The 141,931-nt window shown below is 48.8% G+C and overlaps 1 protein-coding gene and 1 long non-coding RNA gene across 2 annotated transcripts; one reads left to right on the top strand and one right to left on the bottom strand.

The window, feature by feature from the left end:
* Positions 1-47,132: 47,132 nt before the first annotated feature.
* On the bottom strand, positions 47,133-49,061 carry LOC133625218 (uncharacterized). The gene is made up of 2 exons (XR_009818520.1): positions 48,782-49,061; positions 47,133-48,202 (listed from the first exon to the last, which is right to left on the bottom strand). It is a non-coding gene; the product is annotated as an uncharacterized LOC133625218 (long non-coding RNA).
* Positions 49,062-49,226: 165 nt separating this feature from the next.
* SMOX (spermine oxidase) lies at positions 49,227-108,977 on the top strand. The gene is made up of 7 exons (XM_061994034.1): positions 49,227-49,342; positions 79,722-79,956; positions 85,299-85,525; positions 96,380-96,553; positions 99,034-99,733; positions 106,535-106,695; positions 108,506-108,977. The coding sequence occupies exons 2-7, from the start codon at positions 79,749-79,751 to the stop codon at positions 108,641-108,643; spliced, it is 1,608 nt and encodes a 535-aa protein (XP_061850018.1). The 5' UTR covers positions 49,227-49,342; positions 79,722-79,748; the 3' UTR covers positions 108,644-108,977.
* Positions 108,978-141,931: the final 32,954 nt, after the last annotated feature.

Below are 141,931 nucleotides of genomic sequence, written 5' to 3'. Positions count from 1 at the left end.
GGTGTGGAGGCTCCTCAGGAGGTTTCCAACCCCAGCTGGACACGTTCCTGTGCCCCCTGAGCCAGGGGAAGCTGCTTGAGTAGGGGCTGGGGCTGCAGCAGCTCTGCAGGGCCCTTCCAGCCCCCACCATTCTGTGACTCTGTGAAAATGATGCAGCTTTCAGCTTGTATGTGCTGGTAATGAAGAGAGTCTTGCACAAGCTTGTGCTCTGCCATTTTCCTCATTGCTGGTGTCTAAAAGTGCTGCTGGGCCAAACTTCAGCCAAGCTCTGTGTCCTTCAAGATCAAGATTCCCAGGGTCTTGCTTGTCCAGAGTTGGAAGCCAGGCTGAGTGACTGAAGCAGCCTGTCCACAGGGGCTGTCCTGGCCTCAGCTCACCCACAGCGTGGTGGAAACAGTGTGGGTTGTGCTTTTGGTCTGCAGCAGTTTGCCTTGGGCTTTCTCCTTGCAGCTCAGCCTGGTCTGTGGTTCAGCTCTGCCCCTTCTCGAAACACGAGGAGCTGGTTGACCTTGACAGCCCAGTGCTCTGTCTCTTTATTTTCCTTGTGCAGACATCCCTCAGGGGTTTTCCCAAACTAGATTAAAACAAGAGCACCCTTGGATTACAAAACAGAGCCACAGTCACATCTTTTTCTTACACTATTTCCCTACTCCCTCCCCTACCAACTCTCCCCAGCACAGACAGACCAGCTGGAGCCATTGGCACTAAAAAACCATCCAGGGACCAGCAGCCACCCATCAGCTCCCAGCCAGCCAGCCAAGAAACTTCAGCTGGGCTCAGGAGCTGTAGGGGAGAAGCTGCAGCTGAATTTCTGGAGGTTCAGGCTGGGCTGACCAGGATGCCTCTGAAGGAGAGTGTGCAGAGAGGCTTTGAAGCACTTGGCCAGTCCCAAGCCCATCCCACAAACAAAGCCCTTCATGTAAGAGCCCTGCAGGACCACCTGCCCTCTCTTCTTCAGCATAAGGCTTCCAGCCTGATCTGCAGAGCCTGCACTTGCTGAGGGTAACCCTGACTGTTGGGCTCCTTGGTGCTGCTGTTTCTGTTTGCTTTGGCTGCTGGCAGATGCTCTGCAACCTGCAAGGAGCCAGCTTTGCCCAGGGCTTGTAACAGTGGGCAGGGGATCTGAAAGGAGAGGGATTCCCCGTTTGGATTGCCGTTAGCTACAGCCAGAGGGAAGAGAGGGTTTGTTTGTGTCACTGCCAGTGGGATGGGCACAGGCTGCAGGATGGTGGGAGATGCCCACAGGCTGGCTCAGAAGGACTCTTTATGCCCAAGGAGGGTGGCACAGTCCCTCTCTTCTCACACACTGGCAGACAAGACCTGGAGTACCATCGTCTCCACCAACATCCTCAACAGAGATCTGGCTCTTCCTTCCCTCTACATCTCTTCCACTGTGTGTGGAAATCAGAAGCACCTTGTGCTCCAGAAGCCTTCAGGCCAGGTCTGCATGGCCATGACTCAACCTGGGTCTGCAAGAATGGAGAGTAAAGTACTGCTCCTTACAAGAGGAGCAGCCTACTGCTTGTGTCATGCTGGTTCCTGAACCACCTCATCTTAGCAGTGAAGGGCAGAAGTCATCCTGGCCAGAGCTGTGTTGGGACCAGAAGTCACATGCTGCTTTTTTCCCTTGGAAAGTCTTTCACTTGGTGTTCAGTATTCATGGAGTTCCTAAGATATTTGTTCCCCACCTTATGGGTCAAAAGAGGTTTGGGTTAGATGATGGGGAGCTGGGGCTTGGTTCTGCCCCTTCCCAGCACTTGCGTCCTGGGAGCGTGAGGTCACAACTCATCTCAATGCCATGAAGACTTCTGGGACAGCTCACCCTGCCATGGCTTTTGCTTTGTGAACCAGTAAGTTTTGCTCACTGGAAGGTCTCCACTGCTGTCTTATTTGCCCAAGGTCTTCTGAAGGGCTGACCAACCCCCTTGGTGGTGAAGTCACAACCCATGAACCTTCCTGCGGACACGGATGCTTCACATTGAGGCTTTCATGGGAACTGACCTTTCCTACAGCCAAATTTAGACTCAGGTTTTAGTGCAAATGCATAAAAAGAAGACTGTCTTCCTTCCTTGGGTGGGACTCTTTCCCCTTCAGCCACATGCCTTTGTTTGCCCGTGGGTATTAATGTTCAGAGAGATAATATCCCCAAAGCCATCGGTTGGCGTCAGAGCAGGATAGTTTCCCTGCCCATCTGCAGTAAAAACAAGCCCTTTTCAACAGAAAATGTCAGGACTTCTAATCTCCTCAACTTCCAGTTGCATCACTCACTCATTAGGTGGTTTCCACGCTTCAAAGGGTGATAGGAAGATGATGCAAGCTTGTGGTCTGCAGATATCTTCTGCATCCCTGGCTCCAGGGTCTCGAGTGCTGGCTGGGTGGACACTATGCAAGCCCTGGAGAAGGAAGGGGGTGATGCTGAAGGGAACCAGCCCAAAAATAAGCAGGAGAAAAGAAAGGGCTGTTTATAACATGTGAAAACAAGATATTTGAGCTTTTCTGAGGTGAAGTGTTTCTGCTGGGCCCGCTGTGATTCATGTCACTTTTATCACTGAATCACTCAGCTCCTGCTGCATGAAGAGCTGCAGTTCCCCAGCAAGGAGACTAAACTCAGCTGCCCACACACAGGTGTCTTCTGCTATCAGAGGCATCCTTGGTGTCAGGCCCCTGAGAGCACTAATAAGCCTCAATGACCATGACCAGCCTCATCTGTGACTCCCCCCACCACCCCATAGGCCCTGGAGCTCTATTTAAACTCCACCTGGGACAGTCAATCTCTGTTTGATGTGTTTTGGAAGTGTGGTGGTCTCTAGGTTGCTCATCAACTTCTTTTTAGCTGTGTTAAGACTTGGTTTGCATCTCTCTTGACTGCATGCAAGCCTTGGCTGATGCCCAAGAGCCTTCAGTATCTTCTGGTCTGTGTTTGCAGAAGCTAAGTGTGGTGTTTGGCTCATGGACTAAGATGCCTGGGAGTGGATGTATCAGTGTGTGGGTTTTGATGTCCCAAGGTAGGTGTGCTGCTGTTTGAGATGCCTGAGGGTATCCCAAGCTTCCCCAGGGTGCTGGCTGGGACAGAGTAGAGCTTTTCCTTTCTTGACCATTGAGATGGGGAGACAGGCCTAAAGCATCTTCAAGGGCACTAGGTGTCTGAGCAACTGGAGGATGTTGTTCCAGTCAGCCGAGACTGGAACTGTAGGCTGGTCCCAGTGGGACAGAGGGAGAAATGTCCTTCAGGCCAGCACATCCTCAGCATCTTTTCCACTCTCACCTCAACTGCTGGCCCTCAGTGTGCTGTTATTTTGCTCACTGTATCCTCTGCAACTTTGCTTGGTGGCACATTGTCCTCTCCTCCCCTTCCTTGTGGATCCTTCTCCTTGACTGCAGAAGAGTGGCAGACAGGGCTTTGGGCTGTCTGTGTTGCAAGGTGAGGATGGGGTGGGAGACACAGACCCATTGTGTCTTGCTCCTTTGGGCTGAGACTCTGTCTACCCATCCCTCTGGCCTGCTCATGACTAGATCTTGCATGTTCTCAAGCTCCTCCTGAGGTTCTCTTTTTTTTCTGCTCCAGCATCCCAAGTGCTGTAAAATCCAGCTGCTTGGTCTGTAATATGAGCACCAGCTGTGTGGCCCTCAGAGTCCAAAAGGAGAGAGGACCTGGGGTGGATGGCCAGAAGACCATCTCCTTGGTCTGTGAGGTGGGATCAGAAGCATCCTGACTTGGCAGGTTGTCACCCAAAGCTCAGTGGGGGCAATGCTCCCGTGACCAAGCCTTGGCACAACTTGCAGGGGCCCTGTGGTTTCTCAGGGTGATGGTTTCAGTTCAGGGTTTGCAATGTAAGCCAGCCCAGCTGCAATTTGCCTGCTTTGGCATTAAGTTCCTGAAAGTGGCCCAGAGCTCCAACTGTGGCTGTTGGTCACAAGCACTGAGAAGTCAGACATTTGCAGTGGGGCAGTTACCTGAGGCTTGAGGACAATTGGATAGCTGTCTCTTAGGATGGATGTGCTGGTGTCTCTGTACTGACCACTGTTCGTAGTGCAGTTCAGAGCTATGGGTTGGCTCCATGGCATTGGGCTGTTCCACTGATGCAAGCCATGAGAGACCTCACCAATAGGAGCTTCTTTCCACCTCTGCCACCAGCTACTGTCAGCTCATGTCCTGCAGAAGCCTTCCCAGTTCCCTCCTCTCCCCTGCCTAGCACCACTGTGTATTGTCCTATATAGATGATCCTCTGAGTGAAGGTTGCTTGGCCTCAGAAGCTGGGGATGTCATGTTGCCCCTGATAACATTCATGTGGTTCCTCAGGTGTGTGATAGCACTGGCTGGAAGAGCACACTCAGTATTTTCCCCACCATATGTGTGTGGTAGATGTTTTGCATGTGCAGCAGAGAGGCTGTTAGGAAGGATTTCCTCCTTGCTGTCCTGAGTGGCTGGGTGCTTCCTGATGGCCCTCCAAGCCTAGCTTAAGCCAGGCTCACACCATTGCTGGAGACTTCAGGATATAGGTGTCCCTGTCATCATGGGCATCTGGAAAATGTGTCAGTGAGTGACTCCTTCCTCTTCAGGTGAATGAGTAGCAGAGATGGTCACAGCTTTTGAAGGCAGCATGCAATGGCTTTATCAAGGAAAGCAGCTCTCTAATGCCCCATCCCTCATGCAGGGCACTGTTCCTCAAAGACCTACAGATCCTGATTTCAGGTTCAGAGTCAGTGCCCAGAGCTGCTTCATCCCAGCAAGGTCTCACAGGGACAAGCATGGGAGCTGTGGCATGCACACAGGGTGAGGAGGGGAAGTTCACTTTAAGGTGTCAGCCTCTTCATTTTTCTCTTCATGCAGGCTTTTTTGAGTGTGAATAACATGATGAAGATGAAACAAGCCTGAAGGAGGTACCACAGCAGCAACGTTTAGCACCATTTGAGGCTGCAGTTAGTGTCTGAGGTGGGTGTTTCACGTGGAAATCACTTATGAATAATGGCACTTAGTACCCTAAAGACTTCAGAAATGTCTCCAGCAGTGAGCTCCACAGATTACTGGCAGGTTGTAAGTAAAACACCTTCTTTTTTTCACCTCCAAATTGCAGGGGGTTTTTTCCCTGTTTGCCTACCAGGGTGAATTTGGAGAGGTTTCTGATGTTTCTGTTTTCCTCTCCTTACTGCTCTTTACTGATCTGGAGAAGCTGGCAGCTCTCAATGGGAGCTTTTTGTTTTGAAGCCTCCCAGTTTGCTGGGAAAGTACCTAGGGAGTCATCTTAAAATAGAGATTCCCAAAGTCTTTAACGTTTCCCCAGGAAATAGACAGCCAGCATTCATCTGTATCTTGATTAAGATGTTATCATTTTTAATCCAGAGCAATTTACAAATGCCATGAAGTGCTGAGAAGCAGCAAGTCTGCAGTCCTGGGGAAAGGTCAGCTCTTCAGCTGGGTTTGTATTTTCCACATGTGCTTTTGCCTCAGGACAGCTTTTAATTGTCTTAAAAATGCCACCTTGGTCCTTGCTGCCACTTGGCTTTCTTGACAGGCAGCTTGTGAAGTGCTGCTCATACCCACAGGGACCTCCCACAGGCCCCAGGACAGAGATTTGGGGAGCTGTTGGATGAAGTGATGCCTGAGCTGTTTGTGGTCTCCCCCAGGTGGGTTTTCTCATTGAGTTGATCCTTTTCTTTAAGGATTTCATTGGGGTTGGTGAGTGTGAATAGTTGGGTGGGGAGAGCAAGTGATGCTTCTGCTTCTTGGAGAAGTAAACCCTTAGGATGGGTGGAGGAAGGCTTTGGGAGGGAGTTGATGGGAAGAAAATAATGAGCAGCACTGGCAGTTTCTGTCAAGGCAAAGCTGAGCTCCCTGCTCCAGCAGCTGCTGGTTTTTCACCTCCTGTTTGTCCCAGGTTAATGAGGAGAGACTTGGTTACAGCCTCATGGACATGACCATCTCTTGTGGCCACCACTGAGGACCCCAGCAGTGTTGGCTGGGGAGGGGATTGGGAACAGCCCTGCCCAAGAACAAGGTCTTGGCCAAGCTGTAGCTAAGATGTTGCCCAGGGAATTGGTTGCTGTGGTTGAGAAAGCCCTGATCCACACATGGCAGAGTCTGGATGATGTGGGGGATGACTTGGGGCAGCAGGAATGTCCATCCTGGTGCACTGTGGCAGCAGATGGCTGAGCTTCTGCTGTCCCACAGATTAGCAGGCAGCAACCATGCTGGTGGTCTCCAAAGGTGGGGAATGAGAGATGATACTGAGGATGCTTCTTGCAAATACAGGGAGAGGAAGCTGTGCTAAAGCACTTCAGCAAGCTGGGCACCTGCAGTGCCCCTGTAAAGGCTCTGTGGCTGGCAGCCATGCTCCCCTGCCCCAGCGATGAGCCCTCAGGGTTTGAGAGCCTCAGCTGTGAGGCTGAGCTGGGCAGCTCCCCTCAGCTCTCTGATGGAAGGCTGTGGTCATCCATCAGCATCTCATTCCTTCTCCCTTGACAAACCTGCACCTCACAAAACAGTTGCAACCCTTCCTTGCAGTGGAAAACAATATGACTCCTTCCCTTCAATGCATGCCAGGCAGAACCCATCAGTGATCCCCAGCCAGAGGGGGTGGGTTTGGCTTGAACATTGACCCCTTGGCTCAAAAACAAGGAGTCTCATGGGGTAAAGGAGATCCATGCTGCTTTTTCAGGCTGGATCTCCAGAGGACAAACCCCACTGCACACGTGAGCAGCTTGTGAGGGGCAGGAAGAGCCCCAGAGTGAGGATTTGAAGGCCTGGGGACTGCAAAGCACAAGATGCTTTGGTTTGATGTGATTTCCTACAGGAGGAAACATCTTTGTGGTCTCAGCTGGTGATGGTCCTTCTGTGCCCCAAGGCAGAAGGGCTGTGAGGTGCTGCAGCTGCCTCTGAGCTGGAGTGACAGCAGATGCTGGTTGTGGAGACAACAAAACATTTAATCCTTTGTTGGGAGTTATCTGCAGTGTCATTGCCAAGGTGGAGATCAAAAGAACACAACCAATGTGTCAAAATAAAACTGGAGATGAAGGGAAGCTGCTACCAGAGGCTGATTGTGAAACAGAGCATAGAGATCTCTTCATCTCTGGAAATTCCCTGTACTGTACAAAGTCACTAGGTGGGAGTCAGGGGCCACCATATCTCTCATGGCAGCCCTGTCCTTGTTCCCATGGGGAGAAAAATCCCCTGTCTGCACCCACAGGCCCCAGAGCCATAGTGGGGTTTGCAATGTGATTTACAGAGGTACTTTAGGGCTCCTCAAATACAATTGATGGGGTTTTTTCCCCCCCTTATTGATACCCTTTGTGTTAACTTCACAGGGCACCTGCCTGTGGCTGTTCCCATGCTTAGTGGATCGTATCTCTCTGCCCCACATGCTCCTGCTTAATCCCCAGACAACTTCTTCTGGATAAGGTGTGCTGGCAGCTCTTGTACAGATGTTTTCTATAGGGTAGGGAGTTTGTGCTGAAGGGTGCCCACACCTGCATGTGGGGCCTTAGTTCCAGAACATCCTTCTGGATGCAGACACTGCAAAACCCACTCTTTTCAGGGACACAAACTTGGATTTAACTGTTGCCCTCCTGGACAGATTCCTCACCTCCTCTGGAAGTGGGGTACAAAGCCAGGAGATGCCACACCAGCATCTACCTTCACCTAACTCCTTGTTTAGGTAAGTGTAGGCATATGGTAGCTTTAGTTGGTCTCCCCTGGTTGTGTGTTTTCTCTTATACATGATGATGAGGGACTATAAAATCCCTATAAAGAGCACAGTATATTTTAGTGCTGAGCTGGTCTGGATCTGTCCCTGTCTGCCCTGAGCAAAGGATCCCAGAAGAAAACCTTGGCATAATCCATTCTCTTCTGTGCATGTTCCCTGTGGTTCCTATTGATAGAACCTTTGTCCCCTTTTCCAAGGGATGTGGCTGTTTTCTCTGGTACCTGTGACAGCACCATGGCAGGGGATTAAAGTGGTTTGTTTGTGTAAGGTAGGGCACATCATCAGTTAAAACAACCACCCATTTTGTAGGATAAACAGCCCCTATCTGCTTCAACAGGCATGTTTGGGATGGGAACTGCTCTTTGCAGAGGAAATGTGGATCATGCCACAGAGCCTAAAGGGAGCTGAGATGAGAATGGTTTCTGTGTGGAAGTCTGTTGACTGTCTGAGCCCTGGGATGACCTGAGAGATCTGTTTACAGCAGCTCAGATCTGTCCTGGGGATTCATTTTCTACCCATATCAGTCTGTGTTTGCTTTCTCTGCAGAGCCAAAGCGAGGAAGTCAGCTGGATGTGATGGGAGATGTGCCTACACCTGGTGCAGGAGCTGTCTCTGGGGAATGTTGATCTTGGATAGATGGTTATCCAGACAGTTTGGGTAAACAGAAAAACGTGGCTTGTACCCAGTGCTGGCACAAGGCCTGTGTGGGAGCAGCACATCAGGTGGAGAACCCTCAGGGTGTGACTGGAGAGGCTCCTCTGAAAGTTGGCACTCAGGTTTGCTTCAGTGGCCTGGAAACAGGCCCCTGGTAACAGCTGAGACTCCTCCATTGGCTCCCATCAATGTCCATCATCAAGAGACACGTTTAGGTGTCTTAATCTGTCATCTGAGCCCCACTTCAGGTAAGGAGATTGCAAGATGGCAAATGCAGAGGGCAGAGGCTGAGGGTGGAGGAGCTTGTGTGTAGGGAAGGAGGGCCCTGGGTACCTTATGGGAAGCCCTGCCCTAAAGCCCCAAGACACTCAACTTATGGTGAGCTGTAGAGATGCACAAAGATGTCCCATTTTTGTTTAGATTTGTGCATGTGGTGGATAAGAAGTGATGCTTTTTGGGGGTGGCATTCCTGGAGACCTTGGTTAAGCTGGTGATTATCCCAGGGCTTTGGGCAGCTGGAGAGGAGCCCATTGGATCTGGGGTGTCTTTCAAACAAGGGAGGCCCTGGGGGACTCAAGATCATTTGGGACCAACTGTGGGGAAGATGGAGATGCACCACAGGGCTGTTTGGGAAGGTGGTCCTGAGGGAAGAACATCTTTGGCAGATCTGGGAGGTGCAGCAGGAAAATGAAGGATTAGCAGGGTGGGAGCAAGCAACATGTTTGGAAACAGTGTCTGGGAGGAAAGCTGGGCAGGATTGGGCTAAGGCTGGTCAAAAAGCCACCAGGAGCTGGAGAAGTTGTAAGCCTCTTTGAGGATGGGGGCTTTGTCCCTTCAGGGTTCTGGGTTTTAGTAGGTTTGGCTTTGATATTTAATCTTTCATTCTCTTTCAGACTTTGTGCCTGAGTTTGAGGTTAATTCCTACTAAACCCCATCCCTCACCCCAAGCCACGTGCAAAGGCATGCTCAGGCAGGTCCTGTTGGAAGCAGGACTCTAGTGCTCAGTCAGGAGCTTGGCTTTGGGGCTGAGGTGGGGTGCAGAGTAGGCTGGATAGGCAGCTCCTGACCTGGACATGCACCTGATGGTGAGGGAACAGCTCTAGCAGATCCAACCTTTGCCACAGGGACCTCTGTGAGGAATTCTGCTAGGGAATGTCACATTGCAAAACCATAGGTTCAAAGGGAGCTGCCATCTGAGGGCTTTCTAAAGCCAGCTCCCTCCTTTCTTGGTGTACATACCCATTGCTACAGGTCAGAGCAGAGAGGATTCATGGGAATCCAGCAGGACATCCAAGAAATGGCCCCTTTGATCACAGAATCCCAGTGGTGGGGGCTGGAAGGGTCCTGCAGAGCTGCTCCAGCCCCTGCTACAGCAGCTTCCCCTGGCTCAGGGGGCACAGGAACGTGTCCAGGTGGGGTTGGAAACCTCCTGAGAAGGAGCCTCCACACCCTCCCTGGGCAGCCTGGGCCAGGGCTCCCTCCCCTCAGCACCAAAGGACTTTCTCCTCCTGTGCCAGGGGCACTGCCTGTGTTGCAGCCTGTGCCTGTTACCCCTTGTCCTGGCACTGGCCACCACACAACAAACACTGGCCCATCCTCCTGACACCACCCTTTAGGGGTTGATAAGTGTTGCTGAGGTCCCCTCTCTGCCTTCTCTTCTGAACAGCCCCAGGTCCCACAGCCTTTCCTCCTCACACAGATGCTCCAGTCCCCTGATCATCTTGGTGTCCCTGCACTGGCCTCTCTCCAGCACTTCCCTGTCCCTCTTGAGCTGGGGAGCCCAAAGCAATGAGCCAAGCAGGTACTCAGTTACCTGGCTGCTTTCAGAGCAGGTCACACCACTCTTATCCCACTCTGGGAACATGGATGCTGCACGAGGACTGGCTCTGGGCCCCTTGCAGCTGCCTGCTTGTGCACCTGGGTGCTTTCATCTCCCCACAGAGAAGGCTGCCAGGTGCTTTCCTGTGGAGCTGGGGCTTTGTCACTGCCTGTCCTGATGATGAGCCCTTCAGGATGGGTTCTTTAGCAGCTCTTCTCCTGTGTGGTTTTCCCTGTGCTGCCAGGAGTCCCCTGGCATAAGGCAGTGGCCAGTTCCTAGACCCAGGCTGTGGGTCCCATTCAAGCATGCTGAAGCTACAGAGCTTCTGCATGAGTAGCTGAGCCTCTCTCTGCAGCTCTTTCAGCTCAGCTCTGTGTGTGTATCTCAGCCAGGGAGTTCATTTTGCATTTGCAGTTTCCTGCATGTGCCATGGAAGGAGGAGGCATCAGGACCCAAGCAGATGGTTTTGGTGGCCTGGGTCTCTGTTAAAGCTTCCTAGCTCTCTGGAAGGTAGTAACTTGAGGTCAGGATTGTTTCTAAATGCCCTAAAAGCAATCCATGAGTTAATAGTCCAGGGAATGTGAGAGCTAGTTCATGGCAAGGTCCATTTCCCAACAACGAGTCGAAGTGACAGTTCTCTGGCTGGCTGGATGAGGGGAGAGCAGCGGATGGCATCTACCTTGACTTCAGCAAGGCTTTGGACACTGTCTCCCACAACATCCTCATCAGAAAGCTGAGGCAGTGTGGCTGGGATGAGTGGGCAGTGAGGTGGATGGAGAGCTGCTGAGTGACAGAGCCCAGAGGGTGCTGAGCAATGGCACAGAGTCGAGTTGGAGGCCTGTGGCCAGTGGAGTTCCACAGGGATGGGTTCTGGGGCCAGTCTTGGTCAACATCTTCATCAACCACCTGGGTGAGGGCACAGAGGGACCCTCAGCAAGTTCCCTGCTGGCACCAAACTGGGAGCACTGGCTGATTCCCCAGAGGCTGAGCTGCCATTCAGCAGGATCTCGACCGGCTGCAGAGTTGGGCACAGAGGAACCTGCTGAGGTTCAACAAGGACAAGGGCAGAGTCCTGCAGCTGGGGAGGAACAACCCCCTGCAGCAGCACAGGCTGGGGGTGACCTGCTGGAGAGCAGCTCCAGGAGAGGGACCTGACAGTGCTGGGGGAGAATCAACTGCCCATGAGCAGCAACGTGGGCTCGTGGGCAAGAAGCCAATGGCAGCCTGGGGGCATTGAGGAGAGTGTGGGCAGCAGGGCCAGGGAGGTTGTGCTGCCCCTCTGCTCTGCCAGAGCTGCTGAGGCCTCATCTGGAGTCCTGTGTCCAGTTCTGGGCTCCCCAGCTCCAGAGGGACAGGGAAGTGCTGGAGAGAGGCCAGTGCAGGGACACCAAGATGCTGAGGGGACTGGAGCATCTTCCTGCTGAGGAAAGGCTGTGGGACCTGGGGCTGTTCAGCCTGGAGAAGAGGAGACTGAGGGGGGATCTTATTAACATATATAAATATCTAAAGGGTGGGTGTCAGAAGGTTGGGACATCCCTCTTTTGTATAGCAGCCAGCAACAGGACAAGGGGTGATGGGATGAAGCTGGAACACAAAAAGTTCCATTTAAACATTAGATAAAACTATTTGACTGTTTCAGTGAGGGAGCCCTGGCACAGGCTGCCCAGAGGGGTTGTGGAGTCTCCTTCCTTGGAGCTCTTCAAGACCCGCCTGGACACGTTCCTGTGTGACCTGATCTAGGTGACCCTGCTTCTGCAGTGGGTTGGACTGGATGATCTCTAAAGGTCCCTTCCAACCCCTACCATTCTGTGATTCTCACCATGATATCCTCTTCGTGACAATAAAGGTCTGACTTTGAGAGTTGAAACCAAGAACATTCATAGCTGGAGACTGTCCTTAAGTTGCCTCTGCAGGGATTTGCTAGATGCAGATGTCAGGGAAATGCAGGAAGCTTTGTGTACTCTCAGCACTCTCTGTCTCCTCCCGAGGACAGGGATGTGTTTGGGCTGGAGCAAAGTCAAGAGTAGTTTGTTCTACCTGAGTTTCTGTTTGTGGCTGTGAAGAGATGTGAAAGCTGAAGTGATATGACCATGGCTTAAGTGACAAGGGAGGCAGGAGGGAGAGCTTGAACACCTTCAATGAGTAGGGGTGGGTTTAAGGAGTGGTTGTCCTTGATCCTCACTCTTTAATGGTGGGAGAATCCCTGGTGAGAGATGTTAGAGTGGCAGGAGGACAAGCAGCATGAGTGGTGTCCTCTCTGAAGGGAACCTGAGCATAATTCTGGGCATAGTTTGCACTAGATGCCCCCCTCCTCAAATGAAACAGTATGCCAAGAAGGTTAGAGGGGTAAGAGGAAAGCAGAGGAACAACAACTCCACCTTTTATCCCATTCATGAAAAGATGTGGGAAAAGCAACACAAGTGGAGAGAGAGAAAGTGTTTCCAGTGGATCCCTCACCTCTGAGACACCCATGCAAAAAGATGCAGGGAAGGGAAGAGTTAAAAGAGCTAAAGTTGTGTCTTCACACCCTGGGAGGGGAAGGAAACCTCCTGCATCCAGGGAAGCTGAGTATTGTGCATGAGGAGGGCAAGAACCCATCCCATGTTGGGATTTGCTGGTACCAAGGTGCCCTGTCTCTGTGGGTGGTGTGAAATAGCCCTTCCTTTTGTCTGCTCTCAGCCTGCTGCTGGGCTCTCTTGGGTTCCTGCAGGCTGGGAAGGCTGTTGGCTGGCTGTTGGCTGGCCCCTGGCCCCATCTCTTTGCTGAGCACAAGCACAAAGGTTTGATCTGCACCAGCCCCATCTGTGGGAGGTTGTTGTGTTGGGGCTGCCCAGAGACTGTGCACCCTGATGCCTCGAGCTGCTGCAGGTCTGGCTCCTCATGCCAAGCACATGCAATGCTCCAGGCTGGGGCAGAGGAGATGGAGATCTGTTCAGTGGAAAAAGACCTGTGGGTGTTCATTGACAACTACCTGAACATGAGCCAGCAGCAAGCCCAGGGGGTTGTAGGGAGGTGGGGGTTGATCTCTTCTTCCCAATAATGAATGACAGGACAAGAGGAAATGGGCTCAAGTTGCCCCAGGGGAGGTTTAGGTTGGAGCTGAGGAAGAACCTTTTCCCTGAGAGAAAGACTTTTTTCCATCTCAGCCATGAGCTGTTCCCACCAGGACACTAAAGGGGAAGGAATCTGCAGAAGTGAGAGAAGGAGAGCCAGAGGAGTGGGGAATGAGATGCCAGGAGCAGATGGATATTTTTAAGAGCTTGTCCAGTCCTGATCCTGCCAGATTCCTCCTCTCTGGCCCCAGCTGGAGAATCCCTCAGATCAGTCTCAGTGGTTTGCTTCAGAGGGTATTGAAGCTCCAGGAGGAAGGATTTTTGCAGAGGACACCAAATGGGAAAAGAACACCTGAAACATGGGCAAAACTGCAAGAGACCTGCCTGCAAGACAGCTTTGTGCTCCCAGAGGAGCAGAGACATTCAGGATGCTGAAAGAAAAGCAAGTTCTGCTCTGCACAGCAACTGCAGAGGCCCCTTATCCAGGGTGGAAGGAGAAGCCAGTTTTAGGATGTTCCCCTTTTTGCTCCTAGTCCTGAGGGCTGTCAGCTGCTGGATGCATCTCATCTTTTTGGCTGCATGCAGCCACTGGCTTCTTGTCTTTACTTTTGCTTCTGATGGAACTTCATGATGCTGGAGCAGAAGTTTATGCTCCAACCCCAGAGCCTGGACCATGGCCACAGGGAGGAGAAAACTCAACCTCTGCATTTCACACTGCTGACATCTCAGCAAGTCCTGCCTGGAACAGTAGCAACTAGTCAGGATTGCTTATCTGCTGCCTCTGCCTGCTCTGAAGTGGAGAAATTTGATGATGTCAGTCCAACAGCTTAAGAAGAGTCATTAATCACTGACAATAAGTTAATCACTTGATCTAATACCCAAGACAAGGAATACATTGTTCTGAAATAGAAGTCAGATTTGCCCAAGATAAAGCCCTATATACCTTCTGAATGCTTTGCTGCTGACAGGAGAGAGATCCTAAAAGAGATTTGCTATGAAATCACTGTTTCCCTCTCAACTGGGCAGAGGGAAGACTAAAGCAGCTCTTAAAGTAGTTCTGAATTTTACATCTCATGTCACTGGGTCATTCAGGAGAGAGACTTTGTAAAAGAAGAAGAAAAACTCTTCCTCCTTTATCACATCACTTGGCAGCCTTGAGTCAACCCTCACCAGAGGATGTGAAAACACTGTAAATGCAGCAGGATGCTGCAGCTCCCACTGCCCCTTCTCTCCTGGAGTCACCTCTCTTCTGAAGGCACACAATAGGATGCTGCTTTTCCAAGTACATACTTGTCCCCCCACCAAAATAATCCATTGAGTTAGCTGCGCCTTCCTCCTCCTGCTTTGAAGCTTTGAAAGGCTGTCAGAGTTTGCTGCCTGGAGCTGCTTGGCCACAGAGGCATTGTACCATGCTCTAAAACAGGACACAGCTCTTTTCAGGGTGGCCACCCTTGTCAAAATCAACCTTCTGCCACTCACTCCTGGGTCACTGCTTCTAACAGCCTGAGGTTATCAGGTCCAGCCTGGCCATGGGTGGGAAATGGCCCACACATGGTCACATCCAGCACATCTTGGGTGGTTGAGGGGGAAGTCAATTGATGGTTCCTCCATCTACCTGGTGCCTGGACACCTCCTTTGCATCTCTGTCCCATCAGCAGGACTGCCAGGAGGTTGGTGTCATTGCTGCCAGTCCCTGCAGAAGAATTAAGTGGTGAGTGGGTAGCAGCTTGCAGGACTCCCTGCCTTCCCTCCTGCCTTCCCTGCCACAGCTGCAGCCTCCTGGCATCACCTCTCTTGCTTTTAAACAGACAGTGAACCCAGGTACCCTCTCACCCCTCCTTGGCAGCTTCATCCCCACGGCAAAGCCTGGGGGACACATTTCCCACCCACTTCCTATGGAATCCCAGGCCTGGCCCAGACACAGTGTGCCTCAGTTTCTCAAGGTGTGAATTGGAGATGGAAACACTTTGACATCTGTGCTCTGCACACCAGGGCTGTCTCCTGCTATGTCATGCTCTGCCAAGCATGTTGGGGCTTGGATCTCCTGGGGACAAGTGGTGGCTGTGGGATCATGAGCACTATGGCAGATGGTAGCTTCTCCTGCAATGGGCACCAGTGATGTTGTACAGCAAGCAAACAGATCATTTTTCTCACCTTTCTTCTGCCAATCCTTCTCTTTGCCAGCTCAGAAGGTGCCTGGCATCTGCACATCTCCAAATTCCAGGCTGATAAAATGCCTTGTTCCAAGAGAAGCCAGTAAGATTTACACCACAGTTGGGATTGGAGGCACAGCATGCAGTGCTTAGAGTAACATCCTCAAAGTGGGGAAAAGCTGCTGTGATGACCCCCTGACCAGAGTTTCTGCTCATCTGACCTGGGGATGGTCCCACTGAGGGGTGTGAACACAGATATAGCAAAGGAGCATCAGCAGGTGAGATGCCAGATGATGTTCCTGTGCTCAGGGATGAAGTCAAGGCATTTGGTTGTGGTACAACCCTGACCTTTTGTATTAAAAATACCCTCCAAAGGATTGAAACTAAACCAGGAACCTGGATGGCAGTTTGAAGTCAGTTCCCATGGAGAGTGGGGCTCAGTCCAGCTCAGCAGTCACAGGCTGCTGGAGATGCAATGAAGTGCAGTAAAGCTGGTTAAGGGGCTGGAGCACAAGGGTGCTGGGGAGGGGCTGAGGGAATGGGGATGTTGAGCCTGGAGAAGAGGAGCCTGAGGGGACACAGGAGCACTCTCTGACACTCCCTGACAGGAGGCTGCTGTGAGCTGGGGTCAGTCTCTGCTCCTGAGTGACAGGACAAGAGGAAAGGGGCTGAAGTTGCCCCAGGGGAGGTTGAGATTGGGGCTGAGACAGAACTTTTTCCTTGAGAGGGTTGTCAGCCAAACAATTCTATGATTCTATGATGCTATGCTAGGATCTGCTGGCCTCCAGCTGACGTGGGGCTGCTACAGAACCTGACCTGTGTGCAGATGCTTAAGGTATCATAGAGCATTTTGTACATGACCAGGCATCTTGCAGGGAGCCAGCTGGATCCTAAATCCCACAGGCTGGCCTCTGCAAGCCAACTACTGTTCTAAACTCACCATCTGCTTCTGATGGCTTCTCATCTCTGCAAACATAGTTTGGGTCAGGTTGGAAGAAACAGCAGCAGAGGGAGCTGGTTGGCCGGTGGATGGTTGAATATTGTTGCTTAGAAGGTGTCCTTGTTTCTCTGAGCAGCACTTCAGGGGCTGAGCAGGAGTTGGCCTGGCAGTATTGCACCCTGCTGCTGTCACTGGGCTGGATCCTGCATGGTGACCTGGAAAACAACCTTCTGTCCTTGCACAGAAATGCAGGAGGCAGTGGTGTGGCCACAGAGCCCTCCCCAGCAGCTGTGTGAAGGCAGCAAACGCTGGGCTGTGCTCCACGAGGACAAGAAGTGCATCAGCATGGCCTGTGCTTGGTAAATAAACCCCATCCCGCCTCGGTCCCACCTCGGGGCAACCTTGGAGCTCTGTGGGCAGCCTTCAGGCTGAACCTCACCAGGGCCTTTACAGGGAAAGAAAGTTAAGTTGAACTTGAGAGGTGATTTTCTCTCAGCCTGATTTAGATTTGCAGGTCACAGAATCCCAGCATGGTGGGGGCTGGAAGGGCCCTGCAGAGCTGCTCCAGCCCCAGCCCCTGCTAAAGCACCTTCCCCTGGCTCAGGGGGCACAGGAACGTGTCCAGGTGGGGTTGGAAACCTCCTGAGAAGGAGCCTCCACACCCTCCCTGGGCAGCCTGGGCCAGGGCTCCCTCCCCTCAGCACCAAAGGACTTTCTCCTCCTGTGCCAGTGGAAGTTTTTGTGCTCCAGACTATGTCCATCACCCCTTGTCCTGCTACTGGACACTACAGAAAACACTGTCCCATCCTCTTGACATCCACCCTTTAGGTACTGTAAGCGTTGATGAGATGCCCCCTCAGCCTTCTCTTCTCCAGGCTGAACAGCCCCAGGTCCTGCAGCCTTTCCTCCTCACACACATGTTCCATCCCCTCAGCATCTTGGTGTCCCTGCACTGGCCTCTCTCCAGCACTTCCCTGTCCCTCTGGAGCTGGGGAGCCCAGAACTGGACACAGGACTCCAGATGAGGCCTCAGCAGCTCTGGCAGAGCAGAGGCCTGGGTGAAGGCATGATCCTGCAGCAACACTGCTCCAGATTTGCTGGGTTTCCTAGATAATGGCATGCAGAGGGTTGCCTAAGCTTAGCTAGATTGGGCTTTTCCTCTACCTCCTTTGAAAAGGCATTGAAGCTAAACGTGACTCTCTCCTGAGCAAGCAGAATCTTTTCAAGCCTACCCCTCTGCTTTTCAGACAGCAGATGTTGGCAGTGATGGTGATTTCATGTCATTGAAATTTGCTCTGATCTTGGTTATATTCTAGGGTTTTAAAAGTCATTCCTTTTACATTGCAGAGTGAAAGGATTGCTCCACAAGTTAGGAAGATGTCAGTGGCTCAGGACAAACCAAAATATTCAGTCCTCTGACTGCTGTGAGTCTGAGTGATCTCAGTAAGTTTTTAATCCATCAGCCATTGTGATGTTAGGGTTTATGTCCTTTGAATGAGTATGTCAAGTGACTTCAGTTCACTTTGGATCTAAATCCTAAATCTGTCCTGACCTTGCCCTTGATTGTAACCATTCCCCATTGCTATGAAATGAAGAAGATGACTCCATCTCCCAGTGGGCTTTTAGGAGAGTTGGTCCATACCTGCTGGAGATGCTCTGGGGTCATTGGAGAACCATTTAGGCAGCAAGACCTTGTGTCACATCCCCAGTGTGGCTGTTACACCCTATCGTATGGTCTACCCCATGGCCCAAGGGAGGACATGTCTGGTTTGGCAGAGAGGTTACTGGGATGAACTTTGCTGTGGAGGCTCAGGGAAACCTCCAGCTGGTTCCTGCCTGTGCTGTATTCCCTGCACACCTTTCATGATTTCTGCACTTTCAAAGAGGGCTTTTCATTTGCTTAAACTTGATTTCCTTTTTGGGCTGTAAGCAGTGAAAGCAGATGAGCCTCCTCCATAAAGATGGGTGTGATTTGCCTCTATATCGTGGCTCTCTGTGCTGGAGGCTTTATCACCTGCTTCCCTCTCTCATTCCCACTGTGAGCACGTGAAATCATGCCACAGGCAGAGACTTATCAAAGGTTATAATTGCTCTGGATGTTTCTTGAAGTGTCTTATTCAGAAGATGATGAGGCTTGAGTGCTCCTCCTAATGCAGTCATAATCCCAAGTTACTGGTGTGCTCTTACCTAATAAACTTGCAATTACAGACCAGAATAGAAAGCTCTGTAATAATATGGGATTGCTTTCTGAAAGCTGACAATGCATGAGCCTGGCTTTGAGATTTGCTTCCCTTCCTCTTTCTCCTTGTTTCTTAAGGCAGTGAGTAGGAAGCCAGAGATTTTGCTGTGTGGAGGAGAGATGGAGGCAGGAGCACCCTTCCCTTGCTCTAGCAGTGGCTCTTTTTGAAGCACTTGGCATTTGAATGGGATTTGACTCCCTCTTTGAGACACTGTGAAGGTTTCCTCACTCTGGGTTTCATCCAGGTCACTAAGCCTTCCCCAGTGGTGCAGAGTTCCCTGGAAAGAACGATTCTCAGCATCCCAAGAAGTGCACTAACCTGAGAGGGAAGGAGCAGGAGAGGGGAAAGGGGGCTCCCTGCAATGGGCCTGGTGATCCCCATCCTTTCATCTATATTGCCTGAAGCATCTGTGCTTCATGAGGGGTTCTGTGAGCTCCAGAGAGAGCTGGGACAGCCTTAGCACAGTCAGGGACATCCCTTGAGGTAGTGCCAGACCTTGTCTTGAGAGTGGGCAAAGAGCTCTCCTGATGGGTGGGAAATACTCCAGTGCCTCCAGATGGATAAATCCTGAGTGGTTTGCAAGAACCATCAGGAGAAAGGGCTTTTTGTGCTGTAAAGAAATACCTTGGTGGGACACCTGAGCTTAAAGGTGTGAGCTGAAGTGACGTGTTGAATGGGACTTAGTAGGACAGAGCAAATGCACCCTCAGTAAGTTTACTGATGACATGACACTGAATGGGAGCATAGATCTGCTTGAGGGCAGGAAGGGTCTGCAAAGGGCCCTGGCCAGGCTGGAGCCATGGGCTGAGGGCAGTGGGATGAGGTTGAACAAGGGCAAGGGGAGGGTCCTGCATTGGGCTACCCCAAGGCCAGGCAGCTCCAGGCTGGGGCAGAGGGGCTGGAAACTGCTGCAGGGAAAGGGCCTGGGGGGGTTGGTGCCAGCGGCTGAACAGGAGCCAGCAGCGTGCCCAGGGGGGCAAGAAGGCCAAGGGCAGCCTGGCTGGGATCAGCACTGGGGTGGCAACAGGCCCAGGGCAGGGATTGTCCCCTGTGCTGGGCCCTGGGGAGGCTGCAGCTCCAGGGCTGTGTCAGTGCTGGGCCCCTCACTCACTGCCACAGGGACACTGAGGGGCTGCAGCGTGGCCAGAGCCGGGCACAGAGCTGGGGAAGGGGCTGGAGCACAAGGGGCTGGGGAGGGGCTGAGGGAATGGGGGTGTTGAGCCTGGAGAAGAGGAGCCTGAGGGCAGGCAGGAGCACTCTGTGACAGGAGGCTGCAGGGAGCTGAGGGTCAGTCTCTGCTTCCAAGTAACAAGTGACAAGAAAGGAGCAAAGGGGCTGAAGTTGCCCCAGGGGAGGTTGAGGCTGGAGCTGAGGCAGAACTGTCTCCCTGAGAGGGGTGTCAGCCCCTGTGCCAGGCTGCCCAGGGAGCTGGGGGAGTGCCCAACCCTGGAGGGATCCCAAAGCCGTGGAGCTGAGGTGCTGAGGGCCGTGGGGTAGTGCTGGGCTGGGCAGGGTGAGGGCAGGGCTGGGACTGCAGCAGCTTCAAGGGCTTTTCCAACCACAATGATCCTGTGACTCTCTGCCACGTGAAGTGTTAACTGGTCTACGTGCAGAGAAGGCCACCTCTCACTGCCAGGGCAGGAACATCTTCTTCCCTGTCTGCTGGGACAAGAAACGCCAGATGAGCCGACGTGAGGCCTGGCAGGGAGCACGTGGCCAGCACAGCACTGTGAGATGCTGAGTCCTCTCTGAGGAGACTTCCAGGGCCAGGAGAAGGGCTGGGTCAACTCCCTCCCTGTTCCACATGTGCAGAGCAGAAGGCACTCCCCAGACACTGACAGGGTTATCCTGATGTCAGCCGGGACGTTCCCTCAGCTGGAGCCGTGTCTGGCTGAGGTCGGATTTCCAGGGGCAGGAAGGATAAGGTCCCCAGGGACAGCTGAGGCACTGTGTGTGCAGTAACAGTGGCCTCGTGGCTTCAGACACACATGGCTGGATCAATGCTTCTCTGTCTATCAACCAGCCCTCACTCAGATGCAGCACAAGTCACAGGGCAGCCAGGGAGGGTGCCCAGCAGTTACAGTTCACATGTCTGAAGTTCTGAAGTTGATGTTAAACTCCACACTCAGTAAAACCCCAAAATCTTACATGTACATTTCCCCCTGTGAGGTTTTGCCTTAATTGGGACTTGTCTGTTCTGAATTATTCATAATTTAATGGGTTTTTTTCCTACAGACCCTGCTTCATCTCGAGTGTCTCACATCTCAGGCTGGCTCAGCTAATTAATTGGCACCTATGAGAATATGAAGCACAAAAATCCCTCCAGGCTCTTCCAAGAGCTGCATATCTAAATTCAAAGACTATCCAAGGACTGAGGTTCTGGCTACTTAATATTAATACTCATTAAGGAATATTTATCCCTGTCCTCTTCCATTCCACATCTCTCTTTCCTTTATGCTGCTCCTCCTTCAGTAACCCAAGATGAAGCCATCCCATCAGCGTCACCCCAAGCTTTCCTGGAGCTCCCACCTTTGCAGCTTACCTGGAATAAGTTGATATTTATATTTCAAAGCACTTGATATACTTTAATAGGAGAAATCAAGGTGCTCTCTCAGAGGGTTTCTGGCTGAGAGGAGGAAGGCATGAGCGTGTGTACCAAGCATGGGCACAGAGGTGGCTCAGATGAAATCATGTGTTCTCCATGGGGATTGTGACCATTGCAGTCTCCAAGCTAGGATGGCCACCTTGCATGTTCAGCTTACAGCTAATACCTTAAGGTTGTGGAAGACCATGCATGGCTGAGGGGAGGCCCTTTTTCATGGGTTCTTCATGCCATTGGTAGCTGTAGAGGTGCTGACCTTCACTCAGAGGGCAGCAGGGGATGTCTGGCAGAGCCAGCACCAGGTCACAGCAGCTGTGGCTTCTCATGGTGCTGGTCTCCCGAGGAGATGAGTTTTGATGGCCTGGGAGTGTTTTCAGGCAATGTGTTGTGTCTTCCTTCCAAAGCAGAGTTACAGCCATCAGGCCTGGAGATCTCTGATCTGTGGGAAACTGCATTCAGGTCCAAGGATGGGATGATGAGGTGCCAGATAAAGGTCAGGGCTAGCTGGGAAGGAGCATATCTTTCCCATCATGTCTGCTGGTATGCCTGGGGGAGCTGGAGAGGACACAGAAGCTGTCAGATGACACGATGGCCTGAGGGAAGAGGTCTTGGACAAGGGGAAGATCTCCAGTGGCTATAGCTCCATCCACACCCTTGTCTCAGCCTCTCTTCCTCTGCTGTGTTTGGGCTGGAAAAAAACAACCTAAGTGCAAGAGGACCCTCTCAGCACCTTGCCAACCAGAGGGTCTGGGCCAGGACAGAGGGTGCATCACATTCCCATAGCAATGTTATCCTGAGTGGGAAGGTGTTTGGGTCTCAAAGGGGGCTCCAAGCCAAACAACAGACCCCAGCCTCGCCTGGCCAGGACCAGCAGGAGTCCTCTCTGCACGAGCTCTGAGCTGCTTCAGCCCTTGTAGCAGTTAAAGAGTAAATAATGAAATGAAACAGGCACAAACAAACACAGAGATCAGAATTCAAGGCTCCCCAGCGCTTCTGGCCTGGGAGTTGCAACAGAACCTTTTCTCATTCATCTTTGAAAGGAAAACCCACACAAGCTCCTTTGGCTATTCAGCCCAAACACAGGGCTGCTACTCATTCGAGCCCTCTGAATGTTTGCTTAGCTCCTGGGTTCATCAGGCTGTGCCAAGAGCACAAACAGTAAGGCCACTGGTTGTAGGTGGGCAGGAAACCACAGTGGTGGAGCAAAGTGTTTTCCAGAGGACAGTAATCAGGGCACGTCCCAACCCTCTCATCCCTTATTTTTTTGCTGGGGCAAATGGGGAGAAGTGGGTGAGAGGACATCCTGCAGTCTGCTCAGCTTCCTCCTGTAATTTCTATTAGGGCTTTGGCTCAGTGACCAAGTTGAAACCAAGCTGTTCCTCCTCGTTCAGTCCCAGCAAGAGCAGGGCCAGGACAGAAACCTTTCATCTGAGCTATAGGACAAGAACTTGGGGCTTGGCCAAAACAGCTCCAGAGCCCAACTGTTGGTTTGGAAGCTACCTGCTGCTGTATGTGCTGTCTTTATCTGCCAGGAAGCATGGCTTCTTTGGAGGAAGGCATGGGCTTTGCATCCTCTCTTTAGGACACAGAGCTTAGCTGTGCCTCAGTTTCCTTTCAGCCTTCTTGCTGCACACCTAGACTGGAGGAAATCCTAAAATGAAGCCTTTTCCCTCTCCATGATGCAGCTGACACTCTGATCCAAACCTTGGCCCAGCGAGATGCTGAGTGCTGGGGAGCTCAGTGCAACCTGTGCAATTAGCTCTCCTTTAAATGCACTCAGCAAACCCAGCTCAGGCTGCAACAAAATCAGCCCAGCAAGCCATTATGGCCAGGAGGGAGATGTTAACTGGTGTAGCTCAGATGCAGGACATAGCAGCCCTGAGGAGCTGGAAGGATGGCAAAGGCTTTACAGCCCTGTGCTGATATGCTCCAAAACCAGATGAGACTTTCAGCTGCCCTCCATGCCCTGGGTGGGTTGTGCTGCCTGAGGCCCCTGCAGGGATGAAGCTATGGGCTGGTGTCCCCTGGATCACGTAGAGCCACAGCACAGAAAGGAAAGGGATTTTTTACACCTTGTCTGCATTTCCTTTGCTGCTCAGAAGGAGATTTTGGCCCTTCTCCACATTTTGTGGCTGCCTTCAGGAAGTCCTGGATGTACCTCCAGACACCTTTCTTGCATGCTTTTTTAGCACAAAGGTTAAAAGGCTTATCCTCCTGGCTAGGTCAAAGAGAAAGTGTCAGGCTGTAACTCGTACTGCTCCTCTTGCCTGACCCTGAAGCCTCTGTGCTTTCCCTTCTGTTAGGAAGCAGAGGTTACAACACTCCCTTCACCTTCCTGAGAGTCTGTGGTTTTCTCAGAGGCCTGTTTCCATGCAGAAACACCAGCAGCCAAAGCAATGCTTCACCCAGCACTGTGGCTTTTGCTCTGTTCTCTACTACAAAGCTAAGCTCCTCATAGCCCACAGTCACCACTTCACCACCTCCCCTTCTCCATCCTGAGGAAATTCCCTCAGAACCCACCCCCCTCCTGCCCTCTGAACACATTTCTGTCTGCTCTGCTGCCTTTGCCAGGCATCTCCACCTCACAGGGCTGCTCATTACGGTGCCTAATTGATGCTGGTGCTGCCTATATGTGATTTGAAATCCCAGCTGTAGCTAACAATGCAGGGATTTGAATTTCCAGCTTGTGAGTTTGGCTGGTGCCAGGAGGGCTGCCCATGCCAGGAAATTCCTTGCATTTTCTTGGGCAATTTGTGCCTCCTTGCTGGAACGGGCTCTGACACAGCTTTTGTTCGTTGCAGCTGCTGGAGAACAGAGCTGTCATCGTTCCTTTCCTTGGTGGGTGAAGCCTCTTATTTGGGAAGGGCAGCTGGCATTTCCAGAAACCTGCTGAACTGGCATCCTGGATGCCAAGCCTCTCTCAGCCCAAACTTCTCACTATCAGGTTGTTTTGTGCCCTCTGTGAGATGAACATACCTCTGGACTGAGAGGATACACTTGGGCAATGATTTGCTTCCTAAATACAGGTTTCCAATGCTGTTTTAGATACCCAGAGCCTGCCTGACACATCTCTCCCTCTACCTGCTGGTTCAGTGGCCATCCTTGAAAAGCCTATACCACATCCCTAAGACGATGTCTCATGCACCACAGCAGGTCTCAGGTAACATTAGACATCCATGTTTTGGCAACCACATCAAGTCTCTTGCAACAATTCACCTCAGAAATTCCTTTCTGAGGGAATTACCAGAGGTAATTAATGTCACCACATCCAGGCCCTTTCTGTAGAGGTGAACAGCTCTCTAGGGTCCTTTGATTATTTAATGTGGCCCATAACAGGCCCTTGGACACCTCTGACTAAACTCAATTGCCTCAAAGTAGACACTCCAGGCCTTCTGAGAGATGCTATACCATGCCCAGGCCATCTGCAAGGGTTGGGAGGTATGGGACAGGATGCACAGGGGACACACACATTCCCAGAGAGGTGGATGCCATACCCAAGGATGTCCCCTATGGAAATGGATGCTGACATTTAGGCAGCTGAGTCCTGTCCCTAGATTCCAGGGGTAGACACTTAACGCCAGTGGGCTTTTCATCTGTGAACTGAACCCCACTCCTGCTGACTCAGAAGGATGTTGCCCTCTCCAAGCCCTGTAAGAGGGGAAGCATTTCACGGGACACACTAACACATCAAGAGACTCCCTCCTCCCTGTCTTGGTGCAGGTGATACATCCACACTGTCATTGCCTTGCAGATGATCTTCCAGCTCATTCACAGGCTGCATCCCTTTGGTGACCCATGTTGTCCCAGGAGCTGCAATTTTGGCTTGCTATGGAGCAACAACTGGCCACAGGAGGTGTGTCAGGTAATGTCCTCCCTTATGGGATGGGCTCTTGGATGATGTGTTGCTGAATCAGTGGCTGTAAACATGCCACAGCCCTGTGTAAGATGGAAACAGCTCAGAAGAGAGATGCTGTTCAATGCTGGGTGAGCTTGTTGTTGGTTATGTCTTAGATGGTTTTGCTCAACCAGAATTGAGATTTGAGACCCACCATGCTCTCACAAAAGGGCTCTGGACAGTGATGGAGGGGAAAGATGGGCACCACTGTATGCCCTTGTCTTGTCTGCCTGCAAAGAGGGTACCAATACATGCAAATGTAGCTAAAAGCTCTCCATGCTCATTTCATTCCAGTTCCCCTTGGCAGCTGGAGTAAACTTGGATGTTGTCAGGGATCATGAATGTTGCTAAGCAACACGTGATCCCAAATCAGTCCCCTCAGTCCAGCCCTGTGGGGAGGAAAAGACAAAAGGGATCTGAGCAGTGAAGATCAGTAGAAGATCATCCCCTTGTAAGGGCATGGAGGACAAGGACTGGCTATGGTTGTGCTTCTCCTAGGAGAAGTGCAGGACTGGCTTCTACCTTGACCTGTCCTCAGTCACCCCCTGCCCTGGGCAGTGCTGACCCTGTCCTCCTCACTCCCCTGGTGCCATCAGCTCTGGCTTGTGTGCCACCACCAGTGTGGTGTTGGCTTGAGGAGAAACACAGCCTCCAAAGGCCAGAGACATGGAGCTAGCTGATAGACAGGAGTTTTACAGAGGAAGAATAACACAGGAATTGAGCTCTCACTTTTCAGTTCCTTTTTGAGTCCTTAGTTTGTGTAAGTTATGGGGATGGGTGGGTGGATGGCTCAATCCTCTCAGTCCTTATCCTCATCAGAGCCACGTTCCCTGCCACTGAATCCCTTTCTCTGTGCTTTTCCTGCTCAGACACGTTCAGTCTTGGGTGAAGCTGAGTCCAGCCTAGGTGAGCTGCCAGGAACTCGGATGAAGGAATTAAAACCAGAGGGGAAGCATCACAATAGCTGTTCTGTGGATACAGTGTCCTGGAGCTGCTGGAGGTGGAGCTGGGAAAGGCCAAGGATGGGCAGAGGCAGGCACAGTGAGGTAGGTTCTTGGCTTTGAAAGGACATGACCATGCAAGGTCAGAAGAGTAGTCTAGACCATCATAGGTGGTTTGGGTAGCATGTGGACAAGGACTAATTATTCTCTGTCTAGCACAGCTTGGGAACTAGGGTTCATCAAATGAAGCTGGAAGGACAAACACTTTAAATCTCAGGAAACTGGAGATGTATTTCCTTCATCTTCCTTGCTTTGGGTGTGTTTCAATTGCTCATTAGCTGTTACAGTGACATGAATGACAGATATCCCCTACAATCATAGAATCATAAGATCATTTTGGTTGGAAAAGCCCTTGAAGCTGCTGCAGTCCCAGCCCTGCCCTCACCCTGCCCAGCCCAGCACTACCCCACGGCCCTCAGCACCTCAGCTCCATGGCTTTGGGATCCCTCCAGGGCTGGGCACTCCCCCAGCTCCCTGGGCAGCCTGGCACAGGGGTGACACCCCTCTCAGGGAAACAGTTCTGCCTCAGCTCCAGCCTCAACCTCCCCTGGGGCAACTTCAGCCCCTTTGCTCGTTTCTTGTCACTCATTACTTGGAAGCAGAGACTGACCCCAGCTCACTGCAGCCTCCTGTCAGGGAGTGTCAGAGAGTGCTGCTGTGTCCCCTCAGGCTCCTCTTCTCCAGGCTCAACACCACCAGGGCCCTCAGCTGCTTCTCATAAGACACGTGCTCCAGGCCCTTCATGAGCCTCAGTGACTGTCTCTGGATTTGGAACTGTCAGGAAGAACTGATGTGATTGTTGTGTCCATCTTAATTTCTATGTTTTCAACGTTTTTGACACATGGTCTGTGACCTCTTGCACTGTGAGCTGCTGCAAAGGGTCGGCAAAGGGGAGCAAGATTTTCCTCAGGAGTTTCTTTGTGTGCCTGAGTTATCCTGTGACCAGAGAGGTGTAAGCAATGAATGTTCATGAAGATGGGGAGTCTCTCTGAGAAGAGTGGTGGCCACTAGAGGGTGGCCATGTCATAGTTGGCAGTGGCCTTGGGGACATGCCTTCCTGGGGCAGCTCTCTGCATCAGGAACCTCCTCAGGGTGAGCTCATTTCTGGCTTTAAGTATGTGACCTGCCTAGGCACAACGTTTCTGATTTGAACTAGGTTTTGTGTGCTCTGATAGATGATGAACAGCCAAGAACTTTCCACATCATGTGTCAGAGGTGTATGGACATCTGAGAAGGAATCCTGGCCAGGCTGGAGACATGGGCTGAGGGCAATGGGATGAGGGTGAAAAAGTACAAGCCCAGGCCCTGCTCCAGGCTGGGACAGAGGGGCTGGAAGCTGCTGCAGGGAAAGGGCCTGGGGGGGTTGGTGCTGAACAGGAGCCAGCAGCGTGCTCAGGGGGGTGAGAAGGCCAAGGGCAGCCTGGCTGGGATCAGCACTGGGGTGGCAGCAGGAGCAGGGCAGGGATTGTCCCCTGTGCTGGGCCCTGGGGAGGCTGCAGCTTAGGGCAGACAGGAGCACTCTCTGACACTCCCTCGCAGGAGGCTGCAGTGAGCTGGGGTCAGTCTCTGCTCCCGAGTGACAGGACAAGAGGAAAGGGGCTGAAGTTGCCCCAGGGGAGGTTGAGGTTGGAGCTGAGGCAGAACTGTTTCCCTGAGAGGGGTATCAACCCTGTGCCAGGCTGCCCAGGGGGCTGGGGCAGTGCCCAGCCCTGGAGGGATCCCAAAGCCTTGGAGCTGAGGTGCTGAGGGCCCTGGGTTAGTGCTGGGCTGGGCAGGGAGAGGGCAGGGCTGGGACTGCAGCAGCTTCAAGGACTTCTCCAACCAAAATGATTCTGTGATTCTATGAAAGGGAAGGTTTGAAGATTGGATCTTTGTCTAGGCATGGCCATGAGTAATGTCATAGCTACTCCTGATCCTCTCACGTTAGAGATACCAACACAACTTTTCCGTCAGCTCAGAACTGCAGTGCCAGTTTTCTAAGCTCTAATATTTATCTACTTGCATCATGAGCTGACTGCACACCTGAGCCAACACAAACACTGCTGTCTGGGTTATTGCTTGAAAGCCACAATGCCTAATGAGGCCTCCACCCCTCGTGTTGTTGCAGGTGCCAGTGGTAGGACTCATACTGCTACCTGTACATGCATTGCATAACCTGATGGACACAGTTCCTTGGGTGGAAGTGGCCCTAGGCTAAGGCATTGTATGAACTGTCACTGAAAACAGGCAAAAGAGATTCTCTCCTCTCTTCTTCTGGCTCTCTGCAGCTCATTGCAGGTTCCCTGGGCCATCCCACTAGCCTTGGCCACCTTCCAACATCCACTTCCCCTCCTCCACTCTCCTGCTGTGGGATATCTCATGATTAAACTGATTTCCTCCATCATCCTGCCCCCAGCTTTGGCTCTGAGCAGGAGCACATTTCTTCCTTTCCCTTTAGCAGCCCCTTTCCTGCCCCAGACCTGTGCCCACCATGTTTCTCACTCTGTCACCTGATGCTTCCTTCTGCTTTGGCTCTCTTTTTGCTTACCCTTCCCCTGGATTCTGCTTCTCCTCTCTCAGTCCAAACAAGTTTTAATTTTTCCCATCTGAAACAACTCTCCCTCAGCTCCAATTTCCTCTCCAGCTCGTTCTGATTGCCACTTCTGTGCTCACACTATGCCAAGACCCAGCTCATGTCTTCACTAAAACCTTGGCCTGTGTCTGACGAGACCACATGGATTTTGGGTTGTGCCCAGCAGAGCTAATTCCTTCCTCCTGTGCTGTCTCAGTGTCTTTTCTTGAAGCCTGAGGACACCACTGTGTCTGCTGACACAGTGAATTTGTCCCCTCCTGCTTACCCATGTCTTATCCCAGCTCCTGAAAATTCTGCTGTGTCAAAGCCTTGCTGATGCTTTCTGTGCTGTGCCCTTGGTCCTTCCTACCCCTCTGCACAGCTACAGGTCTCATCCATGGCCCTTGGCATCTCCTACCTTCATCACTGCATGGATGCTGGCCACTGCCACCCCTGCTTCTGGTCAGCCCATGGTGTCTGCAGCTCTCTTGCTCTGTTTCCAGACATATGGCCTCTCCTGCACTGCCCCTTCAAGCACAAGTAGGGGGAATTTGTTTTAAACATCCTTGTTCTGTTTCTAGTATCTTCTTAAAACACCACAGTGCTGTAATGGCAACAAGATGAAAGATTTGGGAAGACCCAGCGTTGTCTCTTTTTCTTCTTTACACTCACTGTTGTTCATGCTGGTGTCTGCTGATGGTCTCTGACCATAGGTGCTGGGCTCATGAGGTTTTGAATGAATAGGAATTGGAATGAACCTGGAATTATGAAGTGTCTCTAATTTGAACATCTCATCTGCTGGAGTTGTGATATCAACAGCAACGAGGCTGGTTCCCTGGGCTGTCCCAGACAGGTAAAGCTGTGGAAAGGCAAAGCCTAGAAAGGACATGTAGGTGCTGGGGAGCCAGACAGATGTTTGCATGGCAAGCAGGCTCTTCAGGCCAGCCAACACCAGCTGGTCTCAAACAGGATCTGCTGGTGGTTTTGCAGTTAGTTTGAGCCTCTTACAAGCTTAGCTGTGTCCATAGAAAGGGCTGTCCATGGTTGTACACCCCTGAACATTGCAGCTCTGTGCTCTGATCACCTCTTTAGACCCCTGGTAGTAACAAAGAAGCAGGGAGAAGCCTGAAAGAGCCTCACACCAGCTCTGCAACTTGGTGATTTTTGTGACTGGGGGCAGTAAATATGACAAGTCCAGGTGTAAGCACTTCCCACCTTCCCATGCAGTGAGCTGGGACCGACACGCTCAGCAGCACTTCCCAGGGGCCTCTTGCCTTGGCTCTTAGAGGTTCCTCCTGTGTCAGTGTTTGTAAAAGGAGCCTGGCCTTCTGGGGCTGGTTCCTATCTCTGCTGACTTTGCAAACATCAGGCAGACGTGAGTGTTTGCCCAATGAAGCACATGTGAGATCTGCTCTGCCCTGCTCTGAGCCCCGAGGACACTGCTTCCTCAGCAACCTGGGTGCTGGAGATGCTTTGCCCAACACCTGTGCTGACACACGTGCAAAGGGAATAGGGAGAGGCTCACAGATGATTCTACTGCTCAGAAACCTCTGCCCTGTCCTGTTAGCCAACCTCCAGGCCTCACTCACAAGAAGGAATGTGTTACCAGAGCTGTTAGAGCTGCTTTGGCCTGATGGGATTCCATGTACACATGTGTTGAGCCTGTATGGGACAGAAGCATAGAATTGTTTAGATTGGAAAACACCTTTAAGGCCCATAGTGTCCAACTGTTAACCCAGCACTGCTGTGGCCACCACTAAAGCATGTCTTTACACATACCTCATGGGAAAGGGCCTCAGCTGCTCGTGGTGTCTTCTAGGAGGCATCTGAAAGATGGTTCCCCTAGCCTCAAAAGGCAACTGAATGCAAAGTAAAATTGGAAAAGACTTAGATTTGGACACCAGGGTACTCAAAACTCTGTGGTGGCTACCATATCTCCAAGTAGATGAGGACTCATTGGGCTGGGAGACATGTGAGAAGGGTTATGACAGAGGACTGAGTGGTATGGGAAGGGTGGACAGGAAGAGTATGTTCACCATCTCTATCTGTACAAGAGTTACAGGACAGCAGATGAAACCAGAAACTGGAAGTCCAAAACAAACAAGGGGAGGTGGTTCTTCTCCCAGTGTGTAATTAAGCTGTGGAACTCCTTGCAACAGGATGTTGCAGATGTTGAAAATTGATGTGGGCTCGTACAGCAACCAGATAAATTCATGGGAGAAAAATCCATTATGGGTAATTAAATGTGAAAACACTGTCTGTGGCACAGGAAGCCACAAATCTTTGGAAGCTGACTGGATGTTTTGAGGAGGTATCTCAAACTATTTGCTGTATTCTGACACTCTAGACACCCAAGCTTGGCTGCAGCCAAAGATAAGTCACTGGGGTGAATGGACTTCGATGGCCATTTCTGATGGTCCTACAGCTTTGTCTCTGAACATCTGGTAGGTCAGGGCTCCCATCACTTGTTAGGTTTCAAGGCTTGTATGGATACTGTGGGAGCTGTGGAGGTATGCTGTAGGAGTTTCTCCTGTCTTCTGGTGGATATGATGCTAAGAAGCTTTGTGCAGGTAGGGGGTAAGTCATCTCCACAGAAACCATACATCAAATGGCTTAGAAACTGTTTGTACCATCCCTGTGTGCTTGATATTCCATCCTCACCGTGTTATCCAAACCTTCTAGTACCAAGTCACAGTGCTTGTTTAACCTGCATCTGCAGACCAGCTGTGGATGCTTTACAGTGGGACTCTGGAGTCAACAGGAGCCATCACAGCTTAGGTAGATCTTACTGCATCTATGTTAGGTTTTGGTCACCTGCAAGAAGACTGATTGTGATGAACATTTCATTGCCTTCCTGATTCTAACCCACAAAAGTAATGTCAGCAAGGCTTAGACCAAGCTTTGTTGTTTCTCTAGTTGTAGCCTTGAGCAAGTACTTACTGTATAGCTGAGGCACACAAGAGGAGAAGCTGTTGCCTTCTTCCTCAGCCTTATGTGGACCAAAAACATCAAACAGATCATGCAGCAGCTTTGGGACCTGAAGGCATTTGTCTACCCTTGTGTCTGCTTAGCCTGAATGCCTCAGTACTAGTAAAACACAATCATGCAGCTCCTTCCCAGTGCGTTTTCCTAGTTTTATCCATGCCATCTCCTGTCTGTTGGCTGTACAGTCAGGCAGAGATGCAGTTACCAGAGTTCATCCACCCAAAAAAGAGATAACAACAATAATTGTGGTTGTTCCAAGAGCTCTGCTGATTGCACGTGAGAGGACAGGGCAGTTGTGGTATGGGGTGATGGGTGAGGAAGGATTAAGCAGGTAGCAATACCTTCAGCAGGTTTTTCTGCAAAGACTGGTCCTGCTCTGGCAAGGGGGTTGGAGTAGGTGATTATTTGAGGTCCTTTCCAACCCTGGGGGTTCTGTGCTTCTGTGACTTGGTGCTGTCAGGCCACAGACTTGATGCATGTTGGCATTTGCACAATGCCATTAGCAAGTGTGCTGGGCTTTAAAGCAGGTGATCTTTGGCTTCAAGTGTCTTGAAATAGGACTTGTGCTTCAGTCAGGAAGAAGAATTTGGTCTTGAGGTAGGTTTTTGTTTCCTTGTAGAACTGGCTTTCCAGTGGGGAATATAGGAGGATCAGCAGGGATGGAAATTGCCACCCCAGCTGAAGGATGTGACCAAAGGAAGCTGGGCCATGAACTGTGCTGTGTGCTGCCTGTGGTCTGTGCTTGCTCAGTGACCTTTAAAGGCTTAGCACGTTTTCTTTGGCTACCAGTGGGTGACCTGTGGAGGCAAAGAAAGAGGTGCCTGTGCTTGGGAAGCTCCAGGCTGTTGAGTTTCCTCACACAGAGCCTGACTTTCCTCATGTTCCCCACAGATCACAAGGGAAGAGGGAAGTCATGATGCAAGCAGCACTCAGTGTTTTGATGGTCTCTGCTTTGCTGCAGCTGCAAATAACCATCGGCTTCCTCATCTGGCCTCCCTCTGTGAGGCCAAGGAGGACATTTTGTGCCAAAGGTAGCCCAGGGCAGGCTGAGGTGGGCACAAGTCCTGTCCTCTTGAGAGCCAGACGTGAGAGGGGACTGTCCCCAAGGTAAGACGTGAGGCTGGTTAGGTGTCCTTGAGCTGTAAGGTCCAAAGGCTGGAAGTGAGGGTATGAAAGGTAGGCTGAAGTTGAGAGGGGAAGAAGAATTTTGCTAAGACCTTGGTGTCCACACCACAGGCAACATCACCCCATCAGAGGCAGTGACTCTCTGTGCTCCCTGAGCAGCTCTGAAGGTGGTGGTTCTTACATCCAGAGGCCAGCCCCAAGAACCCCACTGGGACACACCAGCCTCAGATCAACAGAGACCTCCTGTCCCTTGGGCTGACAATAAAACATTTTGACTCATCTCTTGACTCCCAAGAGCTAAAAGGAAACATTTCCACCCGAAACCTCTCAGATCTTTGTTCTGTTGCTCAGATCAGAAACCCCTCAAGGTCCCAACACATTAACCTTTAACACAGGGCTGAGAGCTGAAGGTAGCAATGGCGGGGTCAATTAGCTTGTTGTGAGCTAAAGGACATTGTTGGGACTCAGAGGCATGAAGCTCAAAGGCCACAGGCTGAGCTGTCTAATAACAGGGCAATCTGGAATAGCTACAAATAGTGCTACATGTAATATATCAGGAGCCTTTGTAGGAGGAAGGCTGACCAAGAGAGCAGAGCTGTGCGTTTCTATGTGCCCAAGTGCAAGTTTCCCCAGGTATCATCAAATACTCTTAGATTGGAGGTTTTTCTGCTTTATCAGGAGGTGCACACCATGAACAGACAGCTTGGGAGTCCAGGATCCAGCACTCTAATTGTAACTTGGCTTCTCTTCTCTTCAGCAATCTCTTATAACAAGTTAAACCATCCCTTAAGTTCCCTTGGGTTTAGATCTGCTGCTTTAGGTCTGCTGCTCAGCCCATCTTAGCCTGAATGTTTGAAACAAATCCACTTCTTCTGCTGGGGCCACTATTTCTTATCAGGTATCTAAGTATCCAGCTTGACAAGAGCTCTGTGTAGGGTGGGAAGGACTCTGACAACGTGGTCCAAAGGATCTCACTGTAGTTCTCACGCTGTGCTCAAAATCTGGGCTTTGTTTTGGTGCCTAAGTGGGATCTGAACGCTGTGGATGATGCAGATATCTGTTTGGGATGGGGTGTGTGTGTGTAAGCATGTGCATGTCTGGCCAGGGGTTGCGAAAATGATGAGTCCTCAAGAAATTCAGCTGAACCAAAGGGGAGCTGAAGGACAATCCTGCCTCGCAAGATGCTCATTTCCTCTTGTTCTCTTTCAAAAGACCAGAGAAGCAGTTGTTTTCACGTCTTAGCCAGAAGCCAGACTTCGTCATCCCAAGTCCTGCCAGGCTCTGCCAAGGCAGATGGTACTATTTGACCTTCTGCAGTCACTTCCATTTCATCATCAACTTCCTAAATGCCTTTGGGTAAAGGGACATAATCTTACTTCATTATTTGACACCTGCCAGGGAAAGCCTCGTGGAGACAGTCCTGCATTACGTGACTGCTTGCTTGGCCACGCTGGGCTCTGCTGCAGGAAGGTGATCAGTCACTCAGACTGTGTATTCTGCTCCTTCTGCTGAACCAGAAGGTCTTTGGGGAGTGTTTTGCCTCCCCAGATACTGATCTAACTAGTCAGTCCAAACATGGGACTTTCCCTCTTGAACTTTCCAGCCTTCTGGTGAGTTTTTGGCCTTATGCTACAGGGCTTAACAACTCCTGCTACAGAAGGCAGCAGAAAGGCTTCAGCGTGGCTTTCAGCAGAAATGTTACTTGGTGGTAGATACTACTTCATGCTTCATACTTACATGCAAAGGCTTTCCATTTGGATTAATTTCCCTTCCACACAAAAGTCAGGTATGGAACTTCAATGTTGCCCAGGCTCACTTTTAGCTCTGTGCTTGAGCCAGTGCTGAGCCCTTTCACTGCTTGAGCCAGTGCTGAGCCCTGTCATGATCTGCAAGGAGAAAATCTTCCTTGTAATGTCCAAGGCTTGTGTTTCACTCACAGCTGGCTGTATGCTTCAGTCTGAGTTTGTCCATAAAGAGATGGAACAGCAGGAGGAGGAAGAAGGCTTTTCTCTTTCAGCCTGCTCACCCCTGGGATTGCTGCCTCTGCTGCAGAACCCAAACAGTAGCCAAAGGTCACGGTCACAAGTCCTCAAATATCTCAGAAGAGGAAGTGCTGTACATGCTGAAATTGTCTCCTTGACCAAAAAAGCAAGACAAACACTGCAGCTGGTGTTGAAATAGCCTGGCTTTGAGTAACATGGGCTTGCCAACTTACAGATGAAGGTAAGTGCCACGTTTGAGGGCAGGAAGGCAGTGGCAGGAGGGAATGGTTTGGCTTGCAGAAGTGAGAGCCAGATGCCCAACTGCCCAGAAGATCACATGGTGACAGTGCGAGTAATGGTGTGAAGGTGCTCTGCAAAACATGTATGTGCCCCATGGGTGCATTGCTAGGACCTCAGGAACAGCCAGGCTGGGAGTTGGTCTCCCAGCAGCAAATGTAGCTACTGAGGCAGTCCTGGGGATAGAGAACTGATCCCTGGAGTGAGACCAGCAGCCCATTCAGTATGGTGACAACTGTGAGCTGCAGCTTGTAATGGGTAATGACAGAACAACCTGATAATGGGGAAGTGCTGTTCTGGCCCCTATTTGTCAGCACCAGGCTCATGCTGGGGCTGAGGAAGCTGTGGCTGGGGGCTGCACGCAGCCTGGGACTTCATTCCATATGCCTGTTGCCTCACTAGATCATCATGGCTTAAAGCATTCATGTTATAGATTGGTTCTGGCTAACCTAGAGGGTCTCCTCTAGCACTCCCCCAGCATGTCTTGCACCATCTGCCATGCCCATATGCCCACAGTTCTGTCCAAGGGCACTCTGTGTATGCCCTGGACACTGCTCTGGCGTCTTGTGACACAGCCCTCACAGGGTCTTTGAACTGAAACAAACCCAATCATTTAATTTTGTGAACAAAAGGACCAGAGACTTGCAGCAAGCACATTTCAGAGTGGACATGGTTAGTCTGTTCAGGGCAAATAGCATGGATAAGAGCCCACAGCATTTAGCCTGGAGACCATAAACCATTTCCCAGAGAGAGTGACTTTGGCAGTACAGAGATAGTCCAAGCTGATTAGACCATTTGTAGCTTGTTCAAGGGGCATGAAAGATCTATTTGACCTTTAGTAATGAAAAAGTCCACAATCTCATTTTACAGAGTAAAGTGGGAAGGTCTAAGCCCTTGAGAAGGTACTTACACTCAACAAATGTGATTGGCCATATGGATGGTTGACCTGTAAAGTCCTTTGTTTGCAAAGAGAGGCTGAAACAGGGCAGTTGGTTGGCCTGGCCTGGCCTCCTTTGGAGGTTTCTGTGTGTTGTCTTGCAATGGGAGCAGAGAGAGCAGTGACAGTGGAAAAGTCCCTGACTCCCTCTGCAGTCTCCACTACCAAGCTGGGGCTTTTTTCTGTTTGGAGGTGGTTATAGACAATATATATGGATCTAAACACACAACTGGGCATGAGTTTCATGGATTACACTAAACCTTGTGTAAAATGTCCTGGGGATCTTGGTGGACAGCAAGTTGGACATTAGCCAGCAATGTGCTCTTGCACTGATGAGCCAGAAATAACACTGTAATAGCAAAAGTGAGGGTTGAAGTGATTATTATCTTCTGTTCAATACCTGTGAGACACATCCAGCTACTGTGTCCTGTTTTGGTCTCCCTGGTAAGACAGACACTGATGTAGTGGACAAACCCAGTGGAGGCTACTGAGATGGTCAGGGGGGCTGATGTGCCTGAGATGCAAGGAGAGGCTGGGAGAGCAGGGGGTGTTCAGCCAGCAGAAAGGCAGAGCAGGATGGTACCTTGGTATTGTTTTGAGGTAACTAATGGGAGGGTGTAGAGAAGAAGGGGAAGGTTTGTCTTGGGGGTTGACAATGGAAGGGCAACACTCAATGGGCACAAACTGAGACATGAGAAATTCCAATTGCATGCATGGACAAAATTCTTCCCCATGAGGATGGTCAAACATAGAACCAGGGAACCATGAGGTGAGGGAATCCCCATCCTTGGAGATCCTCAAAACTCAATTGGAGAAGTCCCTGAGCAACCTGGGTTAACCAGCCCTGCTTTGAGCAGAGAGATGGATCACAGACCTCCAGAGGTGCCTTCCAACCTAAAATGTTCAGTGACTCTAAGACCTGTAACGTAGGTGTATGTAATGATATGTGTAGATGCACACCTCAGAAATGATTGCTATGTGATGTGAGATGCCTCCCGGGGTTATCCATAACACCATCACTCTGAGGCCTTCCCTGATCTGTGTTAGCAAACACGGGGTATGAGGGAATGAGTAACCCACTGTAGTCACAGCTTCTAGGGTGGCATCCCAAGACAATCAGTGAATTTCACTTCTTGTCCCACTGCTCCCTCAATACTCCTTCCCAGGTTTTCATTATTGTCTTGTTCTGATTAACCTAAAATCAGAAATGTTGTTGTGTCCCTCCTGGGCCCCTTTAATTAGGTCACCAGCCCATTCAAGCGTGAGTTCCTATCTGGCACCATAGCTCAGGGATTTGGAGAGGGGATGAGAGGACAATTGACTGCCATCACTCTTGGCAATTCTGTCTCCTCCAGCAACAGCAGCAGGAGGAGCAAGCCTGGTTCTCCTGGACTCATGCTCCACTCTGTTTCATCTCCATCCACTTCATCTTCTCTCCTGAGGGAAGGCAACAATTCTATATTAGGTGGGAGAAGCTGTTAATCTGCAAACTCAAACCTCTCCCTCTATTGGCACCAAATGCTCTTCCAAGCCCATGAAAATCCTCTGCCATTCTCCAGATGGAGGTAGAGACAGCTGGTTTTTTGATGCATGGACCTGGGCACTTTCCTCCCATGGGGAGATGATCTTTAGAGGTTGCTTCCAAACTCTACCATTCTGGGATTCTGAGTCTGTGGTTTCTGGAGAGCCAGCTAGGGTTATGGGACATAATTGAGGTCTCTGTCCAGGGTTGTTCTGCTGTTTTCTTTGATATGCTTGGCTCAGGTTCCTCAAGGGGGTTTGCAGTCAACACAGTGCAGGACAATGCTGTTGAACATGTTCCTCTGTGCAAAGGAAGTGATGAGGGGAAGAAAAAAGGCAAGCTGAGGTTCCAGACTTCTCAGGAATGTCACTCTTATTCTATCACTGATAACATCATTAGAGACTTCAAACTATGAGAATAGCCTGTCATTTTCTGCCTTGGTCACTGTATCTGCCAACACCTGCAACAAATGAGGCAAGGATCCAGAGTGAAACTGTTTCCATTCTGCACAGCAGAGCTACCAATAAATGATGAAAGAGTTCTGCAGGAGAGAAAGACTCTGTGCATGGACCACCTTGAATGTGTTACTTCCCAGGCTTCACACAGCTGATGGTTGTGAGGCACCATCCCCTCACCTGTGCTTCATCTGTAGGGATCAAATTGTTGGTCAGAGTTTCTAATCCTTGGCCCTGAGATCAGGAAAAAGTGACTTGTACCATGTTAACAAATGTAGCTTGGTGGGACTATATAGCTCCCAGACAGGCACGACTAGCAGGTGAGTTTGAGGGGTTCTGGGCTGTCAGAGCATGAGTGGAGTCAGCACTAGAAACTTCTGGGAAGGTTAGATTTCATTTTCATCCTTGCTGGCTACAGAAATATGGTTTTATTGTTTTCCCTTCCAAATGGAAACCTCATAACAATTTTTGTCTGAGGCTGTGCCAAATCTGAGTGCTTCCAGACTCAAATGTGGAGCCCAGGACTCAGCGCTGAGGACTGGAGCTGGGGAGACTCCTGCCAGTGCTAAAGATACTATTTCAAGCTGACAAGAGCTGTGCTGGTTTCAGATGGTGGCTGCAGGGATTTCTAGGGGTAAAAGAAGGGTGTTTGTCTGCAAAATTCCTAAGCAGCTTGAGTGTGTCTGTGTGGTGTGAAGGAGGCCTGGGGGTGGGGTGGGGTTGAGAAACAGGACTGCGTCACACTGTCCATCCCATCTCCTGGCTGTCACCTCACCCCAGACCTGACCAACCTGCTAAAGGCTCTGGCTTTCTGTCCCTGCTCCTGGCTCCCCTGTCTCTACTGAGTTTGCTTGCATGGATGTCTGCCATGGAGATGGCTTTATCCTGCTCCCCTAAGGAAACATAACTCCCATGAGTGAATGCTGCATATACATGGAAGAGAGGATTAGCTTTCTCTATGCCCTTCTCAAAGTTCTCTTGAAGAGTTTGACCAGCTTCTACCAGATTTGATGGCAAAAGATTCATAGATATAAAGCTTTTATGAGTTTGCAGTCAACTTGTACCAGAGAGAGACCACAAGGCACAAATCCACACAGAGTCATTGGGCACTATTACATTTGACTCATATTGAACTACTTGTTCTTGCTCCTCTCCTCTTTCTGGCTGTGAAGGGTGAGTCTGAGGGGGCTAGGAAAGGTCCAGGGTCCTTATCTCTGTCTGGAAGAAGGAAGGTGTCTCTTGTATGGGGTTTGTAAGAGCTTTTCCTGACTGTGAGTCAGACTGGATCCCATCTCCTTCCCGTCTGCATCTTCCTCAGCAGAGCAGAGACCTGGAGCAGGTAGCCAGAAACAATATACATTCCTGCTTGAAAATTCACATACTCCTGGGGCTGTTGGTTGGCAGTTGCCTGAGCAGGAGCCAGCAGCGTGCCTAGATGGGCAAGAAGGCTCAAGGGCAGCCTGGCTGGGATCAGCACTGGTGTGGCAGCAGGAGCAGGGCAGGGATTGTCCCCTGTGCTGGGCCCTGGGGAGGCTGCAGCTCCAGGGCTGTGTCAGTGCTGGGCCCCTCACTCACTGCCACAGGGACACTGAGGGGCTGCAGCGTGGCCAGAGCCAGGCACAGAGCTGGGGAAGGGGCTGGAGCACAAGGGTGCTGGGGAGGGGCTGAGGGAATGGGGGTGTTGAGCCTGGAGAAGAGGAGCCTGAGGGGAGACAGGAGCATTCTCTGACACTCCCTGACAGGAGGCTGCAGTGAGGTGAAGGTCAAGCTCTTCTCTTCAGTAATGAGTGATAGAACAAGAGGTAAACAGCCTTCAGTTGCCTCAGGGCAGGTTTAGATTGGAGACAAGGAACTTTTTCCTTGAGAGGGTTGTCAGCCCCTGTGCCAGGCTGCCCAGGGAGGTGAGGGAATCCCCATCCCTGGAGGGATCCCAAAGCCATGGGGCTGAGGTGCTGGGGGCCATGGGGTAGTGCTGGGCTGGGCAGGGTGAGGGGAGGGCTTGGGCTGGAGGAGCTTCAAGAGCTTTTCCAACCAAACACTTCTATGAATCTGTGGGCTTTCTCAGAGTTCCTCCAGACTGATAGCCCAGATGTTACTATTTTTTTAATGGACAGAAGTATTATGCAGGCAATTGATCCCCTGTTTCTTGGTGAGCAAGGATAGCTGGATCATCATAACTATAGGCTGTGAAGTGCTCTTGCTGCTATAAATGTCAAAAGCAAAACACTTCCTGCTACTTTTGCTGACACGTGGCTGCAGTTTAGTGATTCATAATCTCTACACACAGCTTGGCAAACAGTGGGGATTTTTTTTTCCTAGGAGCTGTTTTCCACTTCTGCAAGCATAACAAAGGATTTAAAGGGACCTGACTCGATCCACGTACACGACCAGCAAGTCCCAGCAGAAGGTAACAAGACCGTGGTCTGTGGGCTGAACTATGCAGAGGGACATGATCCTCCACTAGTTTTTAGGGGTCTTCAAGCTGAAAAAAGATGGAAGTTACATCTGTTTTGGCATTTGTATACTAGTCTGTGTATCATACTGCCTTGTGCTTAAACACTGATATGACTTGAGGAGCAGAGGGGGAAAATGGACACGGGGTAATAAGGAAACTTCATTCATGGTTACAAATATGTAAAGGGTGGGTGTGAGGAGGATGGAGCCAGGCTGTGCTCAGTGATGGCCAATGATTGGACAAGGGGCAATGGGGACAAGCTGGGACAGAAGAGGTTCCAAAGAAACACAAGGCAAAAGTTGTTCCCTGTTGAGGTGAGGGAGCACTGGCAGGGGCTGCCCAGATGGGCTGTGGAGGCTCCTTCTCTGGAGACATTCCAACCCAGCTGGATGAGTCCCTGTGTGCCCTGCTCTAGGTGGTGCTGCTCTGACAGGGGGGTTGCACTGGATGAGCTTTCCAGGTCTTTTCCAAACCTTAAGATTCTGTGATTCTCCTGGTGCACAGACAGAGCTTTAGTTGTGAGATGGACTTTAATGAGATTGATTTCATGATCTGGAGAGGAACAGGATAAAATGGTCTGTGAATTAACTGCCTTTCCTTGTTCTATTCTGTGGTTTGTACCCCTCAGTAGCAGGAATATCATAGCAGCTTTGAAGTACAGAGGCAATGACAACAGGAAGACAATTGGCCTCAATGTGCTTGTTTCATCAAACAGGAGCTCTTATTTTTGAAGATCTATATTTAAGTTGTCCAGGATCCCAGTTGTTTTATTTGAAACAACTTCTATCCCTTTGTGTGGAAATTACCTGCTAGATTCAGACAAACCTGAAACACCAGGACTTGGAGAGCTGCTGTGTATGTGGACATGTGTGGAATGAGTTTTCCTCAGCATCTCTCAGACCACATTAGAAATCTGCCTTATCTCCTATCTAGATTTCTTTTAATGACCTGATAAGAGGTTTCCATTTGGAGTTGACTGAGATGTATGACCCGGGATGTGCACCTGTGAGCAAGTAATTCCATGAAGGTTCATCTTTTACCTTTGATGCTTGGCCCATTTCATTTCCTTTCAGCAACCTTTTTGTTGTTGTTGAGTATTCATGGAAAGTTCAGGGTTTGAATTCTGTCATTTGAGTGAATTTGTTGTGCAATCGCTTCAGTGTCTGTGTTACAGCAAAGCTGGATTAGAGTTTCCACTGTGCTGGGCACCATTTAGGTGTGCAGCAAGAGCTGGTTCTTGTGTGGGGAGCTAACAGCTGAAGGAAACAGGAGAGAAAAAGCTGGCTGGGGAAGGGAAATCTGGAGCAAGCACCCAAGTGGGACACTTGAGGTCTGTGGTCCTACCGACTGAATCACTCTGCTGATGTCATTTATTGAGGCTATTTCTTGGTAAGGAGGAGACTCAGCACCACTAAGTCACCAGCCACTGTAATGATTCACTGATGCTGTTTGTTGAGCTGAGTCACTTGTATGGACAGAGACCTTTCCACTGAAAATACTCCTTGATGAATGAAAAAAACCCCACCAACTCAGTATAAAACCTCCAGGTCCCTTTTTGGTACCTTTTGAGTATTGGTTCAGAAGAGATTAATGAAAGAATGTGGCCTTAAATCATAGAATCATAGAATGGTAAGGTTGGAAGGGACCTTTAGAGATCATCTAGTCCAACCCACCTGCAGAAGAAGGAGCATGTGAAAGAGGTCAGGAAGGTCCTGTGTGCCAGGGCTGGGCGGTGAAGGAACAGCTCTCCTGTGTCTTGGCCACTACAAGAACTAGTGGCCAGCAAATGAACTCAGTGGGACAGAGGCTTCAGGCAAACCCATGGAGGTGACTCCTCACACAATGGGTAGCTGAGCTGTAAACTTCTTGCTGGAGGAGGAGGTTCAAGAGGTTAATTGGCACATGGAAGAGAGATCTGCTGGGATTTACAAACCCACACAAGCTCAAGACATTCCTTGAACCGAATATAAAGGAGACAAGGAGACTTTTGGGGAGAAGTATCATATGAGTTTGACCCATCCTTGAGTGTCTGCTCATGGCCATTTGTTTTATCTGTTTTGCTTTCATCTTGTTAACTTCAAACAGCAGGAAGCAAAACGAGCTGAGCCACCAAAGCATCCTTGGTCACATGCAGCAGGAATGTGCTCTCCACACCCCTCTACATAGGTAGTCTCAGGTTTTCAGATGCCCTGAATGCACCTTATGAGGATGCTCAGCTTTGTCTTTCGTTTTCTTTTCCATGTCCCTTCCCATCTTTATCTGTACCTACCAAAGCAGCTTCACAGGTTGGAGAGGTCCTGGGCCAGAACACTCTGGCTGTTTTTACCCTCTTAACATGTCCCAACACTGGGCAGCTGGGTTAACTTTTTGACTGAGACTTTGATGGCTTGCTATTACCAATTCCTTTCTTAGGCTTCCCTTTCAGCAACACTGGGTCATTTTCCCAGTTTTTGTTCAAGTCTTGGTTATGCCTTTCCTTTGGGCATTAGGACAAAGGGACTTGTTTCCACAAAAGTGATTTGAGTGCCAGATCCTTGCTAGTGCTCAGCACCAGCTGCTGCTTTCCTCCTTCCTCACCTTGGAGCCAGGCAAAGACATTCTGTCCTTTTGGGATTATAGCCTAGAGACCTGAATGCCTCAGCAGGCTGCGTGGTTTAACACAGGAAACATTTGTGCCTGTTATTTAAGAGAAATAAGTTGCTCATGTTTCCCTGGGAACCAGCCTGCCAGTCCAGCTTGCTTCACTCTCCTCTTATTGAAATAAAATATGAAAGGGTAAATGGGGATGTTGCAGGTTGTGGAAGGGTAAAATGCTCTCTGGATATACTTTTGTACACAAGTTCTGTGTCCTTAAGCAAAGGAGGAGCTGAATTTGAGTGCTTTTTTCAGGTCATTGTTCTGCTGGATTACTTTTGCTAGCAGTGCTGTATCTCCATGCACAGAACTTGGAGGCTGATTGTAAAACAAACCCCTGGGGCTCAGCAGTTGTCACATTATGTCTGCGTGCAGGTTATACATAATACTTGCTCCCTGGGTCCCTTGGCACTATGTTCCTCTGCTACTTGGGTGTACTGAGGCTGTGTTCTCTATTATATTTCTTAGCATATTTCTTCAGAGCTTTTCTCTTCACCCCAGGAGTGTCTTTGCTTCTCAAGTTGTGCAGGTTATGTGAGGGTTTATCTTCAAGACCTGCAGCTTTTAAAGGCTGCAGGTTATCTGTGGGGCAAACTATTTTTAGGAAGTACAGTACCCTAGTGGCTCCCAGCACTTGGCAGAGTACACATGCAGAACACAAAGGCAGCCTCTGTACTGCACAGTTTGTGAACTGAGCATCATCAGGAGCTGAGAGACAGGCACAGAGAGGCAGTGGGGCACAGCCAGACAACGGGGCTGTTCTGGTCAGCAAGAGCATCTGTGGGCATCACAGTGCCCAGAGTGAAGGACAAAAGAGAGGAGGGAGGCAGAAGCTGCTGAAACTGAGATGGAAATGGTGGTGGAAGAAGGAGGACTCTCAGGATTGTTCACAGCCTTTGAAGGGGGAACACCCCAAGCAGTGAGATATTGGCTGGAAGAGAGATATATTGGCTGGAATTATTGCTGTCACCTGGCCAGAGCTCAAAAATGAAACTCACAGGACTTGTCTGCATTTTTCCACTGTTCTCTCTGCAGCTGCCATTTCTTGTTCTCCCCTCTGTTACCTGCTGTGAGATAAGGCAGGAGCTGCACTGCTATTGTCAGTGGAGCCTCCTCCCAGATTTCCACATTCAACCCTGTTCCTTTGTACCTGCCAAATTTTCATCTCCTGGACTCTGCACGTTCAGAACAGTGTGGTTGTGGTTTCATGCAAATTCACACTGAACTGGTGACAAAGTGCAGTAAAGGTCCATAACTGCTTTCATAAGAAGGCACACTAGGTGAGACAAGACTTTCCTGGGGATAACTTAAGGAAGGATATGCTAGAATCACAGAATCTCAAGGGCTGGAAGGGACCTGGAAAGCTCATCCAGTGCAACCCCCCTGCCAGAGCAGCACCGCCTAGAGCAGGGCACACAGGGACTCATCCAGCTGGGTTGGAATGTCTCCAGAGAAGGAGACTCCACAGCCCATCTGGGCAGCCCCTGCCAGTGCTCCCTCACCTCAACAGGGAACAAGTTTTGCCTTGTGTTTCTTTGGAACCTCTTCTGTTCCACCTCTTCCAATATAAGAACATGGGGGTATAAAATGAAGATAGCAAGCTCCAAGCAAATCAAAATATGGTTGATCTGGTTCCTTGGTGGAACTCTTTGCTGCAGGGTGTTGGGAGAGGAGACAAGTTCTTGAAAACAAAATTCAAAGAAGGTTACTAAATACAGAGAAACCATGTTTATCTCATGAAGTCTCCAAGCAAAAAATAACTGGGAGCTAAGTCTTGCTCTTCCATTTGTAGAGGCAGCAGAGAGATCTTTGTTCTCCCCATTTTTCTGCCTCAGTTTTTTTTCACCTTCAAACAACTTTCTTCAGGATTTTTGAGAGATGTAGCAAAGGGAAAAGAGTGTCTTCAAAGCATCAAATGCTGAAGCCAGCATCCCCCAGCAGCCTCACTCATCTGGTGATGGTGGGGACTGAAGGTCCTGGGAGGATTCATCTCCTCTGCACTTTCTCCCTCCAGTACAGACTTGGCTGTACTGACTCTCTCTCCGTCTTGCAGCACTTACACAGCCCATGTAAAGCAGAGCAGTTGTCCAAGCTCCTAAATGAGCCAGATGTTGTGTACAACGAGGCACTGGGAGACATCCCAGCTGTAGGGCAGCACAATCCCCAGCCAGCACGCAGATGTGTGTGGGGAGTGTGTGTGATGTGTGTGTGTGTGTGTGTATTTGACAGCATCATCTTTTAACCTGCTTTCTGCCTGGGCTCCAGAGGAAACTATATCCAATTTTCCACATCTGAATGAAACCAAAGAGGTATTTCAGCTGTGAGAGCACACAGCAATGGAATCATGAAAGGTTTTGAGAGGGGGCTGAGGTAAGAATAAGTATTTGTGACTTGAAGCTTGTCAGATTCAGGCTAGAAATAGCATCACATTTCAAGCATTTGAGGTGCATGCTCCCTACAGCCATGTATTGAGGACTGCAGTGCATCTTCCACACATATTCAGATTCCCTTTGTAGTCTTGGTAAAAACTTTTATTGACTTATTGTCAGGGGATTGTGAGGAAAAGGGTAAAAAACATTCACAAGGAGTGATACTGTTTGATCTCTGCCCTTCCCTGTTGTGTTTATGATCAGGAGTCTTGCCTGAGATAAAACTTCTAGTGGGATTTTGCATTTCTGTTCCAATGTTTCCCTCTCCTGCACCGGATGTGGTTTTGCTTTTTCTCCTGGGAATGTGTGTTTTTGTTTGACTATCCAAGTGTTCCTCAAGTGAGTGAGTGAATCATGGAAATTCCGTATTACGCACGGACGGAAAGATAATAAAGCCTTACATCTGAGCCCTCCTGCTAAGTTCGCTTTGTCTGCTTGTCAGGTAAAATGGATTAGTCTCTCCCTAGTAAACAAACAGCATAGAGGATGGAAAAGTCAGCTGGGTTGTTTGGAGTTGTAATTATTGAACACAGGTATTTGCAGGCTTAGCTTGGGGGGACACAAGCGGCTCTGCTATCACACGTTGCCCAACCCAGAGCAGGAACCAAAATCAGCTCCCAGGTGCCTTAATGACAACAATTCTTGGGTTAGAAAATTGGAAAACCCCTGCTCTAAGCTACATATTTTGTGTTTGCTTTTGAGTTATATTTTAACTTGACAAGGATCCTGCTTGATAGCAGCGTGAGAGTGGATCCAGGGAAGATCTGAGCACGTGCCAAGCTTCTGCCACGCGACCGGGCCTTCTGGCTGCAGACCTGCTCTCAATGCCAAGCCCAAACCTCAGCAAGGGTGGGCAATCTGTGAAGCACAGCACACCCCCGTGGCTTCTATCAGATGGCTTTGCATTGAAAGCTCGTGGATAATAGCACTTTCACCACCATTTTTCAATCTGAGGAGGAAAACTGCTGCGTGAGAAGGGGAACAGGCAAAGCCTTTTCATGCTGAATGTCAGGAATGCAGTGGAGCATGGAGGGGTGCTCAGTGCTGCCTATTTTTCATTCCCAGTCCTGCTTTCTTTTCCAGGCAGCTGGATCTTTATTTTCCTTTATTTTTTCATGCCAGGTTTGATCCTCATCTCGCCTGTCAGTTCTAGGAATGGGCCAACGGGAATCTAGAGGACGGTCGTGCAATGGCTTGAAATCCTTATTTTGCTTGTCAGAGAAAAAAAACAACGACAAAAAGAGGATCAATCCATCCTTCCAAGACTTCAAACACCCCCTAACCCACAAGCACAGCTTAGTACAGTGTCCAGGCACTCATCTACCCTCCTCATGCCCACCATGAGCTCTCTGGATTTCTGGATGTTTGTGTCTGTCAAAGGACGTGAGACCTGAGCTATTTCTGTCTGTCCCTGGGACATCTCGCTGTAGTGCAACCCTCTCAGAGAGAGACTTTGATAATACCCTTTTCTTTCTTCATGCTGATTATGTCTCTGGCTTCATGCTGTGGGCAGCCTACTCAGGTGGGTTGCATGAGGTCTTTCTCCTTAGCTTTTAGGTTAAACTCTCTGGACTTTTATCTTTCACTTCTCATTCATAAACCTGTTGTTTGTGGGTCTTGTCCAGCAAAGATGCTCTGTTTCCCATGGAGCCCATCTGTTCAGAGGCCACAAGCTAAGAAAACACATCAGAGGCACCCAAAAATTGTTTATTTTAGGGTTTAATCAAATTTCTTTGGAACTACTGTCTGAGTAAGGTACCAACATCAGCCATATCTGTCAATTCCTCTCTCTTAATGAATCATACAGTGTGTCACATGTGTACTTTGCAATGCATTTTAGCTTTATTTTCCCCCAGGTAATTGCATTTCTATGTACCCTCAAAACATCTTGCAAGCATGCCTAAAGCTTTTGAGCTGGCTGGGCTCTGTTGCCAAATTTAAACTGGAGAAAGAGGGTAGAGCCCAGGGGACCCCAGCTACTCAGAGCTTCCTAGATTTAGTTCAAGCCCTTCAAAGTGTAGCCAAGCGAGCTGAGAGCTAGTGCAGTCCTGGAGCACGGTTGTTTATTTGCTATGGAGGAAATAGAAGTGCCATTCAGCAGGAATTGGCTCCCCAGCTTTCCCAGCTGCTGGATGACTGGCATCTCTCATGGGTCAGCTTCTCTGTGGGAACAGGGAGCATCAGTCTGCTCTTCACTGTGGCTCCTCTTTGGCTACAAATAGATGCTGCCTGGATTAGCAGCAGCCCCAGGGGCAGGTATTGCTCTGTAAGATGCTGAGCGCTACCGGCAGGAAATCCTGGCTTCCCCTCCAGAGAGGTAGCTCCAAGTTGGACCATCAAACTGACCTTACTTCCTCATCACCTCAGACTGTCAAGCCTGGTGGGAAAAGCTGCTCTTTCCAGACAGCATAACCAGCCTCCTTGCCAATTCCTCTTTCCAGATATAGCTGGTTAAAACAGGGATGTGGCTCATTTCCCTCAAGTCCTTTAATGTGCAAAGCTCTGCTTCCATCTGTAGGCACAGGTGGAGACCCTGTGCTGAGGCTGTGGGACAAGTGTGAGAGGGCAAAGCAGTGGTGTGCTGGATGGGGACAGCCATCCTCATGGCTTGCAGACTGAGAAACCACCCTTCCAGCACAGCGTGTGGCCACGAAATGCCTGTTGTCATCAAACATTACCCCACATCTTTAGCATCTGAGTACTTGAGGTGCCTTGCAGGTGTTGATCCCAGTGGTGACAGCAGCAGCAGGGTTCAGTTAGAAGAGCACAAAGCCTGGAAACACCACAAACACTGTGTATATGAAAAGTTTAAACAGTTACTATTTAACATCTAGTTGAAGCTGGGAAAGCCAAACCCCATGTTATTCCTGCTGTTGTAACCAGAGGTTTCAGGTAGCCAAGCGACCTCACCCCAGCGACCTCACCCTCACTCAGCTGTGCAGGTGTGAACCTCTGGCAGGCAGCTGAGTGTGTTTCAGAAAACCTTAAAAGGCTCAAAGGCAACTTGCAGACACGACTCATTGTCACCCAAGATGCAATCTGAAGCAATTTCAGCCAAGGTTTAATGGGAAGGCTGGGGGACGACTGTGTGTTTCCACTCCACTGGTGGATCCTCAGCCTGTTGCTCCTGCCATTGCTCCTTCCTGGTTGCAAACTTTCATTTGGAAGGAGATTACCATTTAATAAAACATGCTGTTTGCAGGGCTGCTGCTTGGAGGCAACATTTTACCCTGCAGCTGTGTGAAAGGCAGCGAATTCAGAAGCAGGAGAGCCCTGTTTCTTTTGCTTTAGGGCTCTGAATGCTGTCTCCCAGCTTGTTACAGCGAAATGAGATTTTTTTGCTTTCCCTTACCTTCAGGAGAGGTCTGCATGGTGGAGGCTCAGTGCCCGAGGGTATTTAAGAGTATATATCCCATATCACACAATCCAAGAATGGTGGGGGCTGGAAAGGCCCTGCAGAGCTGCTGCAGCCCCAGCCCCTGCTACAGCAGCTTCCCCTGGCTCAGGGGGCACAGGAACGTGTCCATGCGGGTTTGGAAACCTTCCGAGAGGAGCCTCCACACCCTCCCTGGGCAGCCTGGGCCAGGGCTCCCTCACCTTCACCACAACGAAGTTTTTCCTTTAGGCTGGTGGGTTGGTGCCCGGGGGGACTGTGGCACCCCACAGGCCGCGACGAGGGGAGGAGGGGGAAGAAGGAGGAGGAGGAGGCGGGGATCCTTGAGGCGGAGCCGGGGCGGGCCGAAGGGGAGGCGGCTGGAAAACAGGCCGGCGCTGGTTCTCGCTTCGCAGTGCCAGCAGCCGCCGCCGTAGCAGCGCCGGGAGCCGCTCAGCCGCGGGGAGGGAGGGGAGCGAGGCGCTGAGGCGAGCCGGGCGGGCGGCGAGACCCCGTCCCCTCCGGCCACTGCAGAGAGAGGTACGAGCTGTGTGGGGAGGGGGCAGTGACAGCCCCCCCGGCCCCCCGACCCGCCTGCCGGTTCCCCCCCGCTCGGAGGTACGCGGCGGGGCGAGGGGGCCCTGCGGCTCCCCGGGCCCCTCGTCCTCCCCTCGGCGGCACCTGCCGCGGCCCGGCCGGTCCCGCGGCCACCTGCGGCCGGCGCGTCGAAGGGCCGGCGGGAAGGCCGGCGGCCGCCTCAGCGGAGCCCAGCTCGGCTCCCTCCTCACAACACGGCCGAGGAGGCTTTTCCAGCCCGCTGCGGGGAGAGAGGGGCTGCGGTGGGGCGCAGCCATTGCCTGAGGGGCCTGCCCAGCCGCCCCATCCCACACACCCAACTTGTGCTAACCCTCATTCCTCCGCCCTGAGAAACCCCGGTGGGTCAAGCCCAGGTGGAGAGCAGAAGGCAGTGGATGGCGGTTTGGTCCGCACCGTGTTTTTTGGGATGGGGTGGGAGGAAAGACCCCTGCAGAGAGGTACCCACAACGTGTGCGGTTGTGTTGGGGTTCTAGGGTTGTTTGCTTGTTGTACCCCCCCTCCGTGTGTTTATGTCAGCACACGATGTGCGTCCCTCGCCTGCCTCCGCTTCCCCTTCCCATCGCGTGTCAGGCGATGACATGAGGAGTAAAGGTTAAGTAGGAAAGTCACCGTGATCCCATGTGTGAGGCGGGATGTAAATTACGAGCTGTGAAGACTCGCAGTTCATTTGCGTCTGTCTGTTTGTTGTTTATACAAAGCTGTTACAATACTGGGGGCTTGGCAGTTTGTAGCGATCTCGTGTTTTCAGTCAAACCCATTGACTTCTGCAGAATTGCTCCGTCTTTTGAATCGCTGCGGTGGATGAGGGATTAGTCCCGGACGGGCGGTAGTGAAACGTACAAAGCCAATTGTCAGTTACTGAACCTGACCTCTAAACAAAGCTTTTTAGCAGTTTACATCCTCTGCCCCAGCCGTACAGCTGCTCCTTGCTCTCCCATCACGCCTGAGAGTCCTTTGCGTGGTGTATAGGCACCGCTGCCTCAAATCCACTGCTGGGGCCAACCCTAATTGCCCTGATCCATCAGATGTAAACATGAGCTTTACATAAAAGTGAAACCATATGCATCGGGTAATGCACGTCCACTCTGTGATCCGGCACAAATACGAGTCGAGTCCAGAGCCCTGTCCTTAGCTCACCCTGTTGATCCACTTCTCCCTTAGCCTGTAATGACACAGCCCTGTTCCCAGAGTTACCAGGCAGGTTTAGTGGAGGACAAGAAATCAGCCTACAAGCTTTTCTGCGAGTTGTGCAAGAATGCTGTTATGTTTTCAGTCCTTTACTAATGTTGTTTTATTGACTTAGTGATAACATTTTGCTCTCCTAGGTCCTTTTCCCTTTCCAAATTGTTAGCCCAGCACTTGCTAATCTTTTATGGCACTGCTGTGGAACAGATGTACAGTGTTTTTTGGCGAGTTGCAAGGTCCGTTGTTTCAGCTGGCTTTGCCTCTAGAGAAGGCAATACTGCCTTTCCCTTTTACCCCTGTTGTGGAGCAGGGTGGCTGGACTGGGAAACAAATCTGGATGGCTACCGATCTGGCAAAAGTGATGTTCTTGGTCTGGCTCCATGCCTAGATTTGGCATAGCTGCACAAATGTTTACCTGAGCATCTTTAGGTTTAAAAGAGCACCTAGCTGGTGTTTTGGCCCAGCTATATGTGGAAATAGGTGCAGAGATCTGAGTCTTTATGTCCTGGAAATGCTGGCTGATGTGGGATACTGTGGATGTTTCTCCCTAGTCCTTTGACTCGGTGGAGCAGCAGCTTCTGAGACACACCACACTTTCTTGAAATGGTGGAATGTGTGGCTGGAACACTCTGGACGTGCTCATGTATCCTGGGAGCCCCTGGCCTTGACTCTGCTGTTGCTAAAAGCACCCCTGGGTAGTCCTATCTGTTTTTCGCTTGAAGGGCTTTCCCTCTTTTGTGTCTCTCCCACCAAAATGTGCCCAGGTGCTGTCCTATGTTAATTGTGGTGTCTCTGAAACAGTCTTTTCCTGGGTTAGGGGAATTTCAGTTGACTTGGTGAGGATGGAGAGGTTGAGGTAGAGTTTGGCAAGCTCTGTAAATTGTTGGCATTCCTCACAAACCAGAGATTGACTGGTTTATGGGGTCCCCACAGACCCTTTGGTCTAAAAGATATGGTGATACTCTGTTACTGGTCTCCACCTTAGCCAAGTAGCACAGTCTGGGTTTTCCACAGTTGTCCATCTGCAAAAGGTAGTAGTCTTCCGTCCATCTTTGCCTCAAAGGCTTGGAGGGGTGTTCCTGCATGTAGTGTATTCCTACTGCTGGCTCCAGAAGTGTAGCTGCTTGTCCTCTCAACTCCAGTTACACCACTTTGTGTTTTCTGTGACTGTCATCCCACAGAAAATGAATCCCTTCTAATGAAATCTAAGATTCTCCAGCTAACTTCCAGGTGGCTCAAATGAGGCTCCAAGGAGAATGGCAAGAATGACGTCTGAGATACATGAAGTTACTTTCTTTGCGTGATTGGGTTACAGAAACAAGAAATAGAAATGATTTTCTCTGTGCCACTTGACAAGTATTAAAATACAGCCTGTTATAGTTCACAAACCTTAACAGCTGTGTCTTCCTCTCCATAACTGTAATTAACAGACCAGAAAATGGAAAAATGGCCACTGGGAAAGGATATTTCTACACAAACATTAGTCCTCTCCAGAAGTTAATCAAGTTAAGTCTATGGAAATTAAATAACTGACTTATTTAGCCCTGTTGGCAAGCTGAAATGTTGTGTCAGAGTAGTAAATAATGAAGTAAAGAGGTATAAAGATTACCTCTTGGAAATGAAGTGGGTGAAGAATGGATTGGAGCTCTTCTTTCTCAAGAGAGTGTCTAAAGCAGCTGGTTTAAGGATCTGTCCTGCTTAGCTTGAGTGTAAAAATTCAGCTGTAGCACAGTAGCAATGTGGGGAAGAGACAGTGACCCACCACAACTGGTGGGAGCTGGGGTTCAAATCCCTTTGGCCACCAAGTGTGGGCTATAGCAGGTCTGGGATGGGGGAGGATGGAAGTGTAACTGTAAAAACCCAAATACGACCGATTTCCTTGTGTTATGGGCTGCAGAGAAGTGAAGAGTTTAACAAATGGCATCACCAAACCATTGTGGTGTTTCCAGACCACGTTACCAGCCTTATTGTGTTCCTTGTTGAGGTGATATGAATGCTTGCAGCCAATGTGACCTCCATTTCATCAGCTCTTGTTGATGTGTTTGATGTCTCCAGGTATTCCATGCTCAGTGTAGAGGGCACGTGGGTGTATGCACACTAATGCCACTGGAGCTGACAGTAGTCACCATGGAAATTGGTTACAGATCTTTGCTTTTCCTTTACTCTAATGTTTCTGTGGTTTCTTTTTATTTTAAGAAAGGATTCCAGAAATCCTGTGGGTAGGAATATGAACTACTTGGAGAATAACACTTGATGGCAACTCCAGTTCCCACCACATGCATTGATGTACCCGAGGAGCACGTCGATGTGGTGCAGCTGCTTCATCTCATGTGTGTTGTTCTGTAAGAACCTCAGTTTGAGGACCTGTGTCTGTGTACAGTTGTGAATGTATTTTGAGGAGCCTGTAGGGTTTAGCTCCTCCCTGTACCCTCTGAGTCCACTGCAACCTGAAATAAAGCCTTTTGATGTTGAACTTGACACATTCTTTTCCCAGGTAGAATATCATTGGTTGGTGTGACATTGGTGGTGCTCTTCAGCTGTGCAGGGTGTGTGTCCCTTATGGAGTTGATGGCACTGTCCTTTGCCTTCACCAGACCACAATGCATCCATTGCATCACCAATATAAACTCTGCTCTGGTGACACCTATGCCATCTGATCCTATGCAACCTGATCTAGGTGGGGCCTGCTTCTGCAGGGGAATTGGACTGGATGATCTCTAAATGTCCCTTCCAACCCCCACCATTCTGTGATTCTATGACCCTGCCTGCAGTGTTGCCTTCTTCTCTGGGGTATCAGTGTAAGACAGACGTGGAGCTGTTGAAGTAAGTCCAGAGGAGGCCATGAAGACGATTTGAGGACTGGAGCCTCTCTGCTGTGATTGAGACAGGCTGAGAGAGTTGGAGGTGTTCAGCCTGGAGAAGGCTCTGGGGAGACCTTAGAGCAGCCTCCAGTCCCTAAAGGGGCCGACAAGAAAGCTGGAGAGGGACTTTGTCCAAGGGCCTGGAGTGACAGGACAAGGGGTGATGGCTCCAGACTGACAGAGGGGAGACTGAGATGTCAGGAAGAAGTTCTTCCCTGTGAAGGTGGTGAGGCCCTGGCACAGGTTGCCCAGAGAGGCTGGGGCTACCCCATCCCTGGAAGTGTCCAAGAGCAGGTTCATAGAATGGTAGGGTTGGATGTGGCTTGGAGCAATCTGGACCAGTGGAAGGTGTCCCTGCCATGGCAGGGGGTTGGAATGAGATGAACTTTAAGGTCCTTTCCAACCCAAACCATTCCAGGATCTTATGTTCTTTAGTCCCTATACAGGAAGAAAAGTCATTGAGTAGCAGAGCCAGCACCCTTGAGGGATCCCAGAGTAGGGACTGGACTGCAGGCTGGCAGAAGGTGGAACTTCAACCATCAGCCTTTGCTGCCCATACTGGTTGACACAGCATGTGGGGTCTTCATAACAACCTGTTTGCAGGCTGACCCTGATGACACAGCGTGACACAGCCCTTTGCTGTGGAGGTGCACTGTGGCTATTGGTGACCTTTTCCTCTGGAGATTAAGTGCAGCAGATTTTTTTTTTTTGAACAGTGGTGTTGCTTTGGTGAATTTTAATCAAGTCCTTGGCTTTCAGTGTGATTCTTGGGTTTGTCTTTTTTTTTTTTTGTGGCCACTGGAGTGTCCTTGGGGCCAGGGGTGTGAGGTTTTAAGGATGGATGCAGCAGGAAGGGTTTTGGCACTGGGCAAGGCTTTGGTTTTTCTGAAGGTAGTAAAAGAAACTTATCAATAAAAGTGAGGTTGAAGAGGGGTCAAAAAGCCTGTCTGTGCTGTTAACACTGGAGTTTGGTCCCTGAGCTATTTCATGGTAGCTGTCTGCTACCAGCCCATCCTTCAAGTCTCAGTAAAACCAGCTGGCTATTGTTAGTGCTGTCAGATAACTCAACATGATGGTGGCTGGGAGCTTGCTGGGCCTGAGAGAAACAGATCTTGCAGCCCTAGAGCAGTGATTTACACATGACTTTGGTTGTCACATATTCCTTCCTTGGAGCTTTTTTCCACGTCATCCATCCTCTGAGAGTAGGGAGATGGAGGGAGAGAGCCAGAGCCATAGAGCAGGTCAGTGGCAGCAGGGAGGTCACAGTAAGCAAGGCAGGTTCTCAGCTGTGGGGAGCCCATGGAGCCAAAGTGATGTAAAGAAAGATGATTCCAGCTAATGGGGAATCTTTGCTTTTGGTCACCTGTATTTCTTTTATCCAATAAGCCTTTAAATGGCTGCAAAGTCTTTGTAGTGGCTTGAAAATGTCATAAAAATCTGTTTTCTTTCTCTTTTTTTGCCCTTTTTGTACCTACTGAAGTTTAAAGGCAGGAGCTACCTTGTAAGAAGTGAGAAAACAATTGTTTTCCTGGCTGACAAAGTAGAGAATTAAACAGAGGTAGATAATGTCTGGAGAATACATAGCTATTTACTTCTTTCTTCATCACTCATTATTCTGCACCATGCCAGATTTTTCTGAAGTGTGTGTCCCCTAGATTTAGCTGAGTGGCATTTACCAGCGTGGGCTGCTGGCATGCTTGGAATGACTGAAAGATTGGACAGGATATGATGATGTTTGCACACTTTGATGAGAGAAAAGACAAAAGCCTTTTGGTTTGGATAATTTCTCTTGTGAAGTTACTTAAGTGAAGTGAGTTGTCCTGGTTTGTCCCAAAGGTGGGAGTTGCAGTGGAAAGGAACAGTTTCTTCTCCTTTCTAAGAGCTGTGTTCAGTTGAATTCATTTTGCAGGGCAGGGAGGGAAGGGCTTTGCTCCCCAAGAGATTGTACAGGTGTAGCATTCAAGTGTGCTAACCTAATGTTTCTCTTGTATGGACATTAATTCAGTTTCAGGCTAAAAGACCCTTCTGTCCCATGGGCATGCATGTTCCAGGATGTAGGTGTAACCTCCTGCTTTGATCTCCAGTCTTCTAACAGGATTTTCTTTTTTGGAAGCAGCCCCAGTTGTGATCCCAGAGGACTCTGCCAGGAAGACATGCATCATTAGCATGTCTGGTCATTCTTTGGTTGAACTCCTCAAACTCACAGGCCCTCATGGAAGCTCTGGGTCTCTGGAAGGAGTGTCATTATGCAAGACTCTGGCTTCAGCAGTGAAACTGTGTGAAGATATTTTCACTGTGCTGTCCTGTTTCCCACTGCTTGTTTCTTCTCCTGCATGACTGTTCTCCACTCCCATTAGGGTACAGTCTTCACACATTTAAGGTCCTGCATCAAGTGAAAGGGTTAGTGCTGTTCTTGTGTATATTCTGGTGTGCCTGTGGGCAAGAGATCTTGATCAGGGAGCCCACACACCTGGCAGCAGATGTTTACTTGTTTTTATAGCATTATTTTTCAGTTGGATCCAGTCCTGACCCATCCCAATACTGCTGCTGTCAGCACTACACAGTCAGGATTGTCCATCTGAGTTAGTCCTTAAGGACATTTCCTGGAGTTGCAGAATTGCTTCCTCAAATGTGCTGGAGTGTGCTCACATGCACCAGTGGGTATTTCTACCTCAGATATCTTCTGTTCTCTTGCTGTTTACCTGCTTCCTTGGACAGACACAACTGAGAGCTTGGAGATCAGCTTTACATTTTCAAGAATGAGCCAGGAGGAGTTGTGGGGGGCACACAAGGAAGAAAATCCTCCTAAACCCCTCATGCTTCTGAACTTGATTAAGTCCTGAAATAAAGGTTAGTGCTTTTGGGCTTGCAGTTTACACTCTGCTGCTTGGATGGTCTGATCTCACAGGGCACTATGTGCTGTTAATTATTGCTTGCAGATGCACAGTGCTCCCAGTAGTGTAGTAGACTAAATTAAATGTCCCCTTTATAGTTATGGGGAGCTCACACCCTTGCTCCAGTTAGACAATAGCTTCTGGTGCTTCTATTTGGACTTGGAAATGGATGTGACAAAGGGCTAAATGTAACCATGGGCTTTAAGAGTTGATCACTGGGTCGTTACCCTTTCTGTCACCTGATTCCCTTGGGGTGGGATCCATGACCCAGTGGTGGACTCAGCATTAGGAAGGGACCCAACATTTTGATGAGAGTGCTACATAGCATCAGCTTTGCTTAGCTGGCTGCCATGGGAAGCCCTGAAGGTCACAGATCTTGGAAAGGACTGAAAAGTCAATACTAACTGTGTATTTCTGCATGAAGAGTTTGTGCAGGTGGGATTTCTCATGCCAGGCTCCCAGCTGAGCAGGGGGACAGGCAATGCTGGAGGGGAGGTGGGTGTCTGTAATGCTAAGCAGATGATCTGCAGGCTTTTTTGGTTTTTGGAAGCACAGATATTTTGCTCAGGGCTTCCCCAAAAGATGAAAGGGATCCAGTCCTGAAGATCTTACATGTAAAAATATTCCAGGGAGGAACAGAGAAAAGGCTCAAAGAGGAAAAAAAGAGAAGAGTTCCTCTGACTGCAAGGTGAGATGGGAAGGAGGCAAAACAGGAGAAAAAGCACAGATGGGCTGCTGGTAACAACTCTCTCTGTGCTGTGGGGTATGAGAGGGACTGTCTCCTTGGGAAGGCTGTGCTGGGGAGCTCCTGTTTGTGTTCTCTCTGTCCTACTCCTCCAGGAATGGAGGGAGCCATTTCCATGGGGGAAAGGGCAGCTGCTGCACACAGGTTCTCAGAGCCTTTCTCCAGCATATCATGGAAGTGTGAGGGAAGCTCTTGTGCTCTGAGGCTGCTGCTGTGTTCTGTTGTCATATTTCTGTTATGAGCAAAGAACTGTTGTAAGCAAAATAGGGCCAGAAGGGACCTTAGTAAGTTGTCCAATCTGACCTCCTGCCCCAAGATGGGGTCAGATCTATCTAAACTTTCCCAGCAGATGTTTGTCCAACACAGTTGGTAAAAGCCTCCAGTAATGGACTTTCCCCATCCTCCCTGGGTGATCCTTTCAAGTCCTTCATTGTTCTTACTATTAGCAAGATTTTCCTGCTTTCCCACTGGGATTTCCTACGCTGCAGTTGAAAGTTGCTGCCTTCTTGCCCTTTTGTTGCTGTACAGAGTGAGCTGTTCAGCCCTCTGCAGCAGGCTTTGGGAATCTCTGGGCCACATCTTTCTTGAGCTGCAAGACCCAAAACTCATCTGCAGTGCTGCACATGCCTGTACTGAGCTGACAGACACAGTTCTATGACTCTTATGTAGAGTTTGGGGTATGATGGATGTGTTCCTTCTTATTCTGACACCAGCAGAGATAGTGTTTTGTTGTGAAAGGTTTCATTGTGGCTTTGTCTCTTTCCTTACTACAAAAGAGGCATGTTGCTTGTTTAGAACAAGTGCCATATGTCCACAAGGATGTATTCTGGAGCTTCACTGACTGTTCCAGAGTAGAATCAAAGAGCAGAATCATGGGATTGTTGAGGTTGTGAAAAGACCTCACAGAGTCCAGCTGTTCTCCCCGCAGCACTGCCACAGCCCCCATTAAACCATGTCCCTCAGCCCCAGCTATGCCCCACAGCCGTATGGATGGAGACTCCACCACAGCCCTGGGCAGCCTATGCCAGGGCTTGACAACCCTTTTGGGGAAGAAATTGTTCCTAATCTCCAATCTAAACTTCCTCTGATGAAGCTGTTTCTTCTTGTCCTGTCTCTTGTAGCTTGGGAGCAGAGCTGCAGAGAGTGCTCATGTCTCCCCTCAGCCTCCCTTTCTCCAGGCTGAACACCCCTCAGATCCCTCACTCTTCTCTCTAGAGTGCCTCTTGGTTGTAAGTAGTTGTGCTTTCCTCATCAGACCCCCAAAGTCAGATGTGCAGCTCACAAGTGACCTTCTGCTTTCCCTCCCTGCAGTGGTTACATTCTGCATCTGATTTTGTATGTGCTCTCTTTGTTTCTGTGAAGGATACAGTTATTCATACTGTTCTAAAGCTGGTAAAATGTGGCTTGCTCTCAGGAGAGGTAGCACTCAAGCATAAAACCTAACAGGAAAGACAGCAGAGGAGCACTAGAAACATTATTTCCTAAGGTAAACTGGGTACCATGCCAGCCAGCATTAAAGGAACAATTAGCCATTTGCTTAAAGGTTGTTTGATCATTGTAATTTTAGGAAAGTTATTCCAAAGAGCTGCCACGTGAGAGACAGAAATCTGAGGGCTGCTGGGCTGCCTGGGTGCAGGGAATTTGGGTCTTGCTGCTTCCACATTACACACAAAGCTGTTGTTTGCATTCATTGATCTTGCACACCATAGTTCTAGGTCCTCATTTTACAGGACACTCAGAGGAAGGTGACAGTTTCATTTCAGCTGTATCCAAGTTATTTGCTGTATCTTTGAGGGGAAAAAGGGTGGAAAAACTTATCTGTGTATATATATTCTTGCAAGTATTTTCCCTGTATCTATTAGCACCTCTTACCTTGCATAAATACTTCCTACTCTGCTGCTGAAAGGTGAATATCTGCATCCAGAGAGCTTTTGTCCTGAGACAGCTGAAGAAGCTGACACCAAAATGAAGGCTGGTCTGGACAGGTCTGGAACACCTCTTGGCATCGACTCCTGTTTATTGTGTTGGGAAGAGCAGGTAGGGAGGAGCACTCTTGATTTGTTTTGTTTGAGCTATCAGTATGTATCTTCTCTGAATTCCCTCACAGTTTTCTTGCAGAGCTTTTAATGGTAACTTGTGTAACATGAGTCTCCAGTTTCTCTTGTTCTGTTTCAAATAGCAGTGAAAGCTCAAGTGTTTTCTTTTTCTCCCTTAATTACAGATACAAGGATCTTCAGTCATGTGGAAGGTATTTTATTGACAGCTTTTGGGTTTAAAGTGCTTGTTATCACTGAGCAGGTGTAGAATGTTGTAGGCTATTGGACAAAGTCTCTTGCTCAGTGTTTCTTTGCAATGATTTCATAGAATTGAAGAGTAATTTAGGTGGTGCTCTCATCTCCAGAGTGGTCTCATCTGATCCCCTGCTCCTAGCAGGGCCAGAATCAAAGGCAGGTTTCTTGTGAACTGTTCTGATCAAATTTCAGGCTGTTTCCAGTCACTTGTGACAGGTTGATGCTGTGCTTAGTGCTCTCATGGTGAGGAACAGTTTCCTTGTGTGTGATCAGAATTGCAATTGCTGTGTGGTATTCCCATTGTATCTCGTCTTTTTGTTCACACTCATTGAGAAGAATCTGTCTCTGTCTTCCCTGTAACCCCTCAGTCAGGCAACTGGAGATAGAAACTAGATCCCCCCCAACTGACATTTCTTCTCCTACTTAAACCCCATTTCCTCATTCTCTTCTCTTCCATCATGTATTCCAGTGACCTGACCACCTTAGTAGGGCTTCACTGAACCTCCAAGTTTGTCAGTGTCTTTGCTGGGGAGTGCAGCTAACTTGAATGGTGCTTCAGGTGCAGCCTCCTTGCTGCCAGGAAGAGGATTACATAATGGTGGGGGTTGGAAGGGACCTCTAGAGCTCATGCAGCCCCTGCTAAAGCAGCTTCCCCTGGCTCAGGGGGCACAGGAACGCGTCCAGGTGGGACTGAAAACCTCCTGAGAAGGAGCCTCCACACCATCCCTGGGCAGCCTGGGCCAGGGCTCCCTCACTTCAACACCAAAGGAGTTTCTCCTCTTGTTGAAGTGAAACTTTTTGTGTTCCTGCTTCTGTCCATTACCCCTTGTCCTGCTACTGGCCAGTACAGAAAAAAGACTGGCCCCCATCCTCCTGACGTCCACATTTTAGGTATCTATAAGTGTTAATGAGATCCCCCCCTCCCTCAGCCTTCTCTTCTCCAGGATAAACAGTCCCAGGTCCTGCAGCCTTTCCTCCTCACACAGATATTCCAGTCCCCTCAGCATCTTGGTGGCCCTGTGCTGGCTTCTCTCCAGCAGTTCTCTGTCCCTTTTGAGCTGGGGAGCCCAGAACTGGACACAGGACTTCAGCTGAGGCCTCAGTAGGGCAGAGCAGAGGGGGAGCACAACCTCCCTTACCCTGCTGCCCACACTCTTTGATACAAAACTTCAACTTGTTGAACTTCATGAGGTCCCTCTGTGCCCAGCTCTCAAGCCAGTCAAGATCTCACTGAATGACATCACAAGAACCATTTCCCTGAGCTCTTGGCTGTTGTCCTTCCCAGTGCAGCCCAGTAAGTGTGTGACTTTTGTCCTTGCAGGGGCATGCTGCTGATACCTGTTCACCTTATTGCCCACCAGGACCAGATGCTTTTCTGAAGAGCTTGTCTCTAGCCAGTCAGTCCCTTGTTTGTGCTGACAATGGATATCCTTTGTCTCAGGTGCAGGACTCCTATTTCTCAACTTCATAAGGTTTCCTTCAGCTCATATTGCAGCCTGCTGGGTTGTCTTGCCCTCCAGTGTAATGACTGCTTGCCCCAGCATGATGTTGTCTCTGAACTCAGTGATAGAGCTTTCCTCTCATCATCCAGAGTATTAATACGTTGGACAGTGTCAGTGCAGGCTGTTCATGAAGGAGTATAGTTCATAAAGGGCTGCCAATTAAGACTTCAGTTTTGGCTGTTACCTTTTGAGCTCAAGGATCCAAGCACATTTTAACCACCTTGTGTTCCATCCTATCTATATCTTCCCATTTGTGAGAACAGGTTAAGTGTCTCTAATGAATTAGCTGCATCACAAGAGTGAAAATGTTGTGTTCAGACTGACCTATGTGAGGCTTTTCTATGGGGGAAGTGTGTTGGAAGAAGAAAAGTGTGAGGTAGAAGCACATGGGATTCTGAAAAGTAGTTTCTGATCTCTTTTTTTTTCTTCTCTAGGTAAGCCCACAGACTCTTGTTCTCTCCATCCATATTGATGGCCATTAGCTTGTTTTTAAACAGAGATTTAAAGCCAGAGTGTTTAAACTCCCAAGAGCTAAACTTGCACCTTTGCCTACTGGATGTGGGAAGAAGGAGGCTTCCTTCAGGCTGTGGCTTGCCTGGCCTATACTGTTCATAGGAACATGCCTGGCTTAAGTGTATCTAGCTTAATCTCACACCTGGTGATGGTTAATTTTGTGGCCCTCCATAAGATTCTCTCCAGTCTGCTTCCACAAAAAGTGCATTAAATACACAGCAGTGAGTAGCTGAGGGCAAAAGTTTGCAAGGTATAGTGAAGTGCTGTCTGTGAAGCACCATTGCAGGCTGAGGTTTGCCTTTCTTTAGCTGTGGGACATCATTGGGCTTTACAAGTGTGCCTTTACCCTGTAAAATGCAGGAGCTTTTTCTGGTGTCTTGCTAGAGAAGAAATTACTCCTCCTTTTTTTATGTTTGTACCTGTGATTTCTCTTTCCTAAGAATTTTCTCATGTTGACATTGGACCAGTGTGTCAAGAACATTTGGAAACCTCAATGTGTACACCACTGTGCTTGCAAGTCCTCCCAGCTGAATCATCTGCTTGGGTTTATGGTCATACATTCCAGTCTGTCATCCACATGGGTAAGGAAAATATTGCACAGCATTTCTGCGTGGCTGGACCCGCTCTCCAGTGCCTTCCCAATTAGATAGCAAGCCCTTGATAATTATGCTCTGAGAACTATGTTGTCAAGCAGCCATTTTTTGGTGATTGTATCTAGTTTGTGTTTTCTTAGCTGGATCTTATGGGAATGGCACTTGGAACAGACTCGGAACTAATCAAGATTGCATTGCTGACTGTCCTTATCACTTCTGTACAGACATACATTCTATTTTCCTGCTGATGTATCAATCCTTTATTGTTCCATAGAATTTTTTTTGAAGCCAGAAGAGACCTTAAAGCTGCTGACATCTGCCCTTTTCCACGCTGAAAGCTTACAAACCACATCTATCAGAGTTTCGTAACGGGACACTTGCGATATGACAGCTCCAGGAGATCAAGAGGAAACAAAAGGGATGTGTTTATGAGTCCCAAACAAAATTAAACAATTACCTGAATCCAGCCTTCAGAGCAGCCTTTGAACAAATCCCAACCTATTTTGTTTTTCTGCAAGGGCTGGAGAAATAAAGAACGTGTCTAATCTGTGGCAGGTATCAGCCGACGGTTCTCTGTGCCTACGTGCTGGTACTCAGATCTTGTTAGCTGTCTAATTGGATAACAGGCAGCACACTTCACAACTACATAAGCATATTAAGCTTTATCTGCTTTAGAGATGGGAGGGGAAGATGTGCTTGGTGACAAATGGACACAGGAAGATTGCACAGTGCAGTAGTGGCGTAAATAGGATCCTACGTCCCTGTCACTTCATTTCCAGGAACTTTCTGAAGCAGAGGCTCTGTATGTCTGCAGCATTTACCATTCATATTTGAAACCCAGAGCACAGAGCTTAACACTTTCAGACTTTGCCCATGTTAGCTGGGCAACTTCCCTTTTAAAAGCAGGTTTTTCCAGTGGTTAAATCCCTTTCAGAGGTGTCTTTTAATAAAATATGCAGGATACCTTCATCCCTGTTTTTAAATCCGGTGTGATGTAAGAGAGGCATCCTGTATGGGTGTGAGCCACCTGCAGCAGCTCCCTGGTCCTGTAGCTTGTTTCCAGTCCCTGTAGATGCACAGGGGACAGGATGAGAAAGCTTGCACAGGGGTTGGTGTGAGCACTTCTATACATGGAAGAGAGCAGCTCTTTGATTACTGAAATACTTCTCCTTTTCCTTCCTAAGGAAATGGAGTTACTGCATTTATCAACTTTAAAACTTTGGGAGTGGACTGACTTTTTTCCAAAGGTATAAGGAAAACCAAGTCAGACTCTGGGACAGGACATGTGTTTATGACAAAGTGTCTTATTCATTGAAAGACGTGGATGAGTTGTCACCATCTGTTATAGTCTCAGGAGAAAGTATCTGCAAGGGACACTTCCAGGTACCAAAGCTGCATCTGCCAAGAGCAGCTTTAGCTCAAGGTAAGGGGAGAGTGACTACATGAAACATGTCCTCTCCAAAGGTTTTGTGCATCCCCTTGTGATCAATGGAAGATTTTGACCCAGGGCTCAAGTTGAGCCCAAGTTTTGGCCCTAAATCTTGGGTGAGGTGCCTAGGGTTTTCCATTTATAGCCTGTTTGCCTCATCTAAGAAGTACTACAGCTTCTTATACTGTCCAACGTGGTAGGTAGAAAAGGCAGTAGTAAAACTCTTCCTCTTTAAGTATCTTAAGCAAATGTAAACTCTGTCAAGTGTGTTTATCACTGAGCAGCTCATTTACCAGCTGTGCAAAGTACCTTGTGTTTCATTTGTGTAGGAAGGTTGGAAGTTCTTCTGGTGCTTTCTATCTTGACATCTATGTGTGTGGCCAGCAAGGGTTAAGAGTTGAGCACTTTTCCACCTGGGGAAATGATTCTGCTGTGAGGTGAGGTGTGAATGTAAGGCATGATGAGTTTCCTATGGAAAATACTATTAAATAACAGAACCCCTAAATCACTTTTATTTTACATGAAGGGGAAAGACTGCCGAATAGCTGATTTGGCCCATTTCAGTGTGTAGATGAACTCCCCTACGACCAATTTGTTTTGGAAGAACTAGAGAGTAGCAGTTGAATACAGAAGAGTTGATAGTTCATAGAATCACAGACTGCTTTTGTTTGGAAGGGACTTTAAAACTCATCTCATTCCACCCCCTGCCATGGGTAGGGACACCTGCCACTAGACCAGGTTGCTCCAAGCTACATCCAACCTACCCTTGGACACTTCCAGGAGAGATGGGGCAGTGTGTTATCTACACCTTATTTAGTGCCTGGACTGAAAACATGGGCAGCAGGGAAAGTGGTTGTTTTACCAAAGGGTGGTTCACATCTTGGCATCTAAATCATTGGGAAAGACTCTGGAGAGAGAGTCTGTGTCCTTGTTCTCACTATGAATGCCTGCTCTCCCAGCTGAGGCACTGATGGTGGGTAGCTACAAGTTCCTTTCTGTTCCTGCCTGCCTAGGTCAGATTCAAAGCCATCCAGAAGAAAAGAGTGTTTTTGTTATAGATGATCTCACCAAAGTGTTAAATGAGATGAAGGCTGCAACCTTTCTGTAATGTTGTGCACTGGTAATAGCTTTATCTCCTATCCCAGCCTGCTGAGTATTCAAATAAACTCCCATACTCACTCCATCATCAGTGCTGAGTTGGACTAGACTCCAGCCTATACTTATGAAAGGATGGAGAGTGGTCTGTCAGGGAATTCAGAAGTAAAAGTGGATGTTAAGTTGTCAGTGGCTTTTCCCTCCCCCCCATTTAGCATTAGCTAAGTGGCATAGTTTGTTTTCCTCCTCCTGTATAGGCAATATCTAGACATGCCCAGCACTTTCAGCTTGCTTTTCAAAACCAATAGAACAATTGTGGTGGTCCTGCCTGGCTGCTGCAACTCAAACACACACCCAGAGACTTAGGAATGCAAAAGCAGAACACCTGCCTGGCTGGCCATTAGTCACCTCTTTATAAAGTGTTTTAAAACCAAAACCAGACATGCAGAGCTGGATGTTTTAAGGCCATGAGATTGATGACGTTTCTTAGCTCTCGGGGAGAATTTGTGTCACAGTGAAGGCTGAGCATGGATGAACTGTGCTTAGGGATCCCCGGTGCCCGCAGATGAACGTGCCATTCCAGGTCTTCATTAGACTCTTTAAACACCATTTGAAGTTTCCCGAGCCTGAGTCACAGAACATCTATCTGGAGTCAAGGCCTTGACTGTGACAGGCAGTCCTTTGGAAAGCTGTGCAAAGATCCTTGTGTCTCTCAAAACCAGTGGCCTGCATTTGAGAAAGGCACATTGTGAGCGAGGAGAACGAGTTTCACATCACATGTCCCGCAGCAAGGACTGTCCTTTCGATAGGGAGGCTTGTTGGAGAATGTTAATTGAGTTCCTTTTTAAATGAAGGAAGCTTTGCTTCCTTCCCAAGTTTTCAAAACAAATTTTCCAAATACAAGAGCCTATGTTTCATTGAAGTGTAAATCCTTTCTCTTTAACCTGGAAGTTATCCCAGCAGCAAAGCTTATCCATTCACTGCAGGACAGACCCTCGCCCTTGTGGTGGGGGGAAAAAGAAAGAAGTGGATCAAATTGTTCAAACAGGAAGGGAATTAAGAAAAGACTTTGCTCAGTGAGCAGAGCTCTCATTTAAGTTTAAATGGCCATGCTACAAACTCCACTTTGTGTGTCTCTGTTGCTTTTGAAGAGTCGCAGGATGATGGAAGAGGCTGCTAAATTTAGGAGTGAACAATTTTCTCTTGCCAGCCTGTGCGGGTTTCAGCTTGTGCTTGTGGAATGGATGCAAACAGGGATTTGCAATTTGCTTATCTCTTCTGACTTCCTTGTAGCTCAGTCCTAGTGAGTACCTAATACTTTGATTCCTTTCCATTTGAGGGCATGGATGGAAATGCTTTGGTTTTGGGCACGCGCTGATGCTGTTTTACATACGGTGAAGCTGAAGTACCGAACGAATAAAACGCGACGTGTTGAAGGAAATGAGCTCCCACCTAAACACTTTGAAATGGGGCTGTATTTTTAGCAACTTATGGGATAGGATTGTCTTTCTTTTACCCCCTCAGTCACATGGGAAGGCTGTGGAAGGACAGATAAATCACAAGTGTCCCAGTTCCCAGCTTCTGCTGTTTACCACATCACAAGTCTTCCTGCTCTATGAAAAAAATCTCTTAGATCTAAATCAGCTCTTTTTTAACTCAGCCTCTGCTATTTAATTTTTCTCTTTCTGAAACACTGTTTTATCATAATTCTGTGAAGCTGTTTGAGACACAGTTTCCTGAAGAGGTGCAATTCAAAGCAAACTTCCCTTTGTTTCAGTCAAATGTCTTGGTTGTCACAGAGAAGAAACATTTTTCAGTTCAAATGTGTCAGGAGGAACGAAAGGCACCTTGCAGAAGTGGTAATCCATCATTAGTGTGGCTCCCAGGACACTCCAGTCTGCAGCTGCCTGCAGGCCACTTAGTAACAAGCACAAGAAGCTGACTGGAGGAGATTTTCTGGTGGAATCTCCAGATGAAATTTCATCCTTTGGCTTTGGAAGTTTGCAGCAAGGTAGAAACAATGGTGAAGGTGTTGCTTGTGTTGTCATCGCTTTCCTCTCCCATCCTTCTTTTCCTCGTCTTTCATGAACTGTTCCTGCCTTCTGCTCTGTCTTGGTGAGCCTGAGGAAAAGCACTCAGCAGGGTGAATTGCTTCTGGGGCTTTAGAGCAGGGATGTCTTCCTGTATGAGATGGTTTTTGTAGCAGGCAGCAGTTTCCTTCGAGTATCTCTAGATGACTTGAGTTAAAACCACCATTTAGTCAGCAGGTCTGTGCTTTTGTATTGAAACAGTTCTTGTGTTGTCAGATGGAAAACCCAGCACCTGAAGCATTGTGGGGAAAACACCTGTCTTCTTCAAGTGAAGCTTCTGGTGGGTAAAAATCTTCCAAAGCCAGTCTGCCAGCCATCACCCAGACTTCACTTGGATCTAAGGATATGCTTCCCAACCTGAATTCCCCGCCTCGGGCTCTCTGTGCTAAAGCCAGCCCTGGTTATGTGTCTACTGTCTTAAAGATGCAGCATGTGGTTTGCACTCAATGTTCCAATAAAGCATGAAGCCAGAATTCCTCTCAATTCAGCTCCACCTGGACAGACATAATTTTCCTGGAGTCACATTTAGACTGCTCCAAGCTGAAGTCAATCTAGTTACTGTGGGAGTAACTCCGTGCAGTGTTTGGCTTTTCTAACTTTGATTCTCATCCCCTAGTGTTTCTGTTGCATTTCATGATTTTCCTGGTGGCTTGAATGGTAAAGATGTGGTAACTGCTCAGGGATGGCTTAAAATCAAAGATTCAGTGTGGGTGTTGCTTTCAAATAGAGAAGAAATGATGTTATTTAGAGAGTCGTGCTGCTATTTCAGGGCAGTTTGTTAGGTCTGGGTTCTGAGAAGTGGTAAGAAAAAATGATTGCTTTTGGGCCAGCCTGTCTCATATGGTGTGTCCTGAAATGATCCTCATGTACACATTGAGTTGGAACCAGTACTGAGTCTCTCTGCATGCAGATTCAATCCCTGTCTCACCCCTCCCCTATTACACAGGATGGGAGGAGAAGAAAAGATTCATCTTGCAACTTTGCTCCCAAACTTGCTGCAATGAATTTAAAACCCCAAACCACAGAGGATTCCCAAGTGTAATATGGACACCAGTGTTTATTTGACTGAGACCCCATTGTGTTCTGAGTTGTGCAAACATGGGCAAGTTTCCTATTTAATTAAGACTGGTTTTATCAATTAAGTTTCCCAAACAATTGGAGAGAGAAGGAGGGGGAGGGAAGATAAGATCCCATGGTTATGCAGATGGAATAGGGTACAGCTCCTTTTGGCACTTGGAATATAAGTTCTGCAGGAAGCCTGTCTGCAGTATTGTTCTGATCCATTATGCCAGTGCTTTTAGTTTGTAACCTCTCCTATTTTTTTCCCTGTAGTTTACTGTCTGTCTCACCTTCCTTTTGCAGCCCTGAAACACCAAGCTTTGCCTTCATGAGAAGCTTAGCAGTGGCAGATACCTCCTGGTGGTGAACCTGATGGAGGAGCTGGAAGATTCTTACTGTGGGGTCAACCAGGGCTTGGCAGACATGGTAAAAAGCAGGCTATCTTGGGCCTGATTCTTGCTTGCCCTGCTTAGTTCAACAGCCCTGTTCTGAGCTATTTAACTGTCAGTGTTGTCTGAGGCTAACACAGCCAAACTGCACCTTGCTGTGTTGGTTTAGGTCCTGGCCAGCTCACAATGTTGATAGGTCCCTGATGGCCTGTAAGATGTGGAAACATAGTAGTTTCTACTCAAGTTGTTAGAATTTGTGGCTAGATCACAATTTCTGTCACCAAGGTTAAGACAGGAATATCCACTGCAGCAGGTTAAATACCACTCTGGTGATCCTCTTTTCTCCAGTTGCTCCTGATGCAGCAGCAGGGTGTTGTAGCAGTGTAAGCTGTGATTGAGTATATGTTGTGGGATGCCTTTTAGGTAGATAGGTCCTTGCACCTATCTCTGCAACCTCCCAAACTAAATTGGCTGTCGATAGGCTGGCTGCAGCATGTGCTTGTTCTGTCTCTGGGGGATTCGTTAAGCAGAGGATTTACTGGATTTGCTTCTCTGTTGTGCAAGAAAGATGCCAAAGCTGTGCTGTTTGTCACTGCTATGAAACTCCTTTTAACTGTGTCCTGTGTAATACTGTAGCCTCTGGCACATGAACCACAGCATTACAGTGTTCTGATCTTACTAACTGTGTGGGCAGGAGAAGCTCCATAGCCCAGACCTTGTGGTGCGGGGAAGTCATTGTCTCAGCTGCAGACGAGCTAACCAGCTTTGTGGGACTAGAAAAACAACACTGAAAAGAGGAAGGGAGTTGTGTCTCCAAGACTGTCCCAAAAGCTCAGCCAGTCTGACCATAACTGACCTGTTTTACTATCGCATACTCTTGTATGTTCCTGAAAGGCCTCTGACTTCATTTGTGTCCTGTTTCTCTGTGAATCACTTGGGGACGGGTGACTGCCTCCTGGCACATCCATGGGAGCTTCTGATGGTGGAGGAAATCCTCTAGCCCTGAATTTTATCCCTATACTGTAAGTCAAGATGCTGTCTGGCTGGCCAAGGTGCATTCCAGGAGGCTGTCACAGGGGCCTTCAATGAGTTGTTTGACAGAGCCTGCTCCCTCCCCAGCACCTGGGAGCTGGCTGAGCCTGCTGCATTCCCACGGTGCCCTTCAGCCAGAGGAACTGTGCTGGAGAATCAGCCACAGGTCAGCCAATTATTTTGATTTATTTTCTTTTCCCTCAGATGAGAAGGGTTTGAAAAACACACAATGGTGCATTTTACCAGGGAGTTTCAAATGGTGTGATTCATCCCCCGTGTTCTTGGCGTGACGCTGCCTGGTTTTAGCTTCTGGCTATCCTTGCACTTCTGTCAGTGCCAAGCACTGGATGGAAGTGCCCATGGCAGACAACCTGCTCTGCCCATATGTTAGCTTTAAAGCAAAAAAACCCACAACTCATAATAGGAAGTCTTTATACTGCATGCCAAGATGCTTGGGGCTTGTTAAATATGTTCTACTTGTCAACAACTACCCAATTTAAAAAGTAGCCTTGGTGTGAAATGGCTCTGAGCAAGTTCATTTGACTCGAGGGATATTTGCAAGCATTAAAACCTGTTGGATCACAGTGCTAAAAATGTGCAGTGGTTTCCTGGTCAAAAGCACCATCCAATGACTGATATTTTTTGTGTGTTTTAGTCTCCTCTGAAATGGAACTTGAACCTGTGCTGCAGTCATGCAAAGTGAGTGTCAGTATGCAGGGGTGTGGGTGTAACAAGGCAAAACATCCTGACACCTCTTCATTGCCTCAAGTCACTGTTATTCAAAGGCTGCAAAGGTGGATTGTGTAAATCACCTATGCATTCCTAAACAGGTTCATTTCCAAAAGCTCTGCTCCCTACTTGTTTCATCTTTGCTGCTTTGGTTGAAATTGTCTGCCTGGCCCACTCCCCTGCCAGCCCTGCAAACCCACCTCAGTGGGGTGGCCAGTCCAGCCTGTGGTGACTATGGGAGCCAGTGACTAGTTGCAATGTTTCCTGGCCCTCCTTGTCTTGAAGACTGAAGACTCATGCTCTTTCTGCCCATGTTTCCCACTCTTTGATTGCTCAGAGATTTGGACACTAGCTAGCTGTGTCTTGCAACACAGCTTTGGACAAGCTACTCAGAAAGTGAGGCAGCAAAGGAGGTGCCCCGTGCCTCTAAGCTAGCAGGAGATCTTATCGTGGATCCTCTTCCACCAATTTTGCTGACTCAGAGATATGTCTAAAATATCAGATTGGAGTCTATTCTCTCCCTCTCTCCCCCACATTTTTCCTAGGTGATGGTGGTGTGGGAAGAGGCAGAGGAGACAGCTGTCTTGGATCACAGGAAAATATTGTTCCTCAGAAGAATTTGTTGTTGTTGTTAAACTTCAACAGTTTTGCCTCCTCTACTGGGCCAGCAGTGTAGGACTGCAGAGCCGTGCTGTCATTGGAGCCTGTAGCCTACATAAGGTCTGATGGCCTCAGTTTTAAGATCTAGCAGCTTTGGGCTGCTTCTCATTCATAACTAGGGGATAGTTTTACAGAGGTGTCTCTGGCTGGTCATCCTTATATGACACAGGTCTCACAGATCATCTCTGGTCACACTAGGGGTAGGAGTCTGTTATTTGTTGTGTGTGTATTGAAGAAGCAAAGCCTCTCTCCAGCTTAGGAGGAGGAAACAATTTAGTATAGCCCTAACTCTCTCTCTCCCAAGGTGTGGGGAGGTGATATTTCTGGAAGGGAGAGGGTAAATGAAGATAAGACCTGTGTGTTCTGTCACAGGAATAAAGGTTGGAGGAGACATGAGTTTGGACAGGCAAAGCTTAATGCTGTAATTTCCCTCTGTCTCTTTTGGGTTGTGTCCAGGGGAAAAAGGGTACAGAGTCAGCCTGAAGGTCTCTGCTGCTTTCAACAAACCTGCTACTGAGGAGGCTTTGGGTGCAAGGCTGCAGGTTTGGCACGTGGGTGAAACGGGAAGCGTTTTGCTCATGCTGCTGAGGAAGAGAACACGTGGTGTGTTACTAATGTGTTTCCTTCCTTGCTGTCTGATCCAGCTCCTCATTCCCTGTGTGTCAGTCATTGAAGTGGGTCAGTAATTTGTAAATGGGGCTTGTAGATGCTAATGTGAGATCCATGCTGCTCAACTACAGCTTCTTCAGTGCCTCGAGGCACATTTGATGGCTCCAGCTTTTACATGGGCAAATTTTAGTAGATGGTGGCATTTGTCTTCAGGTCCAATTTGTTTTTCCCTCACAACCACTCCTATAAATTCTAGCAGCTTTCTGGAAATGGAACCACTTTGTTTCAGCTTCTGCCTGTGGAAACACAGTGCAGGACTTGAGTTGTTTGTCTGCAGCAGGAGAGTGGTAAAAAAGCTATCTGGCTTCCTTGTACCACTGTGGTGAAAAAGATGAGCATGGTCATCTCTCCATCAGGAGGGCTGGTAGGCAAAGGTGAGGTGGTATTGAGGGTGTGGGATGCAGCAGAGAGGGTGCTGCAGAGCTGAGAGAGATGCTCTGCTCAAAACCTACTTGAGTCCAGGGAGAATTGCTCCCTCAGGCTCACATGTCCCCAGGCAGCCTCTGCAAGGCTCCTGGCTCTGATCAGACACGAAGTGGTGATGAGGGGCAAGGAGCTGAAGTCACATTGATGGAAAAAGCAGGGAATTGTGGATCTGCCTTGCTTGTTTTGAGCACTGGAAAGCACTGCAGTCAAGGGGACCGTGGTGGTGACAGTCGTGCTTGGAGCTGGAGGCTGGACTAGAGCCTTTCAGGGACTGTTTCTGACCAACACTTCCTGAGCTGTCAGAACAGGTCTCCTCTGCCAAGACCTGCTGCAGGACTACTCTGGGGCTGAGCACCTTGTTCCAGCTGCCAATACTGAATTGGATAAAGCCTGAGTGTGGGGATGACAATGAAATGCCACTCTCCAGTGACAGTGGTTTATGAGCTTGGGAAGGGCCCTGGTATGTACATAGATGCTTGTGGCCCTTTATCCTGCTCCTGCAGCTCTCCAGGTAGCTGAGTAAACGAGGTGTGTCTGCTTCCAGATGTAACCTTGCCAGGTTGATGTTTGCACAACTACTGTACAAAGGCAGTTTGTAACAGCAGGCTTGTTTCACTCATGTCTCTGACTGACCTGGAGTACCTCAGTTAATAATGCTCCTGCCTTCTGTTGAAAGGCTGTTGGTGCTTAACCCATGCTGGTAGATTCTGAAAAGGATTGTGAGTGAGTTTGATGTGAAACTTGCTGCATTAAAAAGGTGGTGGGGGGTGGGGATGTGAGGAAGGAAAAGAGAGGTATCTTCCAGCTTGACATGTTTACAGCCTGGAGGGCTTGAAAAGAGCGTCTTGAAATAACAGGCAGTAATGTGCTTGCTTCTGAGGAGGCTGATGAAAGGGGAAAAGAGGGAGAAGTTACAAAATGCTTGTCTGTTGTGCCAGGAGCCGTGGAGAACCACAGCTCTCATTGACCGGAGGCACTGGCGACAGACACTGCTGAGGCCAGTGCAGAGAAATAGCTTTCCACTGCATTTTTGTGTGTACTCAGAGATATAAGCTGCTCTATCCTGACCTGAGCTTAGTGGACAGCCTGAATCTGAAGCCTGGAAAGGTGCTAAAGGAGATAAAATTGCTCTAACTAGAATAATCCTTCCAAGCACTTCTCTCTCAGAAAAAAAGGTGCATTAGAGAGAACTGAAAATGTTGTTACTTAGATGAGAGTTACTTATTACAGCCACGCAGTTGCTCAGTACAAGTAGTTCTAAACTCTGCCAGGGTTTAACAGCCTGAACACTGGAGTGACTTTACACCTGCCAAGTCTGTCACCTTTCTGTTTCCATTGTGGAGCTTTTACATATGGGCTCTGCTACTAGTCCATTGGGGTAACCAGGCTTCTGTGTGCAGCTGATGAAATAAGAAAGATTATTACATCTGTGAAGAAACAGGCTTTTTAAACTCTGCGTAAAAAAGCTGGCTGTTTTCTTTTGGGGCTTTTTTTTGCCATGGTTTTCTGAGGCCCAGGACATTGCTGAGCTGGGTGGTCTGTGTGAGTTGCCATGCCTTAGGCATCACTGGCAACCACCTGCTTGCTGCTCCACCTCTACAACACTGTGCTAATAATGCACATGCTCACAGACTGAGTTTTACATCGTGCATGGTACCAGAGGTGCAAAATCCAGAAGATTTTGTCTTGCAAATGTCTCCTGGACACTCCCATCATATAGACAGGAACATTCCCAGCACCACAACCTTGTCTTCTGATGGAACTGGAGAGTAAGTGTCCATCTGAGGCTTTTCAATCAGGATCTCAAGCAATATCCTCTCTGTCTTCATAGAAAAGTGTTTGAACAGCTTAGTGTCACCACTAAAAATAACCAGCTTGTTTCTATTCTGATTTTTCCCCCCTGATTTCTGCTCTTAGTTGCACAATTTTGCTTTGTGTCTGCTTAGATCAATTTAATCCTTTGGTGTCAAGTATTTCCCTGTTTGTAAACACTTCCAGACTGTGATGACAAACCTGCATTATAAACACACATAATGCCCCTTCTCTTGATGGTATCTTGAATAGTTGCACTTGGTAATAAAACAGCAGTGTAGTTATTTCTCGTGCTTCCTTTTAGCCTTTCAGTAGAAGTCTTGTTTTTATCTTCAGTTCCTTTCCAACCAACACAAAACTGTCGTTTAGGTTTCTGATTAAGGATGATGTTTAATTCCCATCAATTAAAAACCTTGAGGGAATAAAACAATCCCATGAATTTCAGTTGGTTTTATGCTGGAGCTGCTTGGTCTGTGTGATCAGCAGGGAATTTGTACTGCTGCTGCACTTCTCATCCTCCAAACTGGCTGTTACACTTGTTAGTGTGAAGACTGTTGGTTCAACATCATGCAGGACTAAAGAAAGCCAGGCAAATGGTGTGGCTGGGAAAGAAAACTGTATCCTCATGTGAGGCACTCAGAATAGCAAGTGGGGTGTCCCATGGGGTGGCTGTGCTTGTGACCTGCTGGGAGCTCACAGCTATGTCACAGAAGACAACCTGCTGTGTGATCTGAAGTCTGAAGGGAGCAGAAAGTCTCTTTTTTTGAGACTAACCAATCATAGAATCATAGAATGGTAGGGGTTGGAAGGGACCTTTAGAGATCACCTAGTCCAACCCCCCTGCAGAAGCAGGGTCACCTAGATCAGGTCATACAGGAACATGTCCAGGTGGGTCTTGAAGAATCCTGGTGCAAAAAACCAAACCAACCCCAAAAAGCCCCAATGAAGCAGCAGACAAGCTTTTAAGCACACAAGCCTTGTTTTCAGGACATTGCCTGGCCTAAGGCTTTGTGTTGTCACAGCCAGGACAGTACTGCCATCAGAGTATTTAGGTGAGCTAAGAATAGCAGATTTCCTTGAGAAGGGTTTTTGTTTATTTTGGTTTTGTATTTTTACATTGTTGGAGCCTTGGTGACCCTTTTCTTAAGGGCCCTAGAAGAATAGCCTGGTCAGAGAGTATTGTTGTAGCAAGGAAGGCAGTTGTGAACTGCCTTAATTCCCTGGCTTCTTCCTTGTAACCTGCAAGGTTTTACTGGCAATGTGAGAAAAATATCATGCAGTGGTTATACCTCTGAACTTCATTGCTGTTGCTGCAATGGCAGGGGGTTGGAATGAGCTTGAGCTTTAAGGTCTCTTCCAACTCAAACCATTTTCTGAGTCTATGAACTGAGAAAAGATTCTTTTGCAAAGTTTTGCCTGCTGGGAAACAGCAGTGGAGCTCAGGGGCTGTGTTATTTTGGTTTTGGGGTGGTTTTTTTTGAGTGAAGGAAAGGGAGAGTAGTGAGAAGGGATGACTGAAGGGTAGAGGCAACTAGAGAGGCAAGGACAGAAGGGTGATAAAGACTGAGGGAACTGGTCTGGAAGAGGTGATGAAAATACCATGGGTGAGACACTTGGATGTACAAGAGGCAGGAGGGTCAAAGCTGTATTTTAAAAAGAGAAGGAAGATGTGGATTTGAATTTGATGAACATAAAGTAGATATAAAACTTCACAGAGATTCACAGTAAAACAAAAGGAAAAGAATAAAGAAACAACCCCTTTTGTCAACCCAAACCATCTGTGTCAGAGGACACTGGCTCAAGCCCTGGCTGATGGGCTGGCAAGCAGTGAAGGTAGAGCACTGCACATGGTAGGCTGTATTTTATGTGTTTCTCTTACTTATGAGCTTAACAGAGTGTATAACTGATGCTGAAATAGTGTAGTGAGGACTCATATATTTATATTGTCTGTTCATTTCACAATGGAGCACATATCCTGGTTGGAAAACCTAAGCTCTTGCTACATTTAATTGCCTTCCCCTGATGTTCATACAATAAAGGTTGTTGGCTAATTGAGCATGGTTTCTAAATCAGGATTCTGTACACACAAAATACCCTGTTATTTTCTCATCTGTCTAGACAGGTCACCTAATCCAGTATTAAAATGCCACAACAGGAGAGGAAAACATATTTTCTGGAAGCTTTCTTGTGCAGAATTCACATGAGTTCACCAAAGCCAGGATTAGGAACGATGTACTTAAAGAATTGAGCTAAACCAATTCCATCTCTGTTGGATGTAGATGTTTCTTTACTGTGGCAATTAAAATACGTGAATCAGTGTTATATGGAGAGTGGATGAGAAGTGGAGACTGTTCAGAATGCCTATAGGTTGTAAGAAATCCCAAAGACTTTTCTAGTAAGTTACTTCAGCTGTGGGTTTATAATAGCTCACAAAGGAGGAAGGACTGACCAGATTAAGATTTGTTTCTTCTTAAATAAGGTGTGACTAGAATCATGAGTCCACATCTGGAATATTGTGTCCAGTTCTGGGCCTCTCAGTTCCAGAAGGACAGGGAGCTGCTGGGGAGAGTTCAGTGCAGGGCCACCAAGATGAAGGGACTGGAGCATCTCCCTTGTGATGAAAGGCTGAGGGAGCTGGGGCTCTTCAGCTTGGAGGAGACTGAGGGGTGACCTCACTCATGTTACAAATCCATCAAGGGTGGGTGTGAGGAGGCTGGAGCCAGGCTGTGCTCAAGTGATGGCCAATGATAGGACAAGGGGCAACGGGGACAAGCTGGAATAGAAGAGATTCCAAAGAAACACAAGGCAAAAGTTGTTCCCTGTTGAGGTGAGGGAGCACTGGCAGGGGCTGCCCAGATGGGCTGTGGAGGCTCCTTCTCTGGAGACATTCCAACCCAGCTGGATGAGTTCCTGTGTGCCCTGCTCTAGGTGGTGCTGCTCTGGCAGGGGGGTTGCACTGGATGAGCTTTCCAGGTCCCTTCCAGCCCTTGAGATTCTGTGATATCTGAAGGTCTGTAGCACTGAATAGGGTGTGTGTGAACAGAGAATGAGTGTTCAGTGTTTCTTATAATAAGGTTTTGAGAGTTGTCCTTAATTTTCATAGGGTAGTGGTTTTGAAACCACCAAAAGAACATTAATGTTTGCATAAGGGTAACAGAGCTCCTTACCACAAAATTGTTGTGAAGGCCAGAAGTATATAAGGATTCAAATTGAAGTTGGCAAATGCAAGGAGGGAGAAGTCCTTCGGGTTGCTATGCTCAGGGGTCTGGACATCAGCTCTACCTCACAATGTCCTTATTGGACTTACTGCAGGTGGCTGGTGCTGCTAGAAGAGGGTCATTGCTCTTTGTACCAACCCCAAACTCTTCAGTGTGACTTGTTTTGACATTTCTTATGTACCTTGTAATAACTGTACTGCTTTGCCCTTTCTATCCCAGTGCAGGACTTTCCTGAAGGTCTGAATACTGAGATCCCCATCTTCAGGGCCCTCCTTGTCTCATTAGATTAGTGAGCTGGCATGCTTGGGAGTGAGGTAAATGACTGATGATTGACAAGGCTCAAGAAATATATTGTCATCCCTCAACCTATTTATTTGTAGGAAGCCCAGCTCCTTCCCATTGTCCTGCACTGGTAAACACAGAAGAGTGAAGTTTCATTGCTTTGGTTGGGTTTTTAACCAGAATGTTGTCCCACATCTCTGGTGATGGTGTGTGTTTGTGTGAGTCTGTTGAGTGGGGATCTCATCTTTCATATCAACCTCTGACCTTTAACCATTATGGGGCAGTTCCTGACTAACTCCAGACCTGCAGTACAGTGTTCTTGTTTATCTTCCCCCATCCTGAAAATCCCCGTTCAGAATAGATTAAGATTAAAAAAATAACAAAGCACTCCTGTCCCAGGTGAGCAGAGTCCACAAGAGGAGGGAATTGAGTGATTTAGTGCCAGGACAAGGGATAACAGGCACAAGCTGGAATGCAGAAAGTGCCCCTGGCACAGGAGGAGAAAGTCCTTTGGTGCTGAGGGGAGGGAGCCCTGGCCCAGGCTGCCCAGGGAGGGTGTGGAGGCTTCTTCTTGGGAGGTTTCCAACCCCAACTGGACACATTCCTGTGCCCCCTGAGCCAGGGGAACCTGCTGTAGCAGGTTGGGCTGGATGAGCTCTAGAGATCCCTTCCACCTCCCACCATTATGTGATTCTGTGATTCATTGAATCAGTGTCAAAGCCACGTAGAGACAAGCCCTAAGGTGTCTGCAATGGGACACTTGACCCATCTTACCTGCTGCTGTAGGGAAGGAGCTCTACATCCTCCACTCTTCCTGCTCCACTCTTTTCCATCTCTTGTGGGGCAGAGAAGGAATCATCCACTGCTACTTTTTCGACCTATTGTGCTGCTTTTGAATCCAACTTTCTCAGAAGTAGGTGCAGTGACTGCTTTTGGCTGCTTGCAGCTTTTCCACTTGTCCAATGACCATGATACGTGACTCACCACGGACTAGAAGGCATTGCATGCTTGATGTATTTGACTTCAGCTTGGAAATAACTCTCCAAACACCAATGTCTGGCTCCCTGTGACACATACCTGCTAGCTGAGATCTGTTGGTCAGGAGATGAAAACAGTGAGATGATATAATGGCAGGTAGAAGTTTTTAGCGTGTCTGCAGCCAGAGCTGGCTTAATGTCACCATCTCCCTCATTCAGAGGCAGTTGGAATGAGCTGTATTGGCAGAGGCAGAGTTTGTTACTGGCACTACACTAATCTCTCTGGCAGGTGAGCCCAGATGAGATGGATTGTGCTGAAGTTGTTCCAGCTGAAACTGAACATTTTCAAAATAGTTGTCAAGAGCTCCAATGGAACCACTTTAGTTTTTATTCCACTGCTTGAATCACTCCTGGCTGCAGTCTGGTCTTACCTCTGTTACAGAGAGGCAGAGATGCGTGGTCAAAATGAATGAATGGTTTGACATTCCAGAGACAATGAGACTCTCCAAGTGAAACCACTGTTGCTTTGTACTTTATTCATACAAATGATGATATACTGCAATAGTCTAGCAGTGCCTTAAGCACAAAGAATTGTCTCTTCCCCTGGTGTTGCAAGAGAGAAACAGAAGCCTTTGACAATGGCCAAGTGTTGGGCAAGTTGGGAAAGAGCTCAGAAGGTGTTATCCAGCAGCTTGGCAACAGGTCTGGATTGAGTGAGTGTTGGGTAGGGAGGATGGTAAGGCTAGGAATCGTGTGTGTGCTTTATCCAGATCTTTGAGCACCAGCAGAGGCACAGGCTGATGAATCCTGGGCTGTGTATTTGTCCTTTGCAAGTCAGATCTGATGTCTTCTTGGGCCTGGTGGAGGATGGGTCTCTGTACCCTATTCCTCCACACTCTCGAAGGCAGCTGTGAGCTTACCCAAAACCCAATGACTAGACATTGGCATTCATGTGTAGAGATGTCCTATACTGGTGATATCTGGTTAAGGTTTAACCTCAACCATGGACTCAGGCTGTGCACTAAAATAAGGTGATGGGACCTGAGAAGGTCCCTGAGAAGGGCATATGAAGCTAAAAAGATGACTTCTACCAGTTTGCAAAGACAAAACAGGATCCTGCTTGGAGGAACAGTTGGATGCATTGGGTAGGTGGAGGTAGAACTGGACAAGTCAGGGCTGGTATGTGTTTGAACCTGTCTTTGTCAGAGCCTGAGGCTGATCCTGATGGCTCCAGGGGGTTGCCTTGTGTGGCTGTGAAGTTTTCAGCTGGCCCTTGTTGGCTTTCATCAGTTGAAACATTTTTCTTTTCCATCTGCACTGCCTCTGTGGTGATTGCTTTGCTCTCTGATCTCTCCACTCTTTGAGCTAAACCCTCTTTATCTAGTCCTGTAGTTACATGATCTGAAGCTATGCTTTGTGGTTGCCACAGAGGCAAAGCAAAGCTTCACTCCTGTGTTGTGGAGCTTGTTGGCACCGGCTGTGGGGTTTTCTTTTCCTTCTCTTTTATAAAGTCTTCACCACAAAATTGCCCCTTTTTGAAGGTTATATAAAGGAATGGGAATTTGAAAACACTTTTGACTTCTCTGGAAATAGCCTACATGGTGCAAGAGGGTGATGACTTCTGCAGCTTCCAGTGCTGATGCTTCGGGCTAAAACATTGCTGCATCCCAATTTGACCTCAGTTATCCTTCCTATGCGTCCTCTTTGAAGGCTGAGCCTAGTTCACAAGTTTTTTCTTCTCTGCTGGACAGTTTTGGGGTGTTTGTTTGTTTGACTTGTTTTAGACTTCCTTAGGATTCTGAACTGCAGAGAAGAAGTTGGAGCTGAGATCCCTGAACACGCTTGTTTGCTTTTTTCCCCCCTCCCTGTAGGTTCCTTAGAAAGAGAGCTTGGACGGCATGCAAAGTTGTGAAATATCTGCAGACAGCACGGATGATCCTCTTAGTAGTGGCCTCCAGAGAAAACGACAGCCTCGAATAGTAGTGATTGGTGCTGGGCTTGCAGGGCTGTCAGCAGCCAAGGCGCTCCTGGAAAGCGGTTTCACGGATGTCACAATCCTCGAGGCGAGCGACCGAATCGGAGGCCGCGTCCAGAGTGTGAAACTCGGTAAGAGCAGCTCCTGGGGAGTCCTGCCTTGGGTTTGCTCCCTTCTACCACTGAGGCTTTGTATCCGTGGTAGGTTGATTTCATCTTGGAAATGTGGTTCTGCAGTCAATGTGCATGTGGGGAAGGGTGGTGAGGACTCTGGGGAGAGGGAACTGGTGGGCAGCAAACTAAACATGAGCCCGCAATGTGCCATCGTGGGCAAAGCCAGTGGCATCCTGGGGACACCAAGGAGGAGGGAGGCAGCAGGTCAAGGTAGGTTCTCCTCCCCTCTACTCTGCCCTGGTGAGGCCTCATCTGGAGTCCTGTGTCCAATTCTGGGCTCAGCAGTTACAGAGAGACAGGGAACTGCTGGAGAGAGTCTAATAGAGGGCTACTGAGGTGCTGAGGGGACTGCAACATCGTCCTTATGGGGAAAGGTTGTGGGACATGGGGCTGCTCAGAAGAGAAGGGTGAGGGGGGCATCTCATTAACCTAAAAGTATTTAAAAAGTTTATGTCAAGAGGATGGGGCAGCACTTTTTTCTGTTGTCTCAAGTGACAGGACAAGGGGTAATGGAGAAAAGCTGGAACACAAAAAATTGCACTTAAACATAAGGGAAAAACTACTTTACTGTGAGGGTGAGGGGGCCCTGGCCCAGGCTGCCCAGCAAGGGTGTGGAGGCTTCTTGGGAGGTTTCCAAACCCACCTGGACACGTTCCTGTGTGACCTGATTGAGAGGAACCTGCTTTAGCAGAGTGGGTTGGACAAGATGATCTCTTAAAGTCTCTTCCAGCCCCCAGCATTCTGTAATTCTGTGATGTTGTCAAGAGTCTAAATCTTTGGGCTCCTTTCAGGGTGGGGAGGGGAGTTAGAATTTGGGGTATTTCATGATTGGTTTCACTTGTACAGGAAGAACTCTGTGTAACAGGTCTGTGAGAAGCCTTCTGTGCTTAAATAACTGTATGAAGGCAGTTTCCACCAGCACTTTCAGTCTTGACTGGGCTAGGGGCAGTCAGTAAATCTCCTGGCTGTGGAAGGGCTGTTTGAGTGACTTAGACCACTCACAAAGGGGCAAGCTCCAAGCTATTCTGTTTCACAAACAGCCCCATTCATTTCCCTAGAGCTAATGTAGTGTGTAGGCACTACCCACTGTGAATCAGGCTGCTGGAAAAACCTCTTCAATGTATCCTTTCATCCCGATTTGCAGCTTTCCTACCTCTGTGGCTTCCTTTCTCAATGTGTAATAAAGGTGCAGCCACTAGATATTTTAATCCTGTGTCAGTTGGAAGGGCTTGTCAAATCTCTAAATCCAAAACTACTGGAGCAAACGTTGCCCTTTGCAGCACAGTAGTCAATGAAACTTTTCCCTGGGATCTAGGAGAGCGTCACCTGTCTCTTCTCCACAGGAGGCAAAAAGCTCTTTGCTTTTACTGAATTGCCTTCCTGATTTTAATTAACTAGTTCTGTTTCTCTCTGTATTTATTACCTTTGGCCTCTTGCTGCCCTCCTTTCTTCTTCTTTGTCAGGTGCTTACATCACTTACTATATTTTACTCGATAAACCCGCCACAGTAAATAAACTGCAGTGTCCTATGAACTTTCAGAAGGGAAATGAATGAAAAGGCAGTTGGACAAATCTAATCCCCAGGGTTTGAATAGGGCACTTTACATTCTGCTGAGACTTGGCATCGAGGTTAGAATGGGAAGTGTGTCCTTTGCTCACAATACACTGCATTAAAAATACCCTGGATCATGTCTGTGAGAGGAGGGAAGTGTCAAAGACCTGAAATCTTCAGGGAGCAATATATCACTTTGTCAGTGCACCTGTGAGAGAGTTTTGTTGTACTGATATGGGGACCAATTCTCTGACCTTTGGATATCTTTGTCAGTTACTCATACCTTTGCTGGGAATCTACCTCCTGGTTTGTAACACTTCTTAACTTACATGAGACAAGAGCAGGCTTTTCAGTCTGATGGGCACCTTGCAGATGTAATTGCTATTTGCAGAGCAGAGGAATCAAAAATCTTGATCTTTTAATATCTTTCTTAAAGCCACAAATTGTCCATCTTTTCTTATCTGCTATGAAAGTTACACTGTGGGAATATGGGCTGCAGTTCTCTCCCAAGGTGTGAGTTCAATGGTGTGGCCTCTTGTGAGCTTTGCAGGTTCATGTGGTCTTTTAGCCAAACAATTTTGGATTGCTGTTGGGTGATGAAATCTTCAGAAGCATGTACTCAGAACCTCCCTGTTCCCTGGTATGTGGGCAAAAGGGCAGTGTGGTCCTGGGCTGTGCTTTCTTCTTCTGTGCTGCCTGGAACAGCAAGATCCAGATAAGATTTAGTCCAGAGTTAGTCTAGAGAAGAGGAGACTCTGGGGGGATGTCATTAATAGTTACAAATATCTCACTGGTGGGTGTCAGGAGGTTGGGGCAGCACTTTTTTTCTGTTGTATCCAGTGACAGGACAAGGGGTGATGGAAAGAAGCTGGAACACAAAAAGTTCCATTTAAACATAAGGAAAAACTCTTTCAGTGCTGTGGGGAGGGAGCCCTGGCCCAGGCTGCCCAGGGAGGGTGTGGAGGCTCCTTCTCAGGAGGTTTCCAAACCCAGCTGGACACGTTCCTGTGTGGATCTAGGTGGACCTGCTTTTAGCAAAGGGGTTGGACTGGATGATCTCTAAAGGTCCCTTCCAACCCCTGCCATTCTGTGTGATTCTGTGAAGATCACACCTGGGACATGCAAGACCTGCTCATTTCTCACAACCGTTACAGAAGTGTTTCTTCCAGGTCTTCAACATATGACCATTCTGATTTGCTTGTCTAAATGGCATTTAACAGTTAAACTTCTCTGTCTTCACAATTTACTATGGATCTGATTTAAATCTTCAACAGAGCTTCAGGGAGCAGTGTATTTCCCCTCAGCTGCACAGAGAGTGTTGCTACTCAACACAGGGGATTGCCAGGGCTTCAATTCACCTCTAGCACAGGTAATGCAGAGGATTTTGTATCTTTGTGGACAGTAAGGGTGTTTCTTGGATATGACTTATAACATCTGTATCCACTGCAGATATTTCATGACAGGATGCCCAAGAAACAGCTCAGGCTGCAAAGGGAAGTGGGGAAGTTCCCGTGCGTGTTCCAGAGGCTTGGCACGCAACCTGTGCATTCCACTGGGAACTTGCTGGTGTGGAATACTGCTGTGTACAGTTGCAGCATGTGTCTCAGTAATTACATTCACAGAATAGGAAGGAGAGGGATTTTTTTTCTCTCTTTGTTTTTTATTGTTGTACTGAATGAGTCACTTGAAACAGATTAATATTGACTCTCAAATCCTTTAAAGCCCTGAAAATAAATCAGCTGTTTAAAAAGATGTCCTTTAGTTTTACACTTCTAAATCATTTATCATGAACTGGTTTATCTGCTCAATAGTGATGATGAGTATTACAGGCAAGAGTGATTAGTTTTAATTTGTTGGCATTTGATTATATTCCACACAGCTACTGAAAGCAGGAGAACTTGGAACACATCCTAGTTATTACTGAGCTCCAGTGCAGAGAGACCTGCTGGCATATCTTTTAGTTCTTTCAAAGATCAGGTGCCCCATAAATTAGAGCTGTATAGAAGAGGATTGTTAGTGTAGCACAGAGCAAGCTCCTGACATAAAGCAGCAGACAGTATTCCTGCTGCTGATCTGGCATGTGATGGCTCGCAGGAGGATTGCATTAACAAGGTGACTGCCACATGCAATATTTATGAGCTTTGTACCTTTGGCTGCCAATATTTAGCAGTGACTTCTGTTAAGCTGGATGCTCTGGGAGTGTATTGGAGTTTTCAACACCTTAAATATCTGCACCTTTGTGACTTGGTGCTGCACACTGAAGCACAGGCTTTGTTTTAGGTACAGGTAGAAATGTAGTGCTCTCCAGTCCTGTGATGCATGTTTTGAAGGGCAATCAGTATGTTCCTTAGTGATGAGGTGGCTGCCTGCTTGAAAAACAAGATGCATGGAGGTGATGGCTCAGCTGGAGAGAGCAGCACTTCTTAGAGCTTTCACCTGTTAAACCTGACTGTATTATAGTGTAGTACTGCAGCTTCAGTCTGTCTGAGCATAGATTTACATGTTAAACAGTATATGATGACTGGTAACTGCATGATCCCTTCCCCGTCAGGCAGGATCCTATTGACTGTCCCACTTAATCAGGCATTGCCAGAGCTCTGCTGAGCCAGCTGCACAGAGTGGTGCTGACTGGGGTGCTGGGCCAACACAGCCTTGTCAGACTTTCAAACAGTTAGCTTTGGACTTTGGAGAATCTGTAAAAATGTGGGTGGAGGACGTGCCCCAGGCTTATTTTTAGCACCTCCTTTCAGCTGCTGAACATGTCTCCCTGTGCTACCAGCCCAGTTGTGGCAGCCTTGGCTTAGGGACGGTCAGTTATGAGGAAAAGAGAGAGAGTGGGGCTGAGCAAGCTCTTTGTGTTTTGCAGGCAGAGAGTGTAGGTGGTGAAGACTAAATGCATTTAGTGTTTAGCCTGACTGCATCTTTTTGAAGAAGCAAATTTGGCTTTTCAAAGGCATAAAGAATAAAATATAACCTGTTTCCTCACTTGGGGAGTGGAAATGTGTTTTGTACTGCAGTGTATTTGTAAACAACATGCATTTTTAATCACAGCACAAGGTTTAGTATTCAGGTCAATATTGCTGTCCCAGGGCACTCCAAATTTTCCTGCATCTCCCTGCTGTAGATGCTTTTCTTCCTGTGTCTGGGTATCCATCCCCTCCTTTTGAATACAGGGAGTATCTGAACTCTTGTTACATACTCTGTTCTTTCCCAACAGCTATAATGTTTATGTAAGTATCCTTGTATGTCCTTTTTGTGATAGTGCAGTGTGGCTTCATACAGCTCTTCCTTCCCTCACCCCTTTCACTAGCATGTGGCTTGTGCTGCAACTCCAGCAGTACATGCTCTGCTGTCTGATCCTCTTCTTCAGGACAGATTTAGAGAGGATGGTTGAGAAAGGCCATGTAGCAAGGACAGAGCAGTCAGCAACAACCATGGTAGGAACCAGGAACCTGGAAGAGTCTGAATTTTGCCTTAAATATCAGAAGTGTGTTGCTGTGCTATATCTCTATTGGAAACATCCCATCTTTCTAACACTGTCTAAACTTGTATCCTATTGGATTGGTTTAGAGGACTTCTCTAAGAACCTCCCTAACAAAGAAAGCTCGCTTAAGTGACGTTCAAACTCGTGTTGCCCTTGAGCAACTGTTCTCCTTTTGTGCATGTACCTTGTGTTTAGGGTTGAAAGTGAGAAGCTTTCAGGAAAATGGCCTTCAATAACTAGTTTGCTTGCTTCACTCTCCTGCAGGGCACGCCACTTTTGAACTGGGAGCTACGTGGATTCATGGTTCACATGGAAACCCAGTCTATCATCTAGCAGAAGACAATGGTTTGCTTGAAGAGACTACTGATGGCGAGAGAAGCGTCGGCAGGATCAGTCTTTACTCCAAGAATGGGGTGGCTTATCATCTTACCAACAACGGGCAGAGGATCCCGAAAGATGTGGTTGAAGAATTCAGTGATTTATACAACGAGGTTGGTATTCAGCTGCTTTGTCAGGTTGTAGATTTGCCTGAGACTCCTTGACAGTTACAACATTCTGGGACTAGATGTGGTGCAGCTTCTGGGTTGGACTAGATGATCTCTAGAGGTCTCTTCCAACTCTTACCATTCTCTGACAAAGGTAGAAAACCAGTAATGTCTTCCATTTCTTGGTTTCCTCTCATGTGCTTCACTACACCCCATTTGTCCCTGATTAACTCTCTGTTGTTGGGAAGAGCAATCTTTCCATGTTTGTCATCAGTTTAATCACTTCCAGCAACTCTGGCTGGGGAGATCCAGTCGTTTGCTCTAGAAAGCTTCAACTTCATTAAAAGAGCAGAGGGGGGATCGAATTACTAAAAGTAGAAAACAAAACCTTAGCAACAACCAGCTAAATATTGTAGCCCTGTGACATTTTAGTGATGTTATAAATACCATAACGTGCTGTGTAGTGTGCCAAAGGCAGTGCAGTATCAAAGGAATTGGGAGCTTTCTTGCTTCAGAAGGAAAGAAACATCTTTTCTGGTTGGTTCAGACCAGTGTAGCTCATAGAATCACAAAACGGTAGGGGTTGGAAGGGACCTTTAGAGATCATCAAGTCCAACCCCCCTGCAGAAGCAGGATCACCTAGATAAGGTCGCAAGATGTCCCTTGAAGGTTGTTTTAACTTCTTTTGATGTTCAGAAACATCCTCTTCAGTGAGGGCCTCAATATGTGGTGGAAGAGCCAAAAAGGAAAAACAAGCCCCAGATAACTACAGATGCAGAACTTTAAAGTACTGAATAACAGCCTGCAAGATGGCAATGGAAATGCATGTTCAGTGGAAAGAGTAACCTCTGCTGAAAAACAATGAGTCAATGTCAGACTTGGACAGTATGAGGCCAAGTTTGCTTCCATGGAACTTGGCACTGCTGCTGTCACCTGAGTATTTCTTTAAGTGGGAAAATGGAGTTTCTTGCTGCTTAGCATGTTGCACACACAGGAAAGATCACTCTCAGTTTCATTTGCTTTCAGCAGGAAGATTTGGCCTTAGGTAGAGTGAAGTGAAAGAAGGAGACTTGCCAAAGTTAACTGGAGTTATATTCCCCACCTTTTTTTGTTATCCCTTATGAAGTGCATTTAGGGGGGCTCAGTGCAGAGCATCTTGCCTTTGGGGTTAATGTGATCTCTCAGTGGGCTGCAGAAAATGAAGCAAAACCTTCTTCTTTTCATCAGGCTGTAGCCAGGCCTAAAACCTTCAGGTTCACACCAAAATTTGATGCTTGGGCTAAACACAGACTAGATTCAGGTTACTCGTGCATACATTATGGTTAAAAATACATCTGTAAGCATTTAGAAAGCCACCAAGAGAAAAGCTGCTGTAGCCTGTAAAGAATAATCAAGAAAGGAGCAGTGAGGGACATACTTTTGTTGGAAAAGGCTTTTGGCACCGTCCTGGGTCTCAATTGAGATCTCTGATGGGATGGCACAAAATTGTTTCAGAGAGGGGTAGTAGGAATTTCAAAGAAACCTCATTATGGATGGAACTGGAACTCAACCCATAGCAGAGAGGGAATTGTTGGACAAGTGCAGGTGGAGAGAATTCATCTGAACAACTTTTTCAATGGAAAGCAGAACGAGAGCCAGGCAGGAAAAGGAGACGGATGAGATGTGTGTGGAACACAATTAACAGTGACTAAGACTAGAGAAGAGAGAGAGGGAGTAAGTGAAAATACTGCAGTGAGCAGCATTATTTATGCAAATGGAACACTGCCAAACTACATGCAGTGCTCAGTGATCATCTTGTCTCAAAGGTGATAGGAAAATCTCCAGCAAAGGAAGGGTGCCAGAGGCAGATGGGCTCTGAACCCAGAATACACAGATGAGAGCTACTTAGCTTTGAGATGCAGCTGGTAAGACAAAGCCTTCAACAAGATGCCAGTGTTTTAGAAATAATTAATTTGGTGAAGCTACCCTTTCTTTTTAAAGCAGGAAAAAAGGGGGAAGGCAGTGCCATGAGAGAGCACCACATTAATAGTTAATCTTCCTTACGCAGTGCATAATTAGCTTATCACTGCCACAGGATATCTTTATCACTAGGAGACAGAAAAGGCTTCCACACTCATGGGTTGTACAAATGCCTACTGCTCTCTGCAATAAAACATGAGTAAGGGACAGCTACAGCTGAGGACATCAGCCAATCCCTTAAGTGCTGTTGCTGGGGAGGTGCTTTCTCTGTTTTCCTTCAAAGTGTGCTGGAATTTCTTGCAGGGGCAGCTCACAGAATCATAGAATCGTGGAATGGTGGGGTTGGAAGGGACCTTTAGAGATCATCTGGTCCAGCCCCTCTGCAGAAGCAGAGTCACCTAGATCAGGTCACACAGGAACATGTCCACGTGGGTCTTGAAGACCTTTGGAGGAGACTCACCGTTTTGTTGAGTTTGCTGTGCCAACCCCTTTGATGTGTCAGCTTGGATGATGTTTAGTGATTTAAGACAGCTGACTCCGGGTTCTTCCTTGCATTGCTTAGGAAAAGTGGGAATTAAGGTGAGCTCTGTGATCTCCTGAAAATCTCCAGTTTAAAACAGACTGATTACAAGTCCCCCAGTGGGTGAGCAGTCAGGAACACGTGCAACAGAAGCGTGGATTTGGGGACCTTTTCCTCTGTCGTATGGTGCCCAGGATGATTCTTTTTACACATGCTGAGTCTGCCTGGTGCATTTTTGCTTTGTGTTTTGGTGAGTTCCCTACTCCCTCAGCATTGCCATTTTTTTTGCATTTTCATTAGAGTCAAATTGATCATTTTATTTTCATCCTGGCATTTGCTTTAACTGGTGATGAAATGAGTTCTGCTGAGAAACAGTAGGAATTTGGTCTTCAGTTCTGGATCTCCCTCTATTTGAGGAGGCAAATTTTTGGTGAGGTTTTGTTAGAACATCTTGAAGTTGTCCTGGATGAAAAACTGTTTTACAGATCACCAAATCTTGAGGTCAGACTCTTTCTCTGCCTTGTAGGAGCTCCACAACTTGGGAAGTCTTGGAGAAATCTAGTGAAATTCAACAAGGGCAACTGTAGAGTCTTGCATCTGGGAAACAATAACCCCATGTACCAGTACAGGTTGGGGAATGAACTCTTAGAGAGTAGTGTAGGGGAAAGAGACCTGGGGGTGCTGCTGGCCAGCACGATGAGCATGAGCCAGCAATATGCCCTCATGGCCAAGAAACCAATGGCATCTTGGGGTGGATTAGAAGGGCTGTGAGCAGTAGGTCAGAGAGGTTCTGCTCCCCCTCTACTCTGCCCTTGTGAGACAACATCTGGAATATTGTGTCCAGTTCTGGGCCCCTCAGTTCCAGAAGGACAGGGAGCTGCTGGAGAGAGCTCAGTGCAGGGACACAGAGATGCTGGAGTGGAGCATCTGCCTTGTGATGAAAGGCTGAGGGAGCTGGGGCTCTGCAGCTTGGAGGAGACTGAGGGGTGACCTCATTCATGTTACAAATCCATCAAAGGTGGGTGTGAGGAGGCTGGAGCCAGGCTGTGCTCAGGGATGGCCAATGATAGGACAAGGACCAACGGGGACAAGCTGGGACAGAAGAGGTTCCAAAGCAACACAAGGACAAACTTGTTCCCTGTTGAGGTGAGGGAGCACTGACAGGGGCTGCCCAGATGGGCTGTGGAGGCTCCTTCTCTGGAGACATTCCAACCCAGCTGGATGAGTCCCTGTGTGCCCTGCTCTAGGTGGTGCTGCTCTGGCAGGGGGGTTGCACTGGATGATATTTTGGGGTTCCATCTAACTCTTAAGATTCTGTGATTCTGTGAAACCTGCAGTCAGTACTCCCCCCATCGTCTCATCTCTCAGGCTGCATCCCCCCCATTGAAAAGGCTGAGACAGCAGTTGTAACACATCCAGTCCTGCCTTGAAAAGAAAAAAACCACAAAACCAAAACAACCAGCAAGCACATGATGGATGGCAAAGGCTGATCAGGGATAAAGCACTGGCATTAGCAGTGCAAAATATAGTCCTGAATGAACAGGGCTAAATTTGTCACAGTTTCAAACGCCTGCCCTCCCCTGCAGAGATGGCTCCCTTCCCAAGCACTCACACACACACTGCCCTTCTTTCACTGCAGCACCTGCCATGTGCTTGGGCTCAAGCATGTGCCTCCAGCTCTGCTTTTCTGTCTGTATGTCTCTAGTCCCAGTTATGTTGTCATCTGGATGCTAAATTCTAGTGAATGCAGAGTGCAGAGGATCCCCCTCAAGTATTTCACTTGAATAGAAACTTCATAGAAACTGGAGCCTAGCAAGGAGAAATCTCTGTGTGCTGAGTTTTCATAGACTGACAGAGTGGTTTGGGTTGGAAGGGACCTTAAAGCTTATCTCATTTTACCCCCTGCCATGGGCAGGGACACCTTCCACCAGCCCAGGTTGCTCCAAGCCCCATCCAACCTGCCCTTGGACATTTCCAAGGATGAGGCAGCCACAGCCTCTCTGGGCAGCCTGTGCCTGATATTCTATCTAAATTTCTCCTCTGTCAGTCAGGAGCCATCACCCCTTGTCCTGTCTCTCTAGGCTCTTGTACAAAGTCCCTCTCCAGCTTTCATTGTCTGCCCCTTAGGGACTGGAGGCTGCTCTAAGGTCTCCCCAGAGCCTTCTCTTCTCCAGGCTGAACACCCCCAGCTCTCTCAGCCTGTCTCCACAGCAGAGGGGCTCCAGCCCTCTGATCATCTCGGTTGCCTCCTCTGGACTTGCTCCAACAGCTCCATGTCCTTCTTGTGTTGGTGTCCCAGAGCTGAAGGCAGCACTGCAGGAGGTTCTCACCAGAGAAGAGGACAATTCCCTCCCTGGACCTGCTGCCCATGCTACTGGTGATGCAGCCCAGGGCATGATTGGTGTTCTGGGCTGCAAACACACATCACTGGCTCATACTCAGTTTTTCATCCACCAGCACCCCCAAGTCCTCCCTTGGTCTGCTCTCAATCCCTTCATCCTCCAGACTGTACTGGCACCAGGGAATGCCCTGACCCATATGCAGGACCTTGTACTTGGCCTTGCTGAACCTCCATGTTGCTGACAAAGATCTTAAACAGTTAATGTAGAAATGTTCCTGCTGTGAAAGACAAGGCACCCCACTACCTCCAGAGCTTTTCCTTGCCAGTTCACTTGGAAAGCCCTTACTCTTTTTCCAGGCACTTACCCAATCTTTTTTGGCTGCCTCCTTCCACTTCAGCACAAGTTTTGCTTCATTTTGTTTGCAGTAGCCTGAATTTGGAATAGCTGGAGGGATGCCTTGCAGCAGCCTTTATTTGGTTACGAGACAGCCAGCAGCAAGACTGCTCAACTCTTCATTTCTGAAGCAGAAAAGTCCCTAGGAGAGGCTCTCTTAAGTGAGAGGCTGTTGCACTGCTTTGAAGCCTGTCAAGATCTATCAATAGCTGGTGAGTGAGGTGACCCTGTGAGAGCACTAGAAAGCTGAGCAGGGAAGGCCTCCAGGCCTGCAGAGCAGCTGCCTGCATTTCCAGCCACACGCTGCCAAGAGATGCAGCATGAGAAAGGGCACTGAGCCTGCTGTTGGCAGGACAGCCACTCTCTGGCCTAGACCATGTTCTGTGTGGGGCTGGCACTGCTCAGGGTCATCAGCAGCCCGCTTGCTCAGTCTCTCAAGGGAAGGGGGCAACACCATTGAAGGTTCCTCTGAGTGTGATGACCATGACACATTCATAATCCTCCCACCTTCCTCTCCACTCTTGTTACAGTAATTGGGGGAACCCTGGGGCTAAGGGAGGATTTAGGCTTCTGCCTGCTTATACTAGAGAATAAGTCTTATGAGATGTGGCTGAGGGAGCTGGGGTTGTTTAGTCTGGAGGAGGCTGAGGGGAGAGATGAGCACCCTCTGCAACTCCCTGACAGGACACTGTAGTGAGGTGGGGGTTAGTCTCTTCTTCCAAGTAACAGGACAGGAGGAGATGGGCTGAAGTTGCCCCAGGAGAAGTTTAGATTGGAGCTGAGGCAGAACTGTTTCCCTGAGAGGGGTGTCAGCCCCTGTGCCAGGCTGCCCAGGGAGCTGGGGCAGTGCCCAGCCCTGGAGGGATCCCAAAGCCATGGAGCTGAGGTGCTGAGGGCCATGGGGTAGTGCTGGGCTGGGCAGGGTGAGGAGAGTGAGTGGTCTGAGTGCTCTTAAAGGTCTTTTCCAACCAAAACAATTCTATGATTCTACCTCATCTGCATGACCCTCAAAGAAAAGTGACAGGAGTGGGACCTCTGAGGGCAATATCTGCAGCTTCAGTGTGTGTTCCTGTAACTGCTGGGAAAATGTGACTAGGAACAACCCATCTCTGAGTTGCTTTTCTGTCCCTGCTAAACCTTCATTTCCCTCTCTAAATAGGTATCTAAGGGCAACTCCCAGATATTAGTGAAAGGTGGTGAGCCTGCCAAGTTAGATGCAGGTGAAAAATCACACTACTTTGCCTGCCCAAGGATTCCAGTCCATGAGACTGCCTGATTTAGAAAAAGTGCCTATTTTCACTTAAGCTTTTCAGTAAGGATGTGGCCCCTAAAGACTTCACAGGAACCCAACCTTGAACAATCAGCTAATTAACGTCCTTGTTATCTGTCAGCTTTCTCCTGTGTGCTGCACAGCTTCTGGAGGAGGGATGTAGATAAAGAATGACCAAGTTTCCCACTCTTCTCACTCCCACCCCGTGCTGGGCTTCCTGCCATCTCGGGTGCCTTGCCTTGTGTTATCATAGAAAGCAGGACCAAAGGGCCACTGAGAGTCACTGTTCCCTCCCTGCCCCTCTATTGCACTGACAGATGGTTGGCCTGGAAGCAGCACAGACCTGTCACCATTCCCTCCCTGCCCTTCTATTGCACTGACAGATGTCTGGCCTGGAAGCAGCACAGACCTGTCTCCATCAGGCCTTTTTTACTGACCGGGGATTAAGTCACTGCAGTTTTTAAGCCAAGTGAGAAAAAGACAATGCTGGGGATCGTCAGTGGCTCTGGCAGGAAGGAGAGGGGATTGGGATGTGCTTTCCTGGCCTCCTCCAGTGCTGAGAAGCTTCTTTGTTTAGATTGATTGTCCCTGAGGGATCACCTCTTCCTGTGGTGGAGGAGCACGTATGTGGTAAACACGGGTAGGTGGAAACCTGTAGGGAACAGAGAGGGCATCTCTGGTAGAACCACATTCTCTGCAGACACCCTGGTTGTGGGATGGCCCAAAGCTGGGCAGAAGATATAAGCTCAACTGAAGCCATTTTAGGACTATAGCCATTCAGTTAACTCCTTTTAATTTCTAACTTCCAGCCCCATTTCCCTGCAGGATTGTATGCAAAACTTTGGAATCAGGGATGCAAATCTGCCTAGGACAAAGAGTTGCTTGAGATGTTCTGTGTCTTCTGCTGATGGTTCTTCAGACAGACTTCTGGGATCCAGTTGTTCTGTCCAAAGCCAGAGGAGCTTTAGAGTGAGGAACAGTTAAGTCATTGTGCTTGGGATGTCAATCTGCCAATGGTGGGAGCTGAGAGTTGGTGCAGTCTGTCCTTTTTTCCTTCCTGCTTGTATCAGGTGTGGCAACAGACAAGGAGATGAGTCTGGGCTGTACCTGGTGTAGCTCACCTTGCTGGTGGGCATGGTTTGGTGCATGGATATTTTGTAGGGTTAACTAGAAAATCAGCAGAACCTTTCTGTTGGCTGCCTTTCACCAGGAACTTTGAGATCCAGCTCACTTGAACTCTCTCAGGAACCCTTCTGTCATCACAGTATGGTGAAATGCTTGACAGAGTACGTGTTTTCAGCTCCCACAAGTTGCCTGGTCAAAGGGGATCCCTTGGGCATGGTAATGCTGTTATTATGAGCACATTCAGACCTGGGGAGGGAAAACCTAGGTAACTCCAACTCTAGAATCACAGAATATTAAGGGTTGGAAGGGACCTGGAAAGCTCATCCAGTGCAACCCCCGTGTCAGAGCAGCACCACCTAGAGCAGGGCACACAGGGACTCATCCAGCTGGGTTGGAATGTCTCCAGAGAAGGAGCCTCCACAGCCCATCTGGGCAGCCCCTGCCAGTGCTCCCTCAGCTCAACAGGGAAGAAATTCTTCCTTGTATTTCTTTGCAATCTCTTCTGTTCCAGTTTATACCCATTGCCCCTTGTCCTATCATTGGCCATCACTGAGCACAGCCTGGCTCCAGCCTCCTGACACCCACCCTTGATGTGTTTGTAACATGACTGAGGTCACCCCTCAGGCTCTTCTCCAAGCTGCAGAGCCCCAGCTGCCTCAGCCTTTCATCACAAGGGAGATGCTCCAGTCCCTTCATCTTGGTGGCCCTGCCCTGAACTCTCTCCAGCAGCTCTCTTTCCTTCTGGAGCTGAGGGTCCCAGAACTGCACATGCTATTCCAGATGTGGCTGAGTAGAGGGGAGCAGAACCTCGATTATACTTCTCTCCTGCCTGGGATGACACAGAGAGGAAAGGCTTGTCTTGCTGTTTACAGCATGGGGAACTCTGCATTTCTGCTCTTTTGGCTGTTGGGCAATGCTAAATACAATGGTTAATGAAAACATCCTCATGGCTCACTTCTCCTTTTGGCCAAATGGTGGTTGGGTTTTAACACAGCTTTGCTTGTCTCGTGAATGTGTGATCTGCTTAGAGCACGCCATTGGCTTACGGCAGCTGAGCTGCGTGACGCTGACACAGGGCCCTGCAGCTTGTCCTTGCTGGAAGTGGTTGGGGCCTCAGAAATCAGTAGGCCTGAGAACCATGGGATGTTGAAACTGCCACAGAGCTTTTGGCACTGAGGAGCAGAGAAGGCAGCGTTTCCTTTGCTTTGCTGGAAGTCTTTGTTTCAGGTAGAGCGTTGGTCTCCACCTTTGTTGTCTGGAATGTCCTTGGAGAGGCTGTGTCCCAGGGGGTGGCTGCAATGCTCTTCACCAGTACCACTCACTTTTCTTGTGATTACTACTTCTCTGGTTTTGTAGTTTATTTTCCCCTGTTTTTCACTCTTTCACTGATTTTCTTCTTCAGTTTCCTTCTCATCAGTTACCTGTCCTTATCTACTCACCTTCTTCCATTGTTCACTCACTCATAGACCTGCTCCCTCTCACTCCTACCACTGCCATTCATTTTTCCTTCCCTCTTATCTATTTTGCCATTTCAAATTAACTTTATTCCTAAAACTCAAGAGAAAAATCAAGCTTCTGGGGAAAAATGGAGCAAGAAGAAACAAACCCATGGTGAATTAGCCACATCAGCAGAGGATGGGAAGCTCTAGGAGCCTTTAAAGGAGAGGCTGCCACAGTTCTGCCAGTTTCCTACCAGGCATTTAGTTTTCAGTTGAACTTCTGAGTGTATCTGAATAATCTGTCTCTAAAAAAGATTCATAACTTATAATCAAACTATCTTTGGCAGGAAAAAGTCACCATGAAGGGTTATTGCCTCTCTGCTTGTAAGAGTCCTGTGCACCCCTGTGGCATGATACAAATGAGAGGGTGACTCATTCTGGTTGAACAACTCATTAATGGGATGAGTTGCACTTCTGGAAGGCATCTTTTGAAAGCTTTCTTCTGTTAAAAGATTCATCAGAGGGTTTTTTCCATGGAAATGAAGGGCCATGATTCAACTGGAGGCTCTTGTGACAACACTACAGTCAGCAGTACCGATTGCTTCGGACAGGTGGCCAAGGTGGATGGTTCTTTTCTTGCTCTTAAGTAGGTTCCATGATGGAAAAACTGGGGTTGAAAACATGTCAGGAAGGCTTCCTTCAAAGAAGGATTTGTTAGAAGGAGGTTTTTCTTGTGAGTTCTTCTCAGGGTGGCTCCTGCTGAGGAGCTTCTCCACATGGCATTGTTCTTCATGGATCCGTACCTGTCGTGCTCAGCAGGTGAAGTGTGTCTGCACACAGAATTCCCTTGCTCAGCCTGTGTTTGTTGCCTCATGTTTTTCAAGAGACAACAGAAAAAATATCAGTATAGAACTGAATTCCCCCAGCTTGGTGGATTCTAAATCATTAGAGTAATGGAGAGAGTGGAAGGCCTGATTTCAGGTTAGAGAAGTCAAAGGTCTGAGCCCTGCAAGCTGAGAAAGGTTTGTAGAGAGTCTTCACCTGGGTTTGTACCTGAGACATCACAGTGGGAGAAGAGCTGGTGTCTTATTATCAGATGTGATGATCTACATGCATCATGCTGCTTGAGGTCACTCCCTGTAGACTTTGGATGGTGACTGGGGCCAAGTCAGGCTGTGATGCTGCTCAGCAGATCCAGAAATGACAGGCAGCAAACCTGAGCCTGCTCATTCTGAGCTGCTGATCCAGCTGCAGTATCTAAACAGCTGGTTGAACAAAAGGCTTTAGCCACTGGAAGCTGGGAAGTTCTTCAGGATCAACTTTTTCATCGAGAGGATTGTTAAGCAGTGGCCCAGGGAAGTGTGGGAGTCCCCGTCCCTGGGGATATTTAAAGGATGCATAGATGAGATGCAGAGGTATATGGTTTAGTGGTGGGCTTGGCAGTGTGAGGGAAGTGATTGAACTCTGTGATCTTAAAGGTCTTTTCCAGCTGAAATGATTCTACGGTTCTATGAAACAGCAGGACTGCCTCACTTGGTACTCTTCAAAAGCTACCTTAATAGCTTGATAGTAACTCAGCTGTGTCAAGTGAATAAGGGTGGTTATCTTTGCCTGGAGGGAAGTGTTGCTTCCTGCCTTCCAGCCAGCACAGCTGTGGCTGCAACTTGCCGTGGCATTGGGGCAGAGCACATGGTAAACCACTGGCATCAGCAAGAGAAAGTGATGGGAATGTGTTGGGTTTGGATGGAGGATGAAGCATCCTGCTTGGGGCAGCGAATCACATTGTCTGTCTTGCTGTCCTGTCTCTGGCAGGTCTATAACCTGACTCAGGAGTTCTTCCAACGAGGTAAACCAGTCAATGCCGAGAGCCAGAACAGTGTGGGCGTCTTCACACGGGACGTAGTGCGCAAACGTGTCAAGGCCGACCCGGATGACACTGAGGCTGTCAAGAGGCTGAAGCTAGCCATGATCCAGCAGTACCTTAAGGTGGGTGTGCATGTCATTGGCTTATTGTTTTAGCTAAGAGCAGACAGATCTCAACCCTCAGACACCTGGCTAAGCCTTGCCCATCGCTGGGGAGTCGCTTTCTGTGGGCTCTTGCAAATGGAGCAGTTTGTGTTTAGGTTGACAGCTTTTCCTTCTGAGGCATGTCCAAAGACAGTGGGCTGCATGATATAATCCCTTTACTCTTCTTTTTGTTTTCCCTTTTACCTTAAACTTCCAGCCTTCTAATTAGAAGGAGCCTTCCTAGATCCTGTTAAATGTTCTGGTGTGATTTCATGGGTTCTGTTCACCACCTGAAGCTGCTCTATCATCAAGTTCTTTAGTAATGATTTGTGCTTTACACCTGGGACCCCATGATCCTGCCTGAGTGTCTTGTGCTACCTTCTACCTCTGTCCATATCTCAGACACCAGTAGAAATGTAACTGATACTAGTAATTTGCTGAAGAATACCCTAGGAAGCATTTTACAGGTAAAGCAGTAAAATCAAAGGAAGATTGTGTAAACTCAAGTCCTAATCATCCTTCCTTATGGCTTCCCTGGTTCTTTTTATCTCTTTGATGCCTTGGCCTAAATGAGATCTCTGTGGGATGAGATGTCATGCTGCATCGAGCACTCCATAAGTAAAGTGTAACAGTCATTCCTATTTGGATGACAGTGACTCAAAGGCTTATGAAATGAGGCAGGGGTGGCAAGCAGCACTCAGTCATGTGGGTAACTGTATTGTGTTCACTATGTACAGATGGAAAGCTGAAACAAAGAGAAATGAAGACCTAAGTCTTACAGGGGATCTGTGATAAAGCTGAGATTTGAACCCAAGCATCCTCAGCACTGTTCTGATAGCTCAGTGTCCTAACCCAACAGCTTATACCACAGGGATTCTTCACACTAAAGGCTGGTCAGTGGTTGTGTTATTCATGTAACATTACCCATGCAGACAATGTCAGAGTTTCAGTATAGCTCTGCTTTTCCTGGTGGTTACTTCTGTGCTTACCATAGGTTGCCACAGCCAGTCTTATAAATACCTGAGAACAACAAAGCTTCTGATGCTTAAGACCATCAGATCAGAGAGGTTGCTGAGAGAGTGGGGATTAACTGATGTCTCAGGCAAAGTATAGCCTTGGTAGTCACCTGCTTTTCTTCCCTGCCATTTGTCCTGCATGGCTGAAAGACTGAAATAGCCATCGCTGTTTGTAATATTCATCATGTGGGGTGTTCTGTTGGAGCATCCAGGCAGGATGGGTGGCCTGCTGTGTGATGCAGGGTGCAGAGTTTGTGCTGTGGGCCAGCAGATCTGGCCCTGGCTGAGTGTTGGAGGGTGCTCACTCAGCCATCACATGGGTTGGAACAACAGCAGACTCAGCAGATAGACCTAGACCTTGAAGATGACTGAGCTGCTGACAGCCTGGCCCAGCAGTTGTGCCTGCTCAGTCTTCACTGGAGTCGTTGGGCAGTGACCAGAAAGAGGCAACCACCTGTTTGTCACTGCAGTCACAGGAGGAGCTTTGTACAACTGGGATGTGTTTGCTCAGCATCTTAGCCCAGCAGAGAGATTTCTGCCCTGCCAGGAGAGGATCTAGAGAGTTTGCCATGGTCATTACAGTGTGGAAAGGCTTGGGACAATGGCCCAAAGGTGGGACAAGGGCTGGTAATGTTCCCTTTGCCTAAAATGCTTAAAGAACTACAGTGTGTGAATCACTGTGGCTGATTTGAACATTTTAAGATCATTGTGTCCAATGCATCAGTATTATCATTAGAAACTTATCACAGGCCAAACATCCTGCCTTTGTTCCAGGGATTGTTGGAAGCTGAGACTGTGCCTAATACTCCTGCAAACACTGCTCACCAACAGGTCCTGAATCTAAAGCTTTGATAATCACATCAGATGCAAAGTGTCTCACATCTCCCTTTTCTGTCTCCTTCAGTTCCTTCTGTGTAGGGTCCTCTCAGCCTCTGGCAGATCATTAGCTTGCTGATTTGCAGGCTGTTTGAAAGCCTGTTGAAAGCAGCAGACAGCAGAAATAGCTGCCAAAAGTTTTTTCATGGCTCCTCCAGGGAACATTTATTAACATTGGAAAGAGCATCTGATTAACATAGCTCCAGCTCCTGATGTAGAAGTATCAAGCAGCCTATTCCTGGCCAATGAAGTGGGATTTACATGATAGAAAGCAGTCAGTGCTGTCAGATGCTCATCAGCTGGCATCATGCAGGAGCAAAGCCATCACCTCTGACGCAACCAGGTTGTTACCACCACAAAATGCTTTCTCTGGCTGGAAGGAGGAGTAAGGATTGATTTTTGTCACATCCTCTGGCCTGACACTTCTTTACTAGCCAAAATAACGTGGTTTAAGAGCGGGATGCAACACTCCCAGCTTGTGCAGCTCCCCTGTGCCCTTGCAGCGTTGTGCTGTGGCGAAACAAGTCTCTTTCTGGCAGTGACTCTTTTGTGTTGCTTTCCCCGTAGGTAGAGAGCTGTGAGAGCAGCTCCCACAGCATGGATGAAGTCTCACTCAGTGAGTTTGGGGAATGGACCGAAATCCCTGGGGCTCATCACATCATTCCTTGTGGTTTCATTAAAATCGTGGAGATCCTGGCCCGCTCCATTCCCGAGGCCGTCATTCAGCTCCGCAAGCCCGTCAAGTGCATCCACTGGAACCAGTCGGTCAGCAAGGAGATTGAGAGGGTGGCTGACCACAACAGTGACCTCCCAGAGGGGGACAAGGCCTCTGATGTCTTCATAGAGTGCGAGGACTGCGAGTTCATCCCAGCCGACCACGTCATCGTGACCGTGTCCCTGGGGGTGTTGAAGAAGCGCCACGAGAGCCTGTTTCATCCCCGCTTGCCCGAGGAGAAGGTGATGGCCATCGAGAAACTGGGAATCAATACCACTGACAAGATCTTCCTGGAGTTTGAGGAGCCTTTCTGGAGCTCTGAATGCAACAGCATCCAGTTTGTCTGGGAAGACGAGGCAGAGAGCGAGAGCTTGACTTACCCTGAGCAGCTGTGGTACAAGAAGATCTGCAGCTTTGATGTACTGTACCCACCAGAGAGGTACGGCCACGTCCTGAGTGGCTGGATCTGTGGAGAAGAGGCTTTGATAATGGAGAAGTGTGATGATGAAACTGTGGCAGAGACCTGCACGGAAATGCTGAGGAAATTTACAGGTCAGCCATGCTCTGGTTGCTTTGGTGGGTGGAGAAGGGAGGGAGAGTGGGGCTGGGGTGTCAAATACCTGCTCAGAAGGAATTGCACCAGAGCTATTTTTAGTTCTTTGGCATTTTGTGTCCCTTTGAATGGGCTGTTTGTGTGCTTCCAGCATATCTCCTGCTTGGGTGTGCCTGAAAGCCACTTACACAGAGGGGCTGATAACCAGCTCAGGAAGCGGTGGGCAGAAGTGCTTGAGGGATTCCACATCCTCTGCTTCATTTAACCACAAATAACACTTCAGCAGCTGGAGCTGTTGGACTGGGTACTCCTGAGGACTGATCTCAGCTCTTTTAGAGCCAGTGGAGTGGAAACTGTTTAGATCAGATGAGATACAGTGGTTGCATCACATCCCTGACTTCCATTCAACATGAGGCTATGTTGAAGTCTCATTGGCCTAAACTTCCAAGGATTTCTTGATCTTGAGAGTTTCCATTTCAGAGTGGTTCAATCTGAACCTTCCTGGACTTCACACATCACATTAAAGGCAGCTGTTGGAGCAAGACAGACCTCAGGTGTATTATACTGAGAATATCCAAGATGACATCACTACAAGTAGCAATACTCAAACACACCAGGCCTTGCTTTGTCTGCAGTCACTTGTCTAGAGGCTGCAAACCTTCCCAAGACAAGGGCTTTTTGTATCTGTGAATGTCTTTGAGGCCCTCTGATGGAAGACACTGTCCAAGCACAAGTGCAAGGTAGTAAGGCTGAAAGAAATAGGGGTTTACTCATTGGCAGCCCTGAAATGAGGATTTTGAGTTGATAGATAATTCTAAGAGCAGCATTCTCCAAGATAAGGTGTATTTTATGGTGTTTTAGAAATGAGCCCTTTGACTAAGCTTGTTTATGTCAGCCTGCTAGCTCATGTCAGCCTGCTAGCTCATGTCAGCCAGATCTCAACACCCTGTGGGTTTCCAGCCTTACCTTTTGTGCATAGACCTCCAGTTCACTGAAGAGATTTGCCTTCATGTGGGTAGCTTTCCCCTGTGCTGATCAGGGAGATCTAGAGGAAGGCTTCTGGAAGCTGAGCACTACCTGTGTAAGTGGCCACTGCCACAAGAGGTTTTATGTTTTACTGCTCTCCTCAAAAGCCCTACAGGTGGGACACTGGGCTCAGAAACCCTCCTGCAACAACCAAAACCAAAACTGAATCCTCATTTCAGCTTGCTTGCTGTTGCTTGGCTGTTGGCTGGTGAACCCTGCAGAGAAGCAGGATGAAGCAGTGAGTGCAGGACTCTGGGCAGCTTCTGCCTCCTGAGCTGTTTGTTGTCAGTGGTGTTGGGTGTCCCTGTGTCACGTTGAGACGTCAGTACACACGTGCCTTCTTTCCTCCTGAGCTCAGCAGGCCAACTGCTGCTCTGCACAGACAGGACAGGAGGCTCTTCTCTTTCAGGCCAAGTTGTTCCAGTGCTGACGTCAACCAGAGAGTATAAACAACCTTGTTTATCACTGCTCTTCTTCCTTAAGACCTCTTTTTGTTTGTAAAGCACTTCAATTCATCAGTGGGAATTTGGCTCTTTGGGCCTTTCTTGGTGTAGCAGAAGGGAGAATGTACCCTCTTGCTTCCCTCTTGGGCTTCTTTCACTGTTGTTATTGTTTGCATGTGTTGGATATTTCTCTCTTCCTCCCAGGATGGAAATATGTTGGCACTGGCTCGTGGGTATGTGCTGCAGTTGCTGTTCCAGCTGATACTGCACCTGGTCAGTGTCTGTCAGACCCTTCAGCAGTGTGAGCTCTCTCTCTCAGCCTTCTGCTAATCCTAGGTGATCCATCCTGGAGAATTTCAGGCCACATTGACCAAGAGCCTTACCCTGCAGTGAACATTTTGGGGATAAGCTGGGAGCTGATCTCTCAGCTACTCCAAACTGTGAGAAGAAAGCCTGGTCTTGGAGCATCCATTAAACAACGTGACCTGTTCTACTTTCTGCCCTAAAAACAGGGTAGTTTGCAGAAAACCTTGTCACAGATCTTCCAGGATGGCCTTGCTAGAAGGCAGCTGGATTTGCCTGTTACCCTTGCTCCTCCTTTCCCTAGCAGGTTCACAGAAGAGGCAATACCTCAAGGCTAATCTGGGCCAGGTGCCAGGCAGGCTGAGGTAACATCAATGTGCCCAGCTCTCTGTGCCCCCACCAGCTTCTCCATTAACCTCTTTCATTGGGAGTGTGGGAGTGGGTTAGAGCAGCTAGGAGCTGGTAGTGGGGAGACAAAGCAGCCTTCTTCTCTGTGATCTACCTGTAGTCATCTCTGAAAAGGACTGGACACCTCTAGTCCAATGGGCACCACTACACCCATCTTTTAAAGTCTTTCCCACCACTCAACTTCAAGGGAGTCAGCTGAGGGGAAACTGCTCCTTGCAGGATCCTAAGCTCAGTGGAGAGACTCTTCCATAGGGCAGTTCAGATCTGAGACATCTTCTGAAGAAGCTTTTCATTACTGAGTGTGGAGAGAGCCTTAATTAATGAAAGAAGGTAGTATGAGCCTTTTAGTGCTCCCATTGCCTTTTGTAGCTTTCATGTTCTGTGTGTAATTCCCTCCCAGTCTTATTCTTCTCTTAAACAGTTAATGCACTGCCAGCTGGGTTCACATCTACAGCTGCCTTTTCCCAGCCAATTGCTCATGGAGGCCTTGGCTTTGTCTTGAGAGGGTCTTAGACCAGTCCTATGTTAAATCCCTTCTTTTAGACTCGGTGTTGTTTCACACTGAGAGGAGATGATCAGCTTCTGTGACATTAGATTTCACAGGCAGGTTGGCTTTGCAGGTTAACTGGCTTTGCTGAGAAAAGCTTTGAGGATTGTTCTAAGAACCACTGTCAATTACTGCTTTTCACAACTGGATGGCTGGAAAGCAGTGTCTTCTAAATCTGATTAAATGGGATGCCTTTGAACAATTAGAAGTCTTGCTCAGCTGTCTTTGTTGGCAAAGCTCTGGGTGCTAGGAACCAGAAGGCAGTAATTGCAGGCCTGCTCCCTTCTGAAAGCCTCACCCTGCAGCTGGAGATGCCCTGAGTTGTCCTTCCCATCCTCCAGCTATTTCTTTAGAGGGGGAAGGATCTCTTCTACGTCGTATCTACCAGACTAGAAACCCTGATGTGGCTGTAGACATGAATATGTGGGTAGTACCACAGATCTCCATTGGTCTTGATAGGATCTTTGATGCCCTTGTCTCAGGTAGGCAACTAAATTTGGGTGTCTTAATTTAGAGCTGTGGGTTGATTTTCTGACAGTCCTGTGGGAGGGGCATGGTTGGAAGCACCTGGAGTTAGCTTCCATAGCTTCACAAGTGGAAATCTGTGGCATAAAGATGTGTGCTTTCCTGTTGTAGTGAAGGCTAAGATCCCTTTTTAGCCACTTTATCTCTGTTTGGACAGTGGAAGCTTGGAAGTTTCCACATCTGTATTGTTACTTTTATCTGTAGGCAAAGGCATATGTTGACCCAGTTATTTAGGAGCAGACTGAGAAAGTCAAGTTAAATGTATTCCTGGAGTGAGCTTGGCTCTCCCAGTGTTTGCAGTTTCTGTCTTGCAAACAGCACTTCAGGATTAGACCTTGTGTTACGTGTTCCTGTCTGACCTTCAACCAAACTCCTCCCTGTGTGCAGCAGAAATGGATTTCACATAGAATCAGACAATTCTTTCAGTTGGAAAAGCCCTTGGAGCTCCTGGAGCCTCAGCCCTGCCCTCACCCTGCCCAGCCCAGCACTAACCCATAGCCCTCAGCACCTCAGCTCCACGGCTTTGGGATCCCTCCAGGGCTGGGCACTGCCCCAGCTCCCTGGGCAGCCTGGCACAGGGCTGACACCCCTCTCAGGGAAACAGTTCTGCCTCAGCTCCAGCCTCAACCTCCCCTGGGGCAACTGGAGGCTGTTTCCTCTTGGGAGCAGAGACCAACCCCAGCTCCCTGCAGCCTCCTGTCAGGGAGTGTCAGTGCTCCTGTCTCCCTCAGGCTCCTCTTCTCCAGGCTCAACACCCCCATTCCCTCAGCCCCTCCCCAGCCCCTTGTGCTCCAGCCCCTTCCCCAGCTCTGTGCCCGGCTCTGGCCACGCTGCAGCCCCTCAGTGTCCCTGTGGCAGTGAGTGAGGGGCCCAGCACTGACACAGCCCTGGAGCTGCAGCCTCCCCAGGGCCCAGCACATGGGACAATCCCTGCCCTGGGCCTGCTGCCACCCCAGTGCTGATCCCAGCCAGGCTGCCCTTGGCCTTCTTGCCCCCCTGGGCACGCTGCTGGCTCCTGTTCAGCTGCTGTTGACAAAATAACAGCCCATGTCCTGCTTATTCTCTTAGAAACAGCTCCTTACATTAAAAGGTGGCTTCTGCTCAGGGGCACAGGACTTGCACCTTTGGATGATGCTTTCATGGTTTGATGTGCTGGAGAACCTTCAAAGAGCTGCTGCTTGTACTGCTGCCCCACAAACATGGTGCTGGGGAACGAGGCTGCCTTTGGATATGGGAGCTGTGCAATTGCCTTTTGATGTCCTCAGGCTCCTTCAGCCCTGCTGCACACTGGCAGCTGGCTCAGGCAGCTCTGCATGCAGCTCTGTCAGCTGCCCATGGCCACATGCCTCATGCTGCTGTGCTGCAGTTCCCCTTGTGATGAAGTTGCTACATGCAGAAGAATTCCCTGGTGAGAAGGCTGCTGTTTGCCTGCTTGTATGCACAGCACAGGATCATCCATGGGAAACACTAGGGAGGAACAGTGCTGTTGCTTTGCCAGTCTGCACAATTGCTCTGTTAAATCTTGCTGGGTTTATACAGTTGTGGATTGGGCTGATGACTCCACAAACAGCAGAATTTGTTAAGAAGTTGGAGTGTTTTAGCAGATCTGTGACCTTCCCTGCAGGCTGCCAAGCTCTCATCTCATTGCTTATAACAAAGGTGTGCTCTTAGTCATCTTCTCAGCAACATCTTACTGGTGACTGCTGTGTGGAAAAGCCTCTGGGTACCTTGCCAGTGGAACAGGGGAGAAGCTACAGAAGAAGCAACATCACTGCACTGCAGAGACTCCCTTTTCTTTGGCAGTGCCTCATGTGGGGGTTTCTGTGTAGGGCTCTGTGATGGGTGACTGCTTTGGCCCTGTCTGGGGCTGTGTTGCCTGACAGCTTTCATGGTGTGTTCTCCTGGCCTTAAAAACAAAACATGGTAACTTATTTCCTTGATGCATCTGAGAGCTCCCTGTTCTCAGACTCCCTTGGGCTTTCCACTTCCATCCCAGCCATTCCTGCTTTGAAGAGTCTCAGAGGAGCCTGTTTCAGAGGCTTTGTTATGCTCAGTTGTCACTCCTGAAACAACATTCACTTGTAGGATGTGTTTTGTTTGTGGGGTGTATTTATTTGCCAGTCTGTGCTATATTTTGATCTGGGGGTTAGTGGTCAGAATGTTTACTCTGGCAAACCATCCAGGTGCTTCTGCTCTGCTCCAGCCTTGTCTACTTCTGGTAGACACATGATGCTGCTAAAAGCAGTAGCTGAACCAGGGACATAACCTGCTCCTGATTTGAAGGAATTGAAGCACAGCTAAGTAATTGTTTAGTAGAACTAAATAATGTAGTGCCTAAATAGTCTTTCAAGTTGATGTCTCCCCCTCCCAAGCCATGATGAGGAAAGTGGGAGAATTTGGATGGTTTTCATAGGCTGAGTGTGCCCAGGTGTTACAGAGTCAGGGTCTGAGGCAGACACAGGAACTGGGCAAGATGCAAGTGTATCTCAATACTCTGACTTCTTGTGCTGTCAGTCTCTTAGAATCACAGAATGGTTGAAGTTGGAAAAGACTTTTGTCCCTCATCCCCCCAGGATGGAATCCCTCCAGGGATGGGGACTCCACCACTGCCTTGGACAGCCAACTCTTTTGGGGAGGAAGCCACACTCATTGGAGGCAGATCCTCTCACAAGGCTAATTAAATATCCAGCTTAGAATGGGCACCCAATGAGAGGAACCATATGCTTGATCAGCAGAGACCAGGAAACGCTCTGTATTTTCAACCTGTGTCCAGGGTTCCCTGGAGCTTCCCAGTCTCTTAGGAACAGAAGCATTTTAATGATCTTTCCCCAGATGGAAGGCTGCAGCTGAGATGAAGAGGGATGCTATTTCTGTTATGCAAATACAACTCAGGAATAAAAGGTCCCCAGCTCCAGAGAGACAGGGAAGTGCTGGAGAGAGGCCAGTGCAGGGACACCAAGATGCTGAGGGGACTGGAGCATCTTCCTGATGAGGAAAGGCTGTGGGAACTGGGGCTGTTTAGTCTGGAGAAGAGGAGACTGAGGGGGGATCTCATTGATACTTAAAAGTATTTAAAAGATGGATGTAAAGGGGATGGGGCAGCACTTTCTGTTGTCTCCAGTGGCAGGACAAGGGATAATGGGCACAAACTGGAGCACAAAAAGTTCCACTGGCACAGGAGGAGAAAGTCCTTTGGTGCTGAGGGGAGGGAGCCCTGTCCCAGGCTGCCCAGGGAGGGTGTGGAGGCTCCTTCTCAGGAGGTTTCCTACCCCAACTGGACACGTCCCTGTGCCCCCTGAGCCAGGGGAAGCTGCTTTAGCAGGGACTGGGGCTGGAGCAGCTCTGCAGGGCCCTTCCAACCGCCACCACTCTGGGATCCTGTGAGAGATCTGGTTTAGAGCCTCTTCCCTGTACCCTGCAGTCTGTGCTGGGCCATTGTTTCAATAAATCAGACTGAATCCATGCCTCTCCACACCTTGCACAGGCATTGCCATGTTTCCCCTCAGACATGGTCTTACTCTGTGTCTTCTGCTTCTCCCCCCTGCCAGGGAACCCAAACATTCCGAAACCGCGCCGGATCCTGCGCTCCTCCTGGGGCAGCAACCCCAACTTCCGCGGCTCCTACTCCTACACCCAGGTGGGCTCCAGCGGGGCTGACGTGGAGAAACTTGCCAAACCACTGCCTTATGCTGAAAGCTCCAAAACTGCTGTAAGTATGGGCCAAGCTGGGGCTGTGGCAAGGAGATTAAGATGGCTCTGAGCAGCGGGTTTTCTTAGGGGGTGGTTGCATGAGGCAATCTCTGGTTGGGCCCCCAGGAGTGTGTTTTGCAGGGTTTTTATTAATACATAAGGCTCTGGATAAGTGACATGTGTGGGGTTTACCTCTAGTGTTTGGAATTGAAATGGAACTGAAGGAAGGTTGTAGTGAAGTGGGGACCTGTCTCTTCTCCCAAGTAACGAGTGATGGGACAAGAGGAAATGGCCTCAGGGGAGGTTGAGGTTGGAGCTGAGGCAGAACTGTTTCCCTGAGAGGGGTGTCAGCCCTGTGCCAGGCTGCCCAGGGAGCTGGGGGAGTGCCCAGCCCTGGAGGGATCCCAAAGCCATGGAGCTGAGGTGCTGAGGGCCATGGGGTAGTGCTGGGCTGGGCAGGGAGAGAGGAGGACTTGGACTCCATGATCATTAATCCCTTTTCCAACTGTAGTGATTCCAATGTTATAATGTTCTGATGAGTTTCACCATCTCAGAGATCTCACATCTCTCTGAAATCATCAAAATCTGGGCATCTGTGTAGCTTTTGAAGTTGGAATCTCTGTCTTTAATGACCATTAGCCTTATTAGCCAGTTAAAAATCCCCACGGGTGGATTGTGTTTTAAAGCCTCCTCTGAAAGTGGAGCATTAGCTGCACAACCCCTGCAAATGGCCAAGGCTCAGAGAGGCATGTTAGGAAATCTCTTTATCTTGGTAGCAGAGGGTGAGAGAGGCCCAGTCCTTGGCCAGAAGACCCATGCATTGGCAGGGGATGATGGATTTGCTCCTCAGTCGCTGCCTTTGCTTTGTGAATGCATTATGGAGAAGCAGAGCACACACACACACACACACAGTTACCACTGCTCAGCTGATGGGCAGGAACATTTGAAGCCAAAGCCACCCCCTCATTCAGGGCTGTGTGCCCAAACCCAGAGATGATGGCTGGTGAATTTCTTCCCTGTTGAGGTGAGGGAGCACTGGCAAGGGCTGCCCAGATGGGCTGTGGAGGCTCCTTCTCTGGAGCCATTCCAAGCCAGCTGGATGAGTCCCTGTGTGCCCTGCTCTAGGTGGTGCTGCTCTGGCAGGGGGGATGCACTGGATGAGCTTTCCAGGTCCCTTCCAACCCTTTAGATTCTGTGAATATACAACCTCCAGCCCTGTCCATCTCCTCCATCCTGAGCCTGACCCCACCATGTAGTTTTATTCAGCACAGAAACCTGTTTATAAAGACAGCAGGAGCTTCAGGACTCCTTCTCTGGAGTTCCCAGCGAAGAGACCTGCCTGAAACTCCTGGCTCAGAACTGACTTGGCAGCAATTTTATCAAGCATCTAACTATTGATGCAAGAGATCAGATGCTGTCAATCACCTTGGGGCTTTAGACTTGTTTGCCTTCTGAAATTGCTAAGCAGCAAAGCAATTCCTTAGTGCCTGAAGTGTAATTCGGGGGAGCAAAAGGTGTAGTTGACAGAGAAGCCAAGGTGCTCGGTGACTCGTGCAGCTCTGTGTGAGGTGATGGCAGCTTGTGCCTGGCTCTGATGGTGGAACAGCTCCAACAGGCACAGCAATAGGGCTGAGAGAGACCCTGGCAGATGTGTGCTGTGCCTGTCCCTGTGGGGCATCGCATTGGGGTGTCGAGACCCAGCACCCTACAAGCGCTGCTGTCAGCTCCAGGGACCGTGCCGGGACACGGGACGTTTGGTCTCCTTTTCACCTCATTCCTGCTTTGCAACGAGCTCTGCTGAGCTTTCCTGCTTCTCTTGTCCCCTCCAGCCCATGCAGGTGATGTTTTCAGGGGAGGCCACTCACAGGAAGTATTATTCCACGACCCATGGTGCTGTGCTTTCTGGGCAGAGAGAGGCCGCTCGCCTCATCGAGATGTACCAGGACCTCCTGCAGCGCCCGAGCTGAGAGGCCCCATCTTTGTGAACACCACCAGCTCCCAAAGCCTGCTTCCAGGTGTGTGGAGGGGTTCTTTTTTATTTTCCATTCACAGTAGAAGAGCCTTTATCTTTTTTCTATTAAAAGAAAACCCCACAAAGAAGCCCTTAACTGTCCCAGACCCTTAGTCCTCGAGAGCTTCATTTCCGTGCGCTGCGTTGTGAACAGGGAAGGGTGCTCCTTTGCTCTGGTAACCTGTTTGTCATTTTGATTCTAACTTCACTTTTGGTGCCTACCATTTTTATTTTGTTGTCTTTCTGTATTGTAAGTGCCTTCTATACTAAAATAAATGTTGTAATAAAAAGCCTGGCTGCTTTGGTACTTCCTAGATGCTTCACTCAGTCGCTTGCAGCTCTTTTAGTCATCCTTCATAAAAACAGAGTTCTTCTCCCTTCACACAAAGTTTAGAGTGGGAGGATCTTGAGATAGAGCTGGAGACTCAGTGTACCAGTTGATCTTGCTGTTTGTTCAAAGGATTGAACCTTAGAGACACAGATGAGCACAGAAATCACAGAATCACACAATGGTGGGGGCTGGAAGGGCCCTGCAGAGTTGCTCCAGCCCCTGCTAAAGCAGGTTCTCCTGGCTCAGGGGGCACAGGAACGTGTCCAGGTGGGGTTGTAAACCTCCTGAGAAGGAGCCTCTACACCCTCCCTGGGCAGCCTGGGCCATGGCTCCCTCCCCTCAGCACCAAAGGAGTTTCTCCTCCTGTGCCAGTGGAATTTTCTGTGCTCCAGCTTCTGTCCATTACCCCTTGTCCTGATGTTGGCCACAAACACTGGCCCCATCCTCTTGACACCCCCCATTTAAGGATTTATCACCATTGATAAGCTCCCCCCTCAGCCTTCTCTTCCCCAGGCTGAACAGCCCCAGATCCTGCAGCCTTTCCTCCTCACACACATGTTCCATCCCCTCAGCATCCTGGTAGCCCTCAAATCTCTCCATATCACTCCATATTTAACTGTGCATGTCACCTGCCCCTCAGCTCTGTGGGCCTTTGTCTTCCAGGAAACCTGCCTGTGATTTTGTAGGGGAATTTATCTTCCCTCTGGGTTCACTCAGTCCATGGGAAGTTGTCAAGGAATCACAACAGTGCAAAGCAGACACACCAACAGTCCTGGTGCCATTGCAGACTGTGCCTGCTGTTTGGTCTGGAACAGCATCTTGGTTTTGAAGGGGAAGCCTCACTCATCCCCCCTCTTTCAAAAACTGCTTTGGTTCACAAAGTGAGTCTGAGGTGTGTGAATAAGGTTGTCTCTAAGGAAGCTAAACCAGGAGCACCTCCCCAGGGACTGCCCAGGTAGGGTGCAGCCTGCAAAGGGAATGTGAAAGTCCTTCAAAAGTGCTGGTGGATGGAGGGCTGGTGCCTGTGCACAGGGCTGCAGTGCAAAGTACAACCCCAGGCTATGCTGGTTGTGCAGGTACAGCTGGTGGCCTCTGGAGCAACTGGTCCAAGGGGAAAACACCACGTGGGGGTGTGGGCAAGGAGGAGACTGATAAGAAGCAACATCCTTGGACTACCTCTGTGATGAAACTCCATCTTCTGGTGGGCACCAGTATCCCAACCAGCTGAGGTTTTTACCACACACTCCCAGGGAGGAAGGTCCCAAAGCCTGAGTGAGAACTCTGATGTTGAAGAGTTCCCAAGGGCATTCCCCCTGGTAAAGAGATTGGAAGGAATGTAAAGGCTTATCTCAGTCATGTTGCATCTGGATTAAAAAGGTGTTTTCCATGCTGCCTACATGTAGAACCTGACTTTGGGCCTCATTAAAACTTCTGAAATGGGATTAGCTCAGGTCTAGGCTTAGCCCACAGACAAGCTGGGCAGCCCTGGCTTCTCTCTGAAGAGTTGAAGCCTTAGAGTACAGCTTGGAAAGCTTCATCCTTCCTGTGGGGATGCTGCATCTCACACAAGTGATATTTACTTTGTGTGCAAGGTGGTGGGACCCCAGAGCCTCTGATACACAGTGAGTATCCCCATGTCCCTACATGCCCTCTCCCTTCATGTTTAAATTGGGGCCCAGCTGTGTCTAAATGTGCTTGCTTTATTGTGCAGATTCATTGTCAGAGTGTCTCAGAACAACTGAGGCTGGACCCAGCCACCACCACTGCCATGATCACCACTAACCCACGGCCCTCAGCCCCACAGCTCTGTGGCTTTGGGATCCCTCCAGGGATGGGGACTCCACCATGGCCCTGAGCAGCCTGGCACAGGGCTGGACAACCCTTTGGGGGAGGAAGATTTCCCTCATCCCCCATCTAAACCTCTCTTCCTGTCATTTGTTACTGAGGAGCAGAGACTGACCTGTCCCTGGTTACAACCTCCTGTGAGGGAGTGTCAGAGAGTGCTCCTGTCTCCCTTCAGGCTCCTCTTCTCCAGGCTGAACACCCCCATTCCCTCAGCCCCTCCCCAGCACCCTTGTGCTCCAGCCCCTTCCCCAGCTCTGTGCCTGTTTGTGGTAAACTATTTCTAAGTAAAGCAGAAAGCTGTGAGTTGCTGTTTTAAGGGGCTTCCAGACCAGGCAGAGATTGAAGGCTGTTCAAACAGACCCCTTCCCTTCCCTTCCCTTCCCTTCCCTTCCCTTCCCTTCCCTTCCCTTCCCTTCCCTTCCCTTCCCTTCCCTTCCCTTCCCTTCCCTTCCCTTCCCTTCCCTTCCCTTCCCTTCCCTTCCCTTCCCTTCCCCTTGGATGGAAGTGGAGCCAAGGATAAGGAGCACCTGGCAAGGCTTGACCTGAGCCTGCCAGCTCCTCAGGTGATCCAGAGAGCACATCTTCATCTGAAGAGCACCACAGCAACACCTCTTGCAATGACTGAGTAGAACTGCTGGAAAATGCACTCAGATGAACAAGTGGCTACACATGAAATTGATTTAAAAGAGCAATTTAACAAGAACAAGCTTTGAGAATCAACTTGGAGTGTGTGAAAACAGAGAAAGCAGCAAGCCTGTCCACTTCAGCCTTTGAAAGGCATCCAAGGGAAATAAAACTCTCCTTCTGGGTGGAGAGACAAAGTGGTTCTCTGTGGAGCCTTAAGGTCATCAGCTCTAGTGTGGACATAGTGACATAATTCAGATGACAGTGTCAGAAATACATCACATAAATGGTGCTGTGTGAGGAGGAATCTTTCAGAACTGGGTTTTCCCATTCCTGCAGTGTAACCTGGACCAAAGTGGTCACTTAGTGGAACTTCTGTGCTGCAGCCTGTGTCTGTTATCCCTTGTCCTGGCACTGGCCACCACTGAACAAACACTGGCCTCATCTCTCAACACCTGCCCTTTAGGGATTGATCAGCATTGATGAAGTCTTCCCTCAGTCTCCACTTCTCCAGACTGAACAGCCCCAGGTCCTGCAGCCTTTCCTCCTCACATACATGTTCCATCCCCTCAGCATCTTGGTGTCCCTGCACTGGCCTCTCTCCAGCACTTCCCTGTCCCTCTGGAGCTGGGGAGCCCAGAACTGGACACAGGACTCCAGATGAGGCCTCAGCAGCTCTGGCAGAGCAGAGGGGCAGCACAACCTCCCTGGCCCTGCTGCCCACACTCTCCTCAATGCCCCCAGGCTGCCATTGGCTTCTTGCCCACGAGCCCACGTTGCTGCTCATGGGCAGTTGATTCTCCCCCAGCACTGCCAGGTCCCTCTCCTGGAGCTGCTCTCCAGCAGGTCACCCCCAGCCTGTCCTGTGCTGGTTGTTCCTCCCCAGGTGCAGGACTCTGTACTTGCCTTTGTTGAATCTCATGAGGTTCCTCTCTACCCAACCCTCAAGCTGGTCAAGATTTGTTGCTTCATGCTTTAATTGCATGTCCTCCAGCTTAGCAAGAGCCCTCTCCCCCATCTAAGCAGCCCCTGCAGTGTGCAGGTGTGTATCAGCAGGCACAGATGTTAGTAACTAGCAGGACTCAGTCTTGACCTTGTGCAAAGTGCCTTCTGCAACAGGAAAAACCTTTGCTTTTTTCCTTAGAAAGGTATCTCCTGTCCTTTTATAAAGCTGAGTGAACAAGATGTAGGCATCAGCATAAACTATGTAAACAGTCTCCCAAAATAAAGCTGTTCTGGGATGAAGACACGTGTTTAGCTGCCTCCTTATCTCTCTGCATTTCACTTCTCCATCTGGCTGGCTGCTGGCCAAAGGCTCATGCAAGGAGCAAAGAATGTGCCTGTTTTGGCATCTGCTGCCCCATGTGAAAGGGTGTGTAACCCCCTTTGTGCTTTTCTGTGAAGCATCTGGGGCAGGAGTTGCTTCACTGCAGCTTGTTTAGAAGTCGGATGTGCAGCTGATAAATGAGATAGAGTGTCCTTCTGGAGACAACAAAGGGAAAGGGGCAGAGAGAGAGGGGAAAGACCTCCAGAGGATGAGTCAGTGCATGCCAAGATAGATGTCTGGAGATGAGGCACCATCCCTGACTGACCCTCTCCAGCCTCAGCTAAGCTGTGCCAGGTTCTCTGCTGTTGTGTGGGGCTGGGATGCCTTCTTGGCTGCTCAAAAGCTGGACAGGACTACAGGTTGTTGACTTAATGATATTTCTCTCTTATTTTACCTCAGAAGCAAACTGCTTTTCAGCATGTCACTAAGTCAACAGAGAGCTGTGCTGCAGGAGGAGAGCACAGCACACTGGAGGTGAAAGGGAACAAAAGAGAGATCTTTTGCCAGAGATTAACCTCCAGGAGCCAGAGTTGATGCCCCAGCAGCCAGATCTATTGCAAGGGGGAAGCAGAAGGGATAATCAAATGGCTGATGTCCAGGCCCAGAGAGTGGTGGCAAATGGAGTTAAATCCAATTGCTGGCTGGTCACCAGTGTGTTCCCCAGGGCTCAGGGCTGGGGCCTGGTCTGTTTAACATCTTTATCAGTGATCTGGGTGAAGGGACTGAGTGAACCCTCACTCACAACACCAAACTGGGTGGGTGTGTGGATCTGCTTGGGGGCAAGAAGGGCAAGAAGGGTCTGCAAAGGGCCCTGGCCAGGCTGGAGCCATGGCTTGAGGGCAATGGGATGAGGTTGAACAAGGGCTGGGTCCTGCCCTTGGGCCACCCCAAGGCCAGGCAGCTCCAGGCTGGGACAGAGGGGCTGGAAACTGCTGCAGGGAAAGGGCCTGGGGGGGTTGGTGCTGAACAGGAGCCAGCAGCGTGCCCAGGGGGGCAAGAAGGCCAAGGGTAGCCTGGCTGGGATCAGCACTGGGGTGGCAGCAGGAGCAGGGCAGGGATTGTCCCCTGTGCTGGGCCCTGGGGAGGCTGCAGCTCCAGGGCTGTGTCAGTGCTGGGCCCCTCACTCACTGCCACAGGGACACTGAGGGGCTGCAGCGTGGCCAGAGCCGGGCACAGAGCTGGGGAAGGGGCTGGAGCACAAGGGGCTGGGGAGGGGCTGAGGGAATGGGGGTGTTGAGCCTGGAGAAGAGGAGCCTGAGGGGACACAGGAGCACTCTCTGACACTCCCTGACAGGAGGCTGCAGGGAGCTGGGGTCAGTCTCTGCTTCCAAGTAATGAGTGACAAGAAATGAGCAAAGGGGCTGAAGTTGTCCCAGGGGAGGTTGAGGTTGGAGCTGAGGCAGAACTGTTTCCCTGAGAGGGGTGTCAGCCCCTGTGCCAGGCTGCCCAGGGAGCTGGGGGAGTGCCCAGCCCTGGAGGGATCCCAAAGCCGTGGAGCTGAGGTGCTGAGGGCCGTGGGGTAGTGCTGGGCTGGGCAGGGTGAGGGCAGGGCTGGGACTGCAGCAGCTCTAAGGGCTTTTCCAACCCAAAGGATTCTGTGATTCTATGTTTCTATGAAAAGCCCAAGGCTTGCTTTCTCCTGGGGCTTCTTTATCACTGGCTATCAAAGAAAAGCTGGGATGTTGGTAACCTGGAGTTCAAAGCTCCTTTATCTCCTTTAATACAGACAATATGATGATTGGTGGCTGGTTCTGCTAAACAGGGATCTATGTCAGTTCACCATATGCCTCAGGACACACTCTTAGCTTTTCAGGTGTGTCTTGTCTCTATGGTTTGTTTCTCTGTGGCCATTCCACCTTGGGTCCTGGTGTACACCCCAGGAGCAAGATGTATTGTCCTGCTGTTATCACCTCATTCCACCAACCTGCCTTTGCCTGGAGAGGATGAGCATTTCTCAGTGAAACCCCAAGTGTTCCTCCTGCCAGTGCAACAGGCTGTGGCCCTGCTGTCCCTTGCAGCAGTGGGCACCAGACTCCATCACCAGCACCCACCTTTTCAAATGAGTCTCACGTTGCTCTCAGAGGCACTAAATTTAGCAATTGTTTACTCAGAGGGACTTAAAATTAGCAGCTTCCCAAGCAGGGAAGGCCACCTTGAGCATGCAATGAGGAGAGGTGGCCCTGGCATCACCATGGGGCCCTGTGACCTCTTGTGTGACCCCCCTCACCTTGCTCTCCCTTCTCTAAAACCTGCAGTGTCCTCTCACTTGCCATGTCCACCACGTGCTCCTGTCTAGGACAAAGGTTGGGAGAAAACAATCTGTGATGGTAAGAGGCACCTAGTGACCTAGAAGTAATTTGAGAGAGCTCCTCGTGGCCAGCTGGGTTGGGAAGGTGGTGGCTGGGACAAGCAGGGTGCTGGCAGAGGCCTCTCTGAAGCCCCATGTGTGACAGTTCCATGGATGAATGTGGCACATCTGTCCCCAGCTGCCCACGTGGTGGCTGATCCTTGAACTCACTCAGTAGCTTGAAAAAGGAGATGGCTTGAAAAGTTGAAGTGAGAGCTCAAAGCTTCTCATGCACCAGGAGGGCAGTGGTATTATGGGCCAGGTCCTGGCTTTTGGCTTAACATCCCTCCTTGCACAAATGGGCACTGATCTGTAGTGAGCAGAGAACCCCTTTATTGTCACTGGCTGGGAGTCTGTGGTGTTAAGTGATTGTGCTGCCACGTGCTGCCACCTGCACTGCACCAGCATGTTTTAAGGTTCCCAGCACAGCTTTTTGGCACAGGGCTGTGAATGGTTATTTGCAGTATTTAGCCCTTTCCCTCTTGCCTTGTGAGAACTGTCCAGGATCCACATTGGTCTCCAAGCCATGGAAGCAGGCACAAGCCAGGCTGTACCAGTGGATGTTGATTATACAGTAGTGCAAAGGATGGACTTTGGTGCCTGGGAAATTTCCCTGGTGCTCATTTATCTGCTCTAACACATACGCAGACCCAAAGTGGAAAAGGACTGATGCCCTGGGAGATTGTCAAGAACATGAAGCAGGAATTAGGAGGGGAAATAGGAAGGAACAGCAGCACCTTGGATTGTTCCTCTGTGTCTGACCACTCCATGTCACTTGGCTTGTGCATATTCCTTGGATTTGGCTGCTCTCAGGACTCACTGCAGCCTTTATCTCCCCTCTCTTAGCCCAAATGGCCCCTCTTACAGAGGCTTTTTCCTGCATGGAGATGCAAAACTGGAAAAAAGGACTCCCTCCCATTTACTGCTGGGTGCCTCCAGGATTGATCTGCCCAAAGCTGTGCACATTGATGCCTGAGGGCTTTGTTTGCCTCATCTGCAGTGACTAACATCTGCCAGCACATCCAACTGGTGTCTCCAGCAGCTCGGTGTGTGAGGTGAAACAGAGAGGTTCCAAGTGTCCAAAGTCACTCTGGAGTTACTTAGATGAGTGCATGAAAGATGGACAACCTCAGCAAAACAGATGTGCTGGCACTGAGTGGATGCTGAAGTTGCAGGCAATGAAGGGATGAGAAGAGTGGGTCCTGGGTCTGGATATTTTCTCCTCCTGTGGCCAACCTGGGCTGAGACCTCTGACTTCACAGCACGGGGTCTGGGGCACGTTCTGCAAACAGAGCCCAAGCTGTGGAAAGCTGATTTGATGCTGCCATCTCGTGGCCTACAACAAAATACATGAGACAAGAAATATGTGTAGGCATGCACACATCAGTGTGAGCAGGTAAAAGAGACAGGACCTGGGAGGAGTGAGAACAGCCAGCCACGCTCTGTAAACAGCAGCAGGTTGTTTGTAGAATCACAGAATCGTGGCATTTGGGTTGGAAAAGCTCTGGAAGCTGCTGCAGTCCCAACTCTCTGCCCAGCCCAGCACTACCCCATGGCCTCAGCACCTCAGCTCCACGGCTTTGGGATCCCTCCAGGGCTGGGCACTCCCCCAGCTCCCTGGGCAGCCTGGCACAGGGGCTGACACCCCTCTCAGGGAAACAGTTCTGCCTCAGCTCCAATCTCAACCTCCCCTGGGGCAACTTGAGACCATTTGCTCTTGTTCTGTCACTCGTTAGTGGGGAGCAGAGAGTGACCCCAGCTCCCTGCAGCCTCCTGTCAGGGAGTGTCAGAGAGTGCTGCTGTGTCCCCTCAGGCTCCTCTTCTCCAGGCTGAACACCCCCATTCCCTCAGCCCCTCCCCAGCCCCTTGTGCTCCAGCCCCTTCCCCAGCTCCTGTTTCGCTGCTGTTGATTAACAACCCTGATTAACACTGTGGCTTGGGGTGTCCCAAGGGCATGACCCGGCCCTGCCCTTGTTCAGCCTCATCCCATTGCCCTCAGCCCATGGCTCCAGCCTGACCAGGGCCCTCTGTAGGCTCTTCCCACCCTCACACAGATCTACACACCTGCCCAGCTTGGTGTTGTGAGTGAGGATGCATCGATCCCCTCATCGAGGTCATTGATGAAGACGTTAAACAGACCTTAGGCCCCAGCACTGAGCCCTGGGGAACACACTGGTGACCGACCACCAAGTTGATTTAGCTCCTTTTCCCAACCACTCTCTGGGCCTGGCCATCCAGCCAGTTTTCCACCCAATAAAGAGCATGGCCATCTGAGGTCAAGCAGGGCCTGCCTTTCATAAAGCCACGTTGACTGGTCCCAAACCCTTGGCTATCCTCGTGTTTTATGTTGGTTGGATGTTCCTCTCAATGGCTCTCAGGATGATCTGTTCCATCACCTTCCCCAGCACTAAGATCAGGCTGACAGGCCTGTAGTTCCCAGGATTTATGGTTCCAGTGGATTTATAAAGGGAGATTTATAAGGCACACAACCATCCTGCCGACAAGAAGGGGGATGTGCCAATGTCTGAGGTAGTGCTGTGCTAAGACTCACCAGCTGAGGGCCTGAGTCTCCAGCAAACTTTGGTACAGAGACATCACTGTCCTGGCTCCATTTCAAACAAAGGTGGAAACTGTAAATTTACCTTCTTTCAGATAACCAAGCTTCACTGAACATCTGAAGGAAAAGATGGTTATTAGAGGAGTCAACGTGGCTTCACCAAGGGGAAATCCTGTGTGACCAACCTGATGCCTTCTGTGAGTGCACAACCAGCTGGCTGGATGAGGGGAGAGCAGCGGATGGCATCTACCTTGACTTCAGCAAGGCTTTGGACACAACATCCTCATCAGAAAGCTGAGGCAGTGTGGCTGGGATGAGAGGGCAGTGAGGTGGATGGAGAGCTGCTGAGTGACAGAGCCCAGAGGGTGCTGAGCAATGGCACAGAGTCGAATTGGAGGCCTGTGGCCAGTGGAGTTCCACAGGGATGGGTTCTGGGGCCAGTCTTGGTCAACATCTTCATCAACCACCTGGGTGAGGGCACAGAGGGACCCTCAGCAAGTTCCCTGCTGGCACCGAACTGGGAGCACTGGCTGATTCCCCAGAGGCTGAGCTGCCATTCAGCGGGATCTCGACCGGCTGCAGAGTTGGGCACAGAGGAACCTGCTGAGGTTCAACAAGGACAAGGGCAGAGTCCTGCAGCTGGGGAGGAACAACCCCCTGCAGCAGCACAGGCTGGGGGTGACCTGCTGGAGAGCAGCTCCAGGAGAGGGACCTGGCAGTGCTGATTGATAATAAGCTAAATATGAGCCAGCAATGTGGCCTCGTGGGCAAGAAGGCCGATGGCAGCCTCAAGCAGAGTGTGGGCAGCAGGCCAAGGGAGGTTCTTCTTCCCCTGTACTCTGCCCTGGTGAGGCCTCATCTGGAGTCCTGTGTCCAGTTCTGGGCTCCCCAGGGACAGGGAAGTGCTGGAGAGAGGCCAGTGCAGGGACACCAAGATGCTGAGGGGATGGAACATCTTTCATATGAGGAAAGGCTGTGGGACCTGGGGCTGTTCAGTCTGGAGAAGAGGAGACTGAGGGGGGATCTTATTAACAGTTATAAATATCTAAAGGGTGGGTGTCAGGAGGTTGGGACATCCCTCTTTTGTATAGTAGATAGTAACAGGACAAGGGGTGATGGGATGAAGCTGGAACACAAAAAGTTCCACTCAGACATAAGATAAAACTGTGTCAGTGTTTGAGTGAGGGAGCCCTGGCCCAGGCTGCCCAGGGAGGGTGTGGAGGCTCCTTCCTTGGAGATCTTCAAGACCCACCTGGACACGTTCCTGTGTGACCTGATCTAGGTGACCCTGCTTCTGCAGGGGGTTGGACTGGATGATCTCTAAAAGTCTCTTCCAACCCCTACCATTCTGTGATTCTATGATTCAAAGTCCAAAGTGGTGCTTTCTGTCTGACCTGGGGATGTTCAGGCTGTCTTGATATGACCTGGACTTGCCAGTGCTCATAAATGTGCCCAGAAATCATTGCTTCTTCCTGGTCACACTGCTATTGTCCAGGTGAATGGGTTGAGTTTTTACCCACTTTTGTGATGACAACCTTTTGTGCTCCTGATTGGTAGGAAGACACTTGCATAGCTCTTGGCTAGTCCCACACTTCTCTGATCTGAGCCACACCTACCTGCTTCTTGCTAACCTGAGCATATATGAACCTTCAGCAGTCACAGAAGGATGTCTGCTGAGTCAATGACCTTGTGCTACTTTACTCATGTTCCTGGACACTGCAGTGCTCAAAGGGAAGCAGTTGACTCCCACAGCTGTCAGGTAGGATGGTACAAGGTGTATTTTAGCCTCATGGCAGAGATACAACTGCACTGGATCTTGGTTCAACTTGCAGACAGAAAAAGGATCTTCAGCAAGGACTTTGTTTTGGACTGTCTTCATCCTTTATCACTGGTTTGTATCCATTTGTTGAGTGCTGGGAGAATCCATCTCATCCAGGGATGTCTGCTCCTGGATCCCTTTCTGCTCTCAGCGAGGTTTTTGCTGCAGACTGTGGTCTGGGAAGATGGTCTTTAGCTTGGCAGTGAATTTCGTTTGATGGCTCTGAGTTGGTCCATGGACACTTGTATTGCTCTGCAAGCAGATCCAGACCCTGAACTGGACCTCTTGGAGTAAGGATAGACCCAGGTTTCTGTTTTAAGGACAGGCTGATTTTGGCCTGTCAGATCAATTACTGGGTACAAACCTCATTCCCTGGCACCATCCCTCCTGAGAGCCCTCAGATATAGAGAGGGAAGGGGTTGTAGTCTGCAAGAGTTGCACTCAGGTCTTGTCTTTTAGAAATCACCTGTCTGCATGTGAGATGTGGCTGCCATTGTCATGTGCTGGGCACACACTCATGCCTGTCAGCCTCTGTGCATGGGACTGGTTGCATCCCATCCTGCTCTTTCATCACACATTGGGTGTCTGTCAGACCCTGATACTTCCCTTCTCTGCCCAGCTTTAAGGACAATCTACTGGAAAGGTTCAGCTCTGTTTTGTTTTGAAATGTACCACTGTGCTTATTTTTGCCTCATTTCATCTGCTGAGGGTGTGTTTGTCCATTGTCTGCATTACAGGAGAGCTCTGGGACTCCTCTCTACATGAGCAGGACCACGTGATGCACCATCTCCCCCTTCCCAAGCAAAGCATCCCTTTTGGATCTTAAAGATGCTCCCTCAATAAACAAACTAAGGTTTGATCCTTTAATTTCCATTGCCCTTTCAGTTAAAACACCCATTTAACTGTCACATAGCAGCCTTCTGATGGGACTGCTGGGAAGGACTAGGTGATTTTCCATGGCCATCTCGTGATGCTGAGCTCATCGAAACGTTTCTGCTGTGACTTTTAAACAGCAGAAAAAACTTTGTCATCCCCAAAGAATAGGAATATCAAGCTGCCTGCTGACACAATGGGCTCTAAATGGGCCAGGCTTTCAGCACAATCAGGATGAAGGAATGACAGCCTTTTCCTGTAATACCTTTTGAGACAAGGATTAATTTTAGGCTGTTTCCACTGCCTGAATCACGTCTGGAGATGATGCAGTTGGGGTAGTGTGTATGGCCCTCTTTGCAAGGGATGGCTCTTCTGGGCAAACCCCCTTCTGTCCTCCACCTCATAGGATCACATCTTCAGGTGGAAAAGCTGCATTTGAAGTACTGCACAAAGCCACATACCCCATGGGGAGGAGTGCTAAGGTATCCCCAGTCTCAGGTAACTTGTCCTCTCAGATCATCTGCAGGCAACTGAGAAGCAGAGGGGCAGGGTGAGAGGTGGAACAGATGACAGGTCAGTGGTGGGTGGAAAAAGTGGACTTGGATAAAACGACCCTTAAATTATCTGGACCTGTGTGCAGTTGCCACTGCAACTGAGTCACAGCTGTAGTTGCTTGAACTGAAAGCTCTTAGTCTCCTTCTCTGGAGGTTTTCAAAGCCCACCTGGATGTGTTCCTGTACCCCCTGATCTAGGAGGACCTGCTTTGGCAGTGAGTTTGACTAGATGATCTCTAGATGTCTCTTCCAACCTCCACTATTCTGTGATTCTGTGAGATATATAAACATGGAATCATATTGATTTTTATGCTTATGTGTTTTTATATACATAAAATTGCAACGACCCTCAATGCCAGGCTCACCTAAGCAGAGGCTGCCCACACAGTGGGCTTTGTGAAGTGACTGCATGGCCTTGAACTCACCAGGCTGGCTCTGAACTCCTATCCCAGCAGGATCCCTTCCCTAAGCCAGCTCTGGCCCTGCACTCCCCCTCCTCCTCCCTGTTCCCTGCAGCCTGTGCTTGGTGTCATGCCCTTGCTATGCAGCTGCGTCACTGCCTGTTGCTGCAGGACAAACGCTTCCACTGGGAAAGGCAAGAGTGGGAGAGAAGGAGCTTTGCTGAGCCAAGCCAGGCTCATGGCTGCTCACCCTTGCTCTGAGGACAGCTGAGACACATTCTTCTCCACCTAAAGCCACCCACCTCTTTCATCAATCAGGGGTAGGTTCCCTTTGGTTGGAGGATTTGGGTCAGGATGGTTGTGGCCAACCCACTGACTGGTTCTTTCAAGGCACACAGAAAAGGGTCCCTCTGTGGGTAAGGAGAATGAGACAGCAAATAACAAGATGCAGAGAGAAAGAGGAAAGGATTTAGGAAGAGAGATCTCCAAGAGACAGGTGCTCTGAAGACAGTGCCAAGCCTGCCAGTTACTGGATGTAAATAACACCATGGTGAAATGCAGCTTTCCATCACCCTGAATGTCTTTGGTACAAGGACAGATGTTTTTTCCACTTCATTTCAGTGAAAAATTTTCAGCCTCTTCCTTTGGCCTGTAGGTCTTCTGAAGATCTTTCTTCTGTGGCATGTTCCTGACCCAGAGCTGGATGCAGATAAACCCTTTAGCTTACAAAGATCAGGCCATGGTAGCAGTTTGTTATCAAAAAGTGGGATAGTGGGAGATACTCAAAGCTGCCTGGTGATTTGGGTAAGAAAACATCTGTTCAAGTCCATCTTTGTCCTGCTGCTGCATCCTTGTCAGGTACAGCCTCCAGTCATCTGAGAGAGAACTGGATGCATGGGCAGGGCTGTGCAGATGAGATGCCTTCACTGTCTTCAGTCCCATGTTGCCTTTCCATCAGGATCCTAATGTCAGGACTGGCCTGAGATCACTGAGTCCAAACTCTGTATGACCATTATACAAAGTGTTACAGAGTCAGGGTCTGAGGCAGGCACAGGAACTGGGCAAGATACAAACATGTCTCAATACTCTGACTTCTTGTGCTGATAGTCTCTTAGAAGCACAGAATCTCTGAGGTTGGAAAAGACCTTTGAGTGCAACGGTTCCCCCAGCACTGCCCAGCCCACCACTCACCCCCATCCCTCAGCTGCAGCTCCACAGCTTTGGGGTCCCTCTCAGGGATGAGCACTCCACCACCTCCCTGGGCAGCCTGGGACAGTGTCTAACAGCCCTTTTTGGGAAGAAATTATTCCCAATCTCCAATCTAAACCTTCCTTGGTGCAATTTGAGGCTGTTTCCTCTTGTCCTGTCACCTGTAGCTTGGGAGCAGAGACAACCCTTTTGTGGCTACAACCTCCTGTCAAGGAGTTGCCAAGAGCAAGAAGATCTCCCCTCAGCCTCCTTTCCATGTATGAACTGAGAGATTCACACTGGGAGCACCTCTGTGGAAACTGAGAAGAATAACTGAGGAGCAGCTATGTCAAATCAATAGGTGAGTGGGTTGTGCACTGCAAGTGGAGGGCATATAAAACTGCCACTCCTCTGACCCTCTTTGGGCTTCAGCCTAAAGGGAGGAGGCTGAGAAGAAGACAAGTCTCAAAATGATGCTTCCCATCCCTTTTTGGTCTCCTCTTTGAGGCATTATTAGGGGAAGTATTGCCCCATGCTAGTATTTCATCATGGTTTCCAGAGATGAGCTGGCTCACACTGGGGCTTGATGGACCTTGTAGTTTTAGTTTGGGGGTTAAATGTAGATGAAGTGGCCATATCAGGTCAGAGAAACCCAACCATGAACCACAAACATCCCCAGCATGTCTCAGGAGGCTTTTCCCAGGGGTCTGGATTGTCTGGGCAGGCATTTTAATGCAATTTAACTAGGACTCAATTGACTTACTAATGGAGATAAGCAAAGAGTAGGATATAGGGAAGGCTGCATTTATATTCAGAAAGCCTTAAGGGGAGATTGGGAGAGTTACAGGTCATCTGTCCTTGCACATGTCCTGGTGAAATGAGTTTGAACTCATATTTAAAGGCAGGATAATGAAGTTTCACGACAGGAGAGCATAGAGCCAACAGCTTGCAGAGAAGAAAAGTCTCACAGAGAGACTGTGACTCAATGAGCGTGTTAGAAAAGTGGTGGATGAAGGAGACGTGGTAAACACGGTGCATTTGGATACTCAGAAGGTCTTTAACAAGGGCAGACTAAAGAGCCTCCTGAGGCAGCTTAGGGGGAGGTCACAGGATGAGTTGGAAACTGTATTGGTTGCTCTACAGCTGTCCTGGGAGAAAGCAAAGAGTAGGATTAAATGGTCAATTATGGCAGAAGGTCGCAGTTCAGTGCTTTGTCCCAGGCGTGTTGTGCTGGTTAATGTGCTGATACACGGCTCAGAAATGGAGGCAGATGAATCCACTGATGATACAGAACTAATTTAGGAAGTTAAAAGCAAGGAGGGACTTCAGAGACACCTAAACAAGCAAAGGGAATTACAATCCCCACAGCAGAGGAAATGAAGCACTGATAAAACAGAAACTCACGCAGAAGAGAGGAGAAATTACTCAGATGCTGATCTGGACAGGATCTTCAGATAGTCTGTGCCTGGCCCAGAGTCACACCTCTGTGCCAGGACACACAGTTCAATGCAAACCTCTTTTCACTCTATAATTGCAGCTAAGAAAGCAAACAAACAGCATGCTTTATAAATCTTGAGGTGCTGACTAATACTGACAGCTCCTTCACATAAAAATCAATGTGTAGCCCTCAAAAACAGAATGGCAAAGTCACTCAGATGGTGGTAGCTGGGATGCAGGACCTGCACTCAACTGAGTCCTTGGGAGAGGCTGAAGGGCATTTGGATTATTTACAGCAAAAGGAAAGGTGTTGCTTTGCAAAAGCACATGGAGTCATATGGGATTTGATGCCTTGGGATGCAGAAGACCACAGATGTGCTGGGACTTGCTGTCCTGAGGGTTCAAAATGGATCTGGGCTTAGGTCATCTGGCCAGATCTCCATCCAGAGGAGAGAAAGGAGGCTTCCTGCAGTACTAGCAACTCACTGGGCCATGGCATGGCAGGACCTGCTCCCACTGTCAAAAAGAGGTGTGTATTTTATTTTATCTCACCTCCTTTCTTCTCAGCATCTGTCAGCTGAAAATGCCAGGTAGACATTGATGGCAGTAGCCCCTCTGGGACCTCTCTGGTACAGGCTGTTTGCTTCTGAGAACCACAAAGCCATGGAAGTGCTGCTGCTCTGACCAAATGCAGTTTTTAGATGCTTGATCATAAGCATTGGCCCTTTTCCAGAAAGACAAAAACCTCTGGTAGCAACAGCCACATGAAAACGTTGGCAGCTTGTCTGTGTGGTTCGAGTCATTCACGGAGGGGAAAAGAACCACTCTGATGGCTGGCTTTTCTATTCTCATGTAGTCACTTACTGGTGGATCTGGCCTCAGTTTTGTCCCTTCATGGGTGATTATTTCAAGTTCTTCACCAGTGAGTTTGAGCAGGGAGTTGAACTTGATGGTCCTGATGGCTTCCTTTCAGTCTGAGGCATTCTATGATTCTCTGGGGGTGCCATCAAAGTGATGGAATCCCTCTCATGTATTTGGCAAAGAACTCAACCCCCTGGGATGTTTCTAACCTAACCTGATGGCCTTTTGTGATGTCCATCTCACTTTAATCTTCAGCAGGTCCCAGAGTGCCATGTCCATGCAGTAGAGACACAAGACACCTTTCCAAACCCTGGCACTCTTCTGTTCTCTGACCTCACTCCTACTCTGTGCCAGGAAAGACCAAAGGTGCTCTGTCACCTCTGCTCTGGGCTTGGAGAAAGACATAGTCTAGAGGAAGGGCTGGGGAGCACATCACCAGGGGTGATGCCCAATGTGTGAAAGACCTTGATTAGGCAGGAGGGCTCACTGACCCCAATGTGATCACCCCAAGCAGGGGATCACACAACCCTTTTGGGATTGAGTCTGTTGATTGTCTCCTTCCTTGCTTGCCCTACTTGCCCATGGGTTGGTTTGGCTGTGGTGCAAGGACACTCTGAATCTTGCAGAGTTGAATGAATTCAAGGGCACTGGTGTGGTGTGGTGGATGAATGAAGGGTATTCTGACCACAATCAAGGTTTTTAAAACAAGTAGAGAGAGGAGGAGAGATGCTGATGTGATTTGTAACACTCCTGGTTAGAAAGAGATCTGAACAGCCACCATTGAGAGCTGCAAAGCATCAGGAGAGATCAAAGCAGAGTTAGTGGGCTTTAATACAGGAATGTTTGTAGATAATCCTCCTGGCAGACCAGAGCAACCACAATGTTTGTATTTATTTCCTTTGGAGTTGATTTCACCACCCTAGATCAGGGTGCTTTGCAGTTAAGTGCTGCACTTTGGGCTTTCATTGAACTGCAACTGTTCTAGATCAGTGCAACAGCCTTTCATTAAGTGCAACAATTTTCTTCTTCTTAACTCAGAGTCTTAAGGAGGAGGATAAAGAGAAGGAGAAGGGTGTAAGAAATGAAGTTGTGCAACCTCAGCAGTGAGGCAGTCAGTGTCACACCAGTTGCAAGTGACCAGAGACAAGGAAGATGGAGATGTGGCACCCACTTGAACCAACCTTTGCATTTATCCAGCAGAGCAGACGTCTCAGCTTGTTTTGCCTGAAAGCAACACTTTGCGAAGAAGAAAGAGTGGAAATAAGTGAAGCACACCAAAAAAGGGAGAGAAAAAGGAGTTTTTCTGAATAGCTGTGTAGACACATAGAGGCTGTGGAAGTGCTCTTATCATAAACTTCAATTGCACCATTTTACATATCCACTGGGGAGGTCTGATGAAGAGGTATTAACACTAAAGTGACTCAGTCTATGTCTAGATGCTTCTGAGTACACACCATCTATTTTCCACTTTTAATGACAAATTTCACTTTCAGTCATCAGCATTCTTTTCTAGCTGATGATATTTACATGACTTTTGTTTTGGAGTGAGCTGAGAGAAGTTTAAACAAGAGACTGGCATTTCGAGGTAAATTCCCCCATTATCTGGACAAATGCTGTTTGTGCCTCCAAATGGTGGTGGGTCCTGGCTCCCAGACCCTGCTGAGCTCAGGAACGTGGGCTCTGGGACAAGTAGACTGTTGAATCTCAGCATGGTGCTGGTTGGATGGGCTCTGCAGAGCTGCTCCAGCCCCAGCCCTTGCTCAAGCAGGTTCCCCTGGCTCAAGGGGCACAGGAATGTGTCCAGGTGGGGTTGGAAACCTCCTGAGCAGGAGCCTCCACACCCTCCCTGGGCAGCCTGGGCCAGGACTCCCTCCCCTCAGCACCAAAGGACTTTCTCCTCCTGTGCCAGGGGCACTGCCTGTGTGCCAGCCTGTGCCTGTTACCCCTTGTCCTGCCACTGGCCACCACACAACAAACACTGGCCCCATCCTCTCTACACCCATCCCTTAGGAATTTATCAACACTGATAACATCCCTCCTCATCCTTCTCCTCTCCAGGCTGATCAGCCCCAGGTCCTGCAGCCTTTCCTCCTCACACACATGTTCCAGTCCCCTCAGCATCCTGGTAGCCCTGTGCTGGATTGTCTCCAGAAGTTCCCTAAGGAGAAGTTCTCCATGCTCTTACCCATGTGGGATGTCCTGGAGCAATGGGGCACAACCAGCTCCTGCCATACACCAATGACTCCTCTCTCTCCTCATACCCCACTGGGGAGACTCAAACAGTGAATACTGGGGTGACAGGACGTCAGGGTTCCCTTAGTTGTACACTGCTGGATCTCAGTGCTCTTCTTGCCACTGGTCCTGCTGATGACAGCACAGATGTAATGAAGAGCGGTAACCAGTCAGGACAAAGTCCAGTGATGAGAATTTAGGTCATTAAAGATTCATGAACAACATCAGGGTGCAGGATGTGTCGACCTTAAGAGCACATCTGCAATGAAACAAGGGGGACTGAGTTTTCCCCTTGGAATAAACAAATCAGAACCATCAGGGAAGAAGAATATTTTCACCTTTAATTATGTTTTTAATATTCTGGATGAGAGCCAATGTTTCTCAATTAAGTGTCTTTAAAATATGTGCCCAGCCACCTCTGAGGCTGTTGGAGGGGTGTACATATGGCTGCTCTGCAGCCTGATAAGAGCTGTTTCTTCTGAGGCTCTTCAGAGCCTCTAATCACACCCTTCTGTTGCTTCTCTCCAGAACAAAGTGACCACTGTAAAGCTCTGGACTCTGTGTGTCATGGAGAAAAGGATGGAGTTTCTCACTGGAGCCTCAGAGGAGTGCAGCCCAACACAAGTGGTAGCCTACAAAAAAGTGCTTTCCTGAAGAGGTAGAGGTGGAAGCCTTACACACATGTGCTCCATCTTCCACAGGATCACAGGCTCGAGGAGTGAAGGAGGTTGGAGGTCTTGGTTTCACCCTATTGCCCAACACTGAGCCAACCTCAGGGTTGCTCAAGATCTCGTTCAGTCTCACTTCAAGTATCTCCCAGGAGGGAGGCTGCACAGCCTTTCTGGACCCCTGTTCCTACATGTGTGCCTGCCATGGCCTCCCCTGGACTTCCTTGTCCAGGTCCCTTTGCAGCCTTCTAGTGATTGACAACCCTCTATAGACTGGTGGATCTCAGCCAGGGGCTTCACCTACAGATCTGCTGGTGCATCAGTTGTCTCCCCTGGGCAGAGAAGCAGAATATTTGTTTGACTTTTCTTTTCCTTCATTAATTATTTATGACCTGATGCAAAGATAATTTCCCCTCCCCCCCTTTTTACTGTTTTTTTTCCCTTTTCAGCCAGTGATGATATTCTGGCTGCTCTGTTTGATCTAAGACTCTCAAAGCAAGAGGCTCCTCCAACTCCTTTCAGCCTCTCTCCTGCAGAGGAAGAAGCCTTTTTCTCTGTTCTGCACTCAGCTGAGAGCTTCCCATTTCGTTTCAAGATATATCCAAATCCTTTCCCATTTCTTTTTGTACTTGACTCCTCCATTAGAGATTACCTCTTGAAGAGACCTGGGGCTTGGAGTATTTTTAAGCTACATTAAGTACCAGTAACATAGTGCAATTAGGGGTTTTGTTTTTTCATATTTACCTAAACTACTAATGGGAATAAGCTAATTCATGCCAAGCCTGAGTTGTATCTGTTCACTGCTTTTTGTTTCTGTGCTGCTGACTGTAGGAATACATTGGCACAGGCACCATTTTCTTGTCTAAAATAAATATATGAGCCTTTTCCTTTGCAGTTGCCTGTCACATTGACTTTTGCTCTCAGGCTGTCCATTGCTCCCATGGCAAAAAAGGGTTTGATGTAGTGAAGTAGGCATGGGACTCAGACTGTGCACGGCACCCATATGCCAAGGGCCTCTGGAAATTCCTCTCAAGTGTTATCATCCATCATTCTTCCTCTTCTCTTTCCCATATAGTCAATATTCCCTTCTTTTATGAAGGTTTCATAGTGTTTACTGTCTCGTGGGTGATATTCATCCATCTATCCTGAAACAGAATCAGAGTGGTGGGGTTGGAAGGGACCTCTAGAGATCACCCAGTCCAACCCCACTGCTAAAGCAGGTCCCACCTAGATGGTTGCACAAGAACATTTCCTATCTCTCTCTAAGCTGTCGTGGGGTAAGGTAAATGATCTCCTGGTTTAATGATGGGTGGAATAAACAGAGAAGTAGGAAAAGAAAAGGGATTAAACAGTCACTTCTCACAGTGGAAGAAGGTTGTTAGGCATTTCCTTAAGGTAGTGCTGGGTCCCATAACAGTCACTGCACTCTGGGAAAAGATGCAAATAGCTTGGTGACAATTTGCTGACAATCCTTCATTATTCAGGGTAATCAAAGCTAATGCTAAATGTGAATATTTGGGGAAGAGTTGTCGTGATATTGGATTAGCAGGTGGTGCATTTCACACTGATGAATGCAAAATAATGTAGATGAGGTGAAAGCTATGCAGAGGTGGTCATGCACTCGGGAGCAGTCATTAGCATCCAGGAAAGAGGTGCTGAATCTGTGTGAACAGCTGAGATGGGATGCTCAGCTCAGTACACAGCAGTGGCTAAAGACCAGAAAAATGTGGGGAATTGCTTGGAAAAGGATTGAGAATAAAGGGAAAATGTAATTATGCCATGTACATGAGGATTTTATGCACTTAAGGATATGTCTGGTGGAACTACAACTGAAACAGGTTAACTTGCAGAGTGTACCCTCAGCCAGTTCCCTGCTGGCACCAAACTGGGAGCACTGGCTGATTGCCCAGAGGCTGAGCTGCCATTCAGCGGGATCTCGAGCGGCTGCAGAGTTGGGTACAGAGGAACCTGCTGAGGTTCAACAAGGACAAGGGCAGAGTCCTGCAGCTGGGGAGGAACAACCCCCTGCAGCAGCACAGGCTGGGGGTGAGCTGCTGGAGAGCAGCTCCAGGAGAGGGACCTGGCAGTGCTGGGGGAGAATCAACTGCCCATGAGCAGCAACGTGGGCTCGTGGGCAAGAAGCCAATGGCAGCCTGGGGGCATTGAGGAGAGTGTGGGCAGCAGGGCCAGGGAGGTTGTGCTGCCCCTCTGCTCTGCCAGAGCTGCTGAGGCCTCATCTGGAGTCCTGTGTCCAGTTCTGGGCTCCTCAGCTCCAGAGGGACAGGGAAGTGCTGGAGAGAGGCCAGTGCAGGGACACCAAGATGATCAGGGGTATAGAACATCTTTCATACGAGGAAAGGCTGTGGGACCTGGGGCTGTTCAGGCTGGAGAAGAGGAGACTGAGGGGGGATCTCATTAACATTTATAAATATCTAAAGGGTGGGTATCAGGAGGTTGGGACATCCCTCTTTTCTATAGTAGCCAGCAACAGGACAAGGGGTGATGGGATGAAGCTGGAACACAAAAAGTTCCACTTAAACATAAGAAAAAACTCTTTCAGTGTTTCAGTGAGGGAGCCCTGGCACAGGCTGCCCAGAGGGGTTGTGGAGTCTCTTCCTTGGAGGTCTTCAAGACCCACCTGGACATGTTCCTATGTAACCTGATCTAGGTGACCCTGCTTCTGCAGGAAGGTTGGACTAGATGATCTCTAAAAGTCCCTTCCAACCCCTACCATTCTGTGATTCTATGATAGACATTATACAATGCACTTAGAGAAGGTCAAGGGAAGGAGAGTATTAAGAGGTCTGGAAAAACTTTGTATTCAGTTAGGCTAAATAGGATTAAACTTCTCTATTGGAGCAGAGATGGTGAGGATGGACAGGATGGTCTATAAACCATGAATTAATTAAACCCATCTACAGACAGCAAGCAGGGAACAGTTTTTAACCTCATGTCAGAGGTCAAAATGAGCTAGCACTGGGCAGCCCAAAGTTGTCACAGGGTAAATTGGAGGCTGAAAGTACACATGCCATAAAAGGGGAATCAGAAAAATTCACTGATCTGAGCTCCATTGGTGACCACTTCTTTATTTGTCCTGAGTATTAAAAGTCCTACTCCTTGGCCTAAAGAACATAGGCCTAAAGAACAGATAGAAAGAGAGACCCTCAGGCTGTCAGTCAGGTTCCTTTCTCTGCTAATAAATCCTTCCCAAACAAATGCCTAAGAATATTAATAAAAAACAACTCATCTGGCCAATTTCCACCAGCTAAAAATAGCTGCAGAAGGCCTTGACAGAAAAATGTAATGCAATGAAAATAGACACTAAGAACAAAGTGAGAGATGTGCAAATCACTGAGGAAGGAGAGGAGAGGAGAGGAGAGGAGAGGAGAGGAGAGGAGAGGAGAGGAGAGGAGAGGAGAGGAGAGGAGGAAAGGGAAGGGAAGGGAAGGGAAGGGAAGAGAAGAGAAGAGAAGAGAAGAGAAGAGAAGAGAAGAGAAGAGAAGAGAAGAGAAGAGAAGAGAAGAGAAGAGAAGAGAAGAGAAGAGAAGAGAAGGAGACCTTTCCATCCAATTGCTTTGGGTCAGCAGTAGATGCCTCAACACAGTATTTTCTCCTTTCAGCAAAACAGGTGCAGTCTTTAGGCAATATTTTAAGCCCAGCAAGACAAATCAGGCAGTAAAACATTTGGTTTTATGTCCAGAGAGCATCTTTTGATAGTTTAGCCTGAACTCCTGTCTAGGCAACACAGGAGAGCAAATTTTTACATCAAGCCCATTATTTCTCCCTGAGCCAGGGCATGTAAAATATTCTCTTTTCTTCCTTTTCAAGGTTTGTATTTAAAGCATCTTTCACATCTTGGAGAAAATTTGCCCCAGTTAAATTGCTTCCCATGCTCACCATGTTTTAAATCTTGATTTCCCTAACCTTAGCTTCCTGCCAATGGATTTACTAATCCTTTGCCTGTTGAATGAAAGCGTCCTGCTTACCCAGATCCCAAGAAGGCACTGCTGTAGATCTGGTCTGCAGAGAAGGGAGCTCATCTGAAGCATGGGAAGGTCTCAGGAATAGCACTGTGCCAGAGGAAGGATGATATTTTAGAGGCTAATAGGAGAGAGTGGAAACTGGAAAGAAAAGCTAAGCCATAGTTACTAGTGTGTGTTTATGGGGATTCCTCAGCACAGGACCTTCCTCAGTTTGAAGAGTTGGAGGTGAGGTTAATCATAAAATTACAGAATCACAGAATGGTGGGGTTGGAAGGGACCTTTAGAGAGCATCCAGTCCAACCCCCCTGCAGAAGCAGCTCCCACCTAGATCAGGTCACACAGCAACGTGTCCAGGTGGGTCTTGAAAAGCTCCAAGGAAGGAGCCTCCACACCCTCCCTGTGCAGCCTGTGCCAGGGCTCCCTCACTCAAACACTGACACAGGTTTTTCTTATGTTTAAATGGAACTTTTTGTGTTCCAGCTTCATCCCATCACCCCTTGTCCTGGATACAACAGAAAAACAAAGTGCTGCCCCAACCTCCTGACACCCACCAGTGAGATATTTGTAACTATTAATGAGCTCCCCCCTCAGTCTCCTCTTCTCCAGGCTGAACAGCCCCAGGTCCCACAGCCTTTCCTCAGCAGGAAGATGCTCCAGTCCCCTCAGCATCTTGGTGTCCCTGCACTGGCCTCTCTCCAGCACTTCCCTGTCCCTCTGGAGCTGGGGAGCCCAGAACTGGACACAGGACTCCAGATGAGGCCTCAGCAGCTCTGGCAGAGCAGAGGGGCAGCACAATCTCCCTGGCCCTGCTGCCCACACTCTCCTCAATGCCCCCAGGCTGCCATTGGCTTCTTGCCCACATTGCTGGCTCATGGTTAGTTTATTATCACCCAGCACTCCCAGATCCCTCTCCTGGAGCTGCTCTCCAGCAGGTCACCCCCAGCCTGTGCTGTGCTGGTTGTTCCTCCCCAGGTGCAGGACTCTACACCCATAATAATGATACCCTTTGTGGAGGCAGCATTAAGTGGCCAATTCACAAAACTTGAAACAAACCCCATTTTTCTTATTCCTCAGAGGCAGAATAGGGAGAACAACTTATGGAATTGCAGAGAACATGGAATGACATGGCTCACAGGAACCTTGAAAGGTTTAGATTGTCCCACCACCTGCAGCAGGATCCATCCCATCTAAAATGCCACCGAGGTGTTTGTCTGAACTCCAGTGATGGAGAATCCTCATCCTTTCTGGGCAACTGATTTCAGTAATGAAACATTAGAAAGCTCATTATTGACTTCTGCATCACCCACATGGTGACTCTGCAGCTGTGCTTTACAGGTTGACTTTTAGGTAACCCTTCTGGCTCAGGAGCACATGGGACACAGCCTGGGTATGAATTCAGCCACAGACAGAAGAAAGCTTTTGCCAAGAGGGCACAAAAATGTATTTGAAGGCTAAAAGCTATGCTTATTTATATGTATATCTGTAGTTCTATGCAGACATATCTATTAGTACATATATATGAATATATATCTGTATTAAACTAAATATGTAAGCTGTCAAAACCCCCATATCCTAAAGCTTGGAGAAGCAACATTTAAACTTGCAAACAGGTTAGAAATGAAAGCACCACAGCAAACTTAAATTGGATTTGGACTGTGAATCATCTGTTGAAGACTGTAGTAATAAACCTGTATAAAACAAGGGCAATTTACTCACAGATTAACATTAATGCTGTCAGTGCTGTCAAGGTAGCAAGCCTTTAAACCCACAAAGCTACCCTGTTGTGATAAACCCAGGTTTACCCAAGGGCATTCCTTCTTTCCAATGATTTGTTGAGAAATTCCAATTTGTGTCAAGGCAACTTGTAAATGACAAAGAGCTTTTGGTATTACTCAGTTTTAACTCTGTTTTTTCCTTGGATGTTCTAATTGCTACATGCTAAGTCTTTCTGTTTTCCTGTGTCCCTGCCAGGTTTCTGCATTTCAAACACCTCCTGGGAAACTCTGGAAATGAAAACTCTGACTAGGAGAAAGGCTCCTGCAATAGTATCCCTCTACTAACCACACCACCTGGAGCCTCCTGACCAGGGATGAGGCTAAGCTTTTGAACCTTCTGCTTCCAAAAGCACCCTCCTGCCACAACAGAACTCAAGTTGAGGATCCATGCATTAATCTATCATTCTTTCTAGCAACCATAGATCTGCCAGGTGAGAGCAGTGGGATTTGAATAGACAAAGCTGTGTCCCTCAGCAGTGATGCTGCTACTTAATGATGGTCAAGTTTCAATGAGACTTCAGAGTCAATGATAAACTTTAGGGATTAATGTGGGTTTTTTTCCTCCAGAAGGTAGCAGCTGTGAAGGAAAGAAGAGCAAATATTCAGCAGAGGAGCTGAATTGGGCCTTGATCTTTTTTGTGGAATACCCAAATCCTTTAGTGTTTTAAGCATTGCTCAACTGGACCCATCATGGGCAGAGTCCTTGCTTTGCTTCAGTCTTCTAGAAGGTAGAGTAGTGCAGAAAGTCCAGCAATTTCCCAACTGTGAGAAATGTGCTTTGGGCTCTGTTGTGAAAATGAAATGGGAGAGCTGGGCATAATAAATGGCAGACAACCTCTGCACAAGATGCATAAAAAAAGATACTTGATGTCTACACCCTGCCCTTCAAACCCCAAGACATCTATTACCCACCAGCATTGCACACAGGAAATCTTTACAACTGGCTAAGTTTGGTTTATTGAGCTGAACAGAACTGAACATTTTGCTCTAAACCCTTTGTGGTTTTCTTGGCCTCATGAGACTTCAAGACTCATGAGTCTTGGCAACACTCTGCCTCCCAGGATGCCGTAGGGACTGGGTGATGTGGTCCATCCTGCAAGTCAAGTGTTGGTCTGATTTCGAGGATATGCTCAACCATAGTAAACATACACCCTGTGTCCCCTACAGAAAAGGGAGGATGAGACCTTCTCCTTCTGTCCTCTGCCCAACATTTACTTCTGCTCTCAAATTACAGATCAAGTCCTTCTGCTGTGTTCCTGAGTGGATTTTGCACAAAAAAGTTTCTGTCCACTGTCCTGGCCATGTAGAGACGTCTTGGCTAGCCTAGGATGGCTCAGGAGGCACAAAGCTTCAATCTAAATCACCATAGTGGAGTTTAAACATCTTGTTGGAATGGAGCTGAGTCTCTGAATCTATGAGATATCTTAATTTGTGAGCTGAATCCAATCCCTCTCTAGGTACCTAGGAAAAACCAAACAGGATGGGGATTGACCTGCTGGAGAGCAGCTCCAGGAGAGGGACCTGGGAGTACTGGGTGATAATAAACTAACCATGAGCCAGCAATGTGGGCAAGAAGGTCAATGGCAGCCTGGGGGTAGAAAGAAGAGTGTGGGCAGCAGGGCCAGGGAGGTTGTGCTGCCCCTCTGCTCTGCCATAGCTGCTGAGGCCTCATCTGGAGTCCTGTGTCTAGTTCTGGGCTCCCCAGCTCAAGAAACAGAGGACTGCTGGAGAGAGGCCAGTGCAGGGACACCAAGATGCTGAGGGGATGGAACATCTTCCTGATGAGGAAAGGCTGCAGGACCTGGGGCACCTTTGTGCAAGGTGGCTGAAGTTCCTTGGGAAATCTCTGGGCAACAGCCAGCCCCAGCTGTGAGCCTGTCCTCTGTGGAAAGATCTTAAAAGTCAATCTATTGAGGAGATGACTGAATTTCTGAGTGGTGCCCAGCAACAGAGATTTCCCTGCAGGAACTGGCACACACAGATGGCAAAATGGTGTGACCTCGTGGTTTAATGTGCATTGAGACTAACCTTGACTTTCCAGTGGGCAGAGAAATGAATGATGTAACTATGGCATGGATGAGCTGCTCAGTGTGCAGATGAAGGGGACATACAAATAGCTGTACCAGGTCAGAGGCTGATTTCTTCTAGCTGAACCCCCACACTCTGGTTATAGAAATTTTGAGAGGGATAAAGGAAAAGCAAGAGCCTGCAGTGTAATATCCCTTGAAAGGTTCTTCCAGCTGACAATAATTGCTGCCTGTCATGGTTTAACCTCAGATGGTAACTATACACCACACAGCCACTCACCCACTGCCTCCTGATGGGATGGGGGAGAGAGTCAGGAGGGTGAAGCAGAAAACTCATGAGGTGAGATAAAGACAGTTTAATAGGGAAAGCAAAAGCTGGGCTTGCAAGGAAAGAACAACAAGGAATTCACTCCCCACGTCCCATTGCAGGTGTTCAGCCATCCCCAGGACAGCAGAGCTGCATCACGTGTAATGGGGACTTGGGAAGACAAACATCACTCCCCCCTTCCTCCTCCCTCCTGCAGCTTTACCTGCTGAGCACGGCCCCACATGGTCTGGGACATCCCCTGGGTCAGTTGGGGTCAGCTGTCCCAGCTGTGTGCCCCCCCAAACTCCTTGTGCATCCTCAGCCCACTCACTGGTGGATGAGGTGAGGGGCAGAAAAGGCCTTGGCTCTGTGTAAGCTCTGCTCAGGGGTAACCAAAACATCTCTGTGTTATCAGCACTGTTCCCAGCACAAGCCCAAAGCAGCCCATACCAGCTACTCTGATGAAAGTTAACTTTATCCCAGCAAAGAGCAGCAGATTGCCTCAGGGGCTTCTCAGTTCAGAACTGATATAAATGCTTCTAACAGCCCTTGATGAACTTTTCTGTCATGAAGACAGATAATTACTGTTGTAACCCCTATAGATTTTCAGCAGATGCAATATCTCATGGTGATGAGTTCCACCATTTAAACATGCACCACATGAAGAATTACCTCGCTTTGTTCATTTTGATAATTGGGTTTGATGTCATTTAGTTCTTGTATTATGAGAACAATCACCCACTATTCATCTTCTGCCCAATACTCCTGATTTTATAGACCTCCATTGCGTTCTTCCTCACTCACCTCTGTTTTCTAGGAAAGTGCCCTTTGAATTAATTGTTCTTTGAGTGAAAACTATTCCATGTCTTTGGTCATCTTTGTCAGCCTTTACTGAATTCTTTCTAAGTCCATTCTATCCTATTTGAGCTGGGTTCATCAGAAAAAAACAAACCAGCTGTGACCAAATACAGAAGCTCAGTGAATGATGAGTCTCAAATACTGACAAGTGCATCGTGGAGTGGAGAGTGACCAAAATGGCAAGTGTTGTCTTCCCTCAAACCTGAATAAAAATGGAAAAGAGAAGGTAAAAATAGTAATGAGCTTAGCTGGACAGTTATCATCAGGCTTAGAGGAGTGCACCTTATCTCCCTGGCCATCAAAGAGCACGTGCTCCTCATAACTGACTGGGCTTTGGGTCATGACCAGCAGTAGGAAGATGCTTTGCAAATCCTTTGCCCTATGGTCACCTCAAAGAGCAACAGAAAGCCTCTTCTGCAGTTGGAGACTGTCTACAAGGGCCATGCCATGGAGAATAGACTCCAAGGCCAAGACAAAGGAATCAAACTCCTGCTGGAATCAAGATGGCCCAGCACTCTTCACTTTCTGAGTGACTCCACTCTGCCTGGGCAGTGCCCAAGCAGCACACGTGGAAGACCTGAGGAGTTACAGTGTGGATTTTGGTGGTCAGGAGGAATGGATTTGGGGATGTATGGGGTAAGGGAGAGGAAGAGACATGGGGAACTGCACTGGGAGCTCCTGATCCTAGATGGTCCTGCTTTAGCAGAGAGGTTGGTCTGAATGATCTCTAAAGGTCCCTTCCAACCCCTACCTTTCTATGTTTCTCTGATCCCCATGAGGCTGCATGGTTTTTACAGACTGCTGTGAGATAAGATTGTTGAGCCAGATCAACATCAGTCTAGGCTCTGACAGACACCAGGACAGCTGCACAGTGTTGGAATGGATTAAACCTGGGGTGAGGAAAGATGCCAAAAGCAACATGGCCAGCACAGCCTCCAAAATCTCATTCAGTCCTCATGGCCGTGGTAAGAGTCTTCTCAGCAGGCCCTTGGAGAAGTGAACAGCAAGGTACATAATGTGTGACCGACTCTAGATAGTCCTACTCTGGCAGGGGGGTTGGATTAGATGACCTTTTGAGGTCCCTTCCAACCCTTAAGATGATTCTGTGATTCCTGCCATGCAGACAAGGCAGCAGCCTGGCTTGACAGCCATATGCAAGGGAAAGAAATCCCTTTAAAAACTGTGAGCAGCACCAGTCAAGAACATCCTCTGCTGCAGGCTCACCAGGGAACACAACATCCATCCCCCTTCTCAGGCATCTGTCTGACTCAACCACACAGAAACATGAGCAACACACGCAGCCAAGTCATGACAATCCTTCCCCGGAGCTGCTGAGTGACATTTAGTGGCTGCTCGCTTTGCCTCTGCAGTGCCTGAAGGTCAGACAGCCTTGAGCTGGGTTTGGCCATTTGCATGGTAAAGAAATATTTCTGGAATACTTGTTGGATGTTTTCAGAGCTCTTGTTTCTCCTCTCACTGCACTTCAGGCTCTGCTACATGGTGTTACTGTGCTGCCCTAGAGATGAGGCCAGTGTTTTGTCTTCTTTTGCTGTTCTCCTTTTTGGGCTTTCCAGCTCAGAATCCTCCTCATGTCACTCAGCCCTGAGACACTGGTGCCCAGTGTATCTGGAGGTGTCATCAGGTTGCATTTTGCCAAATGGAGTGAGCATAAGAAGTGCTGTTTCCATTTCACCCTGGGGAGTGGTTTTACGAGTGATGTTAGAAATTCAACTTTAGAAGAAAAAGGAAAGTTTTCCAGAGCAATCTTCAACAAGTTGAAACTTCAGTTTTCATTTTAAAATGCTACTTTGATGGAAGTCCCTTCACCAGAGCTCAATCCTGACACAGCAGTCATCCCTTCTCCTGCCCTCCTCCACTCCTATGTCATGGCTGCATCCAGATTGCCCCTGCTCCAGGGTGCAGCTGGGGGAAGCCAAGGCTGGTGCAAGCCCTTCATCCCTGTGTGGCACAAACCTGAGAATGTCTTCTTCTGACTTGTTTTTACCACAAATTCTTGCATGTGGGAGTGATTATCCTTGAAGAATTACAAAAAAAGTCCTTGATTACAGAATCTCAGAATGTTAAGGGTTGGAAGGGACATGGAAAGCTCATCCAGTGCATCCCCCTGCCAGAGCAGCACCACCTAGAGCAGGGCACACAGGGACTCATCCAGCTGGGTTGGAATGTCTCCAGAGAAGGAGCCTCCACAGCCCATCTGGGCAGCCCCTGCCAGTGCTCCCTCACCTCAACAGGGAACAATTTGTCCTTGTGTTTCTTTGGAACCTCTTCTGTTCCAGCTTGTATCCATTGCCCTATCATTGGCCATCACTGAGCACAGCCTGGCTCCAGCCTCCTCACACCCACCCTTGATGGATTTGTAACATGAATGAGGTCACCCCTCAGTCTCCTCTTCTCCAAGCTGCAGAGCCCCAGCTCCCTCAGCCTTTCATCACAAGGGAGATGCTCCACTCCCTTCAGCATCTCTGTGTTTTTTGATTAAAAACCAACAGCTGGTCATTTCTTTTCCTCCCTTTCTCATCCCCCACAAACTCCTACTTTAAAAATGAGAGACAGCAACATTTTAGACAGGTTTGTGCATGTATTTGGTACAAACAAACAAAAATATGTGCCTTCTGTTTCATAGAGCTTACATCAACCTGACAGCACTTGAACCACAAAACAGAAATACTCTGGCTAATAAATACATCTGGGGATGAAAAATAAACATCTATACATAAAAAATTCCAATGTCTGCTAAAGAAAATGTACACTTATATACACACTGTAAACAATAGTAACAGACCCAACTGCAGTTGAGCTCAGGCTGACAGGGACTTTCCTTTCCCCCTTCTCCCTTGTGAGAGTCTACTGATATAAAAGCTGCTGTTGAGCATCCTCAGCACTTGGTTTGTTGAAGCAGCGAGGTCTGACGATACGAGTGACACGAAGCCAGTGCAATGAGGTGAGAGCTGCTGGATAACCAGGGGATGGCTGCTTTGGGAAAGGGCCTACTTGGTGAGTTTGGAGAAATGGGGCTGTACCCTCAGCTGGTTGCATCCTTGTAGGTCCAGAGAAGTCAGAGGGATCAGACCAAAGTTACCTTCTGAAGGTCTGAGTCCATTTTTTCCTGACTTGTGAGTGCTTGGAGGTTAAGGGAATCAAGAGAGAACTGCACAATTTTAGATACTCAGGTCACATTTCATACAAGAGCAAAGGCAGCCCTGTCTACTCTGAATGAAGCTCTACACAAACAGCCTCAGAGTCCTCTCCTGGCATTGCTGCTTCTGATGCAAGATGCTAAAGGAAAGCGAGACTGTGGCTTAGGTGAGAAATAAGTGTTTTTCCTGACTCCAGCACTGCAGAGATCAAGACTTTCCCTGCAGCACTTTCTAGAGTATCTCTCAGGGCCAAATCAAATGCAGCAAGCAAATGAGCCAGAGTTCAGGCATCTATGTGTGGGTATGCATATGTGTATTTAAACAGACTTTGTCCTCATTTTCTCCCTCCTAGGTCTGTAAAGAATCAGGGTGGAGAGGCAGTACAACTCCAGACTAATCTTTCTTTCCCTTCTGGATGCTTTAAAGGGGCTGGAAGCTGTAAATGTGAATATTTCAAAACTGAGGAAAAAAGGGGAATTATGTTTAAAAGATTAATAAAAGGGAGAGCAATAATGTCAGTCCATTTGTGAGAGTGAACTGCTTGCCTGCAATTACTAAAAGCCCCTGCAAAGTCTCTGTTTAAAGGAAAATGCCTGCCCATTTGTAGGAGAGTGTCTGCTAGTTTGGAGATGATACATATATATAAATCAAGTGTGTGTGGGTGTATCTAGATGGTCACAGTGGGGAGAGACACCAGACATCTGCTGCTGAGCATCTGAGAGCATTCAAGGGCAATGCCCATCTTCCCCCTTGACTAGGCTTTCAGTTCTGATGATACTTGTATCAGCTCATCCTGAACTGTGCCCCAACTTTGCTCACTCTCTGCACTTGTATGTGTTAGACCTGCAAAGCAATCTCACCAGAAGAGGGTCCAAATATGCAGGTCTGGGTATGTTTCCTCCCTTTGACAGTGGCACATGCATCCTAAGAGCTGAATGGAAGGCAGGAGTAATGCTTTCACCTTGGCCTTACAGTCACCTCTGCTCCTCAGCAACTGCTCTCTCCCTGATGCTTTCTCTGCCACATCCTCAATGCCAGCAGTGTGCTTTCCCATCAGGATCCCCCAAAAGCCCTGAAAACCATTAGCAGCTGCAGTCTTTACAGTGCAAAATGACTTTCTGTGTCACCCCATCACCACTATAGGGTCTCACTTCCTTTGAAGGCCAAAGAAATGGGCAGAAAACAAGATGCATTTCCCCAAAGAGGTTCCCACAGGGCCTTTGGGGAGGTTAACTCCTCAAGCTGACAACCTCTGACTGATTTGGCAGACACTAGTGAGCATGTAGGCAGCCATGAGTCTATGTTCAATTGAAGTGCATGCTGCCCACGTGCCTTGGTGGGATTTACTGCTGGCAGGGAAATATTTGGACAAAATCTGGGGCTCCATGTGCAGTAAGTCATCCAGTGCAGTCTCACATTAAGGGCAGAAGGGTGTTAAGGGTGCTAAGGCCAGCTGCAGATAGCATGTTTCAGTATACACTGCACAAACAAGTGAGAAAGGAAAACAAGTCCAACTTTCTCTCTGTTTTGATTTCCTTTAAATGGACAACAGAAAGAAAGGTGGCATTCTGTTTGTTATGCCCAGGAGCCTTTCATCTTCCTGTGACAGCCACCTTTAAGAGGATTAGCTCCACTCATAGAGGGCTCCTAATGGACAGTGCTGATGTGCATGAGTTTCCCAGGACACATTCAGTGTCATGCTTCCACTCCTCCACTTCATGTCCTTTACTCACCAGGCTTGAGATGCTTCACCTCAGATCCAGACTTGGCCTCTGTCACCCATGTGTCTCCTGCCTCTGCTCACATTTTAACCTGATGATCACCCTTTGTGGCTCATGTCCTGTCTGAAATTTGGCAAAACTGGTGCCAAGTAGAGTTTCAGTGACCATTTTCTCAGTTGCAAAGCATGATTTGTGTGAGCATGGCTGAGGTGGGCCTGTCATGGCTCCAACCTGAGGTCCCCAAGGAGGCCATGGTGCTCTCCTGAGGGAAGCTCACACTCTGGGGCTATGAGCAGGACAAACACCTCTCCCCCTTACTGACATTGCTTTTGGCCATGCTAACAGACATAA

This window comes from Colius striatus, chromosome 3 (genome assembly GCF_028858725.1).
Source record: "Colius striatus isolate bColStr4 chromosome 3, bColStr4.1.hap1, whole genome shotgun sequence".
NCBI lineage: Eukaryota > Metazoa > Chordata > Aves > Coliiformes > Coliidae > Colius > Colius striatus.
Note: the sequence above shows the minus strand (reverse complement) of the source record. Positions and strands in the feature narration are given on the sequence as shown.

Coding starts and splice junctions, on each gene's coding strand:
- SMOX (XM_061994034.1), top strand. CDS start 79,749: ATGCAAAGTTGTGAAATATCTGCAGACAGCACGGATGATCCTCTTAGT. Junction 79,957..85,298: donor CGTCCAGAGTGTGAAACTCG/GTAAGAGCAGCT, acceptor ACTCTCCTGCAG/GGCACGCCACTTTTGAACTG. Junction 99,734..106,534: donor AATGCTGAGGAAATTTACAG/GTCAGCCATGCT, acceptor CCCCCCTGCCAG/GGAACCCAAACATTCCGAAA.